We start from the raw sequence: 113073 nt of genomic DNA on the forward strand, positions 1-113073 counted from the left end.
TAAACGTGTATTAGACAGAACTTTATAGTCATTGCATAGTACAGGTACAAAGCAACCAAATGCAGTTTAGCATCCACTAGAAGTTCGAGTAGTTGCAATTATGCAAACTGATCAAATTTCTGGGTGGTGTAAAAAAAGGAAATTTGCATAATTTGATGCGCAAGTACACTAAGAATATATATACATATGTATTTAACAATATTCATGCCAGATGTGTGTAAGGAACAATGTGTAGAGGATGAAATATATACTTTTAGAATAAATTTAGTTTTTACTTTTTATGTACATACATTTAGACACTGCATTTACAGATCGAAACATTGACTCCATTTATTCTCATGCTCAAATCTTGACTTCGAACAATTACATCACTTAAAAACAGCATGGATTTGTAAAGTTTTCTCTGATTCAAACTGAATGTAATGAAAATTTTTCTTTACTATATACATATTTATATATACACACACAAGGAAAGAGGAGATATAGCGTCAGGTTAGCGGCTACCGCTAAGGATTCTGGCAACAAAAATGAGTACACCCTAAAGTGAACATGTCAAAACTGTGTCCAAAGTGTCAATATTTTGTGTGAGCACCACTGGTATGTAGCACTGCTTTAATCTCCCTGAGCGTGGAATTCACCAGAGCTGCACAGGTTGTTGCAGCTCTGGATCCTCTTCCACTCCTCCATAATGACATCGCAGAGCTGCTGGATGTTAAACACATGGTGCTTCTGCTTGAGGATCTTCACAGGTGCTCAGAAGGGTTTAGGTCTGGAGACATATTTGACTGCTCCTTCAGCCTTCTCAGCAAGGCAGTCTTCATCTTGGTGGTGTGTTTGGGGTGGTTATTATGTTGGAAAACTGCCGTTTAGCCCAGTTTCTGAAGGATCAGAATGTCAGAATGTACATGTTTCTCTCAATGAATTCCCATCTTAGAAAACCTCTGTATGACACTGGCCATTTTACTGTAACTCGGTTCCAGTGTCCTGGTCAGAAAAGCTCTTCATTAACATTGTTACTTTGTTGTGTACTGTATGTTTTTGAGGAGAAAAGAAAAAACTAAACTGAGAACCTCAGGCAAGTACACTTTTATGATGAAGGAAATCCAGTAAAGAATTGAGGTGAAACATGATAAAGAATTATATAATTTATCTCCATTCAAAGTCTTACAGTGTAGCGGCATCATATTGCCCTTCAGTGCCTTATTATATGCGCATATGCACATATTGTGTTATTTGGATTGGGAACCTGCAGCCAATTTACATTAAAGCCATTACATTAAAACCACATTCACAGTATTGTGTAGGTCCACAAAACAACTCCGAGCCCTCAAAGCCCAGACTCCACAAGATCTCTGAAGGTGTGCTGTGGTATCAGAACCTTTTCAAATGTTACCAGCAGATCATTCAAGTCCTGGAAACTGATTAATGGTCCGTACTTGGTTTGTCCATCACATCCCACAGATTTACGATCGGATTGAGATTTGGGGAAATTAGAGTTCAGCACCTTGAATTAAATGTGAAGTTCATTAAACATTCCAGATCAATGTTTGTATTGTCTTAAGATGCTTTATTTTGCTGAAAGAGGCACCTGGCATTCCAGAATACTGTTGGAATGAAGAAGTGTAACTGGAACCATGTTTAGGTATGTGTTAGGTACAGAAATATCCTTGTTTTTATCCCTTCGCAGATTGTAATCCGGTGTCATGCATTCCTGTAAGATACACACAAGCACCTGGCAATCCACATGATGTCAAACGAAATCTCATTCATCAGACCAAGCTTGACTTCTTCTATCATGCCATGGTCATTTTGAAGCTCAAGTGCCCATTGTAGGTGCTTTTGCTGAAGTCAACGAGGCTTTGCAGAGTGGCTGTGCTCAATCATCCACAAGACTGAAGAGGTGGAAAGAGTCATACAATTTTCTACTCACGCAAAAGTACTGTTACTTTAATGATCTATTTAAGCACAAGTAAATTCACTAGTTCAAAAAGGACTAGCGGCTATAAATCTCTAACTAGTTGTTTTTAATTGGAGGACCTTTACAAATTAAAGTGCAACAACAACAGCACTATTTTAACACTTTTGCACAGGTCTGTCTTGTCCGTTTCCATCTTGTGATCTAAAAGTGTAGTATTGCAGAACTTTCAGGGGCACGATTTTTTCCCCCTTAGCATTATTTGAATTGATTGATTGATTTGTTTGTTTGTTTATTTACCTCGATTTAAAACTTAGTTAAGTACAAAACTTCCGACAAAACAAACTTTAGTCAATGTCAAATTGCAGATCATTAAAACCTACTTTGAAAATCCGGGAAAATTGTAATTCTATAGCGTTGTGCACTTAAAATCTACATTTTGGGGAAGACCAACATATAGATGTCCACAAACTGGTCTATAGACTGTATTGTAAGTTCCACCTATCCGAATGCTATTACGGATCTTAAATGCTCTGCAATTACTCAAAGTAAGTGGTTGCTTAGTGGTTAATGATTGGAGGGTTATGAATTTGAATCCCACCACCACCACCAAGCTGCAATTAATAGGCCTTTGAGCAAAGCCCCTTTAACCCTCATCTGCTCAGATTATTGTAAATTGCTTGGAATGAGGGGGTCTAACAGAGGTTGCCAATATAAATTTTCAGGAAAACAAGAAAAATCACTTAAATAATGTTGCAGTATCGATTTAGGGCTCAAAACAGTCAATCTTTTTTAAGTAAGGTAATTCTTTACAGGGCACTGTGCAACCGCCAGTGGTGGGCCATCAGGCCATCTCCTATACTAATCAGAATCACTGACTTACGCTTTAATATTCTTACGTTGTCTTCATTTCATGGATTTTCTCCCAGTTGAGCCGCTGCGAGTGCTCGTTTTTCTATCAGATCTCAGCAGTCACATCACGTGTTGCCAAAGCCAAAGAAATCTACCTTGAAGCCTTTAAAATGAACAGTGCTGACACCTGTAGCTTTAACCAACGAGATCTTGATTTGGCACCTCCGGGGCTAATAACTACAGCTTTTTCAGTGTGCTACTCAGTGCTTGCAAACTACATCTGTAGCAAACTGCACAAATATATTGGTGTGATTTAACAGCTGTTTCATTCCACGATGGCTGACTTGGGTGCAGATATACTTTCAAGAACATTTACAAGATGGACTTTTGAGGAAAAAAAGCTGGAAGTCATGAGGAAAGGTCAGACAAAACAGTTCAAAACAGTTGAGCTATTTATAATTCCGCCTTTACTTTTCTGTAGAATGTGCACAAAAACACACAATTTGCCTTCGTTTTAAACAGGAAAACCGCACAAAAAATTAACAAAAATGTCTGAAAACCCCCAAGCCATATTATGAGTTTGATACGAATGGATTAGAGATGATGTACACAGGCAGTCCAGATGTGGCTGCAGTGAAAGGAGACTTGAATTGTGTTCATTAGGTTTCTTGCTTTGGTAATAACATTTATTGCTGCTGTATGTAAAATCTGTCTGTCATGAAGCCCTTTGTTATACTGCATTTCTGTATAATGGCGATGGTTTCTATTGCTGTGGCATCATAATGATGGCATGAAGAGGTGGATTCGGGTGATTCAGGTAGGACACAACTTAAGGCCTAGATGTAAAATGCACGGCTCGCCACTGGCATACACACACACACACACACACACACACACCATTAGGAAACATTTAGTCTAGCCAACCCACACACCAGCATATTCAGTTCTGATAATTATGATCACGTCCTGGTCTAATTTTTACCTCCGGAACCCAAAATACTCAGCCCTTGTTTCCTGTCGAACATCTTTTTATGTTTGTCCATTGTGTGTTACCCGGATCAGGAAGAACGTTATTGCAGGCTAGATTAGCGTCCCAAATTCTGTTTATAATGGCATTTATATTGAAATAACTCTCGAAAGATTTGTAAAGATTGCTTTATTTTGTATTACCTTTAGAGATCTATAAAAGTAGTACAATCTAGCAGCAAGCTAATTAGTGCTGAAACATTAGGAGCACAACGCAGCCTATGTAGTTAGCCTACAGAGGGAACTAAGGGGCGTTTGGACTTCTGTTTATCAGGTAAATGCCTGTCATAGCGTTTCAATTAGGGTTTGGGGGTTTTGTGTAAAAAAAAAATCATGACGCTTTATTTCTGACAGTTTGGAAGCGATATTGACATTATGTCGGAGTCTGGACACAGCCAGCCCGGGATGTACGGACAAGGACGGAGGAGACGCAGGCGGAGAGACAGGGAGCCTGGACCACCTGGACAGAATCTCTCCGGACCGAGTCGTGATCGAGACTACGGGCCTCGAGAGCGCAGGGTAGGTTTATTGTACCTGCTTCCTAATGCATTACATTAGGAAAACAATGTATTTTATATTCTCGATTCTTCATAGTATCTCCCATTTGCTTTAACCACACGCCCTTAACAGCCCCATGAGGTAGTCAGTCCCCTTAAATGGTTTTTCAACAATCTTGAGGAGTTCCCTGCTGTTGAGTGCTTGTTGGCTGCTTTTCCTTCACTCTCATTAAGTCTACTTAATTCCAACTCGCCTCAACTGGAGTTAGATCGGGTAATCGTGAAGGTCGGGTCATCTGATGCAGCACTCCATCACGGACAAACAGCTCTTAAATAACCTAGTGGTCTGTTTGGGGTCATTGTCTTGTTCCAAAACAAACAAATGCAAACCAGGTGGGATGGCACGTCGCTGCAAAATGTTGTGGTAGCCATGCTGGTTATGTTTTCCCACAGTTTTGACAAAATCGCCCAACAGTTTCATCAGCAAAACACCTCCACACCATCACACCTCTTCCTGTATGATTCACAGTGGGAACCACACGTTCAGGAACCGTCCCTTTACCCTCTGAATGTCTTAAGACAACGTGGAATCAAAAATCGTACATTTGGATTTATCAGACCCAAGGACAGTTTTCCACTGATCTAATGTCCATCTCTTGTGTTACTTGTTGGATGTTGAAATATGTCTGCCACTTGAACTCCGAGAAGCATTTATGCAAATGGCTGGTAATTCTAATAAACGTATCCTCTGCAGCAGAGGTAGCTCTTGGTCTTTCTTGCTTGCTACGGTCCACACATCTGTTTCTTCATAGCGTTTGATGGTTTTTGGAGACCACACTTGGATACGTTTAAAGTTCTTGAGACCTGACTGACCTTCATTTCTTAAAGTAATGATAGACTGCCTTTTCTTTTTAATGAACTGAGTTTTACTTGGTATAATATGGATTTGTACAGATGTTGTAGTAGCACTAGTAGGTAGGGGTGTGTGCTATTGACAAATATTTCAATATTTTGTATATCTCAAGGTTTGTTCCTTAAGGACATCTTTGAGTCAAATTCTTACATTTAATCAGTGAATTAGAATAATATGACATTTTGTTACCAAGCAAATAAAATCAGTATCCACAGAATTCCATCTTTGCAGTGCAGAGGAAGGATGCTTGAAATATAAAATTCAAATCCCCCACAAGTCACTGTTAATAAGCGAGTCGTTGCGATTCAATGAATCACCCGTTTAAACGATTCTGTTCAATCGAGTTGTCATTAACGGTTAATGTAGCTACTTTAGAAATAAATATATAATATTTTATAAAATATAAAAGATATTCTGGGTTATTTAACACGTTTTTGTTCATTATGTAATTCCTTACGTGTCAGTTTGAATGCTTTCAGTATTAATGTACAATGTCGAAAATTAAACAAATAGAAAAAACTCTTAAGAAGCTGTGTGGAAACTTTTGACTGGTACCGTAGGAGAGAAGATCACTTCAGCTTGATGTCATGAACAGATGGCAGGATATTCTTCTTCAGGATTTTTTTTGGTAAACAGCAGAATTCATGGTTCCATTTATCACAGCAAGTCTTCCAGGTCCTGAAGCAGCAAAACAGCCCCAGACCATCACACTACCACCACCATATTTTACTGTTGGTGTGATGTCCTTTTTTCTAAAATGCGGTGTTACTTTTACGCCAGACATAATGGGACACACACCTTCCAAAAAGTAAAACTTTTTACACTGACCTTAACAGAGGCAAGTGAGGCCTGCAGTTCTTTGGATGTTGTTGTGGGTCTTTTGTGATCTCTTGGATGAGTCGTTGCTGTGCTTTTGGGGGCTTTTGTTTTTGCCATTTGTGAATAACGGCTCTCACTGGGGTTCACTGGGGTCCCAAAACTTTAGAAATGTCTTTATAACCTTTTCCAGACTGATAGATCTCAATTACTTTCCTTCTTATTTGTTTCTGAATTTCTTTGGATCTTGGCATGATGTCTAGCTTTCAAGGATCTTTTGGTCTACTTCAGTTTGTTAGGCAGGTCCTATTTAAGAGATTTAATGATTGTGAACAGGTGTAGCAGTAATCAGGTCTGGGTGTGGCGAGATAAATTGAACTCAGGTGTGATAAACCACAGTTTTGACAGGGGGGCAAACACTTTTTCACACAGGGCCATGTAATTTTGGATTTTGTTTGTAATAAAAACCTTCATTTAAAAACTGCATGTTGTTTTCACGTGTGTCCTCTTTTACTAATATTTAAATTAGTTTAATGATCTGAAACATTAAAGTGTGACAAACATGCAAAAGAATAAGAAATTACACCACTGTGTATGATTATATATAATTCATATATTATAACTGAAGAAATTAATGCAAAAAGGTGTTTTTATTTATTTATTTTTTATTTGTTTTGTGTACATGGTGTGTTTAGGATGGGAGCGAAGAACCATCCGGTCCACTTCTCCAGAAAACACCTATCATTCTGGCCAAACCACCAGGAGAAAGGGTGAGTCTGTAGGGAACCTGCAGATGATTTCAGAACTACCATTGCTAATCCAGTATCCTGTTCCAGTTATTAACATATTTGTGGATGGTCGAGGAAACCCGCTCGAACATGAGCACAAGATCCAACAATGGGCGCAAAACAAAATGAAAGAGACTATGATAAAGTGCCCCTGGAGCAGGGAGGGTTGAGGGCCGTGCTCAAGAGCCCACCAGTGGGAGCTTTTCAGTGCTGAGGCTTGAACCCCCTAAACTTCTTCATCAGTTACCCAGAGCCTTAACCTCCCATCCAACCCCCACCAGTATGGTGGTGATGCCCAGAATGCCAACAATCTAATGATGTAACATTGCAGAGAGCACATCATTAGGATCTGGATTTAGGATTTTTAGGAACGGGCTTTCTTGATGTTGATTTTTCTCTTTTTTTGATGAACCTGTGCTCTTTCAGGCAAAACCGAACGCCACAGTCGGCGGTAACCCCTTAGACAAGCCGATAATGCTGATAAAAGCCAGAGACGAAGGAGGTAAACCGGGCGCCATACCGGATGCTGCTCCTCCAGTTTCTGGTTCTGGAGCAGCAAAGCTGGAGCGAGAGGGCCAACGTCCAACACAGCCTGTGTATCAGATCCAGAACCGCGGAATGGCTTCGTCTGCGTCCACCTGCGCTGTCGATCGTGAGTTGTCCTCGCGTCTTTTGTCATTGCCCTCGAAAGGGCTTCTTGCTTGCCGCTCGCCCTTCAGCATGTCTCTTTTTTTCATATTAATAATCGCCTTCGTTTTACTTACGACAGCTGTAATCGGTCAGACGAAGCTCCTCCCCCCCGAGAAAATGAAGCACAGCATTAAACTGGTGGACGACCAAATGAATTGGTGCGACAGCGCTATAGAGGTAAGGGGGTCTGTTTAACCTCTGATGTGGCCGGTTTTGCTTTAAAGAAGAGAAGAATCTGCAAAAACTACTTCATCACGTGAGGGGTTTGAATACTTACGCACACAAGATATTGGCTTTTCAACAAAAAACCCTCCCCCCCACCAAATAAACTGTTACCTTACAATCCTTAGTTACAGTAAAAAAAAAAAAAAGAATCTGTGTCTGTATATATCCTCATTGTTGCCGGGTGTGTCTCTCCGTGGCTTAGTATCTACGTGACCAGACCGACATGCTGGTTGTGGGAGTCATTGGGCACCAGGGAATGGGAAAGTCCACCATCATGTCTTTCCTCTCAGCCAACATGCCTGAAGAAGACCAAAGGTAATAATAAACCGTGTGTGTATTACATACTGTTTGACTTGTGTTGCTGGGAAACCAATATTCCTATGTGCTTTTATATATTAATAATAATTGCAAAAAGCAAAAAGAAATGTTGACAATCGTTTCATGATTGACGACTACTACTTACAAACTATGTAGCTATTAATAATATTGAAATGAGCTTGATAGAAGGTTGAAAAATGGTCAATTCTGAAGGACAGAATAATTATTCCCCTTTCAGTGCAATTTAACATTGAACATTGTCCCAAAGCAGCTCTCCAGAAATAAATAGATTACAGATATAAATTTCAGGGTGATAATTTAGACCCTGAGGGAGCCAGTGGTGACAGTGGTGAGGAAAAACTTCCTGAGATGGTATGTGGAAGAAACCTTGAGAGGAACCAGACTCAAAGGGAGTCCTCGTCCTCATCTGGATGAAACCGAATGTCCATTCATTATAGTCCATTCATTACAGTTCCATGATTGTTGAGGTTATCAACTGTTCATTGATTCAGCTCTTTGGTCTTTCCCATGGTGGTGGAGAGGTTTAGATGGAAGAGGTTGATTCTGTGCCTGACGTCTTTTATACATATCTCAAGTTGATGTTAGGAGTTCTTTCCTAAAGAGGGACACGACTAATTTGGGGATGTGGGAGTTTCTCTCTGTTCAAATTGTAAAGGGTTGGAAATGTTCAAAATCAGCAGGGGCTCAAATAACCATTTCCACCACTGTATATTGGTGAAAGCATGTTTGCTTATAATGTGTACAGTGTTGGTCTATTTGCCCCCCAACCTTTTTTGCGCCACGGACCGGTCTTTAAAGTGTGGCGGATAAATACATCAAAATAAAATGATACGACCAGCATAAACACTGGTATTTTCTAAATAATATAATAAACATGACTCCACTGTGTTGTTTTTTCAGCTTGGGGGTTTCAGTTTAGCGGTAATGTATTATGAGTTAGCGGAAGGAGCAGCCCTTTTAAGAAGGTAGAGGATGGAGGTAGGACATGTGACCGAGGCATCATGACATGTTTAAGAGTGAGTCATAGACATGTGGAGGAGAGAATCTGGTAATTTTCCGAAATAAAACTCTTCAGAATCAGATAATAAATAAAACGGAAATAATGTAAGTTACGTATTCTTTCTGTGGGGCCCGGTACCAACTGACCCACGGACCGGTTCCCGGTACCACTGTATTAGTATTATAAGTCCTATGTGTACCTTCAACTCTTTGTTACCGCATCAGTGCACTGCTCTTTTCTCAACCAAGAACTTGATCATCATCAGTTGTGTAATAATGTAATCGGTGTCTTGTGCTGCACAGGGCGTATGTATTCAGGGCCCAGACGCAGGAGATCAAGGAGAGAGGAGGCAACCAGACAAGTGGAATCGACTTCTATATTACACAAGAGAGAGTGATCTTCCTGGACACACAGGTTAATCTTGACTTTGTTTCACGTGGTTGGTATTGATTGTCCTTCGCTGAGACTAAAAGTATCATTTGCTGTGTTTTGTTTTTAATCAAAAGTCAGTACGACTTGGAAATCCATTGTTTCTACTACTCATTTGAGTGGCTTTTTCCGTGTTGCATTCATATCTGGTTAGAACACACGTTTCAAAACCCTTGTCCAGGTGAAACCCCGCGTCCCCTTTCGTAAACACATCCAGTTCAACACAGGAAATGCAGTCACGTTAATTCGCGAGCAGCGAAACACTAAAATATGCCAGGCGGAAGCAACTCCTGGACTGGAAGATGGGCGGAATGTCACATTTATCAATTTTGTTTTTGTCCTGAGAGCTGATGTCCCCAATGAGTTATGAAGATCCTGCTGCAAACCATCTTGTGTACTGCCATTCGAAGTTTTATGATGACCAGAATGAATCAATATTTTATTTCTACAACTACTACACCCATGGGCCACTTTAATAGTATTCATGCACTTTTTTAGAGCTGTCAGCCAATCGTTTTGCGGAAAATGACGCAGATACGTGTTCATTCTCACTATAGCTTTAGCTGCTGGTCTTCACTGTCAAATGGAAACCGTTGTGGTCTTTTGCTGCTGTAGTCATCCTTTTTTGTTATAGTTGTGGAGTTATGTGCGTTACCATAGACTTCCTGTCAGGTCGGACGTGACTCAGTCTCCTCTTTTTGTCTCATCAGCATCAACATTTTTGCACAACGTTTAGGCACAAAAATTATGCCACAGTCACACACACTTTTCCCCAATTCTGATGTTTGATGTGCATGATTGTATACACTGTGCTGCTGCCACATGATTGGTTGATTGGATAATTGCATGAAAGTGTCATGGGCTTGTGTTATTGACATTTAATGTCTCTTCCCCCCACAGCCAATTTTAAGCCCTTCTATTTTGGACCATCTCATCAATAATGACCGCAAGTTGCCACCAGAGTATAACCTGCCACACACCTATGTGGAGATGCAGGTCAGTCTCGAAAAAACTAGAAAGTACTAAGTAGATTTAATCAATGATGATAAAAATGTGCAAAGAAAAAAAAGAAAACGGGCCTAAAACCGATCCATCAACTTGATTCATTTTTGATATGGACAAAAGTTTGTGGACACCTGGCCATAAGATTTATAGGTGCTTTTAGAACATCCTATTCCACATTAAGTTCTCATTCGCTCTTATAATAACCTCCACTTTTCTGTGAAGATGTTCCACTAGATTTAGGAGATTTGTGATCATTCCGCCACAAGGGTGTTGGTAAAGTCAGGTACTGATTTAGATGATGTGAGGAAGCCTGGGGTGCAGTGAGCGTTCCAATTCATCCCAAAGGTTGAAATCAAAGCTCTATAGCAAGAAATCAGTCATGCTGGAACAGGTTTTGGTCTCCTAGTTCAAGTTAATGGACAATTTGATATTATAGCATCCAACCACACCCGCTATAATTGTGTGCCTGGTGTCCCAATACTTTTGTCCGTATAGTGCATTAAATGTCAAAAGTAACTCCTTTTGTCCCCTGGTATGTTTTTAGTCTCTACAGATCGCGGCTTTTCTTTTCACCGTGTGCCACGTTGTAATTGTGGTTCAGGACTGGTTCACAGACATCAACCTCTACAGGTAAAACATTTTTTCTTTTATTCAGGACATTTTTGGGTACGTAACGGTTCAAATATATATAACTGATGTCTAATATATAATCCAATAACTAGCTTTCTAAAAAAAAATTTCCACTGCTGTTCATATAAACATTCATTGGTGAATTATTCTCAGCGCTAAGAGCTTTTTGGGATTGGTTATTAGAGTATATCACATAGGGAACACCATTAACAATAATGAAAAAAAAAGCTATCCGTCGTCTTCTGTTGCTAAACAGATTTTTACAAACCGCTGAGATGCTGAAGCCTTCGACTCCATCTGCCAGCCACGACAGTGTTGGATCATCAGGACCGGATGATGGATCAGAATACTATCCTCACATCAGTAAGCCTAGTTCTACTGAGATCACTTGAACATTAGCTTTCTGCTTGTGTTAGCAGAACAGATGTTTATGTATTCACAAGAATTTACAAACATCTCTCAAAGGTTTGGAAACACTAAGGCATTTATGTTTTTGATAAAAATAAATGTTCCTTGTATATGCAAAAGCTTCTTCTTTCGGCTGCTTCCATTAGGGGTCACCACAGCGGATCATCCGTCTCCATACCCCTCTATCAGTAAGAGTAAGACAGAGTACATGTGTGTGAATGAGAGGGAGGACAGTGGAGTGGTGCGGTTACAGGGAGAAGAGGTGGAGAAGAGGTGGGGGAGTTCAGGTACCTGGGGTCAACAGTGCAAAGTAATGGAGAGTGTGTTAAAGAAGTGAAGAAAAGAGTGCAGGCAGGGTGGAGTGGGTGGAGAAGAGTGATAGCAGGAGTGATCTGTGATAGAAGAGTATCTGTAAGAGTGAAAGGGAAAGTTTATAGGACTGTGGTGAGACCTGCCATGTTGTATGATTTAGAGACAGTGGCATTGTGTAAAAGACAGGAGGTGGAGCTGGACGTAGCAGGGCTGAAGATGTTGAGGTTTTCGTTGGGAGTGACAAGGATGGACAGGATAAGAAATGAGTTTATTAGAGGTACAGCGCATGTAGGTCGTTTTGGAGACACGGTGAGGGAAGTGAGATTGAGATGTGCAGAGGAGGGTATATCGGTAGGAGAATGCTGAGAATGAAGCCACCAGGTAGGAGGAAAAGAGGAAGGCCAAGGAGGAGGTTTATGGATATGGTGAGGGAAGACATGCAGGTAGTTGGTTTGAAAGAGGCAGATGTAGAGGACATGGGGGTATGGAGACGGATGATCCGCTGTGGAGACCCCTTATGGGAGAAGCCGAAAGAAGTAGTAGTAGTATAAAACGAGCCGCCGCAGCACAGCATTATAACCAGTGTTTTCTTGCAAGTTTGCGTTTCGGGTATCCACATGGATCAAAAAGTGTAGTGTGAGCACGGCTTTGGAGTACTGCTTGTATTATTGTGCAGAAAACAACAGCTTAAACACTGTAAAACACTACAGATACAGATATTCAAGGCATACCTATCAACTTGCAATTGACGTGACCGTGCTTTTATAGTTTTCTTGCAGAACAAAGCGAGGAGGGAGGACTTTTGTCCGCGAAATCTGAAAGATATGCACATGGTTGTAGACAAACTGATGGCCCATTCCCACCTGAAATATAAAGGTTCGTCCTGGCCATTATCCGATTTTCACTTTAACTTTTACATTAACTTTTATTAGGGTTGAATTTCGCATGTTATTGAAACTGTACTGCCCCTGTGTATGGCGCATATGAAATACACCGATCATGCATTACATAATGACCACCTGCTTAATATTGTGTTGGTCCCCCTTTCGCTCCTAAAACAGTCCTGACCCTTCGAGCATCAACAGCATTAACTTCTTCAGCAATTTTAAGGTACAGTATCACTCAGCCGCCCATGACCTGTCGCCGGTTCACCACTGTTCCGTCCTTGGACCACTTTCGATAGATACTGAGCACGGCAGACCGGAAACATCCCAAAAGAGCCGCAGGTTTGGAGATGCTCAGACCCATACGTCTAGCCATCACAATCTGGCTTTTGTTTGCCAGTTTTTCATGCTTCTAACACCATGATGATGAGATCATCAGTGTTCTTTACTTCACTGGTCATAATGTTACAATGCCATGTTATGCCTGGTCGGTGTATGCTTTATTATTATTATTATTATTAGCAGCAGCAGCAGTAGTAGGTGATAAATGTGCTGATGCTGTGTTCTTGCTTTTTAGGTATGCTGTCCATGTTAGACTGTAATATATTCCCTGGACTGGATCGGGCCTACCTTGAAAATGAAGTGAATCTCTTCCTTTTGCCGATTTTAGAGAACGATGGAGATGAAGTGTTGACAAGAGCAGGTCTGAGAAATTCTCATTTATTTATTTGTTTTTTTCAGGAGGCATGTTGTAGAAAATAGCTGAATATACAGTGGAAGCAGGAATATTAAAGTTTACATTTAAAAGTACAAACTTTAAATATGCTTTGTATGAAAATGTGCTGAACGGCATGTGGGGGGAAAAAAAAGCGTCTAGCTGATGAGCGCGTGTTCTGTTCGTGTGCCAGGATCTGGGTCTGTTCCTCTTTTCTCTCTGCTGCCTGGCTACAAGGGCCACCCAAGCTTTTCTTCACTGGTGTCCAAACTGCGTAGCCAAGTCCTGGCCATGTCCCGCAATCAGCTCTCCCACACCATCCTCACTGAGAAGAACTGGTAAGTTTGAGTTTGAGGATCAAACAATGAACACGAGTTAAAATTCTAGATTTCGGTTGTGACAGGATTTGTGACTACCAATGGAAATGTAAAATCGTTACTGATCTTTTTTTACAAGTACGCTATGTGGACAAAAGTTTGTGGACACCTGACCATCAATTTTGGTATTTGCTTTTTGAACATCCGTTTTCACATCCCCTGTTGCTGTTATATTAACCTCCACTCTTCTGGGAAGATGTTCCACTAGCTGTTGGAAATGAAGGTGATTTGTGGTCATTCAGCCACAAGGCCGTTAGTAAAGTCAGTTACTGATGTACAGTGAGGAGGCCTGGGGGTGCAGTCAGCGTTCAAATTCATCTTAAGGTTATGGTCAAAGCTCTATATTAGGAGTTCTTCCATTTTAACCCATTTGCGCACAGGGGCATTGCCATGCTGGAACAGCTTCGGGTCTCTTAGTTTAAGTAAATTTAAAGTGTAATGCTTTCACGTCCAGAGACGTCCTATACAATTGTGTACGTTGTGGTAATAGTTTGGGAAAGAACCACATATGGCTAGAAATGTCTGGTGTCCCAATACTTTTGTCCATATACTGTGAAGAAACATGATCATCAGTAATCTTATCTGTGGTTTAATGTCTGATAAAGTGGACTGTATGGCTGATTTTATTTGTCGCTTCGTTGTACCTGCTCAGGTTCCACTACGCTGCAAGAATTTGGGATGGAGTAAAGAAGTCCTCTGCACTTTCCGAATACAGCCGCTTGCTGTCGTAAACCAGACGAGACCCACATCTGGAAACGGCACGCAACGTGAAGCCTGTTCGACTAGAACAGGGATGAGTCTTCGCTGGGACACTTACTTGTCAGACACCAGCTACTGGCAGTGTTGTAGCTTGAACAGGAAAAGACAGCAAGCTCGCTTGCGAACATTGACGGATCTTCTACCAAGTCTCTGAATGTGGATCTGACCCCAGATCTCTTGCCTGCATCTGAGATTTAGGAAAAAGATCTGACTTCGCAACAAAAAGACTAGTGATCTTATCGGACACAAATCGTTCGTATACAGAAACTCTGGGCAGGCAGTATCTCAAGGTCAGGATCAGACTGAAGCCGTGAGGTGGCACTGCTTCCTACTTATGTTTAATAAAAAAAATTCAATTCAGTTTGATTTTGCATACCGCTTTTTAATTCTTTTAACTCGTATAGCGCTTTTTAACAATGGACTGTCTCAAAGCAGACGTACAGAGACAAAGCGGTAATAAAGAATGTATGAGTTGGTCCCTAATAGGCAAGAGAAGTGGGGACTGTGGCCAAGGAAAAACTCCCTAAGAAGAAACCTTGAGAGGAACCAGACCCAAAAGGGAACCCATCCCCATATTGGTGGCACTGAATGTTTATTACAGTTCATCAGGTGATTTTAATTGCAACCAGTGGTCCTAAACCATCGTAGTAGACTGTAGACATTTACTACAGTCCAAATCCACACTCAAAGCTCCTGTGTTGCTCTCCTGTGTTGGCCTCCAATCGAAGAGAACTAAATCCAGATGGGAGAAAAGGGACAGAAACACTTGTCGCTGGTACCTCAGGAGCATGTTTAACGAGAGAGAGAGAGGGAAGAGGGGTGATGGGTAGAGAGAAATATCGATTATTATAACAATACGTATCCTTATTATTGTATAAATCTTAGACACTGTGCAGTTGGGGACTCCGGCAAAACTCGCTATAGCAGCGTAACTAAAAGGGGAAGCAGTTTTGTCGAAATAAACAGATCATAAACACACAATTTATCATCAAAAATGAGTCCCTATAAATTTGAGCAAGGTGACGGTGGCAATCAAAAACTCCCTGAGATGGTACGAGGAAGAAATGTTAAGAGGAACCAGATTCAAAAAGCATGAGACCAAATGTCCATTATAGTTCCATCCTTGTTGAGGCTCTCAAAAGTTCACCGCTGGAGACTCGAGTGTGAAACTGCTAATAATTACAGCCAATTGTACAACACAAAGGTTTAACTAAATGCGAGGATTAAGAATATTGAGGTATCAGTGAATCCAATGCATCAGCAGTGCTGAAGATGTTTAACATTTTGTTTGTTTAACTGCTTGTATGATGCAAAAAAATTCATGTGGTAAGCACCAAAAACGTAAATAGGCTGCTCTCAGATAATGCTCTATGAGTATTAATGTGCTTAATGTGTGCCAGGAAAACCACACCTTTACATCACCATTACTAGCTAAGGATGGGCTCATGGATTTATGCTCTATATGCCAAGTTATGACTCATCCTTTTGCATGTTCCAGAATCAGATTCATCTGACCTTTTATCTTCAGCTGTTTAGTTTGGGTGAGCATGTGCACACTGTAGTCTCATATTCCAGTTCTGGGGAACTGAAACGAGCGGAACCCTGTGTGATCTTCTATTGAGGCTGAAGTGGAACTTAAGAGAAACTATGTTGCCTGAAAACCCCAAGAATACCAGTAATTTCTGGATGGGGGTGTCTGCTAAAAGCCGCAAACTTTACGTCAACATTTTCCCACAATGATGTTTGATGAAGCAGTTGGCATTTGTCTGCATGATTTTATGAATTGGGCTTCTGTCACGTGATTGGCTGAACGAGGAGGCGTTCCTTATGAAGTGGGTACAAAATGTATCAACAGCATTACTAAGGTCGAATAAACTTGCAAAAATGGTTGTAATACTCAACTAGGCAAAGTGTGTGTGCGCGCCTGCTATCGATAATTCTGTCTCTTCTAGCAAGCCTTACTTTATGAAGTATTTCCGGGTCCTTGAACGTAATCAAAATACGAAAAAAACGGTGTCGGCTTAATAGTTTATCATCACTGATTTTTCTTTTGGACATTTTTATCGTATAATTATCGTCCTTTTATTAAACAGACTGCTTTCTCAATGTGAAAAGCAAAAAATTGTCACAGAACTGATCTTGGCACGAAAGTGGCTGTTTGCAGATTTTGACAAAACAAAAATATATATATACACAAAGACACAAGTGGATGCAGTTTCTGTTTCCTCTTACAATTTCAGACTTCATCTAACAGTGTATTTCAGCTCGGATTATTTTAGCAGTTCCCAGGATTTGGGAAGTTTGTGTTAAAGAATGGCGTCACTTCAACTCCGGGGGACCTGATTACAAACTCAAAACATATGTACGTATTTTTTAGTTTACTAATATATATATAATTACAACTATATAGTGCATTTGAGAGAAATAATTAGACCAAGTGGTTTCTCTAACAGTTCCTCTGGTTCAACTACCTGAGGAGGAAGTCGCCGTAACTCGGGCTTGGGGCGGGGCTATGTGTTGCGCGTACGATGATTAGTTGACGCGCAGAGGTGACGTCATTTCCAAGCGACAGTGATAGCAGCAGATTTGGTTTGTATCTGTATATGTAATAGAGAAAATATATCTATAAGCGAGAATGCACATTATTTCTCATATTTTGGGTTCCTTATCAAGCGAACTCGGGCATTTAAATAGATATCCTAATGCAAATAAATACAGAAAATAGTAAATTAGCTCTAATGTACTATATTTACTACGGGGGGCGTGGCTACGGGACTTCAGACCCGAAACAAAATCTGGGGGGAAATATTAACGTCCAAATGTACTCTTAAAGGCACAGTAACAAAAACATTTGATCATTATATAAGACATGGACACAGAATGTATTGATATTATATAAAAGTAGTTAAATCAATTAAATAAAATAAAAAATAGTGGACAACTTAGTTTCCGTTTGTTAGACCCAATTTGGGTTTCGGTTTACATTTAACGTTTCGTTTTCTAAAATTATGTTCTACTTATTTCAGCAGACTTTACCTAATGTCTGCATTTAAAAAAACCGCACAAGATAGTAAGTTGTTTATTGAATTTATTTATTTAGAAATAATACATTGTCAGGAATTTCTCCTTTTTATGAGCTCTACGTTAAACGCGAAATAGTCACGCATGCTCAGAACATTCGCCAAATTTCAGACAGGAAGTAGACGCATTTGCGTACAAATCGTGTTTCCGGTACGGATCGTGTAGCCACAATTATGGATACTTTTGCGTTTTATGTAAAGCTTCAAGAATTTCTGTTAAAAGGAGAAATTCCCGATAATTCCGCATGCCGTCGGAAGGTGAGACGGGCGTGTACGAATTTTATCATTAAAGGTAATAATAAGTACCGAGAGATTTTATAATGAAATAAAAAAGAGTGTCTGTCTGGTACAACCCTGCTTAATTCATCTGCTTAATTAATTATTATTTTTTTAATATAGTTTAATCTGTCAGATATCAGATAGTAATTTGATCTTTGTCTGTCAGCCCACTTGTTAAGACTCTGGGTTACTGATCGGAGGGTCGGGGTTCAATTTCCGGTATCGGAAAATGTGTCACTTTCACTTTTCTTAACCCTCTGTGCTCCAGGGGCGCTGTATCATGTCTGATGTGTATCGCTAATAATGATCTGCCATGGTTCTGGATTCCCAACCTAATTTATTAGCTTATAATTCTTTTTCTTCTTTCGGCTGCTCCCATTAGGGGTCGCCACAGCGTCTCCATACCCCCCTGTCCTCTACATCTGCCTCTTTCAACCCAACTACCTGCATGTCTTCCTTCACCACATCCATAAACCTCCTCCTTGGTCTTCCTCTTTTCCTCCTTCCTGGTGGCTCCATCCTCAGCATTCTCCTACAGATATACCCCATGTCCCTCCTCTGCACATGTCCAAACCATCTCAATCTCATTTCCCTCACCGTGTCTCCAAAACGTCCTACATGCGCTGTTTCTCTTATAAACTTATTTCTAATCCTGTCCATCCTCGTCACTCCCAACGAAAACCTCAACATCTTCAGCTCTGCTACCTCCAGCTCCACCTCCTGTCTTTTACTCAATGCCACTGTCTCTAAACCATACAACATCGCAGGTCTCACCACAGTCCTATAAACTTTCCCTTTCACTCTCGCAGATACCCAAACAATTTTTGTTTGTAAGAAAAAAAATGTCTGATGATAGTATAAGCAGAGAATTATTTTGCTGTGCTGTTATGCGCATGCAACAATCATAAAGCACCTTCTTTTTCTTTCAATCTCAACTTTTTCTTTTTGTTCTATTAAAATAGATGGCAGACTCTTCTACGTCGGCCCCAGTAATCAGTACATGCGGCTGGTTGTCCTTTCAGAGGAAGAGAAAAGGTCTGTTCTTACGGAGTGCCACAACAACCCTGATACTGGGAATCACAGTGGCATCAGAGGCACTCAAAACAGGGTTACTGCTGGATACTATTGGCCTACAATTATCCAAGATGTGAAAGACTGGGTAAAGTACTACAGAGGTGGAACTTTACTTTTACTTCTACTTTTTTTAAGAACATGTCTACATGTGCCACGTCTGATTCGTCGATTTATTGTCATCACCTACTTGTATCGGCTTTGTAATTTTGTTAAAAAAGAACAATGTGTTTTGCTTTTTAGGTCGGATCTTGTCACCGCTGCCAGTTAAATGAGCCCATCAAGAGTGGTGTGCCAGACTTGCATTCTATTAAGGTACTGCTTACAATGTCTTAGCAATCTGATTAGAGTAGCAAGCAAATATTTTTGTCATACTGTGTTGACTAAAAGGCCCGATGGTCTGGAGGGAATGAGTATGAGAACGACTGAGGGCGTGTAAGAACAACTGCGTGAGTGAGTGAACGGCTGAGAGAGGGAGTGAGAGAACATCTGAGGGATGGAGGGAGGAAGTGAGGCAAAGAACAACTGAGGAATGGAATGAGTGAAAGAACAACCAAGGGAGAAATTGAGTGAGTGAGAGAATGACTGAGGGAGGGAGTGAGTGAGTGAGTTAGTGAATGACTGAGGAAGGGAGGGAGACAGAGTGAGTGAACGACGAGTGAGGGAGGGAGTGGGTAAATGAAAGAACAAATGAGGAATGGCGTGAGTGAGAGAATGACTGACTGATCGAGGGAGTGAGTGAATGGTTGAGGAAGGGAGTGAGTAGGGAGTGAGAGAACGACTGAGGGAGGGAGGGAGTAGCTAGTGAGAGAATGACTGAGGAATTGAGTGGGGAGTGAGTGAATGCTAGTGGGAGGGAGGGAGTGAACGGCTGAGGGATGGAGGGAGGGAGTGAGTGAGTGAGTTAGTGAATGACTGAGGAAGGGAGGGAGACAGAGTGAGTGAACGACAAGTGAGGGAGGGAGTGGGTAAATGAAAGAACAAATGAGGAATGGCGTGAGTGAGAGAATGACTGACTGATGGAGGGAGCGAGGGAGTGAGTGAATCGTTGAGGAAGGGAGTAAGTAGGGAGTGAGAGAACGACTGAGGGAGGGAGGAAGTACCTAGTGAGAGAATGACTGAGGAATTGAGTGGGGAGTGAGTGAATGCTAGTGGGAGGGAGGGAGTGAGTAAGGAGGGAGTGAGTAGGAAGTGAGAGAACGACTGAGGAAGGGAGGGAGTAGGGAGGGAGGGAATGGCAGAGGGAGGGAGTGAGTAGGGAGGGAGTAAGAGAACGACTGAGGGAAGGAGTAATGAGGGAGGGAGTGAACGGCTGAGGAAGGGATGGAGTAGGGAGGGAGTAGGGAGTAAATGAGTAAGGAGGGAGTAAGTAGGGAGGGAGTGAACGGCTGAGGAAGGGCGGGAGTAGGGCGGGAGTAGGGAGGGAGTGAACGTCTGAGGGAAAGAGGGAGTGAGTGAGGAGGGAGTAAGAGAGCGACTGAGGAATTTAGTGGGGAGTGAGTGAGTAAGGAGGAAGTGAGAGAACGACTGAGGGAGTAAATAAATGAAGAATTCAAATTAACACGCACACGCATGCACACGCATGCATGCGCACACACACACACACACACACACACACACACACACACACACACACACACACACACACACACACACAGTACAGATTGATCATTCAAGGACATCTATTCAATCCAGTGACCTCTTGAATCTTTTTTTTTGTTCTCTATTATTTTATTCACAATAATATTTAGTGTGTTTTGTGTCTGTATTGATTGTATTGTGTCTTTTATATCATTTTTGAGTTACATATGACTAACTGTTCTCTATCTCCTCCGGGGTTTTAGTTGTGGAGTGCGGTTGCCATGGAGATTTCCTGTAAAGAGACGAAGTGTGCAGTCAATGCAGAGCGGTGGCGAGACAAAGATTCTGAGGATGAATGGGACAAAGTGTGCGGCTTGACAAAGTGGGAAGAAACTCAGGTGCTCATCACAAGCATCACCATGCATACAACAACTTATACAGTGGGGGAAATAATTTTTTTATCCCCTGCTGATTTTGTGAGTTTACCTCCTTACAAAGAAATCTAGAAGTTTATTGTAGGTTTATTTCAACAGAGTTAAAGGATTCTGACTTCCACACCCCCAATTTAGTCCTGTACCTTTAGGAAAGAACTTCTAATATCAACTCGTGACGTGTATAAAAGACGTCAGTCACAGAATCAACCTCTTCCATTCAAACCTCTCCACCACCATGCGAAAGACCAAAGAGCTGTCAAAGGACACCAGGGACAAAGATTGTAGACCTGCACAAGACTGGAATGGGCTACAAGACCATCAGATTGTTGCCTTGGCTGTATGTTTTGAGTCTTTGTCATACTGGAAGGAACCATCCATGACCTATCTTCAGTGTTCTTCTGAGGGAATGAGGTTCTCATCCAAGATTCTACAGTTCATCTCCCTGTTCATGTGGTGAAGTCTTCCTGAACCCTTGAAGAGAAAAGAAAACAGTCCCAAAGCAGAATGTTTCCTTCTCCAGGTTTGACAGTGGGGATGGTGTTCTTGGAGTCATATTCTGCATTTCTTTGCCTACAAACACAGTGAGTTTGTTTGATGCCAAAGAGCAAAATTTTGGTCTCATCTGACCACATCACATTCTCCCAAGCCTTCTCGAATCATTCATGAGCAGAGGGACCTCAGTGTGTTACCAACGGTTTTCGTGGTCTCAACTCCCTTGAGATCATTAACGAGATCATTAACAAGCTCCTCTTGTGTAAGTCTGGGTCGATCCCCCACCTTTCTCAGAATAATCCTCACCCCATGAGGCGAGATTTTGCATGGAGCTCCAGAGCGAGGGCGATTGTCTTGTATTTCTTCCATTTTCGAATGATCGCTCCAACAGTGGTCTTTTTCTCACCAAGCCTCTTGCTGATGGTTTTGTAGCCCATTCCAGCCTTGTGCAGGTCTACAATCTTGTCTCCGACGTCCTTTGACAGCTCTTTGGTCTCGCCCATGGTGGTGGAGAGGTTTGAATGGAAGAGGTTGATTCTGTGACCAGTGGCTTTTATACACATCACGAGTTGATATTAGAAGTTCTTTCCTAAAGGGTAAAGGACTAAATTGGGGGTGTGGAAGTCAGAATCCTTAAACTCTGTTGAAATAAACCTACAATAAACTTTTAGATTTCTTTGTACACATCATGAGTTGATACACCCTTGTGGCTGAAACAAATCTCCATACTCCAAACTCTAGTGGAACATCTTTCCATGAGAGTGGAGTTTATTATAAGAGTAAACATAGAAGGGAATCCTAACGTGCATCCAGCATTCACAGCGCTTTTCCACATTTAGTTATGTTACAGCCCAAAACGGATTAAATTAATTACTTTCCTCAAAATTCTACAAACAATACTCCATAATGACAATAGGAAATAAGTTTGTTTAAAATCTTTGCAAATGTATTCAAAATAAAACAGTATTCACAGCCTTTACTTTGATGAAGCGCCTCTGGCACCAATTACAGCCTCAAGTATTTTTGAGTTTGATCCTACAAGTAGGCACACCTACTTTTGGGCAGTTTTTCTCATTCTACTTTGCAGAACCTCTCAAGCGACATCAGGTTGTATGGGGACCGTCGGTGCACATTTTCGGATCTATCCAGAGATGTTTTATCGGGTTCAGGTCTGGGCTCTTCCTGGGCCACTCAAGGACATTCACATAGTCCTCCCGTAGCCACTCCTGGCTGTTTGCTGTTGGAAGATGAACCGTTGCCCCAGTCTGAGGTCCAGAGCTCTCTGGAGCAGGTTTTTATCAAGGACGTCCCTGTACATTTCTGCATTCATCTTTCCCTTGATCCTGACTAATCTCCCAGTTCCTGCTGCTGAAAAACGTCCTCACAGCATGCTGCTGCCACCACCACCACGCTTCACTGTAGGGATGGTATTGGCCAGGTGATGAGCGGTGCCTGGTTTCTTCCAGACATGACGCTTGGCATTCATTTTATTTTTTTATTAATTTGCAAAGATTTCAAACAAACTTCTTTCACGTTGTCATTATCATTTTGTAGGCTTTTTGAGGATGGATTTGGATTGTACTTAATGTCAACAGTCTGCTAAAAATGAACTCAGGACTGCAGTTTCCATCTGACCACCATCACTGCACACCTCAACATTGTTCAGCTGTAATAAATGAATTTTCGGTGCCATGTGCACAGATTCCCTCTTGAGTCTTGTTCCTCTCAAGATTTCTTCCTTATGCCTTCTCAGGGAGTTTTATTTTTGCCACAGTTGCCACCGGCTTGCTCATTAGGGACAAACTTACACTTATAAAGAACACATTTATGCATTTTTTTTTTTTTTACCACATTATCTTAGTAAAGTTTTCCATTGCTCAGTAAATTTGCTACAAATTATATTGGAAATTAATAATTATAATTATAAAATATAAATTAATGGATTAAATCATTAAATCACATTTCTGTCCATATAGTTCAAGGTTTTTTTTATATCTCTTTTCACAGTGGACATTGTCTCAAAGCTGCTTTACAGAATGTAATAATTATAGAACACAAATTTAAATATAAGTGAACTACGTGCACGTATCCTCGATGAGCACGCGTAGGGCGACTGTGTTAAGGAAAACTCCCTTAGATGGAATGCGGAAGAAAACTTGAGAGGAACCAGATTTAAATGTGAACCTGTTCTCATTTGGGGCAAAACTAGAGTGAGGTTATAAATCGTTAAAACATTAAATACACTGGAGAGTAAGAAATACCATGAGCCTGGATTTAGGGGCAAATATGCCATGCATATTTGGGGGTGGCAGTGTAGGAAAGGATTCCCATTCAGATGCATTTCCACGCTTCACCACTAGAGGCAGATACACAGTTTACCACTCATGATAAGTTACCTCTGACATCACAGTGCACCTTTCTCCATCAAGAGTATAAAAGGCCAGAACACTGAGCAGCAATCATTAGACATCACGCAACTTACCGATCGGCAGCTAGCAGACGACAGCAAGAATCACCTCACATACGATCAATCCTAAACTCAGTAAAGTTTGAGTGTTCTGAATCCCGAACAACCTCCTGATCAGCGCACACCAGACAGTGAAACTCCTTTACAGTTGATCCTTCGAGCTAGAGAGTAAACCTTGTATGTGATTAGGACTTTTTTGAATATTGATTTCCCAAAAAATAGTCTATGAGTAGTTTGTAATTCATACAATTCATGCATATTTGGGGGTGGCAGTGTAGGAAAGGATTCCCATTCAGATGCATTTCCATGCTTCACCACTAGAGGCAGATACACAATTTACCACTCATGATAAGTTACCTCTGACATCACAGTGCACCTTTCTCCATCAAGAGTATAAAAGTCCAGAACACTAAGCAGCAATCATTAGACATCACGCAACTTACCAATCGGCAGCTAGCAGACGACAGCAAGAATCACCTCACATACGATCAATCCTAAACTCAGTAAAGTTTGAGTGTTCTGAATCCCAAACAACCTCCTGATCAGTGCACACCAGACAGTGAAATTCCTTTACAATTGGTCCTTCGAGCTAGAGAGTAAACCTTGTATGTGATTAGGACTTTTTTGAATATTGATTTCCCAAAAAATAGTCTATGAGTAGTTTGTAATTCATACAATTCATGTTTATAACGTTAATTGATTTGTTATTCTGGGTTGTTTTAGTGCTCAATGACCCGGACTGGATTAAAGCAGGAGCCAGAAGAGGTCGCATTGGGAGGATTCAGCGACGGCGAGTGCTGCATGTGCGGAGGACACACCGATTTCCTGGAGCACCGGACTGAGCACTTTATTAAGCACAAACACGAGCTGTGTTGCCATTTGTGCCAGGCAAAATTTTCCCACAGGAACTCCCTGATCATGCACATGCAAAACGCCCATCCCTATTACTATACGTCTTGTAAAAGCTGTAGGATGTACACGGACACTACGCAGACCCCAGACATGGAACCTCTGCCTGAGGAGGTGGAGGAAGTCATAATCAAGAACGAGGAGGTGGAAATAAAGTGCATGAAGGAAGAAGAGGAGGAGGGGATGGTTTTCGGAAGGATGGAGCAGACTGAGGAAAACGGCTTTGCAGAGACTCCAGAAGATAATATGATGATCACCGGAACCTTGCATGATCATACCTATTTTTGCACACAAACATGCAATTCTGCCAAGGAAACACCTAATAACATCGTTATGTACACCAGCAATGAAAACGTGCTTGTTTTTGTTAATAAAACCGACCACGGAATATCCCATACTCGCTCATATACCGAAAATGACCAGCAGGGGACTCCAGTGGATGATCAGACTGTGTGCAGGGAAATACATGATCACAATTACTTTTTCAATCCAAGCCTTGCAAATCATGACAACATGCACGTGTCTTATGAAACAACAGACACAGATCTAGAAAGAACCGAAAGTGACCAGGATTCAATACAGGAGCATGATTTGTTATGCATGGGCTTGCTTGATCATACGTACTTCTCCAGACAAAGCCTTGAAAATCACACCATTCTAAAACAAGAACCTTCACCCAGCACATGCAGTTCAAGTGGACACGAAGAACCAGAAGACCCAGACCGATGGAACCAGGACACTACGAATAGTTACGGAGCAACTTTGTTGGGATCGCAGCTGGAGCTTAATATTAAGGCGGAGGATGAGGATAGTGAAATCGAAACCATTCAAGAAGATTTAGTCATTCAGAGATGTGACCATGAGGACAGCGACTCTTTACTCACAGGTAATGAGGATAGCTCAGAGCCATGCAGTGCTGTTTCTTTAGATTCTACGAGCAAAGTTTGGAGTGTTTGTCCAAAACAAATCAGTCAAATCAATAAGCAGGAACCGCTCAGGTCTTTCGATTCTGTAAATTCGACCAGAGACCAGACCACTTCTTTTCCATGTTCTTTGTGTAAAATAGTGTTTGGTACAAAAGAAATGCTAGTGAACCATAAAGCACAGAAGCACCCTTTGGCCAAATTTATGTGTGTGATGTGCCGGAAGCTGTTTCCCAACCAGAATATTTACATACAACACATTTGTAACATGACCAAGGGCTGCACTGAAGAATCGCCAACGCCATCCAACAGATCGAACAATCCAAAACGCTCATTGCTCTTGATTCCGAACCCTGTGTCCTCATCTGCTGATGTAGAATCTTCTAAGCAAGTCAGTATCAATAGAACTGTATCCTATTCAACATCAAGTTTGCTACCCAAATGCTCACTCAGCTCCGATACTCAGAAGGTCAGACTCCATGCCATGACCACCAGGTCATCAAGTGCCCAGCAAAAGAAGGCAGTCTTAAATGGAGACCAAGGACAAAGGACGACTCCCATTTCTGCAGTTACTCAAAAACAAATTGTACAGGTGCTGCTTTCAAATCAGTTGCAGGGCAAAGGGGCACCTCAGACTCCTCCTTCTTCTGGGACACGCAATTCTACAGTAACTCAGACAGTACGTGAACGGATTCAGGATTTAACGTTACAGAACTCCAAAGTGGTGGCCGACACTCCTACAGGCAGTGCAGAGTTGATGCCAAGCGTTGCCTTGCCCCTGCAGCACCAATCATATGAAGTCCACTTGGAGTCCACTCATTTCGCTCAAGTCGTTAGCTCGGTTTCTAACTCAGTACAGGTAACAGGACAACTACCTGAATCTACTGTTTCTAGGTCTCCTCTTTTGCCTGAGATCTTTCCTTCCTCCCAGGGGCCTTTGAAAATAGTCGGCATGTTTGTAAACCAGAGCAAGGAGCTGGCCCTGCAGAAGCGCATGCGCCAGAGTTGGCGCTCGAAGGCCTTGTTCCGGTGCCGCCAGTGCGGCGCCGTGTCGCGCCAGTTTTCGCTCGTTGTGCGCCACCGCTATCAGCACCTCGGGCCACGCCTCCACAGGTGCCAGTGCGGCCGAGCTTTCCGGCAGCTGATGCATTTGCTGCGCCATCAGGTCCAGCACGCCGAGGCCACAAGCTACGTCTGCGCTGCCTGTGGCCAGATGTTCCGCGGTACGCAGCAGCTGGTCTGCCATCGGCCCCCCTTTAGGATCACAGCCTCGATGAGTGAAAAACAAGCAAATCAAAAGTGCAGGAACGTGTTTCAGTGCCAGTGCGGCCGTCGCTTTACGAGACCCGCCGCCTTATTGTGGCATATGTTAAAAACCCATATGCTCACAAACCGCGTTTAAAAGTAATTCTGCTGGATTCTTTACAGTAAATGATGTTTGATGAAAAGTTGTTTGTTTCAAATTGAAATGAAGTGCTATCACATGTAGTGAAATAGTCACTAAAGATCTTTTATAGTGGTTATATTTTTCTGATGGAAAATAATCCCTTCGGGCGCCAGAGTTCTTGTGGTTGTGGACTGGATAATCATACAAGATGTTCTGCTGAGTCTTATTAAAGCTACACTAATTACTAAGAAGCTTATTTATATACATTTGTTGAATTTGAATGGTGTATTTGCTATTGATGTATATTTTTTATTTTATTTTTTTTATTATATACACACTTTTGTAATGGACAGTAGAGGTCAATCTATGTTTATTGACTGAAATTTTCCACAGAAATTTATGGAAATTAAAGTAAATAAACGGAACATAAAAACATGCCAGTTAAAGTTAGCTATAGTTATTAGTTAGCCAATAATAGGGGACTTATATGTAGTCGATCAAAAATAATACAATTTCAACCCTGCACATTCGGCAATCGCATGCACACAGCACACATACTGCAGGGCCACTGAGGCCACACCCCCTATAATCACCGTGCATTCCTCAATAACAACACATTTCCTGATTCCTGCACACAAAATAATAAAATGTCAATTTTAGCGATTAAGTAAATTGCATACATTTTGCATACATAATTGTCAATAATGTAATTTTATCAAATCTGTGTTTGCATGCATGTCAGATTCTAACCAAACAAAATGTTTGTTTTGTATATGACAGTCCCCAATATTTTTTAATTTTTTATTCCCATACATTTCTGTAAATTCCTTGAAAAACCTGGTAAGTTTCCAACTTGAAATATTTCCAAAATTCCCCAGATGAAGTTCCCATGGAAAGTTTCTGGAAATTTACAAGAAATTTTCCACCCCTTTGCAACCCTACTTAGAAAAAAAAATAAAACTTGAATTCTTAGGGATTCTTTGGCTTGTCAGCTTTAAACATTGTAATAATTCAGTTAAATTTTATTTGTATGGTACGTAACAATAGAGATTCAGCTTAATTAGTCTCTGTAGGTTTATTTATAACAAGCGATCCAGCGGTAATGGTGGCCAGGAAAAACTCCCTGAGATGATTGAGCGGACCAGACAAAAAAAAAAAAAAAAAAAACATCTTCATCTGGGTAACATCCTGATATTGATCCATTATAGATTCTATCATTGTTGTGTTTATCTGTTCATTTATTGTTCCTTTTTCTGTAACTGTTCATTTACATTTTGCAGCATTTGGTATTGCCCTTATTTAGAGCCAATTACAAGTAGAGGTTGACCTATAGTGGATTTTACCGATAGCTAGGTTGGATCGTACTTGCTGATAATCAATTAATCAAAGTAATCAAGTTTTTTTAATGCATACTGGATAAAAAAAATAAAAAAAAAGAAACACTCCATGTAATTTTGTACTGGACTTTTTTTTTTGGAGTGTTTTTTTTATTTTTTTATATTCAATTTAATTTGTACATTCACTGTTTTATATATATATATAAACAGTGAATGTACAAATTAAATTGAATTGAATTGAACAGTGAAATAACAATGAATGTTTAAATTATATTAATAAATATCGAGGAAAATAAAAGACGCATTCAAACTGAAACACAAAATTAAAAAAAACAGTTACATCTGAAGTGAAACAGCAGGTGGTATCAGAATTTCGCCTCTAGAGGCCACTCTTGCACTGTATAACGCAACCTTAAAAAACAGTATGGTTTTTTGCCTGAAGTTATTGCAATCAACTATTGTTGCCGATTAAATGGCAAAACTGATGAAACGGTCGACCTCTACTTAAAATGTTCTAGATAAAGGTAGATATGCTTTGCTATTATTTCCCAGTACCATTTTTAGAAAAAGAATACACTTTAACTAGCCAACCTTTGAGCAACTGAAAGGGTGTGATAATGTGAGGCATGCAGGTGCAGTGTAATGTAATTTCTAAAGAAATATGAAACACCACAGTTGGAGACCTCTGTGGTGAACACTACTAATACACAAACTTAAAATTGCTTTAGTAATGAAGTGGTCTTCCCGTGGGCTCACCACCTGCAGGAGGGACCGTAAGGGACGGTGCTGTGAGGATTGGGCAGCAGTCGAAGGCGGGGGCCTGCTTAGACTGCTGCCCCCGCGACCCGAATTACGGATAAAGCGGGAGAAAATGAATGAATGAATGAATGAAGTGGTTTGGTTTTCCGTTACAGCTGACATCATTTCATGGCGGGACTAAAGTTTTTTCCTCAGTTGCTTAAGGTTCACTGTTGTTTATTTGTCAATGCCACTATATCTGCAGACATACAGAGGAATTGAAATACACTTTCTCTTTTCTCTCAAGTGTTTTCATTGTCAATGCAATATTGAAAGTTTGTGTGTAAGTGGAATGTTAACTTTTAAACACTCATGCTACAACCAGCAGGGGCAGAATGAAACCTTTATTCTTATCATACAACAGTTAGATCCAGTTAACTAATTAACTGGACAAGTATACCAAAATTATAACAGCACTGGGAATCTTTACTGTTCACTTTTTACTGCTTTTTTTTCTATTGATAGAATTGGGATTAATAACATCAGCTCCCATATTTGGTACACATGCGTACATGAAAATCTGATAAAATGGCGTCATTTTCAAGCCCATGCACCTCCTACAGGAACGGCAAATTGTTGCGTCGTTGTTTAATGGTGCGTGATGTCTGTTTAATCATGTGGAAAAAAAAAAAAAAACATTTTACATTAAAGTTTCATTAAACGAACATTATTTATGGCATTCGTTTACCATTAACGAACTTCCGCATCAATAAACTGTGTTAATAAAGTAAAAAAGTAACACGTATCCCAACTTTTGCTTAATTGTTAACATTGCGCACCTGAACCAACCCGACTGTATTCAGACCATGATTAAATCCATACCATATAAAGGATGGGCTTTTTTTTAATTGAAAAAATAAAAGTGTAAAACTTTAAATCTGAAACCTTAATTTCGTTTTTAAAGAGGTTTTGATTATATGTCAACTGATTAACCTAAATTGTGTATGCAGCACACTGTTATCAGGAACTTTCAGAACATTTTAATTCAGGTAGGTAATTTTCAGATGTGAGTCCTAAAATGTGGACGTGGGGGTGGAGGACCAGTCAGTTTTGCAATTAATAGGCACAGATAGTTGTTGCAGTTATCGGCAAAAATCCATACCTATAGTTTTTCCGGCTTCCGGTCGGCTGTCATTACGAGAGCGGCCTCTAGAGGCGATTCACTGATGCCATGTGCTGTCTGTTTTTTAAACATAGGACTGCATGCTGCATGCATAGCGCTATAATTGAATCCTAATTTCTAATTTATTAAATACATAATTATATTAATTAATTAATTGATATTTATTTTAATTTACCACATTTATGATTTATAACTGTTTTTTTTTTTGTTTTGTTTGTAATAAAGTGCAGCACTATTTTACATGGAGTATTATGTTAGTTTGTTTTTGTTTGTTTTTAATCCAGTATCCATAAAAACTGTCGATTTATTAACCGCCTTCGGCAAATACGATCCAACCTAGCTACTGGTATTGGTCGACCTCTACTTTTGATAAGAAATTATATTGCCATAATGGGCTTAATCTTACTACATTAATTTGTATTGCATGATTACAGTATTATGGAAATTATGGTATGTCAATATTTAGGTGAATAATTTATGCGCCTGGTGTTATTTAAGTAAATCTTAATTAAAATCTTTAGATTTACAGTACAGTCCCTTTATAGAGGTGGCATTAATCAGGCAATCTTTATAGCAGTTTTGCTCGCTTTTGCTTGTAGTACAGTTGGTGCCTGTATATAAATACAGTTGGCTTTGCAGCAGGTTTAATAAAAAAAAAATGCTTACTTTCTCTGCACCTAACGTTTATAATCCAACAGTAATCCGTAAAAAAAATAAAAAAAATAGGAATAGTCAGTGTTCTCAACACTGAGAAATCGCTTGTGTCAAAAAGCAAAAACCAAACAGAGCCATGTTTAGAAGAAAAAAAAAAAGAAAAAAAAAACCCCAGCTTGTGGTTACAAGAACTATTTTTATTTCTACAGTTTTGGGGGAAAAAAATACCTAACACATTTTTGTCAAATTATATGTCTCGGACAAGATTATAGCATTCTTCACTAATATAAGTTATAGGTATTTGGTGAAAGTGGTTCTACAGATACAGTGGTGTCTTTATTTTTTGGGACAAACAAGATTTTGCAGTGTTTGTGGAGATTTGTGCTTGTTTAGAAACAAGGGTGTCATTAAATTCGGGTACTGGTGTAGATGAGGTAAGGACTTTTGGGGTGCATTCAACATTCCAATTAATCCCAAAGGTGTTCATTAGGCTTGAGATCAGAGCTCTATAGCGAGATCTTTCACTTAAACCCATGTAAAGCATATGTTTATGGAGCTGGCTTTGTTGTCAGAGGCATTGTCATGCTGGAACAGGTTTTTTGTCTCCTAGTTACATCTGCAGTATCCAAAGACATCCAACTCTGAGGTAACATTTAATAGCCACAGCTATTTCTTTATGTATCTACAATTGTCGAATTTGAAGTGCTGTTTTATTGGACAATATTTTTAAACATCAAATGCATAGTCTGGTTTGCCAAAAATTAATTTTTGTTTTCCATTGATTTAAGCACAGATGGGATTTAAAAAGATGCTATGGGTTGCCTGGAAATCCATGAAGACTAAAATATAGACTCCTAAGACCAACCTTACGAAATCTTTTTACAATTCGAATAATTTTTTTTTGTTTGGTTTAATGCCATACCTGGATTTCAACCCACAAACTCAGAGGACCATAGTAACTGAATCAATGAAGGGTATATAACATGCCGCACTAAAGGAAATGTGTAGCGTTACAACAATTTCAATGAATGCAATAGTAATCAAACAGGATAGCCGGCTAGATTTAAAGATCCTACATGATTTCAAACGGGTGCAAATCTATTAATGATAACTGACGAAATAAAAACAGTTCTTAGTCGCAGACTTTTGGCCTAATTGGACTGAACTGGCCCTAAAATGGACCTGCTGGAGTGGGCTCAAAAGCTTTGATCACTTTGTCATTTAAAGTAACAAGGAATTTACATAGAAATACAGTTTCACTAAACCTTCAAAGCATCAAACACTGAACCCCATCCCTGTTGTTTTTTTTCAGTGATGTAGCTATAGACACATAAATATTGTCATAAATACATTTGATTTTTGTCATAATCACATATCCAAAAACAGTAATCTTTCTGTTTGAAAAGTCCATGCAGCCACTGCAGCCCTGGAGGTTTGTGGAAAAATGTATCATAAGTCCTTTATTCATGCTGATCAAAGTAGCTTTGTGCAGTTTTGATCTGAGCCTCCACTGTAGCGTTTCAGAGGAGAACTATGCCACATGTCACCTGTTTGAAAAAAAGAACACAACATAAGTAACCTATAACTGATATGGCATAACACTATGACATTAAAACTTTATGAGCGGTGAAGTGAATAACACTGATTATCTCTTCATCATGGCATCTGTTAGTGGGTTGGATTGATTAGGCAGCAACTGAACTTTTTTGCCTTAAAGTTGACGTGTTAGAAGCAGGAAAAATGGGCAAGCATAAGGATATGAGCGAGTTTGACAAGAGCTAAATTGTGACGGCTAGACGACTGGGTCAAAGCATCTCCAAAACCGCAGCTTTTGTGGGATGTTCCTGGTCTGCAGTGGTCAGTATCTATCAAAAGTTGTCCAAGGAAGGAACAGTGGTGAACTGATCGGTAGCAGAGTTATGTCAGAGAAAAGGCTTTAAATAATTCCACATGGGAAGCCATCAGGTTAAGGGATTTTGCCATTTTGCATTGCAGTGATGGAGTCTAAAATCTCAAGCAGTTGAATTGGTTGCACTATTTTATCTTTTTTTTTCCCAATTCAATTTTATTTGCATACTGCTTTTAATGGTAGCTTTACAGAGATAAGTTTTAAAATGTATACATTAGTGCCTATAAGTTTATCCTTCATGAGTGAACCAGTGGTGACAGTGGAATGGAAAAACTCTGAGATGGTAGGAGGAAGAAACCTTGAGAGGAACCATACTCAGAAGGAACCTTCATGGATCTTAAGGCTGTTCATGTGGAAATGTAAAACGAGTTGATTTTGGTCCTTACCCACCTTAAAGCCTGTCTGCCACCCACTCTCGACCCATACCAATTTGCCTTTCACCTGAATAGGTTAAGTGAGGACACCATTTACACAGTGCTTCATTCTGTCCTGACTCACCTGGACAACCCTGACACTTATGCCAGGAAGTTGTTTGTTGATTTCAGCTCAGCTTTTAACACAGCTAGCCCTTCCAAGCTAGTCGTGAAGCTGAATCTGCTTGGCATCAGCACATATCTCTGCAACTGAACTTCCTAACAAACAGTCCACAGTCGGTCCGACAGAACACCGTTACCTCCTCCAGTCTCACTTAAAGAAATGGGGTTCCTCAGGAATGTGTATTTTCTCCTCTTTTACACTCGCTTTTCACCTATCAAACAGCATCGTTAAGTTCACAGATGACACCACGGTGGTAGGCCTGATCACAGGTAACGATTAGACGGCTTACAGGGTAGAGATCCAGCACCTAATAGCGTGGTGTGAGGACAATAACTTGGAACACAACACCAAGAAGTCGAAGGAGGTCTTTGTATACTTTAGACGAACCTGCAATCACACTCATGCCCCCATTCACACAAACAGAGCAGTCCACATCTCTGAGGATCTCACCTGGTCCCTGAACTCTTCTATCCTGAACAGAAAGGCACAACAGAGCCTGTATTTCCTGACGAGACTTAACAAGTCCCGCCTGTGTTACAGGATACTGGAGAACTTTTACGCTGTACCATTGAGAGCATCCTCACTAACTGCATCTCAGTGTGGTACAGCAGCTGCACTGCTTTGGGCCCTTCAGAGGGTGGTGAAAAATGCCCAACGATGCATTGGCACACAGGTACCAGATTGGAGGAAAATTACAAAAAACGCTGTCTGCATAGGGCGAGGGGCATTATCAAAGATACCTCTCACCCCAATCATGGACTATTCCCCCTTCTTCCTTTGGGCAGACTCTAAAGGTGCCTCAGAGCCGCACAAACAGACTAAAGAATAGCTTTTTTTCAGGTGGCTGTTACTGCACTAAACAGATGATCATTATACAATGTCAAAATACACAACTAGATTCTATACACAACTGCATTCAGGTGTTGGTTTTTTTTTTGGCACCGCTTATCAACTATGCATTTTTGCACCATCCATAACTTGTTGATCACCGCACTACTGTATATTCCACCCATATTCATTATCTATATACTGCAACACACAACATTCATACTTGTACACTTATACAACTTATACTAATTATATCATGTCATTTGAGCATGTTATCCTCTATACACAATCTTTATTTAGTATATTGTATATTACTATATATATACAGTGAGGAAAATAAGTATTTGAACACTCTGCTATTTTGCAAGTTCTCCCACTTAGAAATCATGGAGGGGTCTGAAATTGTCATCGTAGGTGCATGTCCACTGTGAGAGACATAATCTAAAAAAAAATATCCAGAAATCACAATGTATGATTTTTAAACTATTTATTTGTATGATACAGCTGCAAATAAGTATTTGAACACCTGTCTATCAGCTAGAATTCTGACCCTCAAAGACCTGTTAGTCTGCCTTTAAAATGTCCACCTCCACTACATTTATTATCCTAAATTAGATGCACCTGTTTGAGGTCGTTAGCTGCATAAAGACACCTGTCCACCCCATACAATCAGTAAGAATCCAACTACTAACATGGCCAAGACCAAAGAGCTGTCCAAAGACACTAGAGACAAAATTGTACACCTCCACAAGGCTGGAAAGGGCTACGGGGAAATTGCCAAGCAGCTTGGTGAAAAAAGGTCCACTGTTGGAGCAATCATTAGAAAATGGAAGAAGCTAAACATGACTGTTAATCTCCCTCGGACTGGGGCTCCATGCAAGAACTCACCTCGTGGGGTCTCAATGATCCTAAGGAAGGTGAGAAATCAACCCAGAACTACATGGGAGGAGCTGGTCAATGACCTGAAAAGAGCTGGGACCACCGTTTCCAAGGTTACTGTTGGTAATACACTAAGACGTCATGGTTTGAAATCATGCATGGCACGGAAGGTTCCCCTGCTTAAACCAGCACATGTCCAGGCATGTCTTAAGTTTGCCAATGACCATTTGGATGATCCAGAGGAGTCATGGGAGAAAGTCATGTGGTCAGATGAGACCAAAATAGAACTTTTGGGTCATAATTCCACTAAACGTGTTTGGAGGAAGAAGAATGATGAGTACCATCCCAAGAACACCATCCCTACTGTGAAGCATGGGGGTGGTAGCATCATGCTTTGGGGGTGTTTTTCTGCACATGGGACAGGGCGACTGCACTGTATTAAGGAGAGGATGACCGGGGCCATGTATTGCGAGATTTTGGGGAACAACCTCCTTCCCTCAGTTAGAGCATTGAAGATGGGTCGAGGCTGGGTCTTCCAACATGACAATGACCCGAAGCACACAGCCAGGATAACCAAGGAGTGGCTCTGTAAGAAGCATATCAAGGTTCTGGCGTGGCCTAGCCAGTCTCCAGACCTAAACTCAATAGAGAATCTTTGGAGGGAGCTCAAACTCCGTGTTTCTCAGCAACAGGCCAGAAACCTGACTGATCTAGAGAAGATCTGTGTGGAGAAGTGGGCCAAAATCCCTCCTGCAGTGTGTGCAAACCTGGTGAAAAACTACAGGAAACGTTTGACCTCTGTAATTGCAAACAAAGGCTACTGTACCAAATATTAACATTGACTTTCTCAGGTGTTCAAATACTTATTTGCAGCTGTATCATACAAATAAATAGTTAAAAAATCATACATTGTGATTTCTGGATTTTTTTTTTTAGATTATGTCTCTCACAGTGGACATGCACCTATGATGACAATTTCAGACCCCTCCATGATTTCTAAGTGGGAGAACTTGCAAAATAGCAGCGTGTTCAAATACTTATTTTCCTCACTGTATATATATATATATATATATATATATATATATATATATATATATATATATATATATATATATATATATATATATACATATACATATATTATTACCATCTTCACCTTCTGTACATATGGACCCCATACTCTTATTTATCACACTGCTATTTATTTATTCTAAGTAGGCCACTTATGCACTTCTGGTTAGATGATAAATGCATTTCATTGGCTCTGTACATGTACCTTGCACAATGACAAAGTTGAATTTAATCTAATCTAATTTCAGAATATCCAGATCCTTTAAAAATTGGATTTACCCCAATTTGTCAGATTCAGAATCTGTGGGATAAGCCTGGAGTTTGTTAATGTGCTAGTAATTGTCTTGCCTTTCTCTCATGTTTGTAGGAGTACAAGTTAGCTGAGAGTTCTCTAATGATAGTTGGCTATACAGTGCTTTAAGTTCTAGCCTTTTTTAAAGTAATTTTCCTTACTTCAGAGTTATAGAAAGTTGAACCATTTCTGCATAGACAACTGAATTAGCTATTTTATTTTTTTTACATTTTGTAACTTCTTACTGGCATTAACATATGACATGTTTTTACATCCAATGACCACTTTAATAGCAATGAATATAAAAAAAAATAATGTAACATGGAATAAAGGCACATCATACCTTTGAACATCATACACGATAACACCTTAAAAGAGTTTGTTAATGATCTGTTGTCATTGTAATTGTAGGACAATATTGTTGTAATGACTATTTGATGATTACTTAACTGTAGACTACATTCAGGTTGTGTCTAGTTCTTGGTTGAAAATGACAGCCGTAAGTGGTCAAAAATACATACCAGGATACATTTTCAAACAAAAACTAGACTCTCGATTCAGAAATCTAAAAAAAATTCACAAAGTTGACTGTATCTTTCAGAGACTTCTGATTGGCCAATTTGTCAAAATTAGGAGTGCACTTGTAGCTGTATTTAAAATTCTAGCTTTGGAGCAATGACCTTTTGCACTTGATACCATAAGAAAAATCAAGTTCTTCAGAAAATAGATTGAAGAAAATGTGGACTTCTACAAGGCTGGTTCATCTTTAGGAGCAATTTACAAACAACTAGAGGCACTACTGTACCTGAGGGTAACTGTATAAACAATTGTATGCAAATATGCTAATTTTGGGACCACACAGGTCTTGCATTGTTCCCAGTGTTAAACAAACATCGGTCCAAAGGTTAAACTGAATTGGTAAAGGCAGATACTAAAATATATACCAATTTATTTCACCAATAATATTGGTATCAAAATGTTTCGAGACTAATCCTGTTAACAAGTAAGTCATTTATTTAACTATGTTTACACTATCACCTTCAAAATAGTCCCCTTGCACAGCAATACAGCGCTCCCTACGTTCCTGCCTCCTCTGGAATGTCTCCTGGAAGTCTTCTTTTCAAAGCGTGTAAAGTACCTTCTGCGATTCATGCTGGATCTCTGCAATGGTGTCAAAATGGAGACCATTGAGCCGGATCTTCATCTTCGGGAAGTGGGTGAAGTCCGCATGAGCTCAGTGACTGGGTGGAAGTTTGTGTTTGTTCTAACTTGCTGTCCATGAGGAAATCGCAGAGGGGTTAAAGCATGTGGTCAGATTAGCAGCAGTTGCGCAGCTTCGGCTGTACACAGAACGATGTCTTTTAGCATACTGACTTAAGAAGGTTGGTGCTCCCTGTGACTGTGTGTGGGACTTTGTGCTGCCATCTGTTGACGTGCTGTTGACGTGCTCTTGAAACTTTTTACTACCACCAGGTACATCCACCATTAAGAGACTTCTGCATTGTCATAGCCTGAAAAGCTGTCAGGCCAGAAAGACACCCCATTCTCCAAGACTTGCTCAAAATAATGCGGGCTAAAAAGTGCAGTTTAACACACAGCTGAAGACCAAGCCTTTTGGAAGAGTGTCCACTGGTCATATATAACAAAAAATAACTTTAGATTGAGGGGTATGTAAGTAGGTATTTTCAAAGTATAAACATATTTGCTAGTCTTTGGCCTGAGTTCAGGAGCTCAGATGTAGCAGCTTGGTGTGGCTGGAATTTGAGCTCATGACCTTTGGATCCTCAGACGTTAACCACTAAGCTACCACTTCCTTTACCACTGTCACTGCATCAACATTTTTTATTTTTGAATAGCTACTCCATTAATCAAAAGGCTGTTCCCCGCTGGACTGGGATGATACCTGTGGACAAGGTGGCGGCGCTGCAGTGCTTGGCTCAGAAGCTCAGAAGTGCTCTGGAATGACTGGCCCAACTCATCCAGCTTCTGCTCCATAGAGATGATGCGCTGCTCCAGTTCTCGGTATGAGTTGTTCCAGTTGGCACTCAGGTCACACATGATCATCTGCATCTGTCCAATAAAAGATTAAGACATTTTATTTTGCCTTATAAGGTCTGGTCTGGGTTTGAACTTCTGTAGGGTCAGCAGCATTAAAGTTTAACTGCTCTACACAGTTTTGCAATAACATGCTTCTTTTCATAATGCTTCACTTACTGACTCACTCTGGAGTGGGATTATGGACTGAAAAACCAGTAAATAGTGTTCGGGTATGCTTTTGATTGCAGACTAGATAAGGCTTTAGGCAACGTTTTCATTACTGCGATTTTATTTTCACGTATTGTGCTATTCTAACAGATGTATCTGTATATATCTACCTGGGGGAAGTGGGTGCTCAGTGGTTAACCCATTGGACTTCTGATCGAAAGGTTGTGAATTTAAATCATAACACCCCAACACTGCCAAGCTGCCATTGCTGGGCTGCTGAGGCCCTTAACCCTGAAGTGATCAGTTGTATTATTGAGATAAATTCCTCAGTATAAGGGAGTCTAGTAAATGTCATACACTAAAATGTATTTAAATGAGAAAAAACCCACAAGACTAGGTAAACGTTTTTTTTTTGCCGGACCACCATGTCACACAAGTGTTAAATAGCAATTCAACAACACTGAATCAGTCATTATTTAGAGGGTCAAAAAGATAAACCTAGAAGACTTATAATACATATTTTAAATATTTAGGCAATGCTGTTTAAAAGAAAAAGCTGTCGTAGCATTTACAGTTAGCTAGATAGATAGCAAAACACAGAGCTGGTATTAATACAGGAATTCCCCGGACTTACTTATGGAGTCATCAGAAAGCATCTCCAAAAGAAACTTGAAATATTTAGAAGTTGAGGCATGGCAGGTCAAAACTGACTGTTGTATGTTCGCGAGCAGAGCGAGAAGCATACGGCGCTAGGTTAGCCTGACGTGCGAAACTTGTATATTATTTTTTTACATTATTGTACATATATATATATCTTCTTCTTCTTCTTTCGGCTGCTCCCATTAGGGGTCGCCACAGCGGATCATCCGTCTCCATACCACCCTGTCCTCTATATCTGCCTCTTTTACACCAACTACCTGCATGTCTTCCCTCACCACATCCATGAACCTCCTCCTTGGCCTTCCTCTTTTCCTCCTACCTGGTGGCTCCATCTTCAGCATTTTTCTACCAATATAATTCATGTCCCGTCTCTGCACATGTCCAAACCATCTCAATCTCGCCTCCCTCACCTTGTCACCAAAACATCCTACATGTGCTGTCCCTCTAATAAACTTATTTCTAATCTTGTCCATCCTCGTCACTCCCAACGAAAACCTCAACATCTTCAGCTCCGCTACCTCCAGCTCCACCTCCTGTTTTTTACTCAATGCCACTGTCTCTAATCCATACAACATCGCAGGTCTCACCACAGTCCTATAAACTTTCCCTTTCATTCTTGCAGATACTCTTCTATCACAAATCACTCCTGTCACTCTTCTCCACCCACTCCACCCTGCCTGCACTCTTTTCTTTACTTCCCTAACACACTCTCCATTACTTTGCACTGTTGACCCCAGGTACCTGAACTCCTCCACCTTCTCCACCTCTTCTCCCTGCAACCGCATCACTCCACTGCCCTCCCTCTCATTCACACACATGTACTCTGTCTTACTCCTACTGACTTTCATTCCCTTTCTCTCCAGCGCATATCTCCACCTCTCCAGGCTCTTCTCAACCTGCTCTCTACTCTCACCACAAATCACAATATCATCTGCAAACATCATAGTCCAGGGAGACTCCTGTCTGACCTCGTCCGTCAACCTGTCCATCACCACTGCAAACAGGAAAGGGCTCAGGGCCGATCCTTGATGCAGTCCAACCTTCACCCTGAACCAGTCTGTCGTACCTACTGCACACTTTACTGCCGTCACACTGTCCTCATACATGTCCTGCACCACCCTCACATACTTCTCTGACACACCTGACTTCCTCATACAATACCACAACTCCTCTCTCGGCACCCTGTCGTACGCTTTCTCTAAATCCACAAATACACAATGCAGCTCCTTCTGTCCTTCTCTATACTTCTCCATCAACATCCTCAAAGCAAATAAGGCATCTGTGGTGCTCTTCCTCGGCATGAAACCATACTATTGCTCACAGATGGTCACCTCTTCTCTCAGCCTGGCTTCCACTACTCTTTCCCATAACTTCATGGTGTGACTGATCAACCTAATTCCCCTGTAGTTACTGCAGGTCTGCACATCTCCCTTATGCTTAAAGATCGGTACCAGCACACTCCTTCTCCATTCCTCAGGCATCCTCTCCCCTTCCAGAATCCTGTTAAACAATCTGGTTAAAAACTCCACTGCCATCTCTCCTAAACATCTCCACGCTTCTACCGGTATGTCATCTGGTCCAACCGACTTTCCATTCTTCATCCTCTTAATCGCTGCTCTCACTTCCTCCTTACTAATCCTATCTACATCCTGCTTCACCAACTCCACATCCTCCAACCTTCTCTCTCTCTGATTTTCCTCATTCATCAGCTGCTCAAAATACTTCCTCCATCTTCTCAACACACTCTCCTCACTAGTCAACACATTTCCCTCTCCATCCTTTATTGCTCTAACTTGCAGTACATCCTTCCCAGCTCGGTCCCTCTGCTTGGCCAATCGGTATAAATCCTTTTCTCCTTCCTTAGTGTCCAACCTCTTATACAGTTCCTCATATGCCTTTTCCTTGGCTTTCGCCACATCCCTTTTAACCTGCTGCCGCATCTCCTTGTACTCCTGCCTACTTTTTTCATCACTCTGTCGATCCCACTTCTGTTTTGCCAATCTCTTTCCCCTAATGCTCTCCTGCACTTCCTCATTCCACCACCACGTCTCCTTGTCTTGCTTTCTATTTCCAGATGTCACACCAAGTACTTTTCTAGCTGCCTCCCTCATCACTCCTGCAGTAGTTGCCCAATCATCCGGCACCTCTTCACCACCACCAAGCCCCTGTCTGACCTCTTCCCTGAACCTCACACTACACTCTTCCTCCTTCAGTTTCCACCATCTTATTCTTGTTTCAAACCTTACTTTCCTCCTCTTCTTCTTCGCCTCCAAAACCATCCTACAGACCACCATCCGATGCTGTCTAGCTACACTGTCCCCCGCCAACACCTTACAGTCTCCAATCTCCTTCAGGTTGCATCTCCCACACAGAAGATAATCCACCTGTGTGCACCTTCCTCCACTCTTATACGTCACCCTATGATCCTCCTTCTTCTTAAAATACGTGTTCACCACTGCCATTTCCATCCTTTTAGCAAAATCTACCACCATCTGCCCTTCCACATTCCTCTCCTTAAAACCATACCTACCCATCACCTCCTCATCACCTCTGTTCCCTTCACCTACATGCCCATTAAAGTCTGCCCCAATCACCAATCGTTCTTTCATTGTACATATATATATATATATATATATATATATATATATATATATATATATATATATATATATATATATATATATATATATTTTTACAATTTGTCGTATTGCTCTCGTCATCGTAAGATCAAAAAATCTTTGAAAAAAAAAAGCTTAACCTTCATAACTCGTCTAAACCATCTTTATAAACAAACGGTTGAGATAAATGAATGCAGGACACCTTACATCCTTGTTTACTTTTTTTTTTTTTTTCAAGTATGTCACTGGTATCACTCACAGCTTGACCTTTTAAAATGTACAATTTTAACAGCAGGCATGTGTCAGTCAGCAAAAATAAGCGGTGGTCCAGTAAAAAAACACTACATGTACTATATATACACTATATAGTATACACAGTCAAAACTTTATAAACACATGGAAAATAGTGCCTATTTAATGATAAAAAGTTTTGTGGCATCTATGAAATTCAATAAAACTATAGATCATACAAATGAATTCAAAATTGAATAATTTGTTTAAAGCGTTTATGTCAACCTTAGAGAGGTCCACCATCTCACTTGTGTAGTCCCTCAGTTTCCTCTGCTTCAGCCGCAGATGACGAAATCTACAAGTGGAAAATAAAGGAGGTTCACTGAGGTTAACAGGCAAAAACATCTCTAACCTTAAACATTTTTAAAATAACTTCTATTCTCAGGAAAAGTTGCTCATGTCAGTTGCTGCTGATGACTAAATTTGTATGATCAATGAGATTAAGCTGGACAAAGTCTTAAATATCTCTTGACATTTCTGATATTGTGTAGTATTTTAAGGCTTGTCTAACTTTGGATGATAATTCAGTGTTTCAGAAAGTAGAACAGAAACCAATATTGCAGGGTGGTTGTAAGGTAACTGCTGAAGCAGGCAGAATTGGCTGGCCTTGGAGTGTCAACCAGATGAAATAGTAGCCTTCAAAATAAAAAAAAAAGGAACCATAAAAATAAAAAAGGAAATGTACCGTAAACACAAAATAAGGAAATTGGCCACCTATTCTGACCTTTAGCTCTTTATCCAAAAGTCTAAGATGTGCCTAGTGTTCTTTCCAGATTTTTATTTCCAGATATTTTCGTGTGCCGGACGACTAAAATCCCTCCACCCTCATAAATGAGCGAAAGCACACACTCGCATGCTGTCTGGCTCAAATGTGTATGGAAAAGTTTTGAAGGCCAGTTGCCTTTGCTAATGGTTTTAAACACCGGTTCACAAATTCACACGTCTGAACTTCCTGTTCATGACTTAACTGAAGCCTGGCTGATCTCCTTATCAGCAGGAAGTTGCGGGTGCAGAATGTAAACAACAGACTGTAGACATCCAAAGGAGAGAGTACTATTTCAGTTAGTAACATTAAGGAAAAGGGGACAACGCGTGTTAGAATCAGTTGGCGAACTTAGATCTTACTGAGGAGGGTTTACTTGCACTGATTGCCAAGGTGTATCTTGATAAAGTGATCCAACCCAATAAACAAACAGAAGATAAAGGGATAAGGAAAATAATTACCAAAATATAGGTTCACACTGCAACCTCCACCATGCTCTTGTTCCCCAATGATTAAACAAGAAAATCTGAACAATCATATTCGTTTATACCAATACAGACCTTTGTGTGTGTAGAATGTGATGTTGCTAAATTTGTAGCAGATTAGGCGAGTTTAAGGTTACTTACATTCGGATGGCTTCCAGCAGGCATCTCTGGTGGCGTCGGTGCTCGCTGTGCTTGTCCCTGGCCTGTGTGGTGCGGTGGAGAAGCCAGCATTCCCTCAGCACGTTTGCAGCGGCGTTGCGGATCTTTAACGGCACAGAGTCTGCTTAGCGTTCAAAATATTGCACCTACATTTTTTGCACAGCACTTTTTAAAATTTACTTTAAAACAAACGGTGGATTCAGAATACAAAATCCAGACTGTCTGTGGGGGGTCCTCCCTACTACTACCATCCTGAAATAATGGGTTATCTCTCACTGCCAAATTCTGCTCAATTGTCACTGCCTTAAAAAAAAATAAAAATAAAAAAACTCACACTGACTCACTTTTAGCAACCACTTTATCTTGGTCAAGGTCACAGAGGAGCCAGAGCTTATCTGAGGTACACTGGTTGTGATGTCATCCTATCGCAGGATACCATATACACACACTAATTTATAGGAAATTCTTCCCAGGAAATTGTCTTTTTATTCTATAACAGAATTTCCATTACTTCAGAATACTGAAGGGCATTCAGTATGTTCCACCATGACAATGCCCCTGTGCACAAAGCAAGCTCCATGAACAAGTTTCTGAACTTTTCTGAAATGCACATTGTCTCAAAGCAGCTTTACACAGATAATGTGGTGATAAAAATGATTAAGATGTTATTTAAGTGTAAGTTTGTCACTGATGTGGCAAGAAAAAACTCTCCGAGATGGCATAGGGAATAAACACAGAGCACTAGGGTCTGATTTCTCATGTTTGTGTAGGGTGCCTTCATGTTTTCTGGTCCAAAAAAAATGCCAGCAGACTGGCTATGATTAATGAGTGTGTGAATAGTGTTGTGCAATGGAGTGGTGATCGATGCTGGTTAAATTGTGCCCAGTGTTATCTGGATCCATTGGAAAAACCTGACCAAAAAATTTAATGGGCTGAAATTTTTATTGGTGAAAATAACGGAAAAAAAACCTTTTGCACTGATGCATATCTCTAAACGGTTACGTCTGATACGAGTTACAAAAAAAAAGGTATTTACACTCGCTAATGTTATATGAGCAGAACGAAAGGAAATAATCATAAAAATATTTGTTCTAAGAACAGGATCCACAACAGAATGAACATGTGGGTTACATTCCTGAGGTTTACATCTTTTTTCTGGTCTTTGATTCTATTCTAGTCCATGCCATCCTTCTGAGAGCACCATTCTAACCCAGGCTGCTCATTATGATGTCACACCCTCACTGGCACTGGAGTGCTGTGGTGTTTGGATATTATTAGAGCATCCAGATGTCTTCCTTCAAATCCGTCAGGGTAAATCACTGATGGTGGCAGCTAAAGTCCACAGGACACACATACACACGGCAATTGCAGACATAAGGATACAACCTGTGACAGGATGTGACACTTGGCAAATCATGAATTTAACCCTTAGACATGCAACAACACATCAACAATAATAAGAAATCACCTTATGTAACTTGTGTAGTGTATTTCTGACCAAGAAACACCTGACCAACACTAACATTTGGCCGCTTGAGGTGATATACACTTCCTTCCTTTTAATTTTTTAAATTGGACTGTTTTCATCTATGGAAACTCTCCCAGTATCTTCCGCCAAGTGTGTTTATTTTCGGGCTTCTCCTTCCCTCTGATAAGCAAACAGATGGATCCTGTTGGAGAAGTGTAACACAGTGCACCCATCCTTTCAGCATCAACATACCCCACCTTCTACTGTCCTCTGTCATAACACACGCTAGAGTGCACACGCAGACGTGTGCACACCAGCGCTTGCAGTTTCCTGTCCACCGCTTAAAACCACACTCAGACTGACACAAGTCCTTTTCCTGACAGCGACCTGATTGCTTCCTGCCTTTGACGCCTTTTGGACACCATTACAAAGATTTTAATGCTTTTTTTTTTGCTCCTACACTACGGTGCCTTTTGGAATGTGCTTTTTAAGGAAAACATTTTGTCTAAAAAAAGCCTAATAAGCATAATACACATGCATTGTGGAAAATAACACCTGCTTCATTTGTGCCACTTTATACCATCTATTATACCATCTATTTATACCATATCTATTGAAACTATATACTGATTATGTTTCCAACTCAAGCACTTGAGAAATTTTTAAAGGTATTGACAGGTTCATGAAGGCAATCAAAGGATGGTTGAATAACAGGGACTGTTATTCCTATGAATAATGTTCATATAATGACTATAAAAGATATGTACATTTATAAATTATCTGGAAGTACAATATTTATTACATTTAATATGTAGTGAGGTGTGATAGTGCCAGTGTCACGTCACTGAATGTTACATCTGTTTTATGTTAAGTCATGATACCGATTCAAGTCCTTGTTTTGAGAATGGAGGGAAAGTGTTGCATTGGTCGAGGATGGAGGGAGCATGGTGGAGTGATAAAGGATCTAGGTAGCGTGGTGCAGTGGTAGGGGATGGAGGCAGTATGGTGGAGTAAAAAAGGGGGGAGGGAGCATGGTGCAGTGGTTAATGATAGAAAGAGCATAGTGCAGTAGTTAAGGATGGAGAGAACATGGCACAGTGGTTGAGGATGAAGGGAGAGTGGTGCAGTGGTTGAGGATGGAGGAAAAGTGGTGCAGTGACAAAGGAGAGAAGAATTGTGGTGAGGTGATAAAGGATCTATGTAGTGTGGTGAAGGGGTAGAGGATAAAGGGGGTGTGGTGCAGTGAAAAAGGGGGGAAGGAGTGTAGTGCAGAGGTTGAGGATAGAAGGATAGTGGGAGTGTGGTGCAAGTAAAAGAGGGTGGAGGGAGTGTGGCGCAGTGGTTAAGGGTGGAGGGAGCGTGGCGCAGTGGTTGAGGATGGAGGGAGGGTGATGCAGTGGTTGAGGATGAAAGGAGAGTGGTGCAGTGGTTGAGGATGGAGGGAGGGTGGTGCAGTGGTTGAGGATAAAAGGAGAGTGCTGCAGTGGTTGAGAATGGATGGGGAGTGGTGCAGTGGTTGAGGATGGAGGGAGAGTGGTAAAGTGGTGTAGGATGAAGGGAGTGTGGTACAGTGGTTGGGGATGGAGGGAGGGTGGTGCAGTGGTTGGGGATGAAAGGAGAGTGGTGCAGTGGTTGAGGATGGAGGGAGAGTGGTGCAATGGTTGAGGGTGGAGGGAGAGTGGTGCAGTGGTTCAGGATGGAGGGAGAGTGGTAAAGTGGTGTAGGATGGAGGGAGTGTGGTACAGTGGTTGAGGATAAAAGGAGAGTGGTGCAGTGGTTGAGGATGAAAGGAGAGTGGTGCAGTGGTTGAGGATGTAGAGAGAGTGGTGCAGTGGTTGAGGATGGAGAAAGAGTGGTAAAGTGGTGTAGGATGAGGGACTGTGGTACAGTGGTTAAGGATGGAGAGTGGTAAAGTGGTGTAGGATGGAGGAAGTGTGGTACAGTGAAAGAGGGTAAAGAGAGCGTGGTGTTGTGGTTTAGGATAGAGGGAGCTTGGCACAGTGGTTGAGGATGGAGGGAGAGTGGTGCAGTGGTTAAGGATGGAGGAAGAGTGGTGCAGTGGTTGAGGATGGAGGGAGAGTGGTGCAGTGGTTGAGGATGGAGGGAGAGTGGTGCAGTGGTTGAGGATGGAGAAAGAGTGGTGCAGTGTTGAAGGATGGAGGGAGCGTGGTGCAGTGGTTGAGGATGAAGGGAGAGTGGTGCAGTGGTTAAGGATGGAGGAAGAGTGGTGCAGTGGTTGAGGATGGAGGGAGCATGGTGCAGTGGTTGAGGATGAAGGGAGCGTGGTGCAGTGGTTGAGGATAGAGAAAGAGTGGCGCAGTGGTTGAGGATAGAGGGAGAGTGGGGCAGTGGTTGAGGATAGAGGGAGAGTGGCGCAGTGGATGAGGATAAAGGGAGAGTGGTGCAGTGGTTGAGGATGGAGGGAGAGTAGTGCAGTGGTTGAAGATGGAGGGAGAGTGGCACAGTAGTTGAGGATGGAGGGAGCGTGGTGCAATGGTTGAAGATGGTGGGAGAGTGGTGCAGTGGTTGAGGATGGAGAGTGTGGTGCAGGATGAGATAACTCCTGTGAGGTAGAGGCTTACTTACTTTTTGCAAGTATCAGTTACAGTTACAGGTAAACATAGGACCTTCGAAGACCTTCCTCACCTCTTTAGAGATTTGGATATCCATCATGAAGAAGTGAACATGTTTCTCTCCTTTGTTTAGTGCCAGCTTCTTCGTCACAACTGCAACTAACATAGCTGTGCAAGCCACACCCTGCCAAACAGATGCACAAATAGCAGGTTATTACCTCACGTTATCCCTTTGATTCCCAAAGCACTGCTGAATTTAAACCATCGCACCAAGATACATCAATTCAGAAGTAAAATAGCACAGTTCAGGTTTAGTAGTGCAGATTATCTTTACCTGTTCCTCTCTCCGGCTTGCGTTAGTGAAAGAGAGGAAAAGAAATATTCACTTAGTGTTATGAAAATATACAAGCAGGTAATTCTTTCATGAAACATTTCATTCAGCATTCATAGAGACATGAGTACAACAATACAGCGACCTCTAAATCTCCTCCTTCTTCGGTTTTATTGCCGGGCATGACTAAGCGATATCTGATGGAGCAATAAAAGGCAATTTAAAATGCTGTCTCCAGAAACAATTATGAAAATGTTCTAATTTCTGGTTGTGACAGAATGCTACAAAGGAGGAAGCATATCCTTCCTGGGATCTGTCCGCACACTGTGCAAAGGATACAAGTAAAGTGATCACCTCCCTAAAACAGCTGCCACACATCAAACCACACCCTTTCTCAGGCTCAATATTGACTCATCACACACACACACACACACACACACACACACACACACACACACACACACACACACACACACACACACACACACACACACACACACACACACACACTACTATTATCACACATACTCTTTGGGTCAATAATTCCTTATCAGCTTACTCAGAATCCTAACCAGGCTTACACTGAATCACTGTGGATCGATTTAGGCACATTTCTGTTGTGTCTGACAGCCTGAACTGGATGGTAAATCCTGTATCACTTATACAGTGAGAGTGTGAAAATGATGTCTGATAATTCCACTCAGTTGACCTCATGATCAGGTGTGGAAATTTATAAACAATTTAAACTTTCATTACAGAACTTCTGTACATGAGTTGCTATCATGCTACTTTTTGGAATAAATAATTGTTTTTCCAGGATAAAAGAAAAATGAAAATGTTGATTAAATCAGTTTTAAGAACCTATCATTTTCACAGCCTTACATACACATATGCACATAAGACATTAGCTAGCTTGATGATCTAGAATAGAAAGACAGATCATTTGATGCTCGGTATAGTGAGTAATGGGCAACTTCGCTAGAAAGCTAACTAGGTAGCTAGAAGCATGTATGAGTTATAAACTAGCAGGCTTACTATGCAAAGCTAGCAAGGTTTTAACCGAAGATTTTTTATGCTAAAGTTATTCCGAAACATATACAAACAATATACAATTCGAAGTACTGTGACGTAAACAAAATCATATGCATCTAAATTACAACACTATTGTTTGGTTGGAGCAAAAATGCTTTACGCCATGTTGTTCAGTGGACCCTTATTATTCCTAATAAACCGAAATTTGCAGCAGTGAATGCGTTTGTGACTCATTATTAAAATGTACTGATTTTTTTATGCATGTTGTTAGTGTGTACTGCTTACACACATTCAGAAATTCCATTCGTTATACGTTTTCCATTGAAAAACAGTGATCTAGAATTGCTGCTTGTGGCTTAGACCTTTAGATTGATGTATAGTTAGTCATGGTTAAACTTCTCCCGTATTATTTAATCTATTGCTAAACATTAACACCTCCGAACAATGAGATATCGGTCACGTTGACGTGGTGCTGAAGGCTAAGGAGTTAAGTTAACCAACCAGCTAACATTAACTTTTTAATGGACAAAAGAGGTGGTCCACCATTTATCAAAGCTCACTAGATAAGTTTGTATAATTGCTAAAAATGCATTGGCCAGATATGGTATGTCTTGATGTGGCTATATAAAATACCTGAAATATATGGAACCTTTAATTGGCAAGCACATATAACATAACTATGTTAGTTTTGTCCTCTTTCTGTAAGCTAGATAGAGGAGTAAAGAAATGTATATTAACAATAATGTTCATGAACCAATTTAAAAAAAAAAATTAAACTAATCTATTCAATTCAGTTTGTATATTTGTATACAAATGGGAGGAGGGGTTGCACAGTGGTTAAGATGTTGGAATTCTGATCAGAAGGGCATGAATTCAAATCCCACCCTCACTAAGCTGTCATTGCTGGGCCCTTGAGCAAGGCCCTTAACCCTAAACTGCTCAGTTGTATGAATGAGAGAATTGTGCATTGCTCTGCATAAGGGCATCTGCCAAATGCCTTCAATGCAAATGTATAGCACTTTTAATTATGCACATTGTCCCAAATCGGTTTTAAAAATTAAGTCGATTACGAATATACATTTCAGCATTATAAATTCATCACTATAAATTGATCCCCAATGAGTGAGCCACTGTCGACAGTAGCAAGGCAAAACTCCCTGACATTGTATAAAGAAGAAACTTTGAGAGGAACCAGACTCAAAAAAGGGAACCTCATTCTCATCTGGGTGACACTGGAGGTCCATTCCTTATAGTTCCATTATTGTTGAGCTTATCACCTGTCACTGATGAATTTTTGAATGAGAACACTACTCTTAGAAATATTAATAGACCCAAGGCATTGTAGCAAACCATCTACATTAATCACAGTTCAAATCCATGATCAAATCATGGTTCCTGAGTTAACCTTCACAGTAACCTCATGGATCGTTAGTGTTAAGAAAAATTATCAAATAGAATTGAGAGAAAATAGAACATTCAGATTCCCTGTGTCAACTGTAGAAGTGAACAAAAAAAGTACTCTGAAAAGTATATACTCGAGAGTTTTTTTTTATTAAACAACATATTTACGCTTTTGTTTCTGGAACGCTACTTTGACGTGTGTGAGTCAGGATCTGAAACACACCTCAGAAGCTAAAGGATGTGACTTTGCTGTAATCAGCATTGTGGTTGTTGCTTGGTAACTGTATTTACATGCTGTGAGCTACATAATGCTAAACTAGTTAGTTACTACTTTAACTAAGAAAAACATCCCATTAATTATATATAGACGATGGACAATAGGCGATGAATAGTGGTGATACATGTTTTGTTTCTTATTGGTGGTTCAGCACGCAAAACTGCACACTGCTTGTCAGCATTTTCAGACTGAGGTGACTTGTTGCATCATTTCCCTCTGGATAGTGCTGCAGGGTGAACCCTGATCAGATTTCTCTCTTCGTACAAGGCAATTCAAATGTTAGATTTAATAATCCCCAAATTGTTTGTGTCTGCATGTATAACAGAGACCTTATGTTTTCACTGCTGCTAGCCTCTGATCCCACGCCTTTGTCAGGGTCCTCTGAGACCCCCCCCCCAGTGTTGTGCACTAACCTGTCAACAGACCAAGGAGATCTAACATCCTTTTATGTTAGATGTCAGTGATATTCTGTTACAGGCTTTGGTGTTTTTTGTTGCCTTCCCTCTATAGACCCAGGTTATAGACTCTCCTATGGAGGGGTTCTTCTTTTCACACAGTTGCCATCTGACAGTGTGTGTATATATATATATATATATATATATATATATATATATATATATATATATATATATATATATATATATATATATATATATATATATATATATATATATATATTCAGTACAGACCAAAAGTTTGGACACACCTTCTCATTCAAAGAGTTTTCTTTATTTTCATGACTATGAAAATTGTAGAGTCACACTGAAGGCATCAAAACTATGAATTAACACATGTGGAATTATATACATAACAATAAAACCCTTTTACTTAGATTACTGCTTTGCACACTCTTGGCATTCTCTTGATGCCTACTTTGAAGAACCTACAATATTTTCAGTTCACTTTTTTGTTATGTATATAATTCCACATGTGTTAATTCATAGTTTTGATGCCTTTAGTGTGACTCTACAATTTTCATAGTCATGAAAATAAAGAAAACTCTTTGAATGAGCAGGTGTGTCCAAACCTTTGGTCTGTACTGTATATATAATATATATATAAACTTTTGGTCTGTACTATATATATATATATATATATATATATATATATATATATATATATATATATATATAAATATATATATATAAATATATATATATATATATATATATATATATATATATATATATATATATATATATATATATACAGTGAGGAAAATAAGTATTTGAACACCCTGCTATTTTGCAAGTTCTCCCACTTATAAATCATGGAGGGGTCTGAAATTGTCATCGTAGGTGCATGTCCACTGCGAGAGACATAATCTGGAAAAAAAAAAAATCCAGAAATCACAATGTATGATTTTTTTAAACTATTTATTTGTATGATACAGCTGCAAATAAGTATTTGAACACCTGTCTATCAGCTAGAATTCTGACCCTCAATGACCTGTTAGTCTGCCTTTAAAATGTCCACCTCCACTACATTTATTATCCTAAATTAGATGCACCTGTTTGAGGTCGTTAGCTGCATAAAGACACCTGTCCACCCCATACAATCAGTAAGAATCCAACTACTAACCTGGCCAAGACCAAAGAGCTGTCCAAAGACACTAGAGACAAAATTGTACACCTTCACATGGCTGGAAAGGGCTACAGGGAAATTGCCAAGCAGCTTGGTAAAAAAAGGTCCACTGTTGGAGCAATCATTAGAAAATGGAAGAAGCTAAACATGACTGTCAATCTCCCTCGGACTGGGGCGCCATGCAAGATCTCACCTCGTGGGGTCTCAATGATCCTAAGGAAGGTAAGAAATCAGCCCAGAACTACACGGGAGGAGCTGCTCAATGACCTGAAAAGAGCTGGGACCACTGTTTTCAAGGTTACTGTTGTTAATACACTAAGACGTCATGGTTTGAAATCATGCATGGCACGGAAGGTTCCCCTGCTTAAACCAGCATATGTCCAGGCACGTCTTAAATTGGCCAATTACCATTTGGATGATCCAGAGGAGTCATGGGAGAAAGTCATGTGGTCAGATGAGACCAAAATAGAACTTTTGGGTCATAATTTCACTAAACGTGTTTGGAGGAAGAAGAATGATGAGTACCATCCCAAGAACACCATCCCTACTGTGAAGCATGGAGGTGGTAGCATCCTGCTTTGGGGGTGTTTTTCTGCACATGAGACAGGGCGACTGCACTGTATTAAGGAGAGGATGACCGGGGCCATGTATTGCGAGATTTTGGGGAACAACCTCCTTCCCTCAGTTAGAGCATTGAAGATGTGTCGAGGCTGGGCCTTCCAACATGACAATGACCCAAAGCACACAGCCAGGATAACCAAGGAGTGGCTCTGTAAGAAGCATATCAAGGTTCTGCTGTGGCCTAGCCAGTCTCCAGACCTAAACCCAATAGAGAATCTTTGGAGGGAGCTCAAACTCCGTGTTTCTCAGTGACAGGCCAGAAACCTGACTGATCTAGAGAAGATCTGTGTGGAGGAGTGGGCCAAAATCCCTCCTGCAATGTGTGCAAACCTGGTGAAAAACTACAGGAAATGTTTGACCTCTGTAATTGCAAACAAAGGCTACTGTACCAAATATTAACATTGACTTTCTTAGGTGTTCAAATACTTATATGCAGCTGTATCATACAAATAAATAGTTTAAAAAATCATACATTGTAATATCTGGATTTTTTTTTAGATAATGTCTCTCACAGTGGACATGCACCTACGATGACAATTTCAGACCCCTCCATGATTTCTAAGTGGGAGAACTTGCAAAATAGCAGGGTGTTCAAATACTTATTTTCCTCACTGTGTATATATATATATATATATATATATATATATATATATATATATATATATATATATATATATATATATATATAGTATTACAATTGGCTGGAGAATCTTTAATGGCCTGCTATAGAGCTGATGCTGAAGTATGGAATATTAGTCATGCTGGTTCAGTATTCCTTTCACCCAGAATGAGTCTCCAAATGTTCCTGCTTTAAAACAACCCCAAACCATTAAGCTTCCACTTCACTGTTTGACTGTGGGGTTGAGGCAGTCTGCTAACATTTCCTCCCCTGTTCGACGATTCAGAGAAGTTCTTGCCTTTTACACGGTTTGTTGCATATTTACAAGCTCAAGTGTATACAGTATTAGTATAGTATCTCACAAAAGTGAGTACACCCCTCACATTTTAGCAACCATTTTTCTTATGTTCACAATACTATAGAGATAAAACTTGGATATACTTAACAGTAGTGAATGTGCAGCTTGTATAACAGTACAGATTTACTGTCCTCTAAAAATAACTCAACATACAGTCATTATTGTTTAAATAACTTTAAAAAAGTAAGTGTACCCTAAGTGAACATGTCAAAACTGTTTTCAAAGTGTCAATACCACTGTTAATAACCACTTGCAGGAGAACAATATCTTTGAAGAGTTTCAGTCAGGTTTTAGGCCCCATCATAGCACAGAAACTGCTCTAGTTAAAATCACTAACGACCTGTTTTTAGCTTCAGACCAAGGCTACATCTCCCTATTAGTTTTACTAGATTTTAGTGCTGCGTTCGACACTATAGATCATGATCTTCTCCTCGATCGCTTACAGAATTACATCGGTATTCAGGGACAGGCATTAAGCTGGTTTAAATCCTACCTGTCCAATCGTTACCATTTTGTAGATTTAAATGGAGAGCTATCCAGGATAATGCTAGTAAATTATGGCGTGCCACAAGGGTCAGTTCTGGGACCCCTGCTTTTTACAATATACATGCTTCCATTAGGAAATATTATTAGAAGGCATGGAATTAGCTTCCATTGTTATGCTGATGATACCCAGCTATATATTTCATCCAAACCAGGCGATACAGCTCAATTAGCTCGCATAACTGAGTGTGTTGAAGAAATAAGAGATTGGATGACCCATAACTTTCTGCTATTAAATTCTGATAAAACGGAGATTTTGCTCATCGGCGCAAAAAATAGTACACAGAAGCTCCAGCATCTCAGCCTGCATTTAGACGGTTGTTCTGTAACTACTAGTTCAACGGTAAAAGACCTGGGAGTTATTTTAGACAGCAACTTATCTTTTAAAAATCACATCAATCAAGTTACAAAAACAGCCTTCTTTCACCTTAGAAATATTTCTAAGCTAAGAAATATGTTATCTATATCTGATGCAGAGAAGCTCGTCCATGCGTTTATGACCTCTAGAATAGACTACTGTAATGCATTACTAGGTGGATGTCCTGCATCATTAATAAACAAGCTTCAGTTAGTTCAGAATGCCGCAGCAAGAGTTCTTACTAGGTCAAGAAAATACGATCATATAACCCCAATCTTATCGTCCCTACATTGGCTTCCTATTAAGTTTCGAATAGACTACAAACTACTGCTACTCACTTATAAAGCACTAAATGGTTTGGCTCCCATGTATCTATCCGGTCTCTTAACACGCTACAATCCGTCACGCTCCCTGAGATCTCAAAACTCTGGGCTTCTAGTAGTTCCTAGAATAGCAAAGTCCACTAAAGGCGGTAGAGCATTTTCACATTTAGCTCCTAAACTCTGGAATAGTCTTCCTGACAGTGTTCGGGGTTCAGGTACACTCTCCCAGTTTAAGTGCAGATTAAAAACATATCTTTTTAGCAAAGCCTACACATAACACACATCACACACATCACATCATAACCTTGTGCTCCAGAACATCTGATCACATGCACATTATCAACTTGTGCTGTTAATATCATGAACAGCAGCTACACTAATTCCTCTCCACTGCTTCTCTTTCTCTCCCCATCCCGAGGCATCCTGAGGTTTGGCCAGCTCCAGTCACGTCCCACCTCGTGAAGATTATGGACCTATGGATGATCATGGAGAAGTAGATGCCGAGTGTTTAAAGGCCCTGGCATGGAGAAGCTGATGCTGGATCTATGATGATCACAAATTGTTCTGTATTGTTGAAAGATTTATGACCAAACTTTTGATGTCACCCATATGAGGATGGGTTCCCCTTTGAGTCTGGTTCCTCTCAAGGTTTCTTCCTCATATCATCTAAGGGAGTTTTTCCTTGCCACTGTCGCCACGGCTTGCTCATCAGGGACAAACGCACACCATTCACCTTTACTGTTGTTTTCTGTAAAGCTGCTTTGAGACAATGTCTGTTGTGAAAAGCGCTATACAAATAAACATGACTTGACTTGACTTGACTGTTATCCAGCACTGCCTTAATCCACCTGGGTGTGAAATTCACCAGAGCTGCACATGATGTTGCTGGAATCCTCTTCCACTCCACCATAATGAGATCACAGAGCTGCTGGATGTTAGACATATGACGCTTCTCCACCTTTCACTTGAGGATTCCCCACAGGTGCTCAATAGGGTTCAGGTCTGGAGACATACTTGGCCACTCCATTAACTTCAGCTTCCTCAGCAAGGCAGTTGTGTGTTTGGGGTCGTTATTATGTTGGAAAACTGCTGTTCGACCCAGTTTCTGAAGGGAGGGCATCATGTTTTGCTTTAGAATGTCACAGTACATGTTGGAATCCATGTTTCCCTCAATAAACTGCCGCTCCCCAGTACCAGCAGCACTCATGCAGCCCTTAGACCATGATGCCACCACCACCCTGCTTGACTGTAGGCAAGACACAATTTTCTTGGTACTTCTCACCAGGTCATATTGGACACCATCAAGCTTCTGCACCTGACGTACAGCAAGAGGACTCAACTTCTTCAATCGACCCTTGCGAGGCCTGTTCCGTGTGGAACCTTGGTACTTCTTGGTACTTGGTCCTTGGTACCACTTCTTGGTTCTTGGTACTTGGTACCACTTCTTGGTACTTGGTACCAAGTACTTCTTGGTACTTCTCACCAGGTCATATTGGACACCATCAAGCTTCTGCACCTGATGTACAGCAAGAGGACTCAACTTTTTTAATCGACCCTTGTGAGGCCTGTTCCGAGTGGAACCTGTCTTGGAAAACCTCTGTATGACATCTCTGTATGAGTTCTTTGCCATGAGGTGCCAACATGCAGTGGTCAGTATGAGAAAATTGTACTCAAAACACAAAATTTTAACTGCTCTAATACAATATACACACTATACTCAATATATACACACTACAAATGTATGGTCGTGTCAAGCAGACAAAAACATGAACATGATGAATAGGACGTCTGGCTTTGCACGGTTACACGATGTACAGCTGTTATCACTTAGGGTGTACTCACTTTCGTTGCCAGTTATTTTTAATAAAATAGCTGTATGTTGAGTTATTTTTAGAGGACAGCAAATCTGTACTGTTATACAAGCTGCACATACACTACTCTAAAATATATCACGGTTCATTTTCGATAGTATTGTCCCTTGACAAGATTATACTAAAATGGTTGCTGAAATGTGAGGGGTGTACTTACTTTTGTGGAAAACAGTATATATAGATTTCAGCAACCATTTCAGGGTTATTTAAAAATAATTGCTTCAGTTCTTTAGCATCGTCATGGAATGGGTCAGTGATCATTTGAAAAAGTTACTATCTAATTTACTATCTAAGGAACTGCAGTATACTTCATTAGTATTCCACATGTAATTTGTAGTAATTCATCAGCTGTGCTATAATGCAGCTTCATAGATCCAAGTGTCAGGGAGCACCCTGCACTCCCGCCCGCACATGCACCCTGCACTCCCACCCAACACGGAGCTTCTCGCCTGATTACTAACTCGGCGCACCTGACTTCTATCAGACTCCCTCCCATATAAGCAGCTTCGCTTCCCACCAACACCGTCCGTTATTGCCCTTATGGACTCAAGCTGTCAGCTCTACGATTTCCCGTTCTGCTGCCAGTTTGCTTGCTCTATCGACACGCTACTATCGTTTCAGCCCTTTTGCTTTTGCCGCTTCGCTCCGGGTTTCTGTTCTGTTTGTGTTAGTGCTCATTTGACTGTACTCCATTCTGTCATTAAAACCCTGGTTTTGCACAGCTCCGCTTTCCGCCTCGTCCGTGCGTAACAGAATAACGGACCGACAACAAAGGAGAGAGAGCCGCCCCTCACCTGGAGATGGACGCACACGCCGGCGCCACATCGGACACGGTACGGGACAGTGCCGCCGCCGCTAACCCCGCACCCGCGGCCGCCTACGTTCCAATGCCGTTTCCCTCTACTTTCTCCGGCGAACCATCTGAATGCCGCGGGTTTTTGATGCAAGTGGATCTCTTCATAGAGATGCAGCCGCAGCGTTTCCCCACCGCTTGAGCCAAGATCGCGTTCATCATCTCCTTGCTTTCCGGGAAGGCGTTAGCCTGGGCCCAATCTCTCTGGGAAGCCGCAGGAATACACGGCATTCACCGCGCACTTCCGGGAAGTGTTCAGTACCTCCCCCGGAGTCCTCTCCACTACGGATCAGCTGCTCGGGTTGCGCCAGGGTGAGGATTCCATCACCGACTACAGCCTCCGTTTTCGCACTCTGGCGGCATCTTGTGGCTGGAACGATTCAGCGCTGCTCGGTATTTATCGGCAGGGTTTGGCTCCTGAAATAAAGCAGGCGATGGCCATTCACGAGGATTCGGTGGGATTGGAAGATTTCATACGGAAATCCGTCGGCCTCGCACAGCGTTTGGCGGCATGCCGGAGCTCGCCACCATTACCCACGTCGTCATTTCCAGTCATGCAACATTCCGCGCCTACGGCTTCAGGGGGCGAACCCATGCAGCTCGGAACCCAGAGGCTGACCCAGAGAGAGCGAAACACCCGCTTGGCCACGGGTAGATGTCTGTACTGCGGGAGGCCGGGTCATTTCATCGCCGGCTGCCCCACTCGCCCATCTCGTGCCTCGGTGAGTTCAGTCCCGTTTCCTACTGAAATCTCTCCGTTATCCAAGCTCTTGGTGACACTGTTAACACCTGCTCTCTCTTTATCGGTTCGGGCGCTGGTTGACTCCGGTTCCGCAGGGAACTTCATCTCACAGGACTGCCTCGACCGGCTACAGCTCCGCCGAGAGAGGGGCTCCCAGGACTTAGCCGTGCAAACCATCCAGGGGCGCCCGCTGGGGAGAGGCTGGGTGAAGTATTGTGCCCCGGCGATCACACTACAGGTCGGACTGTTCCACCAGGAGGAGATCAGGTTCATGGTGCTTGAGGACTCCACTGTCAGCGTGATCCTGGGAAGACCCTGGCTTCAACAACACGCGCCGAGGTGTTCCTGGGACCCGTGCGACATCCTGGAGTGGAGCCCTCACTGCCTCCAGCACTGCCTCTCCGGACTTCCCTCCAGGATCCCGCGGGCCATCGTGGGTGCCACCCAGGTGGAAGCATCGACCATTAACACCCAGGTTGAGCTCCCTGAAGCGTATCGGGCCTACAAGGACGTTTTCAGTGCACAGGCCGTCACCCGTCTTCCTCCTCACCGGCCTTGGGACTGTGCTATTGACTTGCTTCCGGGGCGAAGCTACCCAAGGGCCGGATCTACCCCCTGTCAGCCCCTGAACACAAGGCGATGGAGGAATACATCGCACAGGCCCTCCGTCAAGGGTTCATCGCCCCTTCCACTTCTCCGGCGGCCTCCAGCTTCTTCTTTGTGGGGAAAAAGGACGGTGGTCTCCGGCCCTGCATTGATTTCCGACAGCTGAATTCCCAGATCGTTCCCCTTCCTTATCCCCTGCCGCTCGTTCCGGCGGCCCTGGAGGAGCTACGGGAGGTGCGGGTCTTCTCCAAGCTCGACCTACGGAGCGCCTACAATCTGGTGCGCATCAGGAAGGGGGACGAGTGGAAGACGGCCTTCATCACGCCCTCGGGACACTACGAGTACCGGGTCATGCCGTACGGCCTTTCCATCTCCCCGGCCGTGTTCCAGGGGTTCATGAACGAAGTGCTCCGACCATACCTCCAGAGGTTCGTGATGGTTTACATCAATGACATCCTCATATACTCACGGACTCTGGAGGAACACCTGGACCACATGAAACAAGTCCTAGGAGCACTCCGTTCACAACATCTGTACTTGAATCTCTCCAAATGCGAGTTCCATCGCCCTCAGACCCGGTTCCTTGGTTACATCATCAGCTCCCAGGGGATTCAGATGGACGAAAGGAAGGTCCAAGCAGTGCGGGACTGGCCCGTTCCGACCACCATCAAGGAGCTCCAATGCTTTCTGGGCTTTGCCAACTTTTACCGTAGGTTCATCCAGGGTTACAGCCAGATCACCGCTCCCCTCACCTCTCTCCTCCGGGGTAAGGCACGCGCCCTCGGCTGGACCCATGAGGCTCAGAAGGCTTTCGACGAGCTCCGCGAGCGCTTCTGCCACGCCCCCGTCCTTCGCCACCCGGATCCCACACATCCCTTTGTCGTAGAGGTGGACGCTTCCTCGACAGGGGTAGGGGCGACCCTCTCTCAACGGACGGGCTCCCCTCCAACGCTCCACCCGTGTGCGTATTACTCCCACAAACTCACTCCGGCTGAACAGATTTATGACATCGGGAACCGGGAGCTCCTGGCCATCAAACTCGCCCTGGAGGAATGGAGGCATTGGTTGGAGGGCGCTGAGCACCCTTTCACTGTCATCACCGATCATAAGAACCTCCAGTACCTGCGGGAGGCCCGAAGATTGAACCCCAGGCAGGCTCAGTGGGCCCTGTTCTTCACCCGCTTCCGCTTTCAGGTCACCTATCGATCGGGGGCCCAAAACGGCAAGGCGGATGCCCTCTCCCGCCTGTTCGGGCCCGACGAGCCCCGGGACCCGGTCCCCATCCTTCCGCCCGATCTCATCGTGGGGCCGATCATCTGGGACTTAGATGAGGACATCCGCACGGCCACGCTCCAAGAACCGAGCCCCGGAGGGGTGCCCCGAGGGTAAGGTGTATAGGGGCAGGCCACCCCGGCGAGAAACGCACCCTCCAGCTAGTTCAAGGCTGGTATTGGTGGCCCGGTATGACGAGGGAGATCGCTCGCTTCGTCCAAGGGTGCCCCACATGCGCCATGACCAAGGTACCGCGTCGCCTACCCGTGGGCAGGTTGGTGCCACTCCCGGTCCCGCAACGTCCTTGGTCCCACCTGGGTGTCGACTTTGTCACCGATCTCCCCCGCTCCGAAGGGAACACTTGTATCCTGGTGGTAGTGGACCGGTTCTCAAAAGGCTGTCGCTTCATCCCCCTGAAGGGCCTGCCGACCGCCCTGGAGACCGCCGAGGCCCTGTTCCACCAAGTCTTTCGCACCTTCGGCCTCCCAGAGGAGATCGTCTCGGACCGAGGACCGCAATTTACGTCACGGGTCTGGAGGGCTTTCTTTCATCTCCTAGGGGTCTCAGTTAGCCTTTCCTCCGGTTACCATCCCCAGACCAACGGGCAGGCGGAAAGGAAGATTCAGGAAGCTCAGCCAGTATCTTCGGGCGTATTGCAGCCAGGACCAGGAGAGCTGGTGTCGTTTTCTGCCATGGGCCGAGTACGCCCAAAACTCGCTGCGCCAGGACGCGACGGGGCTTACGCCCTTCCAGTGTACGCTGGGTTTCCAGCCACCTCTCTTCCCTTGGTCCGACGAGCCCAGTGACGTACCCGTTTTCGCAGGGCTCGGGCGTCTGGTGCCGCCCCTGGAGGAGGGGGTGGTGTCAGGGAGCACCCTGCACTCCCGCCCGCACATGCTCCGCCAACACGGAGCTTCTCGCCTGATTACTAACTCGGCGCACCTGACTTCTATCAGACTCCCTCTCATATAAGCAGCTTCGCTTCCCACCAACACCGTCCGTTATTGCCCTTATGGACTCAAGCTGTCAGCTCTACGATTTCCCGTTCTGCTGCCAGTTTGCTTGCTCTATCGACACGCTACTATCGTTTCAGCCCTTTTGCTTTTGCCGCTTCGCTCCGGGTTTTTGTTCTGGTTGTGTTAGTGCTCATTTGACTGTACTCCATTCTGTCATTAAAACCCTGGTTTTGCACAGCTCCGCTTTCCGCCTCGTCCGTGCGTAACACCAAGTGCTGAACACATTTTTAACAATCGGATAAAAGCCGCTATAACGTCAGTTTAACATAATTAGTTTTTACAGGTGAATGGGTCATCCCACACATCCATAACTCACTTACTGTATTGTTCCGAATGGATTAGGAAACTTTTTTTTTTTGTGCATTTCAAATTTCCGAGACTTAGATACAGGTTGGAATACGACCCGGATTCCCTGGTGCCAAATGCTATAAAGCACCTAAAAATGGCAATGATGGAATGTTTTCCTAAAAAAATACTTATAAAAAAACACAGTCTGAGAGAGTGTGAGGGGAGTGAAAGATTTTTTTCCACTTGGTCAAGGAAGGAGTCTAGGACTGGCTCAAGCCTCACTCTTTTGTTGTGCATATCATCTCTGATCAGAAATGAGGTGAGGAGACTGGTGCTATATGTGTCTTTTGGCCTATTTTCTGGTTGTAAATACTTTTATATTCACTAATATAACAAACATCATGCACGCAACTGTTTTAAATGTTTTAAAGTAAAAAAAAAAACCCTAATGAAACCCACATAATGAATATTTGTTGAACCTGCAGTAATCAAAGCTATCCAATTTACTGACAAATTGGCATCAATGCCCAATTAATTATACAGTATATCGTTATATTTGAATTTTCTGAATTTGACTGATTCCTGGGACCTTTAATTGGGCAGATTTTTTATAAGCAATAAGAAGAAATTAGTAAATGTGTGCCTCTGCCCATCCTAATTAAGTGCATATATAACAAACGCAATGCATGCATATAGTAGAAATGTGGCCCATGAAACAAACTTTGGTCTAAAAACTCTTAATCTAGCAAATATTATATAAAAACACAGCCAGATGTAAATGTATAAAGGTATTTCTCTATCAAATTTGTAAAGCATGTAATTCTCATATGATATACTGCAGCGGCACCAAACTATTTTTGCACCATGGACTATTTTCCAGCAAGATGTTTTTTTCCATAGACCACCGGGGGGGTGGGGTGGGGTTGTATAAATGCATTTAATAGGATTTCATTATTAATTTCCTTATTGAATATAATGTGTAATAAAAATTTAACTGAACTCACCACAATGCGGAATCAGTGAGAGCTTTATTTATTGGTGCCTAGAAAAAAAAAGTGACTGAAACAAGTGCAGGAAATTGGCATAAAACTTTTTCATTTTCATTTTATTGACTTATATGTTGGCGAATATGCGATTTTGAAATCAAAATACGCAAATATGCAATTTTTAAATCAAAATAATAAAAGTCAATAACATAGAAATAAAAAAGTTTTGTTTTTTTTCTGGCCCAGTTCCAAATGATCCGTCGCCCTGTACCGGTCCGTGCCTGGTAGTTGGGGACCACTGATGTATGGAATAAATCCTCACATTTGACATACATATGTTTTGAAGAAATCTTATCTTTCCTCAAAAACAGGTGCCTTACAGCTGCCTCTTGAATGCAGAATAATCCTGTGTTTTAAAAGTGACAACAGATTCATATTAACACACATGATCTTATATGCTCATAATAGTATACTAGAGTATACAGTGAGGCAAAAAAAGTATTTAGTCAACCACCAAAGTTCCCCCACTTAAAAAGATGAGAGAGGCCTGTCATTTTCATCATAGGTACACTTTAACTATTAGAGACAAAAACAAAACAAAAATCCAGAAAATCACATTGTCTGATTTTTAAAGATTTTATTTGCAAATTATGGTGGAAAATAAGTATTTGGTCACCTACAAAAAAAGCAAGATTTCTGTCTCTCACAGACCTGTAACTTCTTCTTTAAGAGGCTCCTCTGTCCTCCACTTGGTACCTGTATTAATGGCACCTGTTTGAACTCGTTATCAGTATAAAAAACACCTGTCCACAACCTTAAACAGTCAGACTCCAAACTCCACTATGGCCAAGACCAAAAAGCTGTCAAAGGATACCAGAAACAAAATTGTAGACCTGCACCAGGCTGGAAAGATTGAATCTGCAATAGGTAAGCAGCTTGGTGTGAAGAAATCAACTGTGGAAGCAATTATTAGAAAATGGAAGACATACAAGACCACTGATAATCTCCCTCGATCTGGGGCTCCACACAAGATCTCACCCCGTGGAGTCAAAAAGATCACAAACGCAAGAACGGTGAGCAAAAATCCCAGAAACACACGGGGGGACCTAGTGAATGACCTGCAGAGAGCTGGGACCAAAGTACTAAAGGCTACCATCAGTAACACACTATGCTGCCAGGGACTCAAATCCTGCAGTGCCAGATGTGTCACCCTACTTAAACCAGTACATGTCCAGGCCCATCTGAAGTTTGCTAGAGAGCATTTGGATGATCCAGAAGAGGATTGGGAGAATGTCATATGGTCAGATGAAACCAAAATAGAACTTCTTGGAAAAACTCAACGTGTCGTGTTTGGAGGAGAAAGAATGCCGAGTTGCATCCAAAGAACACCATACCTACTGTAAAGCATGGGGGTGGAAACATCATGCTTTGGGGCTGTTTTTCTGCAAAGGGACCAGGATGACTGATCTGTGTAAAGAAAAGAATGAATGGGGCCATGTATCGTGAGATTTTGAGTGAAAAACTTCTTCCATCAGCAAGGGCACTGAAGATGAAACGTGGCTGGGTCTTTCAGCATGACAATGATCCCAAACACACAACGCCCAGGCAACGTAGAAGTGGTTTTGTAAGAAGCATTTCAAGCTCCTGGAGTGGCCTAGCCAGTCTCTAGATCTCAACCCCATAGAAAATCTTTGGAGGGAGTTGAAAATCCGTGTTGCCTAGCGACAGGTCCAAAACATCACTGCTCTAGACAAGATCTGCATGGAGAAATGGTCAACATTGTGTAAAAACCTTATGAAGACTTACAGAAAACGTTTGATCTCTGTCATTGCCAACAAAAAGTATATAACGTAAAGTATTGAGATGAACTTTTGTTATTGACTTATTTTCCACCATGATTTGCAAATAAATTCTTAAAAAATCAGACAATGTGATTTTCTGGATTTCTTTTCCTTATTTTGACTCTCATAGTTGAAGTGTACCTATGATAAAAATTACAGGCCTCTCGCATCTTTTAAAGTGGGAGAACTTGCACAATAGGTGGCTGACTAAATACTTTTTTGCCCCACTGTATCTATAGTAACAGCTTGTATAAAGGGTATTTGTGTGACAATCTGAAGCTAAAACTAAATAGATCTTTATTTTTTTTTCGGTAATTGTAGTAAAGGAAGTTTATCTAACATTTATGGAACTGGTCTCAGGTGTTATCGCATTGGAACAGACAGGAAACTTCCGAACCCTATGTTAAATTATGTAGGACAGAGAAGTCAGTGTTTTCCAATTTCTGAATCGAATGGAAAGCTGTGTTTTTTTTTTTTATATCATTAACTTTAAAATAGATAGAGAGAGAGAGTGAGAGTGAGAGAGAGAGAGCGAGAGAGAGAGAGAGAGAGAGAGAGAGAGAGAGAGAGAGAGAGAGAGAGAGAGAGAAACACAAGAAAAGCTGTTGAGGAATTTACCCTTTATATAGAACATAATTTCATTTGCCTCGTGGATACTCCATAATATTAAATGAAACTATAAACCGATACAAACGGGTAACACAACATTCATTGTTAGCGTCTGGGTGGTGCAACAGAAACGCCTTCATTTGCCAGAAACTTGTCGGTATGAAACCTGCCAATGCCACGGCCTCTGTGGCTGGGAGCCAAAAGAGCAAAATATTCTTTTAGTTAAAAAGGATGGCTCTCTTCCCTGTCAATCACAGACACAATCCAGTCAGGGTTGTCTGTCAGCCTCATGAATGCAAAAGATGGCAGGCATGTTGTCATGTTCCAGGAGAGAAAATCCACTTAGGATTTATTTAAACTTCTTGCTACAATGACGGCCAGGTTCCAGTGGGACCTGAGTCTTTCAGAGGAAACACTGGACATGATGCAGGAATACGCTCTGAATGGTATGCGAGACCGTTGCAGGGCACCATGCACACACACACACACACACACACACACACACACACACACACACACACACACACACACACACACACACACACACACACACACACACACACACACTTAGCTGCAATTTTAGAGTAACCAATTAGCTGTTTTTAGGAGGAAAATTGAAAGGATGAAGAAAACAAATTTTTTAGCAAGAACATGGGAATGCCAAACAGTAGTATAGTAACCCTCTGGATATACCTGAAGCTAAAACACTATTTTATTGTATAAAAACAGTACATTCTAGAAAAAAACCTCAAACAGTTCACAGTCTTGTAGTAACACAGTAACACATTCTTAACACTAATAGTCTTAATGTTCGTTTTTGACATAAGACAAATGATTGATCTTTGATTATTTCCTAGACAAATAACTATTTGCTTCCAAAAATAGAATTTTGAATCATTTCAGCATTCATTTTATACAAAAAACAGCTGGGAAATACTGTATTTACCATGACGCCTGCGAAGAGGCAGACCACTTTGCCGCAGGTGGTTGTGGGAGACACGTCTCCATAACCTACTGTAAGGAAGGTGATCGCAATGAGCCAGAGAGCTGTACCCATACTGCCTGTCTCCACCTGGGCCTGTCTACAAATGAAGACATCAGACAGAATATGCAAAATTAATGAATCCTGGCATTTTTTTTGCAGTAAAGCATGGTGGTGGCAGCATCATCTTGTTGCTTTTCAATTGGTACTGTTTCTCTAGTCAAGAGAAAGGAAATCATACATACATACATCAAACAGGCTCCGATTTGCTTATCATTTCAATTTTGATAGAGATAGATAGATAGATAGATAGATAGATAGATAGATAGATAGATAGATAGATAGATAGATAGATAGATAGATAGATCATAGTCTATAGTCCATAAACATTTGCACACTGAAAAAAATATTACACAACATAATTGGAGTCGAAATTGAATAAAGAATATACCCTAAACATTTCATCCATATCAGATAAACAGTGTAGAAATTACAGCACTTTAATATGCATTTCCCCACTTATTAAAGGAACCATAAGTAATTGGACAACTGGGTGATAACCTGTCCCACAGACAGGCGTTTGTTATTCCAACACTATTTTATGTATAGCACGCAGATTAAAGATCTAGTGTGAATTTAAGGTGTGATAATTTGCATTTGGAATCTTTTCCGGTTAACTCTCAATATAAACTCTGAGGCATTGCCAGTGAAGCAAACCATCATTACACTGATAAATCAAAACAAACTTTTTAGCAATATAGCAAAAACCATTATTTACAGACAAAGCAACTATATGGTACATTCTCAATAAGACATAACACATTGGTGAGCTTAGGAAAACCAAAAGGTCGGAATGACTTTTTTCATTTTGTACCTTAAAAATGTGTTTGTTGGGATTAGGAAGAACCACAGATAACTTTAACATTGAATAATACACTTATACACACACATACACACATGCTGACACAGACCCATAGACACAGACTAGCTTTCTGTAACTGCATGTAGTTGCGTATTAATCAGTCAAATTAATCTACTTAAATATTAAATTATAGTTTTTTTCAGTGTTAAAAATGTAAAAAATAAAAATAGTAAATAAACCATGCACTGCACATAGTTATTGAAAATTACTTCCTCTTACTGCCTCAACGTGGGCCTCACTACAAAACAAGATTTATTCTCCTAAAAAATAACCAAAAAACAAAAAAAAACCCATGATGCTCCATTTCACAATCTATGCAGAGTTGGCAGGAAAGAAAATAAATATTTGTGGTCCTGAAAGAGACCTATTTATAACAGAACTATTACTAAAAACTTGTTTCCAAATCAGGATTTTAAATTGACCATCAACAGAAATGGGAGGATGAATTTGTGCCTGGAAGTTTGACGTGCTTTCGAGCATGTACATATACGTTATGTACGTTTCAGTGTGTGTGTGTGTGTGTGTGTGTGTGTGTGTGTGTGTGTGTGTGTGTGTTTGTATAAGTGTTGTGTGTGCGCGAGTTTGTTCTACCTTTCACACAGCCGAAGCATCCAGGCAGAGGTAAACCAGAAGAGCATGATAAAAACCAGGAGCGTGCGTGCCGGGTACTTGTTCATGAGTACCTTGAGAACGAAGCGGAACGTGAAGTTGATGTTGTTGAGTGAGCCGATACTCCTGTAAGAGGCACTCAGCAGCACCTTGCTGTGAAGCAGAATGGCCCGGTGCACCAGGTACAGGCGCAAAAACATCAGTGCTGATAGCAGTAGCTCTAACTCCAGCCATGCCTCCATGGGACTGCTACAGAGGCACAACGGCGTTGAAACCGTGGGCAGAGTGGAGGAGGAGGAAGAGTTTGTTGCTAAAGTCAAGGGGCCCAAGTAGATGCCTACTGGGTGGAGGGCACAGACCAGGAGCTCCAGCGAAATGCAAAGCACACGGTTGGTGGTCATGGCAATGCGCCAGTCCACCTGGTTGTGGTCTATGATGAAGAGCTTGTGAGAAGAAGAACAAGAAGATCATACATTAATTAGTATGGATTCTTCTATTCATATGTGTATTCAGACAATTGGAGATACATTATAAGAACAAATAAAACAATAAGAACAAACAAAAACAAATATGATAATTTGCCTTATTAAAAAAAAAATATATATATTATGTTTAAATACCAGGTCCCTTAATAAGGCAATTGTTTCTAAACAGTGTTTATAGCTTAAATATATGTTTTTGTGCCATTATGCCTCTGCTTTTTTGTAATTTCTGTTTGTCGCACTCAACTTTTTTAGCTTCATATATAATAGCATTTCAACACATCCAAATGATAACATTTGCCTTAGTATTTTCCCCTTTGATACGCAAATATATGAAGTTTTATGTTTGTCCAGTTGCCGCCAATTTATTGAGCGGTAGATGTTTCTAAGATTCTGAGGGTGAGTTATTAGTGTGGCGTTTTGGATGTTCTCCCTTTGTCCCTGTGGATTTTTTTTTCACGTTCTCCAATTTCTTTCGACCCTCCAGGAAGGTTTTCTGGGCATTCAAAATTTGTGATTGTGAACGAGTGTGTGAACACGTATAAATATGTGTATAAATATAGTACAGTATTATAAATATACCACCTCTACAGGATAAACAGGACACTGAGGATGACTAATAATAAAATAAGAAAATCTAATTTAATGTTTTAGGACACAAAATAGACTCAGCGCTGTCTCAAGTGCTGGACAGTCACCAACATCTGAGGAAAAAGTTGATTGATATTTTTTTTCAAGTAAGACACAGGCTCCCAAGCAGATATCATTCTGAAGCACATACCAATACAAGGATACATTTCGACATATAGGTTATAAGATATAAACATTTGTGGAAATGAAAGGTTGAAGAAAACAGTGCATATAGCAGACTAATTACATACAGTACATGACGTTACAGGCATCATATATTAATATATACTTATCTCTGTCAGTAAGTAAACCTATGCATAAACGACCGCCAAAGGTATTGTTAGCTAACAGAGTACCGGTGGAAATTGGGCTACTGTTAATGTCTACAGAGACAGCAGGGAAAGGAGAAGTGTAGAAGAATGGATTTTAGGGTGGGTACTTTGAATGTTAGTACTACGACTGGTAAAGAGAGAGGGGTAGCTGATAAGATGCAGCGGAGAGTGATGTCTAAGAGTGAAGGAAGGTGCACACAGGTGGACTAAGTTCTATGCAGGAGATTCAAGCAGAAAGCGATAGGAGACTGTAAGGTGTTTGCAATGGACAGTGTAGCTAGACAGCTTCGGATGGTGGTCTGTAGGACGTCTTTGGAGGTAAAGAAGAAGAGGAGGAGGGTGAAGACTAAAAAAAAGAATAAGATGGTGGAACCTATAGGAGGATGACTGTGGTGTGACATTCAGGGAAGAGGTCAGACAGAGGCTCGGTGGTGGTGAAGAGGTGCTGGATTACTGGGCAACTACTGCAAAAGTGATCAGAGGGTTTGGTGGTGTGGAGTTGGTGATGCAGGAAGTGGAAATGATTAGTAAGGAGGAAGTGAGAGCAGCGATTAAGAGGATAAAGAGTGGAAAGTCGATTGGACCAGATGACATACCAGTAGAAACATGGAGATGTTTAGGAGAGATGGCAGTGGAGTTTTTAACCAGATTGTTTAACAGGATTTTGGAAGGTGAGAGGATGCCTGAGGAATGGAGAAGGAGTGTGCTGGTACCGGTTTTTAAGGAATAAGGGAAATGTGCAGACCAGCAGTAACTACAGGGGAATAAAGATGATCAGTCACATAATGAAGTTATGGGAAAGAGTAGTGGAAGCCAGGCTGAGGGAAGAGGTGACCATCTGTGAGTAACAGTATGGTTTCATGCCGAGGAAGAGCACAACAGATGCATTGTTTGCTTTGCAAATGTTGATGGAGAAGTATAGAGAAGGTCAGAAGGAGTTGCATTGTGGGTTAGTGGAACTAGAGAAAGTGTAGGACAGGGTGGAGAGAGAGGAGTTGTGGTATTGTATGCGTCAGGTGTGGCAGAGAAGTATGTGAGGGTGGGGCAGGACATGTATGAGGACAGTGTGACAGCAGTAAAGTGTGCAGTAGGAACGACAGACTGGTTTAAGGTGGAGGTTGGATTGCATAAAGGATCGGCTCTGAGCCCTTTCCTGTTTGCAGTGGTGATGGGCAAGTTGACGGACGAGGTCAGCTCCATGGACTATGATGTTTGTGGATGATATTGTGATTTGCAGAGTGGAGGCAGAGTGAAGTGGGTGAAGAAGAGTGGCAGAAGCAATTTGTGATAGAAGGATATCTGCAAGAGTAAAAGAGAAAGTTTATAGGACTGTGGTGAGACCTGCTATGTTGAATCATTATAAAGGTGTGTTGACATAATTGAGCTTGTCTGGAGGCGTGTCTGTGCGATTACAACCACAGACAAAATGAAAGCATTGTTAGCAGCTTACCTTAAATAATTCTAATGATGAATCAGTTTTAAGAAGTCTAAGTCAGTCTTGACTGTCTTGACAGTCTGGCTTTCCTGATCTCCTGAGCTTGCGCATTAAGGCTGGGTATGCCAGCAGACTGCTTTAAATTGATGGAATGGGACACAAGTAACATTTTTAATATCGCATTGCAGGCTTGGAACCTGACTCTCCTTTATGAAAAGGTGTTATTTTTTCACTATTCAATAAAATTTCTGCCTTTTTCCAATTATCATTTTCCTAAAGCAGCTTTCCAGCAAAAAAAAAAAGGTAAATCAAAATTTTTAATTCATAAATGGGTCTCTATAAGTTTATCCTTAATGCCAAAAGTGGCAAGGAAACACTCCATTAGATGATATAAGGAATAAACCCGTGAGTGGAACCAAAAGATAACCCATTCTCAACTGGGTGACACCAAAAGTCCATTTATTACAGATTTTTAAGTGGTTTGCTTACTGATTGGATTTTTTTTTTACAGGCCAAAGATGTAACCTGGGGATACAGTTAGTGAACACGTTATGATAATTTGCCTTTTAAATATTTGTAAAGTCTGACTTTACAACAACTACTACACATTATAACCATATAACCAGCTTTACAGAATTTAAGTTAAAATTGTGAGAGTTAAAATCTTTGTGGTGGTCGGCTCTGCACTGTGCCAATTAGTTTTGTGCAGGAAACAATTTGTGCAGATGAATCTTGAATGTCACTAATGAATGATAGTGTATGGCATCAGATCAACCAATAATCAACTAGTTCTATAAAACAGGTCAAAGGTGAATCTTGTGAACCTTAAATTTGCAAGCGAATACAGACAGAGCAAAACAAAGAATTACAATCAACCAAATGAACCAACACTAGTACAGTAAAGTAAAGTGTGAATCCTGTTCGGTCTCTTGCAATCTATAGAAATCAAATAAGCAATCAAATAAATGAATTTGTGCTGCTGATATTCATAGATGCTATACAGAAGAAAGTCAAATTTTGAGCATTTTCAGTCACCGTAACCCAAACCATAGTTTATATCAAGAAATACTTGTGCGCTGTCATACTGACAACATTACTTAACGTGACGATCTTGTTTGTGAACAATGACATAGGAATTGAAGTGACAACAGTAATTGTGTCAATGAACATTTAAGAGATGAACGTCTCTAGGTTAGGTATGTAACCCTAGTTCCCTGAGGGAACGAGACGCTGTGTCGAAACGTTTCGGGAACACGCCCGAGTGTTCACGCTCTGAAATAATGTGTGTAATCAGTCAAAAATTGGACGTTGGCCATCACTGGTGGGTTGACGTCACGACCAGGAAGTATAAAACGCACATGAAGTGTTCCTGTTCAGGAACTCGAGCTGCGTCGAAAACGAAACCAGTCCCTGCATAGTGTGTATGTTCAACCACAACTAGAGGAGGACAGGAGTGGCACTGCGGTCCAGGTTATAGAACCATACAAAGGTCAGCGGGGTGGACCAACCCGCAGCGTTACAAATGTCTTGTAGGGATACTCCAGAGGACCAAGCGTTTGAGGCAGCCACACTCCGGGTGGAGTGAGCTCTGACCCCGAAAAGAACAGTGAAACCAGAGGACTCGTAGGATGGTGTGATGGCATCAATAATCCACCTGCTTAGAGTCTGCTTATGAGCAGGAAGGCCTCTCCTGGGAGGGCCGTAGCAGACAAGCAGCTGATCAGTCTTCCTCCAAGGACCTGTCCTGTGGACGTAAGTGTCCAGTGAGCGTACGGGTACATTTTTTTGAGGTCTAGGGCCTGGAATGGAGGAGAATAGAATGCCTGTAACCTTACCTTGGCACCTTGGTGATGTAACCTGTTCGGGGGTACAGAAAGGCACTGGCCATACCTGAGGTAAACATCAGGAAAGAGGGGGCCACCGAAAGGGCCTGCAAGTCCCCTACTCTTTTGATAGAGCAGATGGCCAAAAAGAACGAGGTCTTGATGGAAAGGTGCCTCCAAGATGCCTTGGCTAGAGGCTCGAAGGGGGGCTCAAACAGAGTGGCCAAAACGACAGCCAGGTCCCACCTAGGCACTCTAGGTTGTACCAGAGGCTGGTGCTGCGAAGAAAACGCGCTACCAGAGGGTCTCTGCCCAGAGATTGCCCTGCTAAGGGAGTCTGATAAGACAAAATGCTGGACGCGTAGACTTTCAGGCTGGATGGAGCCAACCCCTTGGTGAACTGCCCCTAAAAGGAAATCCAGCACTGAGCCAATCAAGCAGTGGACTGGATCAAGCTGGTGGTGGTCACCACCTAGTGGCATACGACCTCCTTGTAGAGGGAACTCTAGAGTGGAGAATGGTCTCTACCACCTTGGTGAAAAGACCAGAACCTCTGAGCTGTGCCCTCTCAGAGGCCACAGCCACAGCCTCCACAACTCCGGGCGGGGGTGAAATATGGCGCTCCCGACCTGGGAAAGGAGATCCCTCCTTAGAGAAATCTCCAATGGAGGGTGCTTGAGGAGAGCTAACAGGTCTGCAAACCATGGTTTGCACGGCCACCTTGGAGCTACCAGTAGGAGGTGGACTCTGTCTTGGTGAACTCTCTCCAGAACTCCCGGAAGCTGCGTGATGGGAGAAAGGCAAATAGATCTAGTCTCGGCCACGCCTAAGCCATGGTGTCCAGCCCCAGCAGGGTTGGAGGAGTAGGTGAAAACCAAAGGGGACAGTGCTAGGTCATACCTGAGGTACATAAGCTTTACCCACACGCAGCGACGTATTATGTAGGGGCTTCGTGGGTAGTGTCGGGGTTTTAAGGGAGAATACAACGTCGAGCTGGGGAAAAAGGGGCGGGCTAAAAAAGGCTTACCCCATGACCTGGACATCTAGGTGTGCAAATCAAGAAAGAACGGAAGACCCCGATGCGGAGGTTGCGACACGGGTGTCAGAAAGCGCTCATCCAGGTTATTTCTGCTCATGAGCCGGCCAAGTTATATCGAGCTTGGTAAAGACACGTGTCACAACCTCCATAAGCTCAACATTGGTTTTGCAGAGAGTGAAACCCTCCTCGGAGGAAGAGAGGCGGAGCTGCATGCGCTCATTGTAGGAGGAAGAATCTACCGAAAGGTGTGCTTTCGAAGCCTGTCAGCGAGCGCTGGACCGAGCAGGTGAGGTTGGAAATAGGGCCAAGCCCATCTCAAAACCCTCTCCAAGGTCCATTTGCGAACCCCAAGAGCTGGCACGACAATCTGCCTCGGCAAAAGCAGGGCCAGAGCTGCAAAGAGTTAGGGCACCCTCCTCAAAGATTGCCCAGCAGGAGCGCAAATACATGCGAGCACAATGAGCGCAGTCGGCTCCCTCGAGAACCGACTTAGTGTGCTCCGCTCCCAATCAAGCCACACACAAGTGTGCTTGAATTTTTTTGTTTACTTTCTTTTTTCTTTAAAATTTTTTTGAGACAAACGATTGACAGACAACACAACACACAGAGTGCTTCATGAACAAACCGAAGCTGGCGCTGCTTCACTTAATGTGTGTTTCATACTTTCTGGTCGTGACGTCACCCCGCCGGTGATGGCCAGCGTCCAATTTTTGACTGATTACACAAGTTACTTCAGAGCGTGAACACTAGGGTCCCCGAAGCGTTTCGACGCAGCTCGAATTCCTGAAAGGGAACCTTTTTGAGAAAATTTAATGCTTTTGCAAGAAATCTAATGTTTTGTGCTGTTTGTATAAATTGTTTTAAGAATGCACTTAACGGTTTGCAAATATTAAGGATGATTCGAGAAATGCTCCAAAGTACCGTTGCGTGTGTTAAATGTGGCTCAATTTCTAAGTTGGAAAATATATATATATATATATATATATATATATATATATATATATATATATATATATATATATATATATATATATATATATATATATATATATATATATTATTTTTTACACAGTTTTCAAGCAGTAACACCAGTGCACTGTCTGTACTGCATAAGGATTCATCTAGCCAAGCCAAAATTTATAGAACTCATTCCTGAAATCTTGGACTTTCTTCAAATATTAAATGAGTACTGTGGGAACCAAATATCAGGTGGGGAGTAAATGTCATCTGGAAAAAGCTTATGTCTTGGTCTGCTTCATCAGACACAACATGTAATTAAATATTTAAAATGAAGCAGAAATTTATGAATATTATTATTATTATTATTATTATTATTATACATTTTTATGTTTTTATTATTATTTCTTTCTTTCTTTTACAATGTGGCCTCTTGTATATCAACAATAACATCTCTACTGGACAATGCTTAATAAATATAGAGAAGATAATACAAATGTTAATTCTGTACAGCAGTTGGTTGTTCTGTCGCTTACACGTATGCACAGTAACAATATACCAGATAAAGAGAAACACTACTTACTTGCTTATCTCGGGGCTGCACACACAGATCACTTTCTCATGATAATGACATTCTAAATTACACAGTCATGGTAAAAGATTTAACCCCTAAGTGACTGCTTTGTTATTTTTAATTTAACTACAGAAGGTCTAATGTGATTTACCTTCATGCATCTGAAGGCCATAGCACCTGAATTACATCATGGATTGGGACTCATTAGTGCCATTTCCTATACTTTTTGATCATACATTGACAAGAATGCTTTCAAGTTAAAGGCTTAAGGCCTTAACCATTGACCCCTTTCTCTAGTACTCAGTTTTTTTTTTTAACTGATGAATTTTTTTTGTACTTGAATGAATACAAATTTGTATTGTTTTGGTTAATGCATTGAAATATAGCAATCAGTCCATATTCATTAACAAAAGCTGGCTGCTTTTTTACGTAAAATTAATGAACTTCGAAACCACGAAAGCATTTGAATGTAATAAAAACTGCCAGGAAAGTCTTATGCACATACATAACGTACATGTACATGCATCATTGATGCTGAGCGCAATCACCATAATTATTTTTTTAAATTTGTAACAGGTATTTGTGCAAATTCCAATGCAATATTAGTTTTTTCTGCTTCTATTAACATAAGTAAAAAACATTTTATATTTTATATTTCAACTTAAAAAAAACATACAATTTATTGGACTCTTGTTAAAACTCTTAGTGAAAAAAAATACTATGCAACAAAGTGAAGGTTTCTTCCAGTAACCCCTGTGCCTCAAATAGTAATAGAAGTGTGAGTCAATAACAGACTTTGTGAGACGGTCTGAAGTATTATGTTATAATATCATTTACCTCTTAACTGCTGTGTCCACTGACTATGATTTCACCACTGACAAAAATAAAACACCAGCTCATCAAGGCACCCATGTGCCTCAGTGACTTGCATTAATATCTCTACACTGATATTCATAAGCAACAACCTTTGAATGCCTGCACAGATATAAAAATGCAATATACAAGCCCTTTAAAAATTCTTGATGCTGTCACCCAACAAGATTCTTCTTTCAACAGGAAATGCCACATGAACTTTTGTGTTGGTAGAAAGGTACATTTGATTTTCGTTTTCAAATGAATGGAAATCCTACTGTGAAAATCCTAATGAAAATCTTCACAGCATTATTTCTCTTTTGCAGGCTTGGAGTACATTAGGCTAAAAGTACTATAGCAAAAAAGAAGTATCTTAGTGTCACAATAAAGATTTTTTTCAAGGATTCACTGCATGTTTCTCACAAAAGAGTTAAGAGACATGGAAGAACTCACCCGAATGTCTTTATAATGGAAGGCAATGATTAGGATTAGCAGACAGCCAGTTGAGAAACTGATGAGGCAGTTTATGCAGAGGGCATAGATGGAGCCCTGGGGGAAAAAAGCACACAAGAGAAAGATAAAAACATATAATTAGAACAAACACATAATGAGCATGGTTGAGGCATTAGCCCTGTATTATTTAAATTTGTTTATATATATTTATAATATGGTAAGGTGTTTGCATCTATTTTTCAATACTCAAATCATATGTCCTTAAAACAGATTTAAAACAATGATTTATTTAATAGAAGCATAATTATCTAGACTTTAATTAATAGAATACATTCTATTTAATATATTTTCTTACCATAAGATGATATTTCAACAGTATATTGTCCTAATGTACACATATGTGGGACATGACCACATATGTGGACTGTGGACTGTGTGGCTAAAGCCACTGCTAGACAATGCCCGCTCTGCGTTAATAAAAGCCACCACTGTCAACAAAGTAAAACACGCTAATACTTCCTCCAAACACCACCGCAACCCAACAGACTTGCCTAAGCCCTTCCCAGATCACCTCAATCTTTCAAAAGGGACAGCTACAACTATTATATCTCACTTATATTCCTACTACAGTGGTACAGATTTTCAGAACATACATGTAGGCCTAATTCAAACACATTTACTGGAAATCCAAACTACATTTACCATCATCTACAGCCTAAAGTATCAGAATGAAGAATGCGATAAATTAAAGTTAATTTAAAAATGTCTGGAGGATTTTTTTTATGGTGAGGTTGTTAATAATGACATGTATGTACAGGTACAATGCACCAGTCCTAGCACTAAAAATGCCAGACAGCACAGTCCATAAAAGCATAGGTTTGTTATTAAGACCATCGTTATGAACTACTACAGGTTTTGGAAATTACATTTGAAATAAAACTTGTAGGACGGTAAGAAATTGTGAAGGAAACTGGCGTATTTGTTGAATTGTGAAGATAACATTTGTTAGACCTAGTAAAAGTAATGCTGAAGCCAAATTTACCTGAAATTCTAAAATTGGAATTGGACTGATAAAAAAGGTTTTATGTTTTTTTTATTATGCAGTACTTGTCTGCTCGAACAACTACGTTTATTGATGTCATGCTGTCATGGTATCACCCAGGTGACTTTTTTGCATGTTCTTTCCTTGGTTGGCTTGTCATTAACTTATATGTTGGATGATTAGTTTCGAACACATTTGCAACCATTACTGCAGCCATAAGCTGACCAGTGGAAGGAACATTCCTGGAAAAGTTGCCTGGGTTGTACATTCAAAAATAGCATCATTAACTCTCATGAAATGGAAGAACTTAATGAGTGAGTGACACACTGTACATTGTTATAATGAGCTAAATCCATGGTACTGGACTTCATTTACCCTTTAAAGCTTTGCCAATATATTACGAAAAGAACAAACCGAAGATGTTATTCATCAGCTGGCAAAATCCGTCTCCATTCAATTTTCAGATCGCGATTGTTCTCTTTTTACGATCGTGCTGTACGTTTTAAACGCTTTGATAATTCTGCTTTATAATGTTGTTCCTTATCAGTATCACTCAAACTTAAAAGATGAGGAAATAATAAAACCACCCAAATATTGTTTTTTTTTTTTATGTGAAGAATAGAATTGTACCTAAAAGTTTAATGCTCATGAAAGAGTAAGAATTTTCAATTGTACATTAAAAAAAGATTAAAAAAAATCTTAAAGGGATAGGTTTAGAAGCAAAGTTGTAAAAGCAGAGGATTTTACAACTTAAGTTATATAAGATTTTAAGATTCACCGATTCGCATCTAATGCATTGATTCAAAAAAGTGTGCATCGGATACAAGTTGGCATTTGGATGGCGATGCATTGTTTTTACCATTTGTGACCAATATTTTATATGTAGATTCTGTCTCTTTTTTTTCTCTCCGCTAAACTGATTCTCAAACGTGTTCTCTCAGCACCACTGCTGCAACGTAAATATGACGTATCACAACACTACAGAGACCGAGGCTTGTTCTGAAAGTCACATAAAATACAGATTAACATGGCAGAGGTAGAGCTGCATCTTCCTTGCGCTGCAAAGGCCTGTTTGTGGAAGGGGCCATGTCTTAGAAATCTGTACCATATTTAATTGCATAGCACCATATTTTGTCCATTGCATCGTAATGCATTGAATCGAATTGTATTGAATCAAATGGAAATCGGATCGCACTGCATCGTAATAGGGGTGAATTGTATCATATGTATTTTTACTGTATTGTATTGTTGGCTATGCATTGGCCTCAGATGAATCGCATCAGCCTTATTATCAAAAATTATGTAATGGTTATAACAGCATCATATACGGTTGCATCTCAATAAATTAGAATATTATTAAAAAGTTGATTTATTTTAGTAATTCAATAGAAAAAAAGTGAAACTCATTATATAGATGCCTCACACAGAAATTAAATTATTTCAAGCGTTTATTTCTTTTAATTTTGATGATTATGACTTACAGCTAATAAAACCCCAAAATTCAGTATCTCAGAAAATTTGCATATTATTTAAAACCAATAATAAAAAATAAAAAAAATTTAATACGAGTTTCATTTTTTGTATTGAATTATTAAAATAAATCACCTTTTTAATGATATATTAATTTATTGAGATGCTAGCCAAATGTATTAAGAGTTTAGTTCCTCATTCTGAATGTATCCAAAAATATTACTATAATTATACACAATATGGTTTGTGGACACTTGACCATCACACCCCTGACCCAAACTAAACACCTAAACACCATTGGAATGGAACACTGACCCTGATCACCAGCAGTACCTGATCTCACTAACATTCTTATAGCTGAATAAGTCAAACCTAATGGAAAGATTTCCCAGAAAGGTGATTATAACAGCAAAATGGAATCTGAAATCAGATGATCAAAAAACACATAATACTTTGATGAGAAGGTGTCCACAAACTTTTAGCTATATATTGTGTACATGCATAGATTTGCAGTCAGTACCAATACTGTCAATATGTCAATATTCATCTGATACATTCATATGATTTTTAGCCCCTGTATTTATAGAATGATCCTAGTGGCATGTTATTCATCACACTTCAAGTGCATGTTTGGAATTTAGGGTTCAAGATAGTGCAAGACGAGATCATGCTATCATGTATATGTGAGTGCTGCCGAATAAGCAGCTTTAACTTCCAATATGCTGTTTATTTTCTGCAAAGCAAAGACCTTATGAGTTGCCATATTTATAACACACAAAGTGAAACAGAGTTTTACCTGTCAAAAGTTTGGAAAAACTTTAATCTTTTATCATTGTTGAGAGATACATCCATGTTCTTTTTGTTTATGTGCAACAAACTAGGTAATTTAACAGTCAAGGGTCACCTTAGGCAAGAACAGTAGATTTTGTAGAACAGTAGAAATGCATAAAGCTATTTGTTGTTCCACATGACAAATTTCTGTTTATATTTGGAGAACATGATAATTCATTATATACATGTGGGTTAAATAGTGAACCAACATGGCTCATTCTTTAACACCATGCAGTTCTGCTGGACGGCAGCTAATTAGCACCAACTTCACTATACAGCAAGACAATGACCTGAAGCATATGTCTAAGCTCTGTAAACGTATTTAGAGAGCAAGCAGTCGCCTGGAGTCTTATCTATTAAGAAATTACCTGCCCAGTCACCACACCTAAATCCTTCAAACTGCTCTGGGATTAACTGAATCACAAGGTCGAGTTCACAACTTTGGCAAGTTTGACAAGAAGATTGGCAAAGTATTTCACCTGAATGTTTGGAGAAATCAACTGTCCAGATGCTGGGAGTATGTAAGGCTGTTATGGATGCTAAGGGGGGATTTTTCAATGAAAATAAGGTTCAACATCTGTACATTTATAGATTTGTTTGTATTTGTATTAAAATCATCAAAATCACATTATAATGTAAAAATATTCATTATAGAAAAGTGTAATATAACATTTACGTAGAAAAAAATTCTGTAGAACTCACCCCTGAGCTTGACATACAGCCACCAATGACAAGCACTGGACTGAGGTCAACCTAATGATCTCAGCCACCATGCTCAACCCAGTCTTTCACGTAGAGCTCTACCCTGAGGTTAACCTGGCAACCTTAGCTCCCTTTTGTTTCAACAAGAAGTTTCAACTTGTCAACATGTAGACCTCTGCTGCTGAGCTCACCCATGCGGCCTACAAGGTGACCTCCCAAGACCTGCTCATGCCTGAAGACCTACAACGCAGTCTTTAAGACCTGTCCATGCCCGAGGCCAAAGAAGTGGCCACAAAAGTTTTGTCAATGCCGAAGCACCCTTCCAAGACTTGTCCTTTTTTTGTCTTTCTTACAGTCTAGTTCAAGTAATCGCCTGACCTAGGCGGGTTTCCCATTTTTCAGTTTGTTTCGTTTTTGATTGCTTGCCTTGGTGTTTATATGAATAAACTTTCTTTATTTGCACTTGCAACCATCTAACCTTGCATGACAATCTTTGCATGACATAAATTTTCATTAGCAGATACAATTTTAGCTTTATAGTCAATGAGTTGAAAATGACTAATGCCTAAATCCAAGATGTGCCATGCTGGAGTAAAGAAAACTCCACTAACTCATTATCAGCTAAACAGTTTTCCATTCTTTTACAATTACTGTGTGTTTGTTTGTGTGTATGTTACTGTGAGATAATGTGCAACTATGTAATCATCAATTATGAGTAACTAGTGGAGATGTAAATGGAAGTTTTAATGGATTCATTTAACAATTTAAGAACCTGGACAACAAATCTCAGAGAGAGTACAGAACACTTCCTCACTTTACATCAGTACCTGACTTAACTAACACCCATGTGGGTAAACAAGCTAAATTCTCTACATGCACACTCCAAGTTATTGTGAAGATGTGGAATGTGGAGAATTATATAACAAACGGCAACCGAATGTGAAATTGGATGTTAAAAAAAACACACACGAATCTCATGATCAGATGACCATTTTATATATATATATATATATATATATATATATATATATATATATATATATATATATATATATATATATATATATGCATACATAAAACATACGTGTGTATATAAAGTTGGGTGCACAGTGATATCAGTAGTAAACAAACACACAGTAATTGTAAATGAATGGAAAATGAGTGAGGAGATGATGATGAGTTAGTGGAGTTTTCTTTACTCCGGCATGGCACATCTTGGATTTAGGCATTAGTCATTTTCAGCTTATCGACTATAAAGCTAAAATTGTATCTGCAAATGAAAGTTTGTTATGAGAGTCTAGATGGCTGCAAGTGCTTATAAAAAAAACAGTTTATTCATATGAAACACCGAGGCAAGCAATCAAAAGCAGAACACAGACTGAAAAACGAGAAACTGGCCTAAGTCAGGCGATTAGCATACTCTTGAACTTGACTGTAAGAAAGACAAAAACCAAATGAGACATGAAAACTAGGGAATCGAAACAATAAAAAACAGCTGAGTATGGCTGATAACTGAATGCAATAATTTGTGGACACTAAATGCAAACACAGGGGTATATACACAGCACAGAAATGACCAGGTCAAGGAAAGAGGTGACACCATCATCTCCAGCAATGAGCAGTTTCCAGGAGGCCGCCTCATCTGCATGCAGGTACAAGTCTTGGAAGGCTGCTTAAAAATTTCCATGGCCACTTCTTTGGCCTTTGGACAGGTCTTAAAGACTGTGTTGTAGGCCTTGGGCATGAGCAGGTATTGTGAGATATAAATACTGATATATATATATATATATATATATATATATATATATATATATATATATATATATATATATATATATATATATATATATATATACAGTATATTACACAGTGGAACCGCAACACTCACGACCTCGATAGTTTGTGACTTTTCATTTGGAACCGGAATAAAAAAACTCTCGAAAAAATCTGTTAGTATGCAAGAAACATTTCAAAACAGAGTTTGTACTAATACAATTTTGAAAAACTATTTTATTTTTGTATTATTCATTTAAAGTAGTAAATAAAACAAATATGACAAGTAATTCACAATTTCTGTTAAGTTTACTGTACAGTAAAATTTGAAAAAGTACCCATCAAAAGTAGAGTAAAAAGCGATTGGGAGGGGTCATAGAACGTAACCCCAACAAGTATTGAGGTTGCACTGTATATATATATATATATATATATATATATATATATATATATATATATATATATATATATATATATATATATATAAAAATTTTTTTTTACAGCAGACAGACACAGATAACTTTTCAGCTTGCTATAAGCACACTCGGTGTGCTCCAAATGCTGGTGTTTCATAGACAAAGACATTCAAATAAAACAGCTAGTAGATGCTAAACATGACATTTCTAACTCTATAACCATTCGCTTTATTTTATTACATTTTACACACATATTCTGTGTTACATTGTTTATAATAACGCCAGTGGTGCACTGCATCAAAATACACTGCACTGTAAAGGCACCTGATAAGCAAAGAGAAACACATTATGGGGCACAGTGCTTATGCTTCTATAACAGGGTTTTGTTTTTCTTATATTTAACAGCATCTTGCCACCTATTTTTGTTTATTAAAGAGCATACTTACTGATCCAACAACTTATATCGAACCAGCTCAGAAGTCATTCACTGTTTACTCTCTTTTTCCTCCTATAAAAACCTAAAAGAACAGTGTTGACATTGAGGAGTCCCTTTAAACATGCTAAGTAAACATCTGCTTACAGAATTTCATCACATCCACAATTACACACATTGTTTAAGGCGTTCACCATGAAAGTCTTGGTGGGGACAGTGGTGGTTCAGGATTTAAGACATTGGACTACTGGCACCACCGGCCTGTCACTGCTAGACTCCTGAGCACGCCCCTTACCCCTCAACTGCTCAGTTGTATAAATAGAAAAAGACGTGTCTCCCAAAATGCCAAAGATGTAAATGTAGAACAGATCCTAACCACTCTGTTTTCAAAGCTGATGTCCTAGTTAGAATAGTAAACATACATGAATTTTACGCCATACAGGCTCGAAGATTAAGATGTTTTGCTGCCACTTTGATCGTCACAGTGAAAACTCAGACCTGAAGTTTTGTGCTGTACCTGCTGACTCACTGAAGGTCTTTCCACAAATTCTCATTATTCAACCAGGTGCCAATTATACAGTAAGTGATGTGGAAAGATGCAATATGACCACAGGCGGTTGAAGGAGTGCAAAAGGGGAAGGCGAAATGTGGAAAAACAACCATAAATAGTCAGTTTTCCTGCATAAATGGGTTTCCAGGAGAACAAGCGCCGCTTCAGCCGCTCCAATTAGCATGGTATGTGGTGGAGAGGACAACACCTGAAAATCATCATCTGAAGGTCAACCCTTGAATTCATTATTCAAACAAGCCCTAATTCTGCATTAAATGATGCGGAAAAGACGTGATATGATCGTCCGTCATAAAGACAGAGGCTTAATGTAGACTATGTGAACTTTGATAACTCTGTGTATGCTTCCTGCATAAATCATTTTCCAGGAGAAAGTTCAACTTGGTCGCAGCCCAAGGATGAGTTTAGAATCTGGGGGGTGTACTTGATCTATGCCGCCTAAGATGTTTTGAAATCATTTGGTCATTCTTCCACAAAAATATAATTACTGGAAAATATAGGCAATCTCATGCAAACCCTGATTAGCTGTTGATCTTAGGAGAAATATGTCTGTTCGGCGTATGAGAATGCTGAAGAATTTGAAACGCGAGAGCACAATTAAAAGCCGCTCATCAAGCTTGCATGGACCGAAATAAACGCTAAGATCCAGTTTTAAAGCCTAGAAAGCAGCAGCAATTGAGAAATAATCACAGGCTTGCAGATTATCTCACGCTCTTCAAGAACAGTTTTTCTAAAAGGACATACATGCCTATATGGAAGCCCAGTGTCCTTTAAAAGTGTGTGGAAATGTAAATTCAGTCAGTCAAGAAGTCAAGAAGCTTTTATTGTCATTGTAACCATATATAGCTGACGCAGTACACAGTGAAATGAGACAAAGTTCCTCCAGAACCCTGGTGCTACATTAAACAACATAAAGCTACATAACAAAAAACACTGAGCTCAGGACTAGTAAGTGTCCTCGCCACATAAAGTGCATCATGTGCAACCTGGTGCAAACAGTGCAAGACATGACAGTGCAAAGACAACACAAGACAGTGTAGAACAAATACACAAAACACAAAATAGCCCCACCAGTAAACCTGCTGTATATTACACAGTGCGGTGTGTAAAAGAGAGCTGAGTACAGGAGTAAACCTTGTAATTGAACAAAATGTTTTGTACAAAAAAGCAATAGTTGCTGTCTAAAAGATGTGCAAACACATAAGTGTAGTTCTTATAATTGCATGGGGAAAGCTTGCAACATTCTGTTTGCACCTCTGAGCCTGAGTTTTGTTCGGTGTATCTTCAGGTTCAATCGATTTAATAAATTAAGGACACATGCATAAGTGTAGATAAATTATATCATGCATATATATAGGTATATATAATTATATATATATGCATATTGTATATTTGATCTACACATACATAAGAGTATACATAATACATTATATATGCAAAAAAGGCTAAGACAGCATAATTGAACACGCTGTTTATTTCGAAATACACATATGCAACAGTGACTTCTTTGCATGCCATTTCCCCTAATACTTTGCAAAAAACCCTCTTGCTGGAGATAAACAATTTAGTGCAAGGACTTGCAATATAGGATTTTTGCAATGATTTTTTTTTTGGTTTTGTAATCATAACATCTAACTATTTTTTACACAATTTTCTAGTTGTTTGTCTGTTTTTTATTTTGTTGTCCCAGTTAATACCAGTTTATACTAAAAATGCAGAATGATATATCAGACCTCATGTACACGATAGAATCATTTAAAAAAATAGTCATTATTGCTATTACATTCATTTTTCATTCATATTTACAATTTGTAATGTATTGCAATTATTAATGTGTAACTCTTTATTGATTCCTCATCAGGTGAACTCAATGATGAAGTTTACACACATTCGGTAGCACACAGATATCTGGTTTCCTGAGTCAGTCCCTGCTCGTTGTTTGCCACTATAGACAGCAGAGTACTTTACGTGTTCAAGACTGTCGAATCGCTTTGGATTCTGCTATCGTCTTATGGGACCTAAGCCTGTCTGAGAAAGTAATTGCTCATCATAGCAAAGTAGGGTTTTGCCTTACTTTTGATTTCATTTTTTTTTACATTTGAATCCTGAACTCTTATATGCAATCCTTACACTGGCATTGGTCATCTTTGTGGTTTCTAGGAAATTCTGTATACTGTAGGTAGGACTGAATATTTTCATCCCCATCCTGAATCAGATGCAAAGAAAATCCATGGCTTTAGATTTTATTGGAAATCTTTTACATTTATCATGACAGCTTCAATCTTAATTATATGAATTTTGCAGCAAACTATTTTCTAGTAAATTATAAGATTATCCAAGCAACTGAAACTGAAAAATTTACAACGTAGTTATCTAGCATGCACCTTGTTTTCAGCAGTTTTACACATACATACGTTAAAGCAAAAGTATTTCACTTGTAATTTGTAATGTATGGATTTAATCCACTTCATAATCCTCCCTTTACCTCTAATCCCCTAACCCAGTTTTACTTCTTTTAACTGTAACAGTCTTTATACTCGTAATCTTAATGTAGAAATTGTTCGGCACATCATCAACACAGTGCCAGCACTTACGCTTCGCTGTAGATTGATGATTTTCTAGAGCAAGTTGCTGCATGGTTGCAGTTTTTTGACCGCCATAAATCAAAGGAACAGTGACCTATTTACACCTGTCAAACAACAAAACTTTAAAAGAATCGCTGGTATTTCAGCATTAATTTAAAAGTATGAAATAGTAAATGATAACTTTATAAATACGAATGTTTGTTGAACAGCCTTTTGTCCCTGCAGTAGTAGACTCTTTCTATTAAATACCACAATCCAGGTCCGTCCTCATAGACTGTCCCCACAAGTGGTTTTGGTGTTTTTGCTAATTAACCATGCAGATCCGTGACGATTATTGAGCAACCGAAGGATGGATAAGGATGGATTTGGACTGTAATTAATCTAAACAGTCTCTACAATGGCTTAGGAGTTAATTTCGCATGAGCAGTTCTGCATTTATGCGCCCATCACTGAACAGTACACCTCGACAATGATGGAAGTATAACAAATTGATATTCAGTGGCACCCAAATGAGGACGGGTTCTGTTTTTAGTCTGGTTCCTGTTTAGGTTCCCCCCTTGGCAACTGGCTCACTCATTAGGGATACATAATATAATTGATCATCTTAAAGACACTAAACTTGGGACAATATCCATTGTTAAAAGCTCTATATAAATAACCCTGAACTGGATTAAATATGTCTAAACATATGATTAAAAATGTTAAATGTTAAATATGTCAGTGCAGGTATCCCTTAAAGTCAATGCACTGTTACATTGGCACATTCTCAGTTTGGTGCCAACCTGCTACTTCAATGGTCTTCCACTTGAGATTATACAAACCATCATTTCCCTACTTGTAAAGTTTTATTTATCCTTTTATAGTTATCTCTGATCCTAATCAGTTCCATATTGCTGAGAAAATATATCTGGTGACATGCTGAGACTGTAAATAGAGAAGACACCCCCCACTCCCAAAACCCCAACCCCTCTATGAGCCCCCCCACACTCCTGCATCTCATGGTGGACCCCCACTTCACGCTCACTCACCGGCATGTAAACGGCGGGACAGAGCTCGGCGTGCAGTATCATGAGCAGAATGCCCAGGAGAGCGGCACCGAGGGCGCACGCGCAAAGCCGCCGCTTGTCCTCCAGCAGGAACTTTCGGTCTCTGAGGCGGTACAGACTGCCGCCCTCGATCGGGCTCATTCGCTTGCCAGGGTGCGAGAGCGACACCGTGATGTCCATCGTGTCGCCGTTGCGGTCCCCGAGCTTGTCCGCTTTGCCGTCCAGATGCGAGTTGCGCACGCTCATTTCCATAACCGGCTGCTCGAACGAACTAACAAACACAAAAGGCAATAACGCACGCACACTCCCTCCAGTCTTCTCAGTCACCACCGACACGTCCTTCTTTCACCCATCTGAGCGCACACGCGTGCCCAACTCGAGGAGTCATGCCATGCATCGGACGCACGCGACTCCACCGCGGGGTGGCACGCAACCGCGTTCCCCGGGACGCACGACAACTCTAGTGCAAACCTCGCGCCCACCTGAGTTCCCCTTGCGCACTCCACTCTACTATTGGCTGGACTTCTAGCACCTTTCTATTGGACATAGAGGAGCCCTACGTAAGGGTTCGTGTTTTGTCCCATCTAGGGCTCCTTAAATGCCATTTGGTATTTGCTGTACGTCTGCTTCTGAAATCAAAACAAGATGAAACTGGAAAACGCCGTCGATCGACATGATGTTAACAAATCTTATCACATGAAACACTATTTAAGGTACAAAAACATACTCTTGGGTGCTCATCAAGCCTTTAAAGGCGTATTAGCCCGCGGATTAAGTGTATTATCTTGGTGAGGACCAAGTTAGGAGCCATAAACAATATATTGTGTAAATATAGTAAACCTGCTGTATATTACACAGTGCGGTGTGTAAAAGAGAGCTGAGTACAGGAGTAATAACTTTCTTTTCGGCTTCTCCCGTTAGGGGTCGCCACAGCGGATCCTCCGCACGTTTGATTTGGCACATGTTTTACGCTGGATGCCCTTCCTAACGCAACCCTCCCCAATTTATCCGGGCTTGGGACCGGCACTAAGAGTGGCTGGGGATGGTTCCCTGACCGGGAATCGAACCCGGGTCGCAGCGGTGGGAGCGCTGCGTCTTAACCACTAGACCACCAGGGGACCAGCTGAGTACAGGAGTAAACCTTGTAATTGAACAAAATGTTTTGTGCAAAAAAGCAATAGTTGCTGTCTAAAAGATGTGCAAACACATAAGTGTAGTTCTTATAATTGCATGGGGAAAGCTTGCAACATTCTGTTTGCACCTCTGAGCCTGAGTTTTGTTCGGTGTATCTTCAGGTTCAATCGATTTAATAAATTAAGGACACATGCATAAGTGTAGATAAATTATATCATGCATATATATAGGTATATATAATTATATATATATGCATATTGTATATTTGATCTACACATACATAAGAGTATACATAATACATTATATATGTAAAAAAGGCTAAGACAGCATAATTGAACACGCTGTTTATTTCGAAATACACATATGCAACAGTGACTTCTTTGCATGCCATTTCCCCTAATACTTTGCAAAAAACCCTCTTGCTGGAGATAAACAATTTAGTGCAAGGACTTGCAATATAGGATTTTTGCAATGATTTTTTTTTTGGTTTTGTAATCATAACATCTAACTGGTAGGTCCCCTGGTGGTCTAGTGGTTAAGATGCAGCGCTCCCACCGCTGCGACCCGGGTTCGATTCCCGGTCAGGGAACCATCCCCAGCCACTCTTAGTGCCGGTCCCAAGCCCGGATAAATTGGGGAGGGTTGCGTTAGGAAGGGCATCCAGCGTAAAACATGTGCCAAATCAAACGTGCGGAGGATCCGCTGTGGCGACCCCTAACGGGAGAAGCCGAAAAGAAACTTTACTTTAATCATAACATCTAACTATTTTTTACACAATTTTCTAGTTGTTTGTCTGTTTTTTATTTTGTTGTCCCAGTTAATACCAGTTTATACTAAAAATGCAGAATGATATATCAGACCTCATGTACACGATAGAATCATTTAAAAAAATAGTCATTATTGCTATTACATTCATTTTTCATTCATATTTACAATTTGTAATGTATTGCAATTATTAATGTGTAACTCTTTATTGATTCCTCATCAGGTGAACTCAATGATGAAGTTTACACACATTCGGTAGCACACAGATATCTGGTTTCCTGAGTCAGTCCCTGCTCGTTGTTTGCCACTATAGACAGCAGAGTACTTTACGTGTTCAAGACTGTCGAATCGCTTTGGATTCTGCTATCGTCTTATGGGACCTAAGCCTGTCTGAGAAAGTAATTGCTCATCATAGCAAAGTAGGGTTTTGCCTTACTTTTGATTTCATTTTTTTTTACATTTGAATCCTGAACTCTTATATGCAATCCTTACACTGGCATTGGTCATCTTTGTGGTTTCTAGAAAATTCTGTATACTGTAGTTAGGACTGAATCTTTTCATCCCCATCCTGAATCAGATGCAAAGAAAATCCATGGCTTTAGATTTCATTGGAAATCTTTTACATTTATCATGACAGCTTCAATCTTAATTATATGAATTTTGCAGCAAACTATTTTCTAGTAAATTATAAGATTATCCAAGCAACTGAAACTGAAAAATTTACAACGTAGTTATCTAGCATGCACCTTGTTTTCAGCAGTTTTACACATACATACGTTCAAGCAAAAGTATTTCACTTGTAATTTGTAATGTATGGATTTAATCCACTTCATAATCCTCCCTTTACCTCTAATCCCCTAACCCAGTTTTACTTCTTTTAACTGTAACAGTCTTTATACTCGTAATCTTAATGTAGAAATTGTTCGGCACATCATCGACACAGTGCCAGCACTTACGCTTCGCTGTAGATTGATGATTTTCTAGAGCAAGTTGCTGCATGGTTGCAGTTTTTTGACCGCCATAAATCAAAGGAACAGTGACCTATTTACACCTGTCAAACAACAAAACTTTAAAAGAATCGCTGGTATTTCAGCATTAATTTAAAAGTATGAAATAGTAAATGATAACTTTATAAATACGAATGTTTGTTGAACAGCCTTTTGTCCCTGCAGTAGTAGACTCTTTCTATTAAATACCACAATCCAGGTCCGTCCTCATAGACTGTCCCCACAAGTGGTTTTGGTGTTTTTGCTAATTAACCATGCAGATCCGTGACGATTATTGAGCAACCGAAGGATGGATAAGGATGGATTTGGACTGTAATTAATCTAAACAGTCTCTACAATGGCTTAGGAGTTAATTTCGCATGAGCAGTTCTGCATTTATGCGCCCATCACTGAACAGTACACCTCGACAATGATGGAAATATAACAAATTGATATTCAGTGGCACCCAAATGAGGACGGGTTCTGTTTTTAGTCTGGTTCCTGTTTAGGTTCCCCCCTTGGCAACTGGCTCACTCATTAGGGATACATAATATAATTGATCATCTTAAAGACACTAAACTTGGGACAATATCCATTGTTAAAAGCTCTATATAAATAACCCTGAACTGGATTAAATATGTCTAAACATATGATTAAAAATGTTAAATGTTAAATATGTCAGTGCAGGTATCCCTTAAAGTCAATGCACTGTTACATTGGCACATTCTCAGTTTGGTGCCAACCTGCTACTTCAATGGTCTTCCACTTGAGATTATACAAACCATCATTTCCCTACTTGTAAAGTTTTATTTATCCTTTTATAGTTATCTCTGATCCTAATCAGTTCCATATTGCTGAGAAAATATATCTGGTGACATGCTGAGACTGTAAATAGAGAAGACACCCCCCACTCCCAAAACCCCAACCCCTCTATGAGCCCCCCCACACTCCTGCATCTCATGGTGGACCCCCACTTCACGCTCACTCACCGGCATGTAAACGGCGGGACAGAGCTCGGCGTGCAGTATCATGAGCAGAATGCCCAGGAGAGCGGCACCGAGGGCGCACGCGCAAAGCCGCCGCTTGTCCTCCAGCAGGAACTTTCGGTCTCTGAGGCGGTACAGACTGCCGCCCTCGATCGGGCTCATTCGCTTGCCAGGGTGCGAGAGCGACACCGTGTTGTCCATCGTGTCGCCGTTGCGGTCCCCGAGCTTGTCCGCTTTGCCGTCCAGATGCGAGTTGCGCACGCTCATTTCCATAACCGGCTGCTCGAACGAACTAACAAACACAAAAGGCAATAACGCACGCACACTCCCTCCAGTCTTCTCAGTCACCACCGACACGTCCTTCTTTCACCCATCTGAGCGCACACGCGTGCCCAACTCGAGGAGTCATGCCATGCATCGGACGCACGCGACTCCACCGCGGGGTGGCACGCAACCGCGTTCCCCGGGACGCACGACAACTCTAGTGCAAACCTCGCGCCCACCTGAGTTCCCCTTGCGCACTCCACTCTACTATTGGCTGGACTTCTAGCACCTTTCTATTGGACATAGAGGAGCCCTACGTAAGGGTTCGTGTTTTGTCCCATCTAGGGCTCCTTAAATGCCATTTGGTATTTGCTGTACGTCTGCTTCTGAAATCAAAACAAGATGAAACTGGAAAACGCCGTCGATCGACATGATGTTAACAAATCTTATCACATGAAACACTATTTAAGGTACAAAAACATACTCTTGGGTGCTCATCAAGCCTTTAAAGGCGTATTAGCCCGCGGATTAAGTGTATTATCTTGGTGAGGACCAAGTTAGGAGCCATAAACAATATATTGTGTAAATATAGTAAACCTGCTGTATATTACACAGTGCGGTGTGTAAAAGAGAGCTGAGTACAGGAGTAATAACTTTCTTTTCGGCTTCTCCCGTTAGGGGTCGCCACAGCGGATCCTCCGCACGTTTGATTTGGCACATGTTTTACGCTGGATGCCCTTCCTAACGCAACCCTCCCCAATTTATCCGGGCTTGGGACCGGCACTAAGAGTGGCTGGGGATGGTTCCCTGACCGGGAATCGAACCCGGGTCGCAGCGGTGGGAGCGCTGCGTCTTAACCACTAGACCACCAGGGGACCAGCTGAGTACAGGAGTAAACCTTGTAATTGAACAAAATGTTTTGTGCAAAAAAGCAATAGTTGCTGTCTAAAAGATGTGCAAACACATAAGTGTAGTTCTTATAATTGCATGGGGAAAGCTTGCAACATTCTGTTTGCACCTCTGAGCCTGAGTTTTGTTCGGTGTATCTTCAGGTTCAATCGATTTAATAAATTAAGGACACATGCATAAGTGTAGATAAATTATATCATGCATATATATAGGTATATATAATTATATATATATGCATATTGTATATTTGATCTACACATACATAAGAGTATACATAATACATTATATATGTAAAAAAGGCTAAGACAGCATAATTGAACACGCTGTTTATTTCGAAATACACATATGCAACAGTGACTTCTTTGCATGCCATTTCCCCTAATACTTTGCAAAAAACCCTCTTGCTGGAGATAAACAATTTAGTGCAAGGACTTGCAATATAGGATTTTTGCAATGATTTTTTTTTTGGTTTTGTAATCATAACATCTAACTATTTTTTACACAATTTTCTAGTTGTTTGTCTGTTTTTTATTTTGTTGTCCCAGTTAATACCAGTTTATACTAAAAATGCAGAATGATATATCAGACCTCATGTACACGATAGAATCATTTAAAAAAATAGTCATTATTGCTATTACATTCATTTTTCATTCATATTTACAATTTGTAATGTATTGCAATTATTAATGTGTAACTCTTTATTGATTCCTCATCAGGTGAACTCAATGATGAAGTTTACACACATTCGGTAGCACACAGATATCTGGTTTCCTGAGTCAGTCCCTGCTCGTTGTTTGCCACTATAGACAGCAGAGTACTTTACGTGTTCAAGACTGTCGAATCGCTTTGGATTCTGCTATCGTCTTATGGGACCTAAGCCTGTCTGAGAAAGTAATTGCTCATCATAGCAAAGTAGGGTTTTGCCTTACTTTTGATTTCATTTTTTTTTACATTTGAATCCTGAACTCTTATATGCAATCCTTACACTGGCATTGGTCATCTTTGTGGTTTCTAGAAAATTCTGTATACTGTAGTTAGGACTGAATCTTTTCATCCCCATCCTGAATCAGATGCAGAGAAAATCCATGGCTTTAGATTTCATTGGAAATCTTTTACATTTATCATGACAGCTTCAATCTTAATTATATGAATTTTGCAGCAAACTATTTTCTAGTAAATTATAAGATTATCCAAGCAACTGAAACTGAAAAATTTACAACGTAGTTATCTAGCATGCACCTTGTTTTCAGCAGTTTTACACATACATACGTTCAAGCAAAAGTATTTCACTTGTAATTTGTAATGTATGGATTTAATCCACTTCATAATCCTCCCTTTACCTCTAATCCCCTAACCCAGTTTTACTTCTTTTAACTGTAACAGTCTTTATACTCGTAATCTTAATGTAGAAATTGTTCGGCACATCATCGACACAGTGCCAGCACTTACGCTTCGCTGTAGATTGATGATTTTCTAGAGCAAGTTGCTGCATGGTTGCAGTTTTTTGACCGCCATAAATCAAAGGAACAGTGACCTATTTACACCTGTCAAACAACAAAACTTTAAAAGAATCGCTGGTATTTCAGCATTAATTTAAAAGTATGAAATAGTAAATGATAACTTTATAAATACGAATGTTTGTTGAACAGCCTTTTGTCCCTGCAGTAGTAGACTCTTTCTATTAAATACCACAATCCAGGTCCGTCCTCATAAACTGTCCCCACAAGTGGTTTTGGTGTTTTTGCTAATTAACCATGCAGATCCGTGACGATTATTGAGCAACCGAAGGATGGATAAGGATGGATTTGGACTGTAATTAATCTAAACAGTCTCTACAATGGCTTAGGAGTTAATTTCGCATGAGCAGTTCTGCATTTATGCGCCCATCACTGAACAGTACACCTCGACAATGATGGAAATATAACAAATTGATATTCAGTGGCACCCAAATGAGGACGGGTTCTGTTTTTAGTCTGGTTCCTGTTTAGGTTCCCCCCTTGGCAACTGGCTCACTCATTAGGGATACATAATATAATTGATCATCTTAAAGACACTAAACTTGGGACAATATCCATTGTTAAAAGCTCTATATAAATAACCCTGAACTGGATTAAATATGTCTAAACATATGATTAAAAATGTTAAATGTTAAATATGTCAGTGCAGGTATCCCTTAAAGTCAATGCACTGTTACATTGGCACATTCTCAGTTTGGTGCCAACCTGCTACTTCAATGGTCTTCCACTTGAGATTATACAAACCATCATTTCCCTACTTGTAAAGTTTTATTTATCCTTTTATAGTTATCTCTGATCCTAATCAGTTCCATATTGCTGAGAAAATATATCTGGTGACATGCTGAGACTGTAAATAGAGAAGACACCCCCCACTCCCAAAACCCCAACCCCTCTATGAGCCCCCCCACACTCCTGCATCTCATGGTGGACCCCCACTTCACGCTCACTCACCGGCATGTAAACGGCGGGACAGAGCTCGGCGTGCAGTATCATGAGCAGAATGCCCAGGAGAGCGGCACCGAGGGCGCACGCGCAAAGCCGCCGCTTGTCCTCCAGCAGGAACTTTCGGTCTCTGAGGCGGTACAGACTGCCGCCCTCGATCGGGCTCATTCGCTTGCCAGGGTGCGAGAGCGACACCGTGATGTCCATCGTGTCGCCGTTGCGGTCCCCGAGCTTGTCCGCTTTGCCGTCCAGATGCGAGTTGCGCACGCTCATTTCCATAACCGGCTGCTCGAACGAACTAACAAACACAAAAGGCAATAACGCACGCACACTCCCTCCAGTCTTCTCAGTCACCACCGACACGTCCTTCTTTCACCCATCTGAGCGCACACGCGTGCCCAACTCGAGGAGTCATGCCATGCATCGGACGCACGCGACTCCACCGCGGGGTGGCACGCAACCGCGTTCCCCGGGACGCACGACAACTCTAGTGCAAACCTCGCGCCCACCTGAGTTCCCCTTGCGCACTCCACTCTACTATTGGCTGGACTTCTAGCACCTTTCTATTGGACATAGAGGAGCCCTACGTAAGGGTTCGTGTTTTGTCCCATCTAGGGCTCCTTAAATGCCATTTGGTATTTGCTGTACGTCTGCTTCTGAAATCAAAACAAGATGTAACTGGAAAACGCCGTCGATCGACATGATGTTAACAAATCTTATCACATGAAACACTATTTAAGGTACAAAAACATACTCTTGGGTGCTCATCAAGCCTTTAAAGGCGTATTTGCCCGCAGATTAAGTGTATTATCTTGGTGAGGACCAAGTTAGGAGCCATAAACAATATATTGTGTTAACAATATATTGTCCCAAAGTGACTTTACAGAGAAAAGAGCTCAAATTGGGATGTACCTAATGAACGTCGCAAAAAAAAATTTCCTGAGATGGAATGAGGAAGAGAGCTTGACAGGAACCAGACTCAAGAGGAAAACCATCTACATCTGGGTGGCACCAAATGTCTGTTTATTATAGTTCCGTCATTGTTGAAGGTGTACTGTTCAGTGATGGATGCATTCATTCTTCATGGACTTTGCAGTGTCAGCACTTTTCATCACAATATATTAATAAAATATCTAGTCCTCATAGGTGTAAAGCAGATCCATCAGGTGTTTTGGTGGATGATTAAAAAAATAACTTGATAAACTGGTAAATGATGGTTTGTATAAAGAGCAGCCTCTAGTGGAAGAGCAGTTAAGTAGCAGGTTGGCACCAAATTCAGTAGCCTTCAGCCAGTGGAACATGTACAAATGTGAGAGTACAGTGTCTACAAGTGATACCTGCTCTGACAACTTATTCAATTCACTTCAATTCAGGTTTATTTGTATAGCAAATACATTTAAACAATGGACATTGTCCCCAATCAGCTTTACAAATATAAATAGGTTATAGGATATGTTTATATGTTTATGTGCATATAGGTTTATCCCTAATGATTGAATCAGTGCTGACAGTGGAAAGGATTGGTTGAAATCTTGACAGAAATCAGACTAAAAATGGAACTCATCCTCATCTGGGTGGCATTGGATGTCAAATTATTACAGTTCCATCATTGTTAGTTGATTGTTAGCATTTAAATGCAGAATATCAGGCAAAATGGAGTCCTGAGGCATTGTGGCAAACTGTTTCTATTATTACAATACAGGTCTATTCTCATAGTTCTTGAGTTTTTCAGTAATTTCACAGATCTTTAGGTTGTTTATTTGGAACCCTCCTTAGCTGTACAAAGTGGTCTTCAATTAAAAAGAACGATTCCTGTATGATTCTTATGATTCCTGTAGTACATCAAAAAGGAAGTCAGTCACTTAGTAAAGATATAAAGTTTATTGACTGCACCCTCACAGCATTCTTTCTATAATGGCTTAGGACTGCAATCATCATGAACAGGTTTACAGTTTAGTCCCAATTTTAGAATCAGTTGAAGTTTCAAGGATGGAACTATAATGAATAGACATTCCATGTCACCCAGATGAGGATGGGTTCCCTTTTGAGGCTGGTTCCTCTGAAAGTTTCTTCCTTATACCATCTCAGGGAGTTTTTCCTTGCAACTGTTGACTCATTCATTAGGAATACCTTATAGCGACAAATGAACTTTTTGTATATTTGTAATCTATTTATTTCTGTAAAGTAGCTTTGGGAGAATGTTCAATTCAATGTTATTTGTATAGCGCTTTTGTTTACAATGGACATCATTTCAAAGCAGCTTTACACAGATAAATGTCCTTTGTTTACAAATGGTATACAAATAAAGGTGCATTTTGTTTTTGGATATATGGTTTCCTGAATTAATCTCAGTTTCGTGGATTGCAGTCCAGAATTAACAATCAAGGGGGTTGAGAGAAATAAATGCAGCCTGTCCTACTCACTTTTTGGAATGCCACCAAGTGGCTGGCAAATTCAAATTTTTTTCTGAAATGATGCTTGGTCTATAAGCCATAAATACATTTATTGATAAATTATGAACCTATAAGTACTGCAGTGCTAATGGCCATCATATGCCTCATTGACAATCAACTAAGTAATATGAAACAGAAAGCAATAGAGATGCACTGAAGAACGAAAGCCAGATTAAGCAAAGAGAGAAATTGCAATGGAAAAAGGAGTGTATTTTTTTTTTTTTTTTTTAGAAATGTTTCTAATATATTCAACACAGCCAGACTGTCATCAACAACCATGTGGCAGTCAAAGTCACTGAGATCAATCAAACATTAACTGAACCCCTTGCCCTGTACCTGTGTGATTTTCTGCTGCAAAAACACCTACAAAATAGCTTGTGGGTACAAGGCTGTGGAAAGAGTTGAAGTGAAAGAGCCTTAATCATTGCCTGATATAAATATCTAGAGTCTCTTTCAAAACAAAAACATAAATTATAAAGGCTGAAATGATGACAGTTTTACTGCGAGCTTTGACTTTAATGTTTGTAGGGCAGCTTTAATTGCTCTAACAATTTAATTGCTTGAACATTTGCTTTAACATCACCCCCCCCCCCCTCCCCACACACACACACAGCAACAAATGTAACAAAGCTTAATAAACAAACAAACGAGCCCTTAATATTATGGGTTTGCAGTATATACAAATATTAGAAGTGTGAGATGTTTCGTCATTATAAATCCAGAAAGTAGATGATGGTACCAAGTGTTTTAGGTGCGGGGGGAAAAATATCTGGTCTGAAGCTGATCATTTGTGTAAAGGGCAACCTCTAGTGTTGGATTAGTGTAACAACATGGCACGTAAAATAAATAATAATAAAAAGCTTTAATCAACAGCCCACTGCAGAGCGAGACAATACACTGGTTCCGGATGATGCGTGCTCTAACATCTTAATGATTCTGGTACTACAGCAGAAACAGGTTTAAACACATGGCATACCGTTCTCCAAATGCTAATGCCAAACATTGTTCAGAGCAATCATTCATAAAGTGGATCTGTGAAACATAGTAAAAAGGTCCATGATTGTTTCTCTTTGTTATTGTGCTGGAAATTATATTCAGTTATTAACATAATTATTATAATATATAATTATTGATTGAATGTATGAAGTTATTATCTCGTTTGGTGATGAAGTAACTTAATATAATAATTAAAAATCATTTTATTGTATGAAATAAGTATTTTAGCTATTTTAGCTACTTTATCTTTAAGAAGTCCTCCCATCCTCCACTCATTACCTGTATTAATTGCACCTGTTTGAACTCATTACCTGTAGACTAGGGCAAGACTAAAGAGCTGTCTAAGGACACTGGGGACAAAATTGTAGACCTGCACAAGGTTGGGATGGGCTACAGGACAATTGGCAAACAACTGTTGGTGCAATTATTAGAAAATGGAAGAAATTCAAGATGACAGTCAATCTTCCTCAGACTGGGGCTACATGCAAGATCTCGCTTCGTGGAGTATCAATGATCCTAAGAAAGGTAAGGGATTAGCCTAGAACTACACGGGAGGACCTGGTCGATGACCTGAAGAGAGCTGGGACCACAGTCTCAACGGTTACCATTAGTAACACGCTACACTGTCATAGATTAAAATCCTGCAGTGTGTGCAAGATCCCCCTGCTCAAGCCAGCACATGTCCAGGCCTGTCTGAAGGTTGCTGAAGACCATCTGGATGATTCAGAGAAGGCATGGGAGAAGGTCAGGTTTTTGGTATAAACTCTACTCGCCCTGTTTTTTTTAGGAAGAAGAAGGATAAGTACAATCCCAATCACACCATCCCAACTGTGAAGCATGAAGTGAAAACATCATGCTTTGTGGTTGCTTTTCTGCAAAGAGGACAGGATGACTGCACCATTTTGAGGGAAGGATGGATGGGATCATGTATCATGAGATTTTGGGCAACTACCTCCTTCCCTCAGTAAAAGCATTGAAGATGGGGCAAGGCTGGGTCTTCCAGCATGACAATGACCCCAAACACACAGCCAGGGCAAATAAGGAGTGGCTCCGTAAGAAGCATTTCAAGGTCCTGGAGTGGCCTAGCCAGTCTCCAGACCTGAACCCAATAGAAAATCTATAGAGGGAGCTGAAACTCTGTGTTGTCCAGCAAAAGCCCCAAAATCTGTAAGATCTGGAGAAGACCTGTATGGAGGAGCTGGCCAAAATCCCTGCTTCAGTGTGTGCAAACCTGGTCAAGAATAACAGGAAACATCTCACCTCTGTAATTGTAAACAAAGGTTTCTGTACCAGATATTAAGTTATATTTTTCTATTGTATCAAATACTTTTTTCAAATACTTGGCTTCTTAAAGACAAACTAACAGGTCTGTGAGAGACAAAATTCTTGGTGGTTGGTAGGTGATCAAATACTTATTTCATGCAATAAAATGTAAATTAATTATTAAAATCATAGAATAGATTTTTTACAGTTGAGGTGTACCCATGATAAAAAAATCAGATCTCTCCATTCTTTGTAATTGGGCAAACTTAAAAAATCGTCAGTGTATCAAATATTTATTTGCTCCACTGTATATATGGAGAGAGGGAGAGAGAGAGGGGGGGGGGGCGAGAGAGCACTCAAGCTCCATTAAATACCTATTCCACTTTATATATAAATTAATTTGTATTTCATTGTTTTTTTCTTTGTTAAAATGAACATACCATAAAAAATCTAGACTGTTAATTTCTTTGTAAGGAGGTAAGCTTTTACAAAATCAGCATGGAAACAAAAAATTATTTTCCCCACTGTATGTATGGATTAGCCAAAAAAAAAACACACAGTATCTCATTTAGGTAAAAAAACTGCATATAAAAAGTGTTATTTAATTAAAAATATACATGATAACACAAAAATTTACATGCTTGGCATCATTTAACATGGCTTGTAGGTAAAAGAATAATAAAAAGAAATAAATAGGATTACAGTAAAGGGCACAAGAATAAAAGGAAAGAAAATGTAAAAGCAAACAGAATGTAACAACAATACAGGAAGCTTTATGGACCAATTCCAGTGTCCTGAGCTATTTTACAACGGCGAACTGCAGCAGTCAGATATTCACTTAATCTTTATTGTAAAAAAATAAAGCCCATATCTTTCATACTACACTGATTTAATGATTTAAAGCATGGCATTATTACAAAGCTATGCTCTACCCTGTGCTTGACAGAATGCTTTAGAAATACTCTACACTATACTGTACAATGGCATATTATTAAAAAAAAAATGGCTGTGGAAAGCAAAAAAAATACAGCAATAAAAAAAGCTTTAAGCATGGCACTATAATACTATACACTGCTTTTGGCAACACACAAACATCTGCCAGCTCTGAAGTAAAATGAAACCACAAGAACCACAACACACCACAATGACCACTTTACAGGACTTTCCGTGATTCTTTTACACAATGGCCTTTTTTAATGCGGTCCTGAGAGAGTTTGTCACAGACTACTGTGAGCTACAGCATGACATGTTTTGCACAAAAGGTCACAGTATTTTTAGTGCAGCCTAGCTTGCACTCTTTGGATTTAAACTATGCACGTGCATAAAAAGGCAAAGAATAAAGGTGACGCACTGACATACCTGAGAGAACAGATCATATTTTTTCTAAAATATCATGTTTTAGTCATTAATAGCCTACCAAATTAGAAAAAAATAATCACATTTGTTAAAGAAATTAAATGTCATACCAACCATGATTTCGACATAAGCAAAAGAAAATAACGGTGTACTTCAGCACAGTTGCATTACAATTGTGGTTGATGCACCATATGTGGTCCCTGATATTAAAATAGTTTGAATCAAAAAATTAAAAATCCATTGCTTTGCTTTAGTCATTAAATCAGTTTGGATCATTTGAAATGACAAGGAAGCTATTATACACATCATGTCATCAAAGTGATAATTTGATGATTTTACATTTTTTCTGTTCCAAATCATATAAAAACAATATATTTTAGTATTTCATTATGCACCTTCATGCTCTAATTCTATAAATGGTCCCAAAAGCATATTTATACTACTGGAGAAAGCTAGTAAATCTGAAAAAGTAACACATACATACATTTTTATATTATTTGAGAAAGAGAGAGAGATGATTTCAGTTTCCGCCGCAACCCCTAATTGTGCTTATGTCAAGGGTTTTTGTTGCTATTGATAACATAAGGAAATAAGTTATGAATTAGTATGTCAAATGATATTTCTAATATACTGATTATAATAAACAGAACATGAGGGTGAATACCAGGTCAGTTAATGTGAAGCCAGAGACCATCAGATCTTGTACTCATCTTTCCTAGTGCCTTCTACCCTTTAGCAACCCCCCAGGGCTGCAGACTGGCATGAGGCATGATGAACTGTGGTGATGGTTTCTGAAAAACGTAGTAGCCTAGAACAGGAGCAGGTGGGGGAGTGCACACGGTCGTGAGCAGTATACCATTCTTCTTCTTATACTGAGGCCACACTGCTGTTGGGTGGTAGAAGTATTGAAGTCCAGCAAGCTTAAAAAACAAACGATACAATTAAATAAATGATATAAATTATGTAAAATCACATTGTAAAGAAATCCAGCCTTTTAGAAATCGCTCAGTTGACAAATTAACTGAAATATGCACATTTCATATATGTCCATACTCATTAAAATATGTCAAAATAAACCATATAACAGTCATTGGCCAATATGTCATTTATATTTTGTAAACGAACTGATATACTTTTTCTAATTACAGATTCCTTTCATTCCACAAAATTCCGAGTGCTATTTTGCCCAACATTCTCAATCAAAATGAGAATTAGTTTTAGTGATTGACACCGATAGTTGATTGCTGGAACTATTGGCAAAAATCCATACCGGGTTTTCTGGACCTGTTGCAGGAACAGCTTGAGGTCCGCTGTCATTATACAGTACAAGGGCGGCCTCTAGAGGTGAATAACCGATGGTGCTGTTTGTTGAAGTATCTTTTCATTTAATTTGGATGCAACTTTTCTTTATATTTATTTGGAGTTTAATTGTTTGCAGGTCTATTATTTTCCTTAATATATATTAATATAATTAATATATTCATATTTGTATGATTTAGCACATTTTCATGATACATGATGTTTGCTTTCAATCCAGTATCCATTAAAAATCCATTTGATTAATGGTTTACCTAGATATCTGTATCAGTAAAATCCACTATCAGTCGACCTTTACTTTTGTCTAAGGTGACAGATATATGTTTGGTCTGATGGCTTACTTGAGATGTGGGAATTTTCCGTGGTTTTGGCTCCCTCACCCTGGGCCTCATAGCAATTACAAAAGGCTTGTAATCGGCACGTTTCTCATTATTCACTTTCTCTTTCGCGCTCTCCACCTCTCCTTCCTTTATCTCCTCCTCTGCATCACTGGAATCATCCGAGCCGCAGTCAGAGGAGGTCGCCGAATGATAGTCCGATGTCTCCAGGTTCAATGAATTGGTGTTGGTGGAGCTATCGTTATGCAATTTGGACATCTTATCTTCAAGCTCCTCATCCTTCTTCTTTTCCGCACTAAAACGAGCCACTGTGAAATGCCTGCAATTTTCTCCTGACCTGTTGTAGATCATAAAATGTGCTCAGGTTCAGGAAAAATGATGCAATGTTTAAAATAGGTTATAACCATCATCTTTATTACCCATCATTCCCCATGTTGTCAGTAATGTAGTACATCTTTAAATATGGCATGGGATAATAGAAAACCCTTGGCACCCCTGCATCAATTGCCCAACGTACACAGAGATCTCTCCTGATCCTCGAGGTTCAGGGACAGCTTTATGAGGGGGTTTAGGAATAGGGAGAGCAATTCGAAGAACTTGACTCTGTGGTCAGTGAACTATTATTTGCAGGAAATGTTACTGGATTACTGGCCTGCTGGATGAAGAATCAAACTGTTCGTATCCGCTTGGCAGTGGCAGCCAGATTGATCATTTAAACCATAATGGCGTGTATCTTAACATTATTTCTAGTGCCTCTGAAGGAAAAACACAGCAGAATTTGGTTCTTTTCTGTAAAATCCATTCATAAACTCTATTTCCACCCCCCATCCCCCCACCTGAACATGTAACCTATTACCAGTCACAGTTTTCATAGCATCTAGTGATCATTCATTCACAACCTTTTTTCCCCCCAAAAATCTTTTCTTGCCCATCTGCAAAACATGTATGTTATTCAAACATGTACCTAAATATGTGTGTGTGTGTATAGATAGATAGATAGATAGATATTTTTTTTTATTTTATTTTATGCTTTGACCAATGCACTTGCCTACAAAGTGTTTCCCAAATATTAACTTAATGACTTAGCAGTCTTCGTACTAAGTAATCTTACCGTGCAGACACCTCAAGCGGGTCAATCCATAATGTAATCTCACGAGGGAGACCCAGCTCCGATGGCCTTAGCTTGCTTTCCTCACAGGCTTGTAGCACAGACTCGTCACATGGGGTGCTCTTGTTCATCCTGATGCATCTGAAAAGTGGCGAATGGTTAATGTTTAATAAAATCAGAAAACAAGCCTCATGTCATTTACTCCTGCTAGTTAGGTTGGATCCTATTCTGATCCATAAAGAAGAAAAGCTGGGTATTGAAGTGATCTAAGAAGTTGTTTACCTGTATGCCTGGCCCTTGTTAGGATTTTCCGGGTACCAGTGGCCTGTGAATTTCTCACATAACAGCTCTTGCAGTTTAGCAGCGAACACTTTAGCCTTGTCTTCCTCGACATGTCCTCGCTCCAAGGCTAAGCGCTTCAGGAAGTTCACAGCAGCACTCACTTCACTTTTCATCTTCTTGCTGCCTTGAGAAATATTAAGATTTAAATGAGACAATCAATTATTACTCATAGTAATTTGTCTTTTGTGCAACTGTATATTTTAAATCCAGTGCATCCGGAAAGTATTCAGAGAACAAAATTTGCAGGCTTGGTTTGCGCTTTGATGTGCACCTGTAACTGTCAGGCTTTATATAGACAGGAGTGTGTGCTTTTCCAAAGCATGTCCAATCAACCGAATTTACCACAAGACTCCAATCAAGTTGTAAAAACATCTCAAGGACGATCAGTGGAAACAGGATGCGCCTGAGCTCAATTTTGGTGTCATGGCAAAGACTGTACGTGAACTTATATACATATGATTTTATAATTTTTTTAAATACACTTCAAAGATTTCAAACAAACCTCTTTTCTGTTGTCATTTTGGGGTATTGTTTGTAGAATTCTGAGGAAAATAATGGATGTAATCCATTTTGGAATAAGGCTGTAATGTAAAAAACGTGAGGCGCTGTGAATACTTTCAGAATGCACCGTATAATAGTTAGATTTTCATCCTTTTTCTGTTTTTAATTGTAAAATACTTTCTCATATCATGTTTGACCAGAGTGCCTTCAAGACAAAGAACAGTGTAAAAAAAGTAAAAAATAAAAATGAAGAAAACTATGATTATATCTTCATACTTACACTAGTGTGAATATAAACAATGTATAATATATGTGCATGCCAATTTATTGTTACACTATATGACCAAAGATCAAACATGCGGATTGTCCGTTGTGGCGACCCCTAATGGAAGAAGCCGAAAGAAAGTTTTTACTATATGAGCAAAGAGTTGCAGACTCCTGATCATCCTGCTTATATGTGTTTTTTTGAAGACCCTCCTCATGATCCTTGTTTTTCCGGAGTTCACAAAAATAAGTGGTGGGTCGCAAGTTTGTAAACGTGGCAACTCGGTCCGTACCGGAAACACGATTTGTTCTGCACATGTGCAAAATTGCTGCTTCGTCCCGTCATCGCCAACGTTTTTATGACGATATGGATTCTTTTGCATTTTTATGTACAGCTTCAAGAAAATGATCGCATATCGATGTAGTGAAAGCATGAAGGATGGAATGAATGAATTCATTTATGAATAAATAACTATCTTGTGTGTTTCTAAAATGCAGTCTTTTGTTAAAGCATGCTGAAATAAGTAAAACATTTAAGTAGAACACATCCCTTAATCCATATATAATTTGTTACAATTATTATTATTATTATTATATATTATTATAATTTGTCTTTTGTTCAACAACAAATAAATCAAGTAAATCCAAAAATATCTGTTTATAATGTTTTACTGTTCTGCAATCCAAACACACTTAAAAAAAAAAACGCTGTAGATTGCTTGTGTTTACTCAATGAAACTTATTTAAAAAGGAACTTGTCTTCTGCTGATAACGAACTCCCGTGTGTATTTGAATGCTGGAGTTTCCATTACCATTTCTTTTACTGAACAGGAATTTTCTTGTACTTTTCTTTAACCTAACAGACGAGTTGCCATAAAAGTAAGCTCATACTACAAAATTTGCATAAAATGCAAAATGAGATGCAAATATATTTGGTTCAGGATCCATGTGACCACATATGGAAAGTCAGAGAAAGGGCATGCAGTTTAGCTTACGCCTGGTGTGGGCATCAACATCCACACAGAGCACTTTACATCAGAGGATTGAATATATGTGATAAAACTTTGAATTAAGCCAAGCCTTATTTCAATGATATTCAGCATGTGTGATATGTTATTGTGGCTGCGGACGAGGAGGAGGGACTTATATATATATATATATACACAGTACAGACCAAAAGTTTGGACACACCTTCTCATTCAAAGAGTTTTCTTTATTTGCATGACTATGAAAATTGTAGAGTCACACTGAAGGCATCAAGGGCTATTTGACCAAGAAGGAGAGTGATGGGGTGCTGCGCCAGATGACCTGGCCTCCACAGTCACCGGACCTGAACCCAATCGAGATGGTTTAGGGGTGAGCTGGACCGCAGAGTGAAGGCAAAAGGGCCAACAAGTGCCAAGCATCTCCCGGGGAACTCCTTCAAGACTGTTGAAAGACCATTTCAGGTGACTACCTCTTGAAGCTCATCAAGAGAATGCCAAGAGTGTGCAAAGCAGTAATCAAAGCAAAAGGTGGCTACTTTGAAGAACCTAGAATATGATATTTTTCAGTTGTTTCACACTTTTTTGTTATGTATATAATTCCATATATAATTCCACATGTGTTAATTCATAGTTTTGATGCCTTCAGTGTGAATCTACAATTTTTATAGTCATGAAAATAAAGAAAACTCTTTGAATGAGAAGGTGTGTCCAAACTTTTGGTCTGTACTGTATATATATATATATATATATATATATATATATATATATATATATATATATATATATATATATATATATAAATAAAATACTTTATAGTTTTGTTATGAACTTGGTACACAGAGAACAGTACTAATACTATTAATAATAATAATTAAATAATAATTAAATAAATAAATAAATAAATAAATAAATAAATAAATAAATAAAAAAGAGGACAGGATATCTCATAATGCAAAGCAACCATACAGAGATGCTAAAATATAAAAATATCTGGGAAACTAATTGGTTAATTAGCAGGCAGTGTGCAAAATACCAAGTTAAACCATGTATATAAAGTATATAAATCAACATGTTCAGGAGATATACAGAGATGCTCAGAGAGAAAACTTGTTAATAAATATTTTAAGTGGATTTTACTTTCCATTTTTCTCGATTTCTTAAAAGATAAAACAATCATAAGCTATAAAGTGTAAAGACGTTGTGATGTGAATTCTGAAACTCAATTCAAATGAAATAAATAATGCAATTATACCATTTTTGAAGACCACTTTACTAGCTTCGAATTCATGTGAAACCATGCCATGCCTCAGTAGCACAGCTTATCCACATTCATTTTCCTGTCGGTTTAAAAGCAAGCGGTTTTCTGCTGACTACTACAGTATTATGCAACAGCCTGTAACACGGCAACAGGTCAGAGGGTTCACATTTTTCGAAAGTCAATTAAAGGTCTTTTTCTACGCACGGACATGACAGCAGAAAATACATTTCATGTAACTTCTGAAACATTCGTCTAGTTCGGTCAAATAATTTTGGTGTTTTCCACTGTGACTGAACACAAACCTATTCTGAGAGACTATGTGTAGGTTTACAGTGCTGATTCACACGTGTACGATGAAACCAATAAGTCGATCACTTCTTCAATTCTCGTGTCAATATAGTGAAAAGTCGATTAATTTAACTTTTAGGGAACTACTGATTTAAGATGTTGTACGTGACAAAAAAAAAAACTCCCCACATTTATTATTAATAGTAAGTCGCATTATGTACACCAACAAACAGCATGAAACATCACAATCTTTGTTTGTCTCAATGCTGCATCATGACAAGACGTCATGATCCTTTGTGTTTGGTGTGACGCTTATACATCAATCTGAGGTGATAAACAGAAAAATCACCATTTTAGAATGATGAAATAAAAGGTTCTGGCTTGATGGATTGTGTTTAAAATCCTAAACTCTCACACGTTAGACTTTTTGATGGACAATCACCAACCTTCATAAAAGGAAAGAAAAACACATGAACCTCACTGGGTGTTTTTTTACACCAATTCCTGGCAATAATTTCCAACTGTACATGAATAAATACAGGTTTACATCACCGCCACCTATCCTGTCACAGATTAAACTAAATGTTCTGCAGATACACAGATGGTGGTGAGGCCACATGGTGTGGCATTGTGTCCAGCCTCATCACGTGGCCAAAACTCTGTGCCATGTGTAACAAAATATATTTTAGATCATACTAGATTAAAATAATAACCTTCTGAAGAAAGGAAATAGAAATGTAATTTACACCAAAGAGAAATATATAAGTAACTTTGTATAATTTCCTCCTTTCCTATTTATTTCCATACCCCTTGTTATTTATTTTTATATAAACTCTAAATATTAGAGCTCTTTCTAAACAAGGGGATAAAGTTATTTATATAGATGATAAACATGACTGGTTTGTGTAGCCTACTTATTTTTATTTATTTATCAGACTCTTTGTTATAAATCATATAACATATAATCATAGTTATATATAGTTCATACCTGACTTCTTAGACTTTACATTACTTGAACTCACCTTGCCTCTTTAAAAGATCTTTAATGAACAAACGTATGTTTTTATCCAAAATCTGCTGCTGATGATCCAGATCTCTAAACTCTATATTGTTTGCTGTTATTTTACGTTACTTCCTCTTTACACCAGTCCACGTTTCGCACTTGCTTTGTGTTGAAGAAAGCAGACTTTCCCATTAAAACACACGGCTGCGTCCCAAACAGCACACTTCACTACTATAAACTGTGCACTACCACGTGCTTACCACGTGCTCTTTTGTACCCTACTTAGTACAAGTCTCTGCGATTTGGGATGTGTTCTATGACTCACTTCCTCGTTTGGGTTTCTGAGTAATGACGGTTATCTCCAAACCCACTTCACAACACGCTACCACGATGACGAATTAATGAGACACCGGAAACGAGCCATATATGGGCAGTCTAGGGATTAAGAAAAAACACCTTTATTCTCTTTGCAAAAATTGAAGGTTATGAGAGAGAAAAAGTTTCAAAGTGTCATCTTTAAAGTTGGTTTGAAGATGACTTGATAAAGAAAATAGAAAACTTTTTTCATGTCATTATTAAATAATGTCCTTTCAAATTAGGGATAGGAGGGGGTAAATGTTCTGCATTACACTACAATTGGTAGATCCATTTTTCCAGAGCGACGTACAATTATCTCATTTATACAACTAATCAGGAAAAGGTTGTTGCTCAAGGGCCCATCATTGGCAGATTGGTGGTGCTGGGATTTGATCTTACAGCCTTTCAGTCAAAAGTCCAACATCTTAACCATCTACATCACCAAAACAACTCTTAGTGGTTGAGGTATTGACCTTTGGATCTGAAGGACATGGGTTCAAATCCTAGCCATACCAAACTCTCACTCCAGGGCCTCTAAGCAAGACACTAAACCTCATAGCTGCTTGGTTGTATTGATGAGATCAATGTAAGCCACCCTGGATAAGTATGGGGTGCAGCTTTTTAGGGGGAGGTGGTACAGTAGCTCAGTGGATAAGACATTGGAATCTGTATTAGAACGCAATAAATTCAAAACCCAACCTGCACCTCTGGGCCCTTTACCCCCTACTGCTCAGTTGTAAGTCATTCTGGATAAAGGCACATGCCAAAAGCAGATCCACCTACTGACTGCAGTTTTTAAAAGGTGGGAGGAAATCATAGATCCTACAGGAAAAATATTTAGACAGGTAGTACAGGTGAAACTGTACTTAGACAATAAACCAAGCTCAGGTTAAAAGTTTGGAACTGTAAACTGGTAAAGCTACCCATAGTACCACCACACTGCAGTATATAAACAATCTCACTGTATTTTACCTCCTCACTGTTTTCAATTGGGATGTCCATCCTGTCAAAAAAATATTTACACCTCATTCCTCCGGTATGAAAAAAATGATTGTTCTAGGTTTTGTAAAATGTCAAATTTTATGTTGGTTTAAAACTGCTCCATATCCCCTATATAATGCACTCTATCAAGTATCAGCCATTTTGTATTCGTTAACTCATCAGTGCACAGTGTATCTTTACTGTACACTCACTAGCAGACTATTTCCCATACTGCAATGCTACACAGCATCAAAGAAGTTTTGCCAAAAACAAAAAGAGCAAATTAGCAAAAACCGTGTACATTTCATAGCATGTGGCTCTTGAGACAGCTTGTAAACACTCATAGGAAACCCTGTTATGTAAATATTATATGATCATTTACTTGTTTACTTTTGTAGATCTATTTCTACTAGGTCAACATGAAGCTAGAAGTAAACTTTCGGTTTATGTAGCATCCCTGGATGTTTTTTCTGTCTCAGTGTGTACAGCAGTAAAAGACTCTGGGGGTTCTGTACTTGGCCAAAAGAACCTTTTAGCAATAAAATGGTTCTATGTAGAACTTCCATAATTCATGTTTCATGACTGAAGTGTACACTTACAGTAATTATAGGCCTACACAACACATTCACAAAGCTTTTTATGTCAAGACCCACAGAAATGACTGCAGTAGTCGAAAACAAGAAAGTCACAAGTCAACAAGTATTATATTTCCCAATACATTATAGTTTGCCTTTCTGACAAATAATTTTGTGAAATAAATAAACAAACCAGGTGTTTATTTAATTCTGTAGCATACTATATTGTTATGGTTTAATCGAACCCAGAGGGAATGTAATAAAGTGAGAAAATGTGTAGATGAATTCACTAAGGTACTATAGGGGCTGCAGGGATGCGTCCAAAATTTGTGGATTTTCGGAACTCACGCAGGTTATGTTATGTAATCGTAAAAAATGTCCCCAGGTAAGTTAAGTTTTTACATGTTTAAAATCATAGTACTGAAATATTTTGTGATATCAGTTAATATATCCATTTTTTTAGAGAAGCTCTTATGTTACATGGTGACAATGGATAATATTTAACTCAGTTAAAAATACTGCTGGGAAACGTTAGCACTGAGAGGTTTCGTTAAATGGTTTTCCCCCTGCTTATGTTGACAGGTGTAGAAGTTATTAACTTTGACCCTTTAGTAGCTTTGTATTTGTTATATTAATGTAACATAATATAGCCTTCATTTGGTTTTCCATTATTTGTGTTAATTATCATTAATAAATCATACATCATTAAAAACGCACAGCAATCTGACATACTAATACATACATAATATCTTTAACGCTCCAGTTCAAGCAGTTTTTAAGACAAAATAATCACATGCTTCAGCCATCAGCCATGTATTAAAATGTGATCAATTTCATTAAAGTATACTTTCTTTCTGGTTTATTTAATTCTGCATGATTATTTGACCACAGCTGCTGCTCAGGTCATGGCTTTTCACTGCTGTAAAATTATGGCATTGGCAACAGACGGGTAATGACAGTTATGTAGTAGATATAGGCATATATCAGAGGAAAATGATTGCATGATTAAATGTGTAATAATAATAATAATGTGGTGGGTCGTCTCTTATCCCAGAGATCCCTCATGTCTGTGTTACCTTCTGGTTCTCCCTTTTAGTTATGCTGCCATAGCGAGTCTTGCCGGAGTCCAAACTGCACAGTGACATTAACTTTCATACAACAATAAGGACACTTAATAATCCATATCCTTCTCTTCCCGTCACCCCTCTTCTCTCTCTCTCTCTCTCTCTCTCTCTCTCTCTCTCTCTCTCTCTCTCTCTCTCTCTCTCTCTCTCTCTCTCGGTCGAGTTAAACTTGCTCCTGAGGCTCCAGTGACCACTGTTCCTGCCCCTCTCCCCTCCGTGGATCTTCCCACTTTGTCCAGGCCTGCCTCTGGATAGTGTTCTCTTCGACTGGAGGCTACTCTGTGCAGCTTGGGACGGTTTCTCATCAACACCTTGGGTGGTTCTATGTAATTCCGGAGTAAGAACGGGTGCTTTGAGGATGGATTGGACTGTAGTTAATGTCAACAGTTTGCTACACTGACTCAGGACTACTTTTCGCTTCTGATCATCATCACTGTACCCCGCAACATTGTATATCTGCTTCAAATGGACATTTGGTGCAACCCAGATGAGGATGGGTTCCCTCTTGAGTCTGGTTCCTCTCAAGGTTTCTTCCTTATGCCATCTCGGGGAGTTTTCCCTTGCCACAGTTGCTCATCAGGGACAAACTTACTTACAAAGAACATATTTACTTTTAATCACCACATTATCTGTGTAAAGCTGCTTTGAGACAATGTTCATTGTTAAAAGCGCTATACAAATAAAAATGAATTGAATTGAATTGAATTAATAATAACTATGCTTAAAATTCTTATCTTAACTTATATTTACTGGAATTAACTGTCCTCAAATATCTTCTATTCTCAATCTATAATTGTTTTGAAGTCCATACAGATTGCAAGTATCCGCCTACTTCGTCCAGGCCTGCCTCTTGATAGTGTTCTTTGCAAGTGGAGGCGATTGTGCGCAGCTTAGGATGTTTCTCATCAACGCCGTGGGGTTCCATGAAATTACAGAGTAAGAACAGCAGCTTTGAGGATGGATTTGAACTGTAGTTAATGTCAACAGTCTGCTACACTGACTCAGGACTACAGCTTGCTTCTGATCACCATCACTGAACACCTCAAAATTCTTTATTTGTAATAAATGGACATCCCGTGCATCCAGATGAGGATGGGGTCCCCATTGTTATAAGCGCAATACAAATAAAAATGAATATCCTGTATAAAATACTTTAACTTTTTATTTATGTTTACAGACAAGAACCCTGTGACTACCTTTGCCAGCAGTATACAACTTGCCTATCTTTCCCCCTGAATTGCAAGCAGCTTTTCAGAGGAAGGATCCCGGCTTTAAGTGGAAGGATAATTTTTACATCTGTGCATTACTAATTCAAGTGTTGTTTGACAGCATCACCAAACACACCTGGTACAGTGCTGTATATCAATGTATTGTATAACAGGTAAATGTCAAAGTTGTTGGTTGTTTCATACTGAAATATTTTATTTTATTACATTTCTTAGGTACGCAAATCTTTAAATAGATGGCGATGTTCTGAAAAGATTGATCACCTGCTTTTCATTTTTGAAGGACGATAGCTCCTCTGGTTACGTATGCACACATTTAATACTGTGAAAATCGATTTTGAAAGAAAGTATAAATGTGTCTACAGGATACCTTCTTGAAATGCCTTAGAAACACATTTAATAAAAAGAAAGGATTCCATTGAAATCCTGCAAATGAAGGAGAAGTACAAACAGGACAAACAGACTCTGAGAGACTTAGTCAACAACAAAAGGCA

General features: G+C 40.1%; 5 protein-coding genes across 14 annotated transcripts; 2 read left to right on the forward strand and 3 right to left on the reverse strand.

The window, feature by feature from the left end:
* Positions 1–3739: 3739 nt before the first annotated feature.
* smg9 (SMG9 nonsense mediated mRNA decay factor) lies at positions 3740–14946 on the forward strand. Its single transcript, XM_083537726.1, has 14 exons — positions 3740–4067; positions 4148–4312; positions 6715–6789; positions 7234–7459; positions 7577–7674; positions 7925–8037; positions 9364–9475; positions 10391–10486; positions 11040–11125; positions 11382–11488; positions 12614–12721; positions 13307–13432; positions 13638–13782; positions 14474–14946. Exons 2-14 carry the CDS (start codon positions 4169–4171, stop codon positions 14550–14552), a joined length of 1515 nt encoding a protein of 504 aa, XP_083393852.1. The 5' UTR covers positions 3740–4067; positions 4148–4168; the 3' UTR covers positions 14553–14946.
* Positions 14947–16565: 1619 nt separating this feature from the next.
* Positions 16566–27264, forward strand: LOC310723404 (uncharacterized protein). Of its 9 annotated transcripts, none has more exons than XM_083536378.1 (5): positions 16566–16942; positions 18902–19098; positions 19254–19325; positions 20855–20989; positions 24708–27264. In XM_083536378.1, exons 2-5 carry the CDS (start codon positions 18940–18942, stop codon positions 27216–27218), a joined length of 2877 nt encoding a protein of 958 aa, XP_083392504.1. In that variant the 5' UTR covers positions 16566–16942; positions 18902–18939; the 3' UTR covers positions 27219–27264. The 9 variants fall into 9 exon arrangements, with proteins under 9 accessions (XP_083392504.1, XP_083392505.1, XP_083392507.1 ...); XM_083536379.1 differs by lacking the exon at positions 16566–16942 and adding an exon at positions 17053–17169; XM_083536381.1 differs by lacking the exon at positions 16566–16942 and adding an exon at positions 17527–17952 and having other exon boundaries at positions 18902–19114; positions 20855–20973.
* Positions 27265–29668: 2404 nt separating this feature from the next.
* Positions 29669–88137, reverse strand: kcnn4 (potassium intermediate/small conductance calcium-activated channel, subfamily N, member 4). Its single transcript, XM_083537836.1, has 9 exons — positions 87323–88137; positions 76475–76570; positions 67880–68340; positions 66331–66466; positions 47927–48037; positions 43795–43916; positions 42631–42700; positions 38535–38701; positions 29669–32662 (listed from the first exon to the last, which is right to left on the reverse strand). Exons 1-9 carry the CDS (start codon positions 87590–87592, stop codon positions 32659–32661), a joined length of 1437 nt encoding a protein of 478 aa, XP_083393962.1. The 5' UTR covers positions 87593–88137; the 3' UTR covers positions 29669–32658.
* A 4284-nt stretch (positions 88138–92421) lies between these two features.
* Positions 92422–97823, reverse strand: LOC310725199 (uncharacterized protein). Its single transcript, XM_083539969.1, has one exon. It carries the CDS (start codon positions 95120–95122, stop codon positions 94700–94702), a length of 423 nt encoding a protein of 140 aa, XP_083396095.1. The 5' UTR covers positions 95123–97823; the 3' UTR covers positions 92422–94699.
* A 2299-nt stretch (positions 97824–100122) lies between these two features.
* Positions 100123–108524, reverse strand: LOC310724640 (protein BTG3). 2 transcript variants are annotated; one of them, XM_083538893.1, is made up of 5 exons: positions 108336–108524; positions 103957–104136; positions 103678–103815; positions 102570–102903; positions 100123–101831 (listed from the first exon to the last, which is right to left on the reverse strand). In XM_083538893.1, the coding sequence occupies exons 2-5, from the start codon at positions 104127–104129 to the stop codon at positions 101637–101639; spliced, it is 840 nt and encodes a 279-aa protein (XP_083395019.1). In that variant the 5' UTR covers positions 104130–104136; positions 108336–108524; the 3' UTR covers positions 100123–101636. The 2 variants fall into 2 exon arrangements, with proteins under 2 accessions (XP_083395019.1, XP_083395018.1); XM_083538892.1 differs by having other exon boundaries at positions 103957–104140; positions 108336–108516.
* Between the last annotated feature and the right edge of the window lie 4549 nt (positions 108525–113073).

This window comes from Silurus aristotelis, assembly GCF_946808225.1.
Source record: "Silurus aristotelis genome assembly, chromosome: 1".
NCBI classification, from domain to species: Eukaryota; Metazoa; Chordata; class Actinopteri; order Siluriformes; family Siluridae; genus Silurus; species Silurus aristotelis.

Bases quoted from the DNA above. Each gene is read 5' to 3' on its own strand.
- kcnn4 (XM_083537836.1), bottom strand. From the start codon at position 87,592: ATGGAAATGAGCGTGCGCAACTCGCATCTGGACGGCAAAGCGGACAAG. The intron at 66,467-67,879 runs GTAGAACAAACT...CTTCATTTGTAG, and splicing joins ATGCTTCGGCTGTGTGAAAG to ACAGGCCCAGGTGGAGACAG. The intron at 42,701-43,794 runs GTAAGTAACCTT...TTCCACTTGTAG, and splicing joins CTGCTGGAAGCCATCCGAAT to ATTTCGTCATCTGCGGCTGA.
- LOC310723404 (XM_083536376.1), top strand. From the start codon at position 17,835: ATGGATACTTTTGCGTTTTATGTAAAGCTTCAAGAATTTCTGTTAAAA. The intron at 19,326-20,854 runs GTACTGCTTACA...CCGGGGTTTTAG, and splicing joins CAGACTTGCATTCTATTAAG to TTGTGGAGTGCGGTTGCCAT. The intron at 20,990-24,707 runs GTGCTCATCACA...GGGTTGTTTTAG, and splicing joins CAAAGTGGGAAGAAACTCAG to TGCTCAATGACCCGGACTGG.
- LOC310724640 (XM_083538893.1), bottom strand. From the start codon at position 104,129: ATGAAAAGTGAAGTGAGTGCTGCTGTGAACTTCCTGAAGCGCTTAGCC. The intron at 103,816-103,956 runs GTAAACAACTTC...GCCACTTTTCAG, and splicing joins AACAAGGGCCAGGCATACAG to ATGCATCAGGATGAACAAGA. The intron at 102,904-103,677 runs GTAAGATTACTT...GATCTACAACAG, and splicing joins CCGCTTGAGGTGTCTGCACG to GTCAGGAGAAAATTGCAGGC.
- smg9 (XM_083537726.1), top strand. From the start codon at position 4,169: ATGTCGGAGTCTGGACACAGCCAGCCCGGGATGTACGGACAAGGACGG. The intron at 4,313-6,714 runs GTAGGTTTATTG...TGGTGTGTTTAG, and splicing joins ACGGGCCTCGAGAGCGCAGG to GATGGGAGCGAAGAACCATC. The intron at 11,489-12,613 runs GTAAGCCTAGTT...GTGCTTTTATAG, and splicing joins AGAATACTATCCTCACATCA to TTTTCTTGCAGAACAAAGCG.
- LOC310725199 (XM_083539969.1), bottom strand. From the start codon at position 95,122: ATGGAAATGAGCGTGCGCAACTCGCATCTGGACGGCAAAGCGGACAAG.